This window comes from Paramisgurnus dabryanus, chromosome 13, assembly GCF_030506205.2.
Source record: "Paramisgurnus dabryanus chromosome 13, PD_genome_1.1, whole genome shotgun sequence".
In the NCBI taxonomy this organism is placed as follows: domain Eukaryota; kingdom Metazoa; phylum Chordata; class Actinopteri; order Cypriniformes; family Cobitidae; genus Paramisgurnus; species Paramisgurnus dabryanus.
In genome coordinates, this window is record NC_133349.1 from 18,802,696 (window position 1) to 18,909,041 (window position 106,346).

The following is a 106,346-nucleotide window of genomic DNA, read 5'->3' on the forward strand; positions in this document are numbered from 1 at the left end:
GACATACTCTTGGAAGTCCACACATCCATCTGCATTGGCATCCAGATCCTTAAAGATGTTGTCGAGTTGAGCCTGGTTAGTGTTTTTCTTTAACAACAAAACCACATACACATAATTTTAACCAGATGCACACATTTGGATATTTTAATATTGTTACACAATACACAAAAAAGTTACAAATCATTAATTTAAAAAGATAACAGAATGTTATAGGCAGTCTGTATAGTAAACGTGTGCAGATTCTTACTGCCTTACTTCTTACTATATATTATGAGCAATTATTGCAATTAAGATCTGCTCTATTGTTCTAAATAAAATGACAAACTACAACAGCTTTTCAGTTCACATTTTTAACCGTAAGAATCCAAGCAATCCTACTTCAGATGGTCAGAGTATGTGTCAGTATTTCTAGTGCTTCTCACCCCCAGTACGTCACCCATCTCTTTAGTAAGCAACTCCTTAAGCTCTCCTTTGGACAGGGTTTTTTTGTCTCCTTCCTTTCCAGAGTAAGTATAAAAAACTTTAATCATCATTGCCATTGCCTTCTGAAGATCTGAAGCAGCCATGTTGACTAGAGAAACAAAAGAGAGACACAAATAATATTCATTTTCATATTAAGTAAGTATGTTGAAAAATCACATAAGAAATGTTTAAACCAGCAAAAGCATACAGCATCTGAAACAGGATATACCACTGTGCAACACAGAGTTAAAATACAAAGTGAAAAAGGATAGGTAAAGGGGCGGATCTAAAATTGTCTAATGAGAAATAAAAGAAGTGGGAGTTGTAAAAAGGAGGGCAGTTTTTAAACACGGATTATGGCCAACACCCTGAGCACATCTGACTTAGACAAACAGAGAGGGAGAGAGATCGACATATTACTGAACGCATCATACTACAACTTTTTTCCCGTTATAAATCAGATTCTCCCTCCAGCACCAACTTTCCCTCCTTTACATAAACTTTGCACAGTTTGTCAGCTGTATAAACTCTCTCTGTGATGTTGGAATCTCAAAAATATCTTTAAAATCAAGGAAGGTGAGAGAGATGCATATAGGAAGTGAAGCAAGAAAGACAGACGCCACAGAGGAGTTTAAAGCATGATGGGAGGAGCCTGAGGGTGCAGTAACAAATTTAACCAAGTTAAGCATGAGACCAAAATCAGGAAGTAAAGGTTGCCAGTATGCAAATAATCTAACATTTTTCACACAGTAGCCTACATATTTAAGAAGTATAGTAGCAGAGCAGCAGTCAGGTCAACTACAGCCAAGGATTCTTTACTTCATTCTAAAAAAATACAATTTGACTAAAGTTGCATGCAACACTTGATAACACTTAAAAACCAAATGATGTTACTTATAACTAATCTAATAGCAGCAATAGCCCACAAAACATAAACTCACCTTGGATTCTGTGGAGTTCACAACGAGGAATAAGGGAAAGCAAATGAAGCGAGGGAGTGAGGGCTGGGCAGACATACAGGGGGTTATATGCAAAAAATGTCACACCCTCTAATTTATCTCCTCCCACTGTATACAACCCTTAACACAGACACACCCATCTCTCTCTCTCTCTCTCTCTCTCTCTCTCTCTCTCTCTCTCTCTCAATTTCAATTTCAATTTAAAGAACTTTATTGGCATGATTGTGTCACTTACAATATTGCCAAAGCATTATACATAAAACGAGAAACATACAATAACACAATATTAACAAACATTAAGGTGCAATTAAGCTAAGGTGCTGGGTGATGGATGAAGTACTACTGCAAATAAAATAAAATAGAATCAGAGGATATTTACAATATAAAGTAGACTTTGAAATATAAACATATGAAGTATACAAATGTACATTTATGGGGGCAGATGAGAGGTAAAATAAAAATACTGTACAAGATCAGGGCTGTGGATTATTTCTGATGGTGTGTAACTGATAAATGAGTTTAGCAGCAGCTGATGGGTGTCTGTCTTCCCCCAGTAACATCTTCATTTGATCTGAGTCTGAAGAGCTATGAAACTCTGGTATGAGCTTTGAGATTTTGTCAAAGTGTTTTTCTCTAAGCTCTTTATATTTACCACAGTAAAGGAGAAAGTGTGTCTCTGTCTCGATCTCACCACTGTCACAATGGACACAGATTCACTCTTCTTTTGGGAGCCATGTTTGTCTATGTCGGCCTTTCTCTATTGCCAGACTGTGATCACTGAGTCTGTATTTAGTGAGGATTCGTCTCTGCTTTACATCTCTAACTGTGGAGAGATATTCTGACAGACTGTATTTTCTGTTTAGTGCCCGATAACATTCTAGTTTACTTTGGTTTTTACTTTCATTATCCCAATGATCCAAATATAAAGTTTGACTTTCTTTAATGATTTGGTTTATCGTGGTTTGTTTGCGTTCATTAGTGCTGGTCTGGAGTTTTAGAGCCAGTTGACAGATGGGACTGGTTTTAGGTCTCTTCTCTTGGGTTTTAAGGGCTTCATATTGAAGTGTGTTCGGGGGACTTGAGTTTAAGTGTGACCAGAATTTAAGGGAGCGTTTTTGGATGTGTATTATTAGGGGATATCTGCCTAATTCAGCCCTGCATGCATTAGTAGGTGTTCTTCTCTGAACTCTTAAAATATTTCTACAGAATTCAGCATGCAGGGATTCCATTGGATGTTTGTCCCATTTGGAGTAATCTGTTAGGCATTGTGGACCCCAAACCTCACAACCGTACAGAGCTATGTATCTCTCTCTCTCTCTCTCTCTCTCTCTCTCTCTCTCTCTCTCTCTCTCTCGTTTCTATAAAAACGTATGTTTACTTATTAATTACATTTGCAAAAAAGGAGGTAGGCTTGACTTCTTTTGTTCTTGTAAATACTTTTACAATTTTCCTCCTTAATTTAATTCTGATTTACCTCAGTTCTGTAGTGTGGTTATGGGTCTTAACTCAGAGCACAAGCTAAATTTGTTCATTATAACTACACTGTCAGAAAAACATGGTCACAGCTATCACTGGGACAGTACCCTTTCAAAAAATACACCTTTGTATCTAAAGAGTTCATACTGGAACTTCAGAGGTAGCCTACATATTGGAACCAAAAAGTGCATATTATATATATATATATACCGTGAGAAAAATAAGTATTTGAACACCCTGCTATTTTGCAAGTTCTCAAACTTAGAAATCATGGAGGGGTCTGAAATTGTCATTGTAGTTGCATGTCCACTGTGAGAGACATAATCTAAATATAGGATAACAGACAGAGCAATCCATCATTTTCTATAAGATTATGTTTATTGCGGGATCCAGGGGATTAATACAAAATATATTTCATAGTTGAGTTGGTAACAAATAATAGTAGTAAATGTGTAAAGTAGCATAAAGTAGAATTACATAAAAAAACTCAATGTGTATCTATTTAATAATTTGGATTCCACAACTGATAACAACAACAACACATACATACAAGACAATACAGCATTTAGTGTAGGTGTAGCAAGTGAACACAATTTTAACTTAAGAAACTTAATATTGCGCTTCTGATTTGGCTGTGAGATTCGCTGAGAATGAATTGGCTGTGAGAATTTTCATTCCAAAATGGCGGCCGCGCTACCGAAGCGCCACCTAGTGACTGTTGCCAAAAACGCATTAGCATTAGAGTTTCGCCTCTTGCTCTCTTTGGCAGTAGTGAGCAGGAAGTAAAGCGCGAAATCAAGGTCCAGCTCTCCCTCTCGCAGAATGCGCATATCAGAGCTGTCAATCATGACGTGAGACTTGTATTTACATAAGCGTGATAAGAACTACAGTAAATGACAGAAACCAGCTTCGTAAAAAGGTAATTGAAGTGTAAATAAATTGTTTAACGTTAGTTGGTCTCAAGTCCCATTGAATAACATGGGGAGGCAGGGTTTATGACATGTACTGGGACCAGTAATCACTTGGGGGCGATCAAGACGTTTTGGCTTCACTTTTCAGGCTTGTGCGACACGCTTGTTATAGACTTAAGTAATGTGTGTATGATTTGAAAGCTTAGATTGATTTTGAGTACAGGTGAAATGGTTTTGGAGGAATTGTTCGATTTTACTAGAAGAGTCAGGAGGTCTGTGAATTAAGTTTGACAATTTGGATTTGTGTTTAAGGTTTTGAAAAATGTGTTTTAGCAATTCAGAAAAACTGTACTTCTGAGTTTATTGTCTGAAGTGCTAGGTGATGAACTCTGTCCAAATGCATTAATTGTTCACACATAAAAAGCTGAAAATTTGTGGTGACAGAGTCTTATTTGGTGACAACACAGGGAACACATCTAACAATGCCAATGAATCTTAAAAAATAATGAACCCTAATAGGTAATAAAACAGTTATTGAATTATCATGTGTTTTATTCTGTCCTTAACTCTTAAAACATTGATGTCTCATATTTTAGAGCAGTCAATATTCTGATGTTATTTCTTTTTTTAATTAATAAAATTTTATAAGTGACTGTAATTTAGTTGCACATTTTTCTTAGTAACTGTAGCTGTTTACAGTTACATTTATTTTGTAATTAAATTACGTAAAACTGTTACATGTTACTACCCGACACTGCCTGCATACCACAAATCAATGAGTGCTCTGGTTCAAGGGACTGCACTTCAGGAATGATACACGTTAAATGGTTCCAATCATCACATAAAATTCTCTCTCAATGATGTTCCCGATTAGCAATGTATATAATATGATGTGTGCAGTTGTTGGACTATTTCTATTTATTTCAACCTAACCCTTGCAAATTACATTTGTTGGTAAATCGGGGCATATTAGAATATTTTAAGATTTCTGACTTTAATAAAAATGGGTTGTTCATGAGTCAGTTTTTACAGTTAAATAATTGGAGAATTTGAATTTTCACTCAGCCAAGTCTGCATACCCTTTCAAAAACTACAAAAATGAAATATATACAGGTAAAACACACGCTCACGCGCGCACACACAAACATTAAGTACTCTTTGTTTTCAAAACAACATTTTATTTTTATCACATACATAACCTTTTGTTAATAAGTAAAAGGTTAAAGATTAATGAGTCACTATTTTTGGAAAAATTCATTGCACAGCATGGTGATGCAAGCACACAGGGTGACATACTCCTGGAAGTCCACACATCCATCTTTATTGGCATCCAGATCCTGAAAGATCTTGTCGAGTTCAGCCTGGTTAGAGGATTTCTTTAACAACAAAACCACATACACATCATTTTAACCAGATGCACACATTTGAATATTTTAATATTGTTACACAATACACAAAAAAGTTACAAATCATTAATTTAAAAAAGATAACAGAATGTTATAGACAGTCTGTATAGTAAACGTGTGCAGATTCTTACTGCCTTACCTCTTACTATATATAATGCAATTAATTGTTCTAATCTTCTAACTAAAATAAGAAACTTCAACAGCCTTCAGTTCAATTTCTAGTGCTTCTCACCCCCAATATGTCACCCATCTCTTTAGTAAGCAACTCCTTAAGCTCTCCTTTGGACAGGTTTTTTTTGTCTCCTTCCTTTCCAGAGTATTTATAAAAAACTGCAATAAGCGTTGCCATTGACTTCTGAAGGTCTGAAGCAGACATGTTGACTAGAAAAACAAAAGAATGACACAAATAATGTTCATCTTCATATTAAGTTACTATGTTGAAAAATTACCTAAGATATGTTAAAACCAGCAAAAGCATACAGCATCTGAAACAGGAAATACCACTCTGTGCAACACAGAGTTAAAATACAAGGCGGAATAAGGTTGGGTAAAGGGGCGGATCTAAAATTGTTTAATGAAAAGAAAGAAAGAAGTGGGAGTTGTAAAAAGGAGGGCAGTTTTTAAACACGGATTATGGCCAACACCCTGAGCACATCTGACTTAGACAAACAGAGAGAGAGATCGACATATTACTGAACGCATCATACTACAACTTTTCCATTTTATATATTCGATTCTTCCTCCAGCACCAACTTTCCCTTCTGTACATAAACTTTGCACAGTTAGTCAGCTGTTTAAACTGTTGCTGTGATGTTGGAATCTCAAATAAATCTTTAAAATCAAGGAAGGTGAGAGAGATGCATTTAGGAAGTGAAGCAAGAAAGACAGATGCCACAGAGGAGTTTAAAGCATGATGGGAGGAGCCTGAGGGTGCAGTAGCAAATTTAACCAAGTTAAGCATGAGACCAAAATCAGGAAGTAAAGGATGCCAGTATGCAAATAATCTAACATTTTTCACACAGTAGCCTACATATTTAAGAAGTATAGTAGCAGAGCAGCAGTCAGGTCAACTACAGTCAAGCATTCTTTACTTCATTTTAAAGAAATACAATTGACCCAGAATAAAAATTGCATGCAACACTTAATAATTTTTTTTAAAAAACTGTTACTTATAACTAATCTAATAACAGCAATAGCCTACAAAACATAGACTCACCTTGGATTCTGTGGAGTTCACAACAAGGAATAAGGGAAAGCAAGTGAAGCGAGGGAGTGAGGGCTGGGCAGACAAACAGGGGGTTATATGCAAAACGCCACACCCTCTAATTTATCTCCTCCCACTGTGTACAACCCCTAACATACACACACCCATCTCTCTCTCTCTCTCTCTCTCTCTCTCTCTCTCTCTCAATCTTTCTCTCCATCTTTCTTTCTCTCTATCTCTCTCTCATTCTGTCACTCTCTAGGTTATCTTCTTTAGAAACGTATGTTTACTTAATAATTAAGTTTGCAAAAAAGAGCAGGTAGGCTTGACTTCTTTTGTTCTTGTGAAGACTTTAACCAGACTGGTTAAACCAGCTCGCATTAACAGACGCTTATTAAATTCGTGCCTCCGGGAGAACTCATTCCTAAAACCTGACTTCAGTGTCAGATATATGCTGGGAGAACCATTCAGCAATTACTATAGTAAAACTGGAACCAGGAAAAGCAAAAGCACATACTACAGTATAAAATGCATCACTAAGGAACACGCAACTAATACTGATTATGTTTTCCAGATTATATATTTTCCTATGGATGAATGAATCTTTAGTGGTGGTATGTGTGAAAGTGTGCCAGTTAAAGAGATGTATACCATTCTTTTGGTAACAAGTCTGTGTATTCAATATGGAAAACCAGATGAGACACCGAGACGAGACAAAATGACACTAGAAATGATGTCAACCTTTAGAATTTTGGGATATATTTTACATAGCTATAGGGCATAATGTTACACCATTATTATGTTATGAAACCAACTTACGAGGAATGTGTGTCATTAAACATGTAAAATAGGCCGCGTAAGTTGTGTTGCAATAATTGTAAGCTGGTTCAACAATTCAACTATTAACTACTCCCCCGTGTCTCCATGTAGTATTGCAATCCAGTCTTCATTGTTTAAAAAGTACAATAACACAAACAAAAGAACAACTGGAGTATAAATACACCTTACAGTATAAATGCAGTGCCTGTTTTGTTGGGAAACACAAAAAAGCTGATAATCTGCAACAAATGTTGTGGAAGAACAACAAACAAAAACGGCCTTTTTTTCAGAACCTTTTTAGCACATGCAGTGGAAAATCACTGCTAGTTTAATCAAGTGATCTTATTGTTTTTGTAATTTTTTACTCTCCTCCACAGCCATAACCAATGACTCCTTAGCATAAAACTGAAGAATTGCACTAAAACAGAGATTTTCTTTTCTTTGAGGACTGATGTGAAAAGTAAATATGCCTTTTGAATACCAGGCCACTAGGTTGCAAAAGGGATAATGCAGCGTTTCAACTTAATTACTATGTGGGGCAATAGGCTAGTTATAGCCTTTGTTGTATGGTATGCACTGAGGAGATGTAGAGTGAAAGAAAAGATTATAAGAATAAAGACAAATGTCAAAGTGAGGCAATGAAGATTGTCAATGAGATAAGTAATAGCAAAAGAACTTAAAGAAAGAAAAAAATGAGTTCAAAAATACTATGAAAGAGTTTTAGACAGAGCGGGAACTGAGAAATGTCAGGGAGGGAGAGAACATAAAAAAAGGGGGCGGAGGAGATATGTGGACTTGTTTAACCTCCGTCATTATGTAAGAGTCTGATCGTGACTCATGCGGGTAGAATTTCAGTTTTTTTTAATTGTGCCACAGTTGTTCGTTGTGCACATTTAACGTTAAGCACAGTTAAATGTGTCTTTAACTGGTTTTCACTGTGTTTTGATGAATGAGTGTGTATAATATACACGTTTTACACTTTCTTTGTAGCTGGTAGCCTACTTATTTCTCTTGACTGAGCTATTTAGTGTCTAGTTTGAAATACACAAAATCAAATGTGCTCACACACAACTTTGATACAACAGCAGGGAGAAGAGAAGTAAGAGCTCATGATTCAACTTTGTGGATTTTGTTTTCATGCGAGTCATCATCCAAAACTGTCTCTGAGTAAGTTGGGTGTTCCTGCTGCCACCAGCGCTTCAGCAATACAGAGGAAAGAGAGGGTGGGTTACTCTTTCAGAACATTTGATAGGTGAATCGAAATAATTATGGGAATAAAGGTAAATATGCAAAAGAATATACGTGAGCGTGAGTTGAGAAGAAGTATTAGATGTAGCACAAGGAAATAAAGTGCCAACACAGCATCGGCATGAAAAAGCCCTGCGGCAAACTGTAGTTACAGTACGTGTATGAATGTGCCCAAACACTTTCATACGCAAGTAATCTATGCTTTATTTGTTTTTGTGTATGTGTTAAACAAAAAACCAGCTGCTCAACTTTTCCTGTAGCTTAACTCCTATGGCATTGTGTTGATTTCACAAAGGTCATGAATCTGATTTCAGGAAACACCCCTCGGATAGCACGCCGAATATCATATTGGATTACATGTTAATATGAACTGTAGTGTGATGTAATGGCATTCGGTCAATCTCATGTTTTTCCCAGTACCCAAATGGTAAAAATGTTTAATAACATGTGTGCATATACAGATGCTGGTGATATAATTAGAATATCATTAACAAGTTTATTTATTTCACTAATTCCATTAACTTGTATATTATATTCATTCATTACACACAGACTGGTATATTTCAAATGTTTATTTCTTATTGACACAAGTAATGCAACAGCTGAAACCCAGGTCTTGCATACTTCTGTGTGTAGGGGTTCTTGAAGCACTGACTCCAGCTGCAGTCCACTCTTTGTTAATCTGACCTACATTTTTGAATGGGTTTTGTTTCACAATTCTCTCCAGGGTGTGGTTATCCCTATTGCTTGTACACTTTTTTCTACCACATCTTTTCCTTCCCTTCGCCTCTCTATTAATGTGCTTGGACACAGAGCTCTGTGAATAGCCAACCTCTTTTGCAATGACCCTTTGTTGAAGGTGTCAATGGTCGTCTTTTGGACAGAACTAGACTGAGAGACGATTTAAAGGCCTTTGCAGGTTTTTTGAGTTAATTATCTGATTAGAGTGGGGAACCAGGTGTCTTTAATACCGAACCTTTTCACAATATATTGTGAAGATATTGAATTTGGGATTTTCCTTAGTTGTCAGTTATAGTCAAATATATCAGTCTGTGTGTAATGAATAAATATAATACACAAGTTTAACTTTTTTAATGGAATTAGAGAAATAAATCAACTTTATGAGGATATTCTAATTATATGACCAGCACCTGTTCTTTAAAAATATATGTATTACAACTGAAAACTTAAAAAATCCCCTTTAAGGTTTTACACAATGAACTTACAAAAGAGACTCAATCCTGGTGGGTATCAAGTCAATTTCATCCAACTTTAAATCTCTGTGTGCCTATAGACCATTTTACAGTTTGTACACAATGATGACGTGGCAGCGTATGCGCGCACATTTAGGCAACGGAAGAATAGAAGATGTTAGCAGATGGCCGAATATTAAGTGGCCAGATACATATATACGTATGTTAGTATTTCATAGTGCAACCAAACGCAACAACCAGACATTTTGATGCTGGGAAACCGTTGTAATAAACTTTCTGAGTTGCTAACATGTTAGGGCGCACTCACATTATCCAAACCAAACCAAACCAAGCCCCAGCGCGATTGTCACCCCTCCCTACTCCCCCAGATGCACGCACTCACACTGTACTTCTTATCGATCCGAGTCCGGGCGCGCTTTCGTCATTAAGATGCGATTGTTTTGAAAAAAGCAGGAAGTAAAGCTCTCTCTTAACACTGGAACCCACCGTAATGATAAGTCTGTGTTTTTCATTCGGAGTCGTTTGGTGCGCGATTACAGACAGCCCTCTCACATGTCATCATATTGCTTAGTTCATCTGTCACGTGCGCAGCTCAGACATTCACGTAACCCTGCTGCGCGAATCAAAAGGTTTTTACGGAGGCAGATGAAGGTGAGTGGTCGCGCAGCTGACGTCTTCAACTTTTGAATCGCGCTCAGGCGCGATTGCGCTCACACCACAGCCTTCCGCGCCTGAGCCCAAGTGAACCGCGCTCCGGCCCACCTCTGCAACCCGGCCGTGGCGCGAATAACCAATCCGCGCCCGGGCGCGGAACAGAGCGATCACACTAGTCAAACAAACCAGGCTTTGGGGGTCAAACGCGCCCGAGCGCGGTTTGGTTTGGACAGTGTGAGTGCGCCCTTAGAACCAATGAGGAATAACACCACTTCTTTTGCCTAAATGCGCACGCAGGCTATTTGATCACGTGAGCTGAAAAAGGGTCTATTCAACCTTTCCTGCTGCGAATCTCTCCACCCTGGCACACTGGCATAGTCAACTTTACAAAAGGAAATCCTCCATCCTACTCCCTGTCTTTATTCTGTACTGTATAGTGTCCTGTGCTATACTCTATTGTGCAAGGGTGGGCATTCCTGGTCCTGGAGGGCCACTGTCCTGCAGAGTTTAGCTCCAACCATAATCAAAAACAGCCGAATGCTATTTCCAAATCATCCTGCAGCATTTGATTAGATTTTTCAGGTGTGTTTGATTAGGGTTGGAGCTAGATTTTTCAGAACAGTAACCCTCCAGGACCTTTCTCATGTTTATGGATGCAGATAAAAGAAGCTCTTCTGTAATTGTGTTGTTGTTTTTTATCTTTACAATAAGGTAAGGTAAGGTAAGGTAAGGTAGTTTTATTGTCTCCCTTGGGAGAAATTTGTCTCGGACAAGAGAACCGCTGCAGAGTTCTCACAACACAATAACAAACAGACATCACAATATAACAATAAATTATCTAAAAAAGAAAGAAATTAGGTAAAAGAAAGAAACCAGTTGTACCAGCAACTGCATAATTTGGCGTCTTAGCAAAAGCTTCCAGTTCACACACAGGTTAACAACCGGCCTATAGCTATATTCCTGGCAAGAACCCGGTGGTTCACATATTTTCAACCAGCATATATGGCTATACTCATTACAAAAACTCATTAATTCCTAAAAACCCATTCTATTGCAGTTGCTTATTAATCAATTTGACTGACAGTGGGACAAATGAATGTTTGTACCGATTATGCCTACACAATGGGACCCTATATCTCCGGCTAGAGTTCATCAATGTATATTCGGAGTGCAAGACATGTAAAGGGTCCTGTAGAATCTTTTTAGCGCACTGGACCGTACAAATCTCAAAAATTTCTGGTAAGGAACTGAGTGTCTTAATCCCCATAATTTTCCCCGCTACGTAGTAAGAGGTGCAGAGTGCAGGTTGTTGTCTTTAAAAAAACTAAATAAGGTTTGTCTTTGCAAGCTGGGTGTTATAAGTGGCATTATTATTTCAGTGGTTTCACACACACTTTGTTACCTACCACACACTGACGTTTACTGAATGACACTTGCTTTCATGTTATTCCATATTTTAAATATCTGGAATCATAGTTGTGCCTTAAATAAATAAATTTAAAGTGCCTTAAATAAATAAATATTCTCATCACATTTCAAACAGGGGTAACCGTCAGTTGTTAAAAATAAAGGTGCTTGAAAGGTTTTTCACAGCGATACAAAAAAAAAAATTTGTTCCAAACGTCCTAAAATAACCATTTCCTTTATACTTTTTATAATCTAAATAACCCTTTTCTCTACAAATAACCTTTTTTTTTTTTAAAAAAAAAAAAACCCAGAAAGGTCCTTTAGGTGTTGAAGATTCTTTATGCAACCATTCACCCACGAATGGTTCATCTTGACACACCTTTATTTTAAAGAGTAATGTCAAGAGCTGTCAAACATATCTTTTACAAAAAAATTTTTTCAAACTGTCATTCGACCCACCCGTCAAGAAACACTGCTGACACCGAACTTTAAGTATTAATCAATATTTGTGTTATGGACCTGAATGTTATCTCAAATCATGCGACTTGTTTAATAAAGGTGTGCTATTTGGATAAGCAATACATAGGGACTAGGGGATGGGCTCTTTTGACTCTGGCACCCATAAGAACAACCTTATTTCAATGTGCTTATAAACCCTATTGAAACTGCAGATAAAGGTCATTGCAATCAGCCACATACCCTCTTTTATCATTTCAAGAAGTTTGCATTGGCAGTCATTAATATCATTTATTAAAGAACACCTACGTGCATGGGCGGATTTCCACTTATTGTACACCTCAGGTCCAGTGGCGGCTCTTGACTGCTCATCCAAGGAGCGGTAATTCAAAATAAGTGTTCGGAGTGTCATGTGTGTTGCTTGAGTTTTCAAAATATGTTTTTGTTGCGTCATGTGAACCATGTGCATCATTTGTTTTGTCAAAATAAGTGCCTGCTGCAGAGGCGTCAAAACCGTTTATGATAAAAGAGACACTCACCCTTACAAAATACATGCAAGACACTCGCTTAACAGTAAACTCTGCTTACGTATGAGATTTTGCGAGTTTCTGCCAAACGCAAGCGTCTCTTTTATTATAAACCCTTTAGATGCGTAAACCCTTTTTAAAGGACAAGTTCGGTATTTTAGACTTAAAGCCCTGTTTTCAGATTGTTTATGGTCAAATAGAATGATTTTGACTGAAATTTCGACATTTTCGGCTGCCCTGAGAATTTTCGCGTGTTTGTGTTTCAGCTCAGACCTCTACAATGGGTTTAATGGTGCACTGGAACAATCCTTCCTAAAATGCATTAAACTTTCGTTTACAAAGACGTGAAACTCACCGAGTGGTCAGGGGTGTTCACTGGTATGCTCACACAAAAATCGCTCCAAAAGACGCATTCCAACAGGTTTTATCGTAGTTTTAACGTCCTGTGAGGTACGGTATTACTCCGCGCCGGGAACTTTGTTTCTATTCTTGCAATTGGCAAAGGCGGATTAGCGCCACCACCTGGGCTGGAGTGTTTATTATTCAAGCTCTAAGCGGAAGAATGTACGGGTGTGAGGCGTTTGGGGAAATAGGTCCACAAGTTAACAACGAATGCTAAAACAGCTGTTGGAAAGCATCTTTTGCAGCGATTTTTGTGTGAGCATATCAGTGAACACCCCTGACCACTCGGTGAGTTTCACGTCTTTGTAAACGAAAGTTTAATGCATTTTAGGAAGGATTGTTCCAGTGCACCATTAAACCCATTGTAGAGGGTTTACACAAACACGCGAAAATTCTCAGGGCAGCCGAAAATGTCAACATTTCAGTCAAAACCATTCTATTTGACCATAAACAATCTGAAAACAGGGCTTTAAGTCTAAAATACCGAACTTGTCCTTTAAACCCTTTTGCCTACGCAAAAATCTATAAAATTGGATGGATTCCAATTTCAGTCGACTTAAATTTTTTGTCATTTAGGTTGGGCTGGCTATGATTGTACCCAAAACTCAAATAGTTTAAATTTAAATAAACTGTCATTAAATTCAGGCTCTATGTATTTACAAAACACTGATCAGTTTTAAGTTCTCACCTCTCTCTGTTAGCCTCTAAACACACGGACACATGGGTTAACAAGCTTGTTTTTGTCTGTGTCATAAGTTGAATTCATCAAATCACCTGATTAATAAAGAAGATAAGTATTATGTAGAGTTTGCAACAGGTTGTTGTGAAAAAAAATTGTTTTCTAATTCAAATGATTTATGGAAATTATTTCCTGCAGGCTATCAGGAAATGTTTTAGCGGGTAGACAGTAGATTATACTGAATGGCGTGAGTCATCACCTGTCCATATTTAATGAACCGAGACATTAAAACTATGATTGCACATCTAATAGATTCAGACAGTCTTCATAGACATAATGCATTGTGGTGTAACTGAGTTGCAAAAGCTCTTTTTGGGTGGACTGTTCAAATAAGGGATTAGTTTTTTTTATTTCATCACTGAAATCACTGATTTTAAACATTTAAGAATAAGCCTTTACCTCACAATTATTTTAAGGTCATAAAAATGAACATATCAGTAATTTTTTTTTAATAAGGAAACCATTTAAATTACCGCATTTACGACCGTTGTGTGCATGTTTACTGCTTGATTATGAACTGTATGTAGAACTACTAGTTTGGGTGTGTCATCTTATCATGCTTCGAGAGGTTTCTTTTCGGATTAGTTGAGCTGAATCCTTTGCTTAAGTAATATTCATAACACAGTAAATACACCGTGCATGCATCTAAACCTAAATGTAGTACAGTTGTGCATCATGTTGCAATCGCAATGTCATAAGGCTAATTAAAATCACATTATGACTTCCTTCAGTGTTAAGTCAATGTTAATTTTTATTGGATACAATATTTTCCAGGTTACCTCATGAGAGGTGCAGGTACCAAAGGATTTCTTTCAAGCGTATAATAAACACCATCTGTTCCATGTAAGCGAGTCTAATAGAGATGCTGTGTGCTTTGTATGTGTGTGTTTGTTTTAGGCCTATGTGGGTGTGTTCCCTTTTAAATTAGGTTGTTAGATCGGTTGTACAGGTGCAAGGACAGGGACTGCAATGTGGGAAAAACAATATATACCGCTGGATAACACAGATGTGCCTGCAGAATAGTCCGTATGCAGCATATCAATGTAATTTGTATAATGTTGTCTAAAAAAAAATCTGTGATTAAATATCTAATTTAGGACTGGAAATATTGAGAGCATTTTTAAATAATGAGAAAAAAATCATGCCAAAAAAAGTAATATTTCTGGGAAGATCCTTTGCTCTTAAACTGTTATACTGATACATCATTTGGGCTAAAACCCAAAACTTTAACAAAAGCATAATAAATTATTGTCAATAGTAGTAAAATCAAGGAAACAACATCACATACAAATGCATGGAGACCACAGTGCAAACACGCAAAAAATTTTAATATTAAAAGATGCATTACATTTATATGAATGTGGAAGGTCAAAAAAGGCAATTGGCCGCTCTAAACCCGCCTTCCGATAAAGAGAACCAATCATCAACCGTTATAGGATGACATTCTCTGGTGTAGGAACTGCGCATGTGCAGTATATAACAAGTCTTGTTGTAACAAGACCTAGAGGCATTGCAAACATGGTGGCACAGTGACATGACATTTTTTAAAAAGACTTTAAAACCACATTCAAATGGCATTTGAGTCCATGATATGTGGAAAAAGTGAATAAAACGATTGAATAATTTCTAACCATGTGTTGGAGACAACTGGATAAACATTATGACTATAAAACAAGGGGGCCATTAAACAGGTAGACATATGACACTTGTTTTACTCCACAGTTCAGTATTTTACCGGGTGTGCCTCATAAGTCTTGAAAAGTGAAGCCTCTGGCTCTTTGATCGCCCCCTGGTGGCTGGCTGCAGTACAAGTCATAACCCCGCCCTCTCCATTCAAACAAATGGGACTCTGCTCTAAATAAAAAAATATTTACACTTCCAATAAAAGTTTCCGAAAGATAGTTTTAGTCATTTTAAGTAGTTGTTATCACATTGATATATGTTCAAGTGTTCATTTTTGTGATAACTTTCATTTTAGCTAGTTATTTGATGCTATAGAAACGGGGCGTGTCGTTAAGATTGGCGTGGTTTAATTGGTCGCGTGAGCGTTTGGGCGGAAGTTTGATACCGCGGCTCCGCCTCTGGCTCCACGGACGATTACTTCTGCGCATGCCCTGGCTCCAAACTGACGTTTTTACGTAACATGACGGCGACCGTGGACGGACATTTTTGGCTTCAATTCATTACAATGGAGGGAGGCGACGTCGCGTCGTCCATCTTTTTTTACAGTCTATGTATTTTACATTGATTACTCTTTTGTGTATACTTTTGGTGTGTATACTTTCATAACCATCATGAGAGGTGAATTTGCAATGGTTTGTTGCCAAACAGCTGCAATACAATTACAGTATACACTTAAACTGCAAATCAGCCTCTAAACTTGAATGAAATATTGAGAATTTCAATATGTACTCTTCCCGACACTTCATCTTGTATCTGTAAATGTATCATTTAACCCACTACACCCACTCTCTTTGCAAATAATTCAGATGAATTGGCTTGTCAATATGGGTACATTGTTTGTTTTTGCATTATTGCAGGACTTTGGGTTTAGTTCAAACAAAACTTCCTGCATTTCTCATAGCACACCCATGTTTGAAAACCATTTATGAAATAAAGTGTGGGTGATGTGTGGGTTGGGGTTGTGTATTTCTATCTTTTAATTAAGTTTATTTAACTAAGTTTGGGAGGAGCATGGTCATGTTATCCAACGAATCACGGCAAAGAGATCTTTATATATATAGCTATCCCTCACCTCTGTCACGTGACAGTTTTTCAGATCGCCACCCCATCACCTCACTCTCTGCTGGTATATCTAACCCAGTTAAGGAGGGGGGGGGGGCTCTGATTTTCATCCCTCGGACACCACGCCAAACATGCTTTATTTCATTTTTTGATTTGATCGATGCTTGTTTGTTACTGATTATTTATGAATTCTTTAAACGAAGGGTTACAAAGTGTGGGTTGAAATTTTACTGCACATTTACAGACAGAGCTGAAAATGAAAAGTGTAAATATTACAAAGTTATGATCACATTTAAAATCTTTTCATGTGTATACAGAGCTGCAAAATTCTCTTTAGAAGGAAGAAAATATGTTGTGGCTGTGAATTATTTTCTTTAATTGATCAAAATTCACTTTAACTTGTATTTATTTGGTCACTGCTTCTATCCAAAGCAGCTCTCAGTGCATTCAAGCTATGTATTTTATCAGTTTGCATTCATTGCAAAATGAAGCTATGACTGCAATGCTCTGCAATTTGAGTTTCGGGAATAAAATATCTTGACAAGAATGACAAAAATACATGAGTGCACCCAAAAGAATTGAAAAAATCTACACTGTAAAAAAATTCCATAGAAATTACAGTGTTACTTGCACCTGGTTGCCGGTAACTTACCGTAGATTTAAATGTATGTTATTTACTGGCAACATTTTGTTCAAAGTTAAATGAACATTAAACATTTACAAGTCTTTGTGTTTACAGAGTAAAACTAAAATAACAGCATCAAGCAAAGCATTCTGGGAAACAAAATCTGAAGCAAAAAAAAAAAACAGAACAGAAAAAGGTGATTTTTGATGATTTCTGGTTCCCAGAATGCTTTGCATGAGGCTGTTATTGTATAGTTGTATTCTGTAGGGGTAAAGACTTGTCAATATTTAAATTTTATTTAACTTTGAACAAACTATTGCCAGTAAATAACATAAATTTAAATCTACGGTAAATTACCGGCAACCAGCTGCAAGTAACACTGTAATTTTTTTGGATTTTTTTACAGTAGAAAAGAGAACAATAAATGACTTGTTTCACAATATTCTTTATATTTTCAGAGGATAGACCATTTTCATGACTGTCTTGATAACATTTGTTTCTGTTCCAAACTATCTTACAGTACATTAATTGTTTACAACAGATTTAGGGCAGCATAATGTAGAAGATACTGAAAGCAGAATAGTTGCATTGAAGAAGTGTAAAGATCAGGAGTATTTTAAAGAATCTCATGCAGTCTTTCTCTTGTCAGATAATAAACCTCCACTCAGGGGCGTTGCACAAGATCTCAGGCCCTATGCATAGGCAGTCCTGATGGGCCCCCATGCCCCACCCCATAATATATTTCAGACTTTTCAAGGGCCCTCTCTTCCTTTGGGGCCCTGGTAATCAGTACTGGTTTTACCCCCAGTCCGACGCCCCTGCCTCCACTTAACAAACATTCACCTTGAATACCTTTTTTTATAGGACTGTGGATTCGAATAAAACATGAAACACGAGACAGTTCAAACAAAACCCACACCTTCTCAACAAATGCATGTTGGATTTATGAAACGAGAAATTTGTGTTTGTGCATTTCTCATTAGGGTGGAGTTTTTAACATGCATGCGCTGCGTATGTCTATGAATTATCTGAATGAAGTCTTACAACATTGGTACAAGCGAGTTAAAAAATATTACAACACATTCACAAAGCATGACAGCCTTGTGCCACCAGGCGTGGAAGAAAAAAATGAGTACATTTTACAAAGTGATTCTCCCATTAAATACTTTTTTGCATGTGCATTTGCCTGCGATATGCATAGGCCAACTGTGGCAGAGCTGCAACATTAAAGTTTCAGTTTAAGATTGAAATTATTGACGTTGTGGCTGTAAATTATTATTTATTTATTTAATTCTTTTAACCAAAGTTACTTTCACTTTTATGTATTTGACTACCGTTTTTATCTAAGCTAGGTTTTAGTGCACTTAGGCTATATATTTTATAAATACCCATTCATTCCTTTTAAAATGAACCTATGACTGAAATGCTCTTCCATTTGAGCCACAGGAATAAAAAACTTGTGTAATTATTAAAAAAAGACAAGAATACATGAGTTGCTCCAAAAGATTTTTATTAATATCCAGAAAAAATCCAGAGAAAAATAAATAACTATTGCATTTTATTCTTTATATTTGCAGAATTACAGATTATTTTCATAACTGGTTGATTATTACTGTAGAATAACATTGAGAGATTCATTCAAGAACTACACAAAGATTAGAGACCCGATGGGATGTAGGTGATTGCTGTAAGACGGGCATCAAGATTTTAAGGAGCGCTCACTTCCTTTGTCTCTCACCCTTCCCGCCGTGTGTCTTTGTGTAGTAGCCTTTGGATAGACAAGCCACATACTGACTGAATTCACGGAAGTTCACGTTTCCATCACGGTTCTTATCCAGAGCGTCCATGACCTCCTTAATATTCTCTGGGTCCAGTTTATCCTGAGAAAGAAACAGAGAAGGAAGATTCAGAGCTATATTCATTTTACATGATTGTTTGTGAGAAGCAGGACAGAGCTGCAGCTGGTGGGTTAATGTGGGAATTATTTTAACAGTTTTGAAACGTTAATTTTTAAAAGACTGAGACCAAATTGTCTTGGTAGAGCCCTGGAACTCAAGGCAGCACAGTGTAGGAGATTCTAAAAGCATTTTAGTTGCATTCAAGAAGTGACTATTTAAAGACTCATGCATTACTGTTATGACTCATGACGGTAAACCCCCATTCTTTTGGTTGCCATAATAAACCTCCACTGTGCAAACAGTTATTATGCGATGGATTTGTTGTGACATGCTATAGTTTTCTCTCTTTTATTTTTTTAAAGCTCTCTTACCTTGAAATCTGGACTGCTCAGCTGGGTTTTGATGAGCTCTTTAAGCTCAGCTGGGCTGAGCTGTGATTTCTGGTCGTCTTTTCCAGCAAACTCATCAAACACCTCCACAATGGCTGCAATGGCTTTCTCCAACTTAGACATATCTAGAAGAAAAAAGAAGAAATTTAATGAAGAACACTGAAAACAAAAGTGCATTACAATAAAATTGCACGTTTTCCCCACAAAATTAGATCTTTAAAGAAGAAATGCAGTTTAAGCTGTACTGTACAAGCACGCAAAAGCTGTTAAGTAAGACACTGTATATGAAGAGAGATGAATTAAAAATACCTCAAGGCTGTAGTGATCTGAAGTTATGCAGAGAGTAACGATGGAGCAAATTGTTTGCAAGGTCTAAAGCAGAAATTTCTTACTCCTTACACACCCACAAACACTCAAATATATACACACAGGGTGATTCATTCTCTGGCAATAAGACTGGGCAGCACACCCAAACAAAGTATGCCAATGCTTTACAAGGAAACAAACAAACAAACAAACACGTAAATAAACAAGTTAAACGGGGTGTTAACCGTCTAAATACTAAAGGTTTGCATTCTACATTGTTTCAGTTATTTCATGGGCGTTAATAATATATTCAAAACATGCGGATTGCCCAAGACAAATAAGGAATCTGAGTCACATTTTACTATAGAGACAAGAGGAGTTTGTTTTTTTCTATGTCTGGTTCAGCCTGTAAGTTTATGTGCTATGGGTGTTGCCCATCCTGACCGCCATTTTCCACGTTCTTTTCCCTTGTGATTACCCACTCTTTGAACCCTTTATATGTTTTGCATTTAGCTCTAAGAATAAAGTTAAAGGACTCATTGTTATAAGACACAAAAAAATGATTTTGTGGTTACTGGAAATGTTTCCTTCAAATAATGACTTTTTTTTGCATAGACCTGAATCACAAGCTTCTTATCTGAAGAAAACAGACACAAGAATTTCAAGTCTGGACTTCAGACATCAAAGGGGTTATTGCTATGGAGCATTGATTGCAGACATCCGATGACTAGTCCAGCCATGCAGGCTTCAGCAGGAATGCAGCTTGCCACACTGCAAAAATCAAAAAATTCAAGCACTATATATATATATATTGTTTTGCTTTAGAAGTAAATATGTCTTGTTTTAAGGTTGTTTAGCAATTTAAACAAGAGTAAGCAATGCATTTTTTGCTGCATGCACAACTTCTGTAGGCCTCTTAAAGGGATAGTTCACCCAAAAATGAACATTTTGTCATCATTTACTCAACCTTTTTAAAATTCTTCATTCTGTTGAACTAAAAAAAAGGTATAATGTGTAACATATAATATTTCCAATATGTCCACCAATGACTTTCAAAGTAGGAAAAAAACCATGGTCAAAGTCATTGGTGCTAAAAAACGGTTTGGTTACAAACATCTCACAATATCTTCCTTTATGTTTAGCAAAACAAAGAAATGTGGTTTGTAACAACATGGTGAGTAAATGATGATATAATTTTCGGGGAAACTCCCTTTATCCCAAATACAAACAATGATGCACAAAACACATACTGGCCAATGACTGCAAATAATTGAATTGATCTTCATTAAAACAGATGACTGCCTGCTTTCAGCAACAGGATTATTCAGTATTTACCCTATTTTATTACTTCACATGATAAATCTAAAGACACATCAGTGTCGACATGATATTAGTTTTGGACCTTAAAAGAGTAAACACATAGTAACCACACCCTTTGTCATACTTTCACATTCAATGATAATCGCAGAGCACTTGAATAACTAGAATGGTAAGCGTGTTAAAACAACAAAGTTAATGTCAATACTCCTAATCGCTGAGACTGGGGCATTTTCAAAAGAGGGTGTGTGCTGGACCATTAAACAGTCACTCACCTTAGATACCTTTTTGTTCATGTCAGGTTTTTCTACATTGTATTGTCTAAATGAATTGCATAAACAAAGTCCTGCTTTGAACTGTAGTGCACAAACACACCCCCACTTTCCCACACTGTAAAAAAAACGCAGCATTTTTGTCAAATCAACATATATTTTTTTATGTTACATTAACGTAACAAGTCAAAACTTAAGTTGCATTGCAAAACCAAGTTGTTTTAACTTCATGCTGCATTTTTTTTTTACAGTTCAGATAAACAAACATACAAGAGAGCATTACTGAAGCCGTTGCATGAGGATTAAAGGAGTGGAGACTTGTACATTAAAGGGTTTATTCAAATCTAAAATGCATCCAAATGTGAAGAGCGGATATACTGCATCAACACAAAGACTATGTGTTGCGCATGCAAACTACAACAAAATGTGTTGTCTATGTTCCCTGCTGAAAAAAAAACAGCATGGGAATTGTGCTGGTTAGCTGGTGGTCACCAGCATACCAGCACCAAAACACAACATATGCTGGTCTTGCTGGTATGAGCAGAATGGGATGCTGGTGCTAGTGCTGGTTTGGTGCTGGTTTAGCTGGTGTTCACTAGCAAACCAGCACCAAAACACAACATATGCTGGCCTTGCTGGTATGCTGTTTTTTTCAGCAGGGTTGGGTATCATCCGCTTGTAGAAAAAACATTCACCTTAAAATTAAACTTTAGAACTTTGAATCAAGTTACATTTTTAAAAATGCCAAAAAAAAGTCAGTCACGGAGAAAGTGGTTGATAAGAGGAGAGGCCGATGTGAACGTTGTTTGGAACACTGCTGACATCTCGTGGTCAATTTTATGAACTACGCCACATGTCTGTAACATCACATTACAGACATGTGGCGCAGTGTCTATTTCTACATCTTTACACTGATGAAAAATACAAATACTAAGATACTAAGTCCTAATAAAGCATATTGAAGCGAATACTAAAATATTAAGTCCATAATGCATTTTTTGATATCTCCATTTCCTTGCATATTTGCATTTGATTTAGGCTAGATATGATCTACTGTTCTAAGTTGCAGAATACATCTGCGAATCATTTATTTCTGATTAAAAAAAGCTATGATGTGGAAAATTAAGAGCAGTATTGTCCGAAAAATCATGTGCTTTGTGGTAGAGAAAAACATGTTTGTACTTGCTCGCATGATCTCATGTGGCTGACACACCCTAAAGTCATTCATGGTTGCTAGGCAACTTAAACAGACTTTAAACACGCCCACGTACGGTCATTGGTTCCTGCGGTTAGATGAGTGTCTGGCTACTGAATAGCAATATAACGTCTAGATCCTAAAGCTCTTTGCAATCCATTTAGTTGTATATGTATATAGAATCTTATTAATAACTCAGTAAATGCACAAACCAGGGAACATTTTAATATGTTTAGTAAAGGTATTTTAGCTGAATATCTGTAAAAAGTTGTAGTAAGAAAGTTAGTCAGGGTTGGTCTAGCTTTTGTTCTGCACTGCTACTGTTTAAATTTAAAGCTATATTCCGACTGTAAGAACATCATGATAATAAATAATGCTATAGAGGCCCAGAATAATTATTTACTTTACTTTTTTACTTTTACTTTACTAGAATAATAGACTTTTGTTGAGAATTATGAGACTTAGGCCAGTATCACCATTGACCATAAAATTTCCTTAAAGAAAGAATTATGATCATGTTGGAATTATTGAATTAGTGGAAATCTGTTACAGAGATGATGCCAGTGTACCTCGTGACATCCCTAATGTGAGTGATTTAAACTCTTTCTAAATATTTGGTTCTAGATTGAAAAAATCAATCACAGCTGAGCTATTCTCGTACAGGATGAAGATTAAGGGGACATACCATGAAAATCTGACTTTTTCCATGTTTAAGTGCTATAATTGGGTCCCCAGTGCTTTTTTTTTTTTTTGTCCCCAGTGCTTTTAGCAACCTAGACAATGTGAATAAGTTCAACACAGTAACTTATTAGGTTTGGTAAACCATTCTCTGCAAGCATGTGAAAAAATAACTAATTGAAATTTGGCTCCCCTGGTGATGTCAGAGGAGGATAATACTGCACCTTCATTTGCACTATCCAACCACGCCACTGCCATTCAGTACAGTGATCAGCTTATTTGCATTTAATAGGACACACCCAAAAACGGCACATTTTTGCACACACCTACAACATGAACATTTTAACTTGCTATAATAAATGATCTATATGATATTGGGCGCTAAAACTTCTAATATGTATTCTGGGGACATCAAAGATTTATTTGACATCTTAAAAAAAGTCTTAAAGGCGGAGTCCACGATGTTTGAAAAACGCTTTGGAAAAGGAGACGGGCCGACTACCAAAACACACTTATAGCCAATCAGCAGTAAGGAGCGTGTCTACTAACCGTCATCGTTGCCTGGGTTGCGTATGTGTGGGGCGGGTCTATCAACAGAAGGTCCAGATTCTATTGGGGTAGGGGCGTGTTTGTTTAGGTGATTTCAAATATCAACATTGGCTTTCAAACATCGTGGACTCCGCCTTTAAAAAGATGTAAAATATATCTTTAGTGTCTTCAGAGAACGGATGAAGTTTTAGCTCAAAATACCCCATAGATCATTTATTATAGCAAGTTAAAATGTTCATGTTGTAGGTGTGTGCAAAAATGTGCCGTTTTTGGGTGTGTCCTATTAAATGCAAATGAGCTGATGAAATGCAAACACTGATGGCGATGACTGCGGTTTGTTGAAATTAAAACTTAATTGTGCTGTCATTAATTTTCTCTCTCTCTATCTCTGCACTAAAAGGCAGTGCTGTGGTTGGATAGTGCAGATTAAGAGGCACTATAATAAGATCCCCAATTGACATCACAAGGGGACCCAAATTTTAATGACCTATTTTTTCACACGATTGAAGAGTATGGTTTCCCATAACTAAGTGCGTGCTTCTGGGGAGTATAGGGAGGGGGGAAAATCGCGCTCAGACACAGTTTGGTTGGTTTGGATGGTGTGAGTGCGCCCTAAGTTACTGGGTTGATCTTTTTCACATTTTCTAGGTTAATAGAAGCACTAGGGACCCAATTATAGCACGCACTTGAAAATAAAGTGCTATAAAATAAAATGCATTATTATTATTATTACTTAAACATAGAAAAGTCAGATTTTCATATTATGTCCTCTTTAAGGTAGTCTGGAGATGACTTCCTGTAATTTGAATATTTATTAGTGCTCGGTTACACTGCGGCTACACTGCAGCTGTCCTGTAACCATTCATGTTAAATTAGGCACTTTATCTAACCTGAGTGAACAATTATTGTTAAATCAGAACGATATGACAGGTTTTTCAGAACCCCTGATGATAATCAGTGCTGTGACTTAGAGGTGCCAAGACAAACCTGATAAAAATATTTTTGCAAGAGAGTTTTTCAATGATCAGTTTTCATAAATCAAATTTCTCTGTTGAGTTTGGCGAGCAATGATTGCTATTAATACACTGTATGAATAATACACAAATAGTACAGTAAAATCTAAATTTTGTTAATTCGAAAATTATCATCCACTGCACACTAGAGGTCACTCTACTAAATTGTGAATCTTAGTGTGATATCCTGCAGTTGAATAACTGAACTTTTCACGACACAGCCATGCACTCATGCAGAATCACATCAGACAACATGATACTCCATATTTCAGCTGTAAAGCGATTAAAGGGACACTCCACTTCTTTTGAAAATATGCTCATTTTCTAGCCTCCCCAGAGTTTAACACCGTTTTGGAATCCATTCAGCTGATCTCCGGTCTGGCGGTACCATAGACTGTAAAAAATGATGGACGACGCCCTTTCCCTCTCTTCCATTGGTGAAAAGTGAAGCCGCCAGTGCCCCGATATACGACGCTGACATCTCGGGTCTTGAGTCTGCGCAGTGGCGATTTCGGGACCAGTCCTGCGCTGTAGTGAGTGAGAAGTAAAGCCGCGAAATCTGATCTTTGATTGGCTGATCTTTTACCCCTTTCAGTAGTCCATAGATATATACACTAGATGTGCCTTGGGGTTCTAATTATGCGTCAAAACCGTCGCCATCTTAGAACAGGGGTCTTGTCATAGGAAGTATCTAGGTGAAGCTGCTATCTTCGCTTGTACTTCGAATTCATGGACAACGCTGGACTTTTGTGCTGCCTATGGATGTTAGGGCTACTAGCACTATGCAGTATAGTTAGAAAAAGTAAATGTTCATAAAATCAAAACGTACATTTTTTTCTGGACTCAATGCTAAATACATGTCTGACTGTTGAAACGAACCAAAAGAAAACCAAGAAAATCGCGTTCATGACGATTTATGGTGATTTTATTTCTGTTACACCATTGCCTACAATGACGCTGATGCGGGGCTCCCCTGTTTCAAGATAGCAGCTCTAGTTGACGCATTCGGTCCAATGAACTGCCGTAGCCAAGGGGACATCTAGTGTACATATCTATGTCAGTAGTCCACATGCACTTTGATTTCAAATATTTAAGTAATAAGTAGGCACTTCTACTTTAAGCAACATTAAATCAAGTTTAAATTCAAAAATACACTCATCTGGTGGAAAGTGGTGGTGGGGGCGTCGGGGCAAAGTATATAATGGGAGGAGTTGGATCTGGATCCAACTCCTCCCCCTGGATCTCATGTTCCGCAATGAGGACCATCTCGAAAATAATCCCCCTGGCAATAACTTTCTTTTTGGGCACTGCGTAATATCATTGCACCTTCTGCAGCCATGTTACAGCAGCAAACTCCTTGATTATTACGCCAGAATGAGAGTATAGTTCCTGCATAGAAAATAGAAACTTTTAATTTTCCGTCGGTCTTAGGACACGATGTAACTACAGAAAATTTTAAGTTTTAAATTTGATATAATACAATGTGTTTGCGTGGTTTATGGTTATTTCACTCTCTTCCGTAAACGCATGGTTTTTGTACAAAACTCATCGATCTGAAAAGCGCTGTGTCCCTGATTGGCCAGCTAATCTGCTAGAAAGTGACGCTCCTTACCATGTTTGAAAGGCAGGAGTTAACTTACAGGCGGTCCCTTTTTGACCCAACACATGGTTAAAAATAACCCAACACATTTTAGAGTATATTATTTAAAAATGTGACTCTGCCTGTGAAAACCCAGCTAATGTCTTTTTTGTGATTAACTGTTTTCTGCATAAAATCTTCCTACACATTATGTGAAAACATGGCCTTGACAAATATGTGTTCATATGTTAAGATTGTCTTGTTGGACAAAATATATAAGTGTCATAAACTTTAGTTAATTACAGAGCTTATTATTTCCAATAATCCATAAGTCTATGGTACAAATGAATGGGTTCTTTGGCGAGTGAACCAGTACTAAAACTTTCAGGTAGGGCCACAAAATTTATCATGCCTGTGGCACTCTTTATCAGACTTAGACTTGAACGTGCATTTCACAGATTCACAAATAATTTGAATATTATATGTTATGATCATCTGTTATTCTCTTTTATTCCAGTCACAGTGCATCAATCTGAGATGCTCTAATGAGTCTGCACCCTTGAGTGAATTATAGAGGACACTTGATAAAGTCTCCAAGAGCTTGTCAGAGTTTTTAGGAGTGAAATGATGACTTTAAAATTGCACAGAGGATTGTGGGAGGTGCTTAGAGCTAGACTGCCAACAAAGTCGACAACAGGAAGGCAAAGAAAGAAATAATGGAAATTTAAAATGTATTGAATGTTTATTTTCATTGTAAATTTTACAGTACATTAGGAGATCATATTTGTTGTCTCTTCCTTTGGAAAGAATTAACCACATTAAAACATCCTTTCATACACTGTATACTTTTCACAACAGTGATGGCTTCAAATAAAGGCAAGTGCCTTACAGTGTCCATTCGAAAAATCCACAAAAAACTGAAAAACAGACATATTTTTACCCTCTCGTTTCACTGTTTAGTTCTTTTTTACAACAGCTGGCTTTGCCTTGTGCAACTTGTAGATCTGTTCACAAGCAATGGACAGACCGACCACAAGAGCCACGAACTCCTCAAAATTCACCTGTCCATCACCATTAGCGTCTAGATCCTTCATAATCTTGTCTACTGCAGCAGGATCCTTCTGAGACTAGAATGAAAGAGAAGAGATTCACCATCAGACAGAAATCAATGAAAGCAGGTTAAAATATGTAGGAAAAGATTTATAACAAACATCTTAAAGCAGGAGAGGAATACATTTCTGTATGTGTGTAAAAGATATGAACCTTAAGAAAGCTGGACAGCTCTGTCTCCATCAGCTGTCTGAGCTCTCTACGACTCAATGTTGTTGCGTCCCCCTCAGTGCCCGCGTAACGGTAAAACACAGTGATGAGAGTTTCCATTGATCTCTCCAGATCAGACGGCATTGTGGTTGTCTGGAATATAAAATATTCTCCATCATCACATAATCATATATACCAAACATTCTTGTGAATAAAAGGAAAATATGTGGCAAGTATTCATTGTTCCCCTCCAGTTTCCAGAGACATATTTGTTTTATGTCTCTCAACACAACCTTATAAAACGGACAATGTGATATAAAGACAATATTTGGCAAACACTTCATTGTTCTCCTCCTATCTCCAGGGGATTTGGAAACAGAGGTGGATTTTTTTTGGAAATGAGCCAAGGAATGAGCACGCCTTTCATGCCCACCCCAAAAAAATGCTATAAAAACGAAGGCATTATTAGTTGAAGTAAAAGTTATTTATATAAGTACTGCTACTAGTACAATAATAGCACAGTTTTAGCTTTATGCTGTTTGATCAACAATTCACTAGTCCATATGATTCAATTATATAACTGTTGCTGACGTTCACGGAATCTGCACATCCATCCACGCTAATAAATATATCATAATGTCATCATTATTTATAACATGTTTTCATACCTACTTCATTTTATCGATCGTTTACTTTTAAGTCAAAATACTTTACAAGTAAAACAACAACTTTTTAAGTTAATAACCGACGCTATTAAAGTTGTGTACGCTACATTTCTTTTCATCGTTAGGATGTTTATTAAAAAAAAAATAAAGAAAAGGTTGTGCCATAAAGAGTACTTACTGTAGTAAAGGCAGAGTGACACCTGAAAGACAGACAGAGAGAATGTCCTGCGCAAGAGCTGGACAAGACAGACCCGAGGAATTTATACTGCGGCTCCGCCCGAGTTTGAGTGAGTCACATTAACCGTTTAAAGCTTACATTATACATAACACAGACGTTACGAACGTGAAATATATACAATATTTTAATTAAAACACATGTTAAGTTCACACAAAACAATCATAAATGTGAATTGCACTTTCTTCTTACATTATTAACACAAAACGCACGTTTTCCAGTGCTCCCACTAAGGTATTTACGCCACAGTGCATTGAACTCAACACATACGCGTAGTTTAACAAATAATGTTAAATCAAATAATGTAAAAACCCTATGTAAGTTTACACAGAGAGGAACAGCCCTTCCACCATTTCCGAACGAAGTGACTCACACAGCTTTTAAATAACACCCTTTGCCAAATGTGAGAAGTGTAAGCATTATTTTTAAAGGAAAGGGCTGCTGTTTTTGGCTGAGATTACAGGCCATTCCAGTCTGCCCAGTAAGATGGTAGACTTGCCTCTGTGTGCTCAGGCTTTACCATTTGATGTTTGTGAACTGTACAATAGCTTTCTCAACAGCGTTACCATACAGCACATATATACTAGTCAACATTTGAAATGGATCAAAACCTTTCATAAAAGTAGGCCTAAAACCAATACCCAATATTCGTTCTTGTCTTATGACAATTTTGATTAACATTTTTGATCCACTTCAAATGTTGACTAGTGTAATTGACTGAACAGTTTTCATGCTTGTACCACAGATTAACATGTCTCAATTACAGCTGTCAAATTATTAAATTTGAAATATTATACATGCATTATGTTTATAAAATGCAAGATTTTTCTGGAAGACAATAGAAAAAGGAAGCTAGAGAACATTGGTTGGTTGGATGACACATGGTGTTTTGTTGGGGCTTGGTTGTGTTGTCATAGTAACTTTCTTGCAAGTCTCTCTGTCTGATTTTTTTTCACTGCAAGATATGACATGCTGTTTCCTTAAATTGCCTAATCAGGAGTTTGGTCCAAAATCTATTCTTAGTTCATAAAAACGATTAAAACCATTGATCCTTTTTCCAAAATATTACTACTACTAAGGAAATTATGAACTAGTTAATTATGAACGGTTTAATATTTTTAAAGTGATTTAGCTTCTATGCCTATGAGAATGACACTGGCATACTTGAGCTATTTCACAACTCTCTGCTTTTAAGTGAAATAGTTAAAAAAAATATTTGGGTGGGTCTACTGTGGTGTTCCCATGCTTTGGATTCCATTCGGATTAGATCTCTTTCTCCTGTTCAAACTAAAAGATTTTTGGTGAATCAAAAACAATGTGGCTCATGATATAGTCTACAAATTTATAATAATTAACAAATGCAATAGCAGTATTAAAAATAATAATACTTATTTTCATACTTGAATACTATTATAGGTGATTTGCATGTACAAGAAAACAGGATCAGCACTCATACAGATTTGAAATCAGAGAGACCTGACTTCCTTATTTCAGCTTTTAATAACAAATTCTTTAAACAAAAATATTGAACAAGCAGAACCAAATACAAAGCCAGAACTGCCAAAACAAAATTAGCTTGGATATCTTTACAATGTGACTGGAATGACATAAAGCCTGCCGGTGACAAAAACATCAGATTTTGTCGTTTAAGCACACAGCAGTTTGGTGCCTAATGGGTGAATGGGAGAGTATGAAGATGTCATAAGTGCTTCAGTTCTTTCTTTTGCCTTTGCTGGTGATTTTGGCTGGAGCTGGAGCAGGTCCGGCCTGGTACAGAGCTGCTGATACTTTGTTGATGTAATACAGTGCAAAGATCGAAAAGATCAAACTATATGCAAGAGAAAGGAGAAAAAACAGCGTTAGTATTTTTATATGCATGTTCTCGGGTTAAATACACATTATTTAACCAAGGGGAAATTTCACTTTTTTCTGATGTCAAATAAATCTTTGGTGTCCCCAGAGTACATGTGTGACGTTTTAGCTCAAAATATCATAAAGATAATTTATTATAACATGTTAAAATTGTCACTTTGTAGGTGTGAGCAAAAATGAGCCATTTTGGGTGTGTCATTTAACAAGCAAATGAGCTGATCTATGTACTAAATGGCAGTGGCGGGGTTGGATAGTGAAGATTAAGGGGTGGTATTATCCTCTTCTGACATCACCAGGGGAGCCAAATTTCATTGAGCTATTTTTTCACATGCTTGCAGAGAATGGTTTACCAAAACTAAGTTACTGTTTTGATCTTATTCACATTTCTAGGTTGATAAAAGCACTGTGGACCCAGTTATAGCACTTAAACATACAACTAAAATAGACTCGCACTTTGGTCTGATATCCTTGTATTGTATTCAATCTGTTACTCATTCATACTCACCATGTTGTCACACACACACGGTGCACCAAACCCGAGGCAAACAGCGAGAGGCACAGGCACACAAGAACTAATGGAGAAAAAAAATTCAGGCATGTACAAAACTTGTTTGTTAAAATCAAGGTGTGCATCATTGTTTTGTTATTATCGCTCCACCTTTGTAACTTTTGGGTGTTATTGTACATTACTGAATAGAAAATTCTGGTCATATATCGGTCATACACATCTGTGAAAAACAGTCAGTTAGCTTTGGGTGGTAGATCATGGTGCTATGGCACCGTTGAACTCTCAGGGAACACATGGATTGATCAAATGTATGCACTGTAAATCACTCTGGATAGAATACATAAATGAGAGCATCACACTTACTCTCTGGGAAGATTTTGGCTTGAAAGCCCTTGCCAAACACAAGGTTCTCCAGGTTATTGAAAGCCTGTAAGTGCAAGTTAAGTAGTAACACACATGTAAATAAAAACTACCCATGCCAACATTTACAGTATAATGAGGTTAGATGAGCACATTATCAAACATGAATGCTGGTACTGTATGCATGACAACAAAGCAGGATACAGTTAGAGAGCAGACGAACAGCACAGAGCCCAGGAAGCCTCCTAGGATGGTTAGCCACTCCGATGAGCCAAGCTGCCGACTGAACATCTGCATTCCTGCAAAGACCAGGACTGAGAGCAGACTTGACAAAACAAACGATGTGCTCGTGTTCACTGCTATGAGAACAGAAAAAGAAAAGATAAAAACAGTTAGGAGTACATTACAACACCTTTCTAAAAAAAAATCAAAGATTCATTATTCTTACAAAAAATCATACAAAAATATGTATGCTGTATATAGAAACGATAAGAATAATTATAAAAAAACAACAACTAGAGATCCCTCCGATTAACACTATGAATAACAAACTAATCCTTGCCTAAATGTGAAAATCTATTTTTTAAACGATTTACTAAAATGATGGCGAAGCAAGCAAAGTTCTTCATGGTCATTTACAACTGTTGACAATTGGTTCCGCTAAGAACTAGTGTTCATTACGGAAGACTTCTAGTTGGGAACTCGAGCAGACGTTAAACAGAAATATTATTTACACACTGAAAAAGTTTATACGACAAAACGAGTAAAAAATTGAATCAATAATATAAATAAAAAGTATATACAGAGAAAATACTAAACAGAAAATGTCTAAGAATTAGGACACGTCAGTGTACGCTTTTTAATACGTTCCGTCTGGAAACATTTACTGCGTTGATAAAAACCGTACGTTTAATAAAATAATAAAATGTATTCTATAATTTTATTATTATTTTGTCGCTTTTCATTTTTGTCTCTTTACATTTAACGTTTACTTTGCAGAAAAAAACCATGTAGATTTGGGTAGACAAAATGCCATCGAAACGTACAACGTTTTTTAATAGTATAAAGGGGAAACGCATTTAAATTTTAAACATTAGCTGGTGTACCCTTCATTAGATGGTGTACATTTAAATCATTAACAAGAAACTTAAAATTTAGAAACTTCTTCGATCAAGCTTTCTCCAAGAGCTACTATCTGTTATATATTCTTTTAATGATAATGCATATAAAATGTTATACATTTATCGTTTTAATAAGTGTTATCTTAAGGCTAAGTGCAAAATCCTAACTTACCCATTTTTAACAACCGGCAAATAAAGAAATTGAACGCTCGTCTGTGTTCGGTCCCAGGGCCAGCAGAGCAGAGATGACGCGAACCTGACGTGTATAAACTGAGCCAGCTTCACTGCAGAAGACCTTGAGCTCCATCTGCTGGAAACATAAGCAAAGTGCTGCCACGCGTTGTTTATTAAATTCTTTAATTTTTATTTAATTTCAAAGAAATATTATATTTTTAACACTGCTATATTAATCCTCAATATAAATGTCAGGGCTATTTTGTGTCTTATGTTTAGGGTATTGGTGTAGACTGCCTATTAGTTTTTTTTCTTTTTTGTTGTTGTTGTTGTTGTATGTTATGTGTATTTGGACCCTCTTGAAAATGAGATCCATAAATAAATCAAATCAAAATCAAATGTTGCACGTTATTATACGATATTATTATATTATATTATATTATATTATATTATATTATATTATATTATATTATATTATATTATATTATATTATATTATATTATTTTATTTTATATTATATTATTTTATTTTATTTTAGTACACGTTTTACTTCAATAAATAAATAAATCCATTTTTTTTTTTGCTTGCCTAGTACCTGAACGTTTGTCGCCTCAGCATCCAGTAAGCTACGCATGCTCATTACTGCTCTTTCTCACAACATCTATCAGCCATATGGACAGTTATACATCCGTCAGTATAGCGAGAAGAACCTTTGAATCAACATGGATGGCGTTAAATTGGACCTTTCAAATATATTAGACCCTCACAATATCATTACAACGTAAAGGTTATTTACCAATATTTCGGTTACAGGTACAGCGATTTCTTCTCGAGTTCGTGGACGATTAGTTAATATAGTTATTATATAAACATATTTTTAGATAGAGAAAAACGGATGCCGAATATTAATCGCAGATTTATTTGACATACACTGAACATATAATTTCAGCAATGGCAGATGCGGAGCTGCAAACCTTCACATCCATCATGGACGCTCTCGTGCGCATAAGCGTAAGTGTATTTGCATCAGTACCACATTTCCCACATTATCTGTTATTTGTATTTGAGTGTGTCTGTTATTTAAAAGTGTGTGTGTGTGTTTTTAATGAATGCGCTTCATTGATCTGGTCAGCGGTGTAATGAAGCGAAAAATGTGGTGTTTTTCATTAGACCTATTAGGTGGGCTTGAACATCGCAACCTAGATATAAACTCATTGTTTATTTACAACATAATACTTCCTAGACTATTTGAACACAGAAACCGAGTCTGTTGTTTCTTACCCCGTGCTGCAGCCTCTGAAGCTTATGTGGGCCCTGACTGTTTCTGATATTTTTATATATTAGTCCATAAGAACAAATAAACCGTTTTTTATTCTGGCATTTAGTCGAGTGCATTATGTGTCACATATAGCCTATCTTAGCCAGCCGCAGCATTTGCATCCTCGAATTTAAAATTGATCTGACGCATTACGTTACAAATACTTTACTTATCTGATCCAGCATAGCCCTTGGTTTAAATATGAAACATTCCTGCGTAATTACTAAAGACGTCGTTAAGAGAAATATGCGAAAGTCTTTAAAATTAGAAGAAGAAAAATCAGCCCTCATTAGTGAACTGCTATAGCTCGACGGGATGCGTGTTGTCATGGAGACGGGATGCAGGCATGCTAAGGCCTATAGAGGGAGGCAGGAGAGCCTGTGGGAAACGCCTGCATGAGGAAAACATGTGCTCACTGTTCAATGTACAATTATTATTGCAATGAATTATCTTTTCATATAAAAAAATAATATAAAAAGTTGTAAGCTTTTGAGTGAAGTATTTTTTTGAGTATTTTTTATATTTGCATCAGGACTATAAATATCATCACATAATCAATCATTCATAAGAGCTTTGCCACCCACATACTGTGTCAACCATGCATCGTTAACCAAGTATAACTGCAGGAATCTTTCGGCATCAATGCATGTTTCCTATCAATCATTCATCTGACCAAGTCTCTTTCTCTTTCACATTTCCAGTCCAATATGAAGAGCATAGCGAGAGAGCTACATTGCCCAGTGTGTGAGGAGATGGTGAAGCAGCCTATTGTGTTGCCATGTATGCACAGTGTGTGTGTGCTATGTGCGGCTGAAGTTTTGGTTCAGAGGGGTTACCCCTCACCCGAACTGCCCCCAGAGCCCAACACTCCAACCTCAAGCCCCAACACACGCTCTCCTCGACAAACACGCAGACCTCCGCCCAAAACCGACCGTTTGGACCGGGTGATCAGAACAGGTTTGAAACAGCCGAGATGGCTTAAAATATTTTGCACACAGTAAGAATCAGATTTTGTGTTAAAATTGATGACATCATGCTATGACAGGTTAGCATCACTACTCTCATTGCTGTATAGTTTTAGCACTAGGCAGATGTGTCTTTATCACTGCTGAAGCAGATATATTGCATCTGTGCACCGTTTTGTAAGTGCCTGTGTGTTTAAATGTAGCAGCCTTCGTGATGTGCTGATTCTGAATGTGTCAGCACACACTAGATTCTGTACTCTTTCTGCATTGATTAGCTTTTCCTTACTTCTTCCTGGCTTAGATTTATAGGACCTTAAAGAAGCTGTAATGTTGAAAGCAGCTGTTTCTATTTGTATCCCCCTCTTTCTCCTTGTGCAGTGTGTGGGACACATCCAGGTCGCAGGCGTAAGGACACTCCCCCTGTGATCATGCTGTTCCCCTGTCCCACCTGCCGAAAAGACGTGGAGCTGGGAGAGAGAGGCCTTGCAGATTGCCTTAGAAACCTCACCCTGGAGCGAATTGTGGAGAGGTTTTTCTTTCACGTTAACTTACCGAAAGTGTTTCAGCACGAGTCCATTATGAAGACATTCATTCCAGTAATTCGAGGCACAGAAATGTTGTTCTGCTGGTTTTGAATGCCAGATTAAGAAGTTCTGATCTTGCATAGGGACATTGCCATGGGGACTGACAGGCCTCACAAGTCTTACACGTGGACCAATCAAATCACCTTTACGTGTTACAATAGCATAGCAGAATGAGTTTGAACAAAGAGTTAAGGAACAAAAAGAAAAATATTGTTTCTTCCTGCCAGTAAATGAGCATACTTTTCATTCCACACTTTAGAAAAAATGTATACAAACAGCCTTAAAAAAGACTATAGGCAAAATATTGTTAAGTTTCAATTCTAGCTTATTGAGAGAAAGAGCAGAGGAGATACATAAAATTGTAGTCTTTGAAAAAATGAAGCAAAATAATATACTATACATGCATGTGCACACACATACAAAGACATTAAAAGTTAAATTAGTGAGCGCCTCTTATAGTAGCAAATCATATTAACTATACCCAGTTTATTATTTTATTTTCAATTTATTTCATATAATGTATTCTGCATTCTGAACAATAGATGACTAATCTCTCTCTTTCTGTTTTTTCTAGGTATAGACATACAGTGAGTCTTGGCAGCATGGCTATCATGTGTCAGTTCTGTAAGCCTCCTCATGTACTAGAGGCTACTAAAGGCTGTGCTGACTGCAGGTCCAACTTCTGCAATGAGTGCTTTAAGCTGTACCACCCCTGGGGTACACCGCGAGCCCAACACGAACATATTCTGCCTACACACAGCTTCAGACCCAAGGTCAGAGCACAAGGGTTCATTCCACATGCAAAACACCATTGATGGGTGATTGTAATCTAAGATGCAAATTTCTGAGCCACAAAAATAACAAGCACTACTGTACAGTGGTTTCCATATCCAACTAAATCAAATCTACAACCAAAACCTATAGACAGTGTTACATATATACATATACTGTATATATAACATATAACCCAATCTCACGGAAATTCGTGTTATAGTCATGAAAATTTGTATTAATGTTTTTGTGTTATTGACACAATTTTCCTCTGGAGCACGAATGTCTTTTTCTTGCCAGCCAGAAAGAAGTTCTATAAATGTTTTTTTGTGTCTGTGCCACGGCTTTCTTTAACGTGTCATTTAATATTTTGTTTTCTCATCGTTTTTTTTCTATTTTTTACCATTGTCGCTTGGGGTTTGGGTTAGAATCTCTTTCTGTGACTTCCTAACCCAAACCCCAACTCTAACCCCAAACTCCAGGCGAGAATAGTTTTAAAAGTGGATGAAAAACATGTAGAAACCAATGCATAAAATTACATCATTACGCAAACCCCCAAATCTAATCCTAACCCCAAGCGACAATTATTTAAAAATAGGCAAAAACTATGAGAACGATAAAGAAAGTCGTGGCATAGACATGAAAACCATTTCTAGAAATTCATCCTGGGTGGCACGAAAAAAAGACATTCATGCTCCAGAGGCACGAAAAACAGCGGAAAATTGTGTCAATAATAGGGCTGGGTATCTAGTGAAGAAAACTAGTAATTAGATTAACATTAATCTTGTGTTCAATGTTTGTGGAAATAAATATTAAAGAAAAAATCGATTCTTCTTTTTGAATTTTGAATCGACCACGTAAAAAAAAACCAGATTAATCGAAAAATCAATTTTTTTGCCCAGCCCTAGTCAATAACACAAATCATTAATAAAAATTTTCATGACAATAACACGACTTGCCGTGAGATAGGGTAGCATATATAACAATGTTGTTTACCATTGCATTAGTTGGGCAAAAGCTCATGGGTTTAAACCCAGGGAACACACATTCTGATGAAAAATTATGGCATTGTAAAAAAGAAGTAATATATAATTTTAAGTCATAAGTTTATTGAGAAAAGGTTCATATTTGGGTGAACTGCTCCTTTAAGTAGTATAGAGCAATGGTGTATAGATGGTTTCATCGGACGCACGTGATACACGTCTGGATCCGAACCTTACTTCCGGTTTCGTTTTTTTAATGGTCTGACTAGTTGCTAAACTGATCTCTTGAACAAATGGCTCGTCGAAAATAACAAATGTTTTGGTTTCCTAGGTAATCTATGTGTTGTTTTGTTTGCTTGTTATATAAATAAACTATGTTTAAAGAATTTGTTGTTATTTATTATTAACGGAGTTTACCGGAAGTTACGTGCGGACCGTGACAGCGGCTTGTTTATGTTGTTACCGCTGAAACGGTCTATAGAGCTTATTTTTTTCCAGTAGCTTAAAGGAATAGTCTACTCATTTTCAATATTAAACTATGTTATTACCTTAACTAAGAAGAGTTGATACATCCCTCTATCATCTTAGTGCATGCACGTAAGCGCTGGAGCGCGCTGCTACACTTCGAAATCATTTAGCTTAGCCCCATTCTCATTCAATGGTACCACTCAGAGATAAAGTTAGAAGTGACCAAACACATCAACGTTTTTCCTATTTAAGACGAGTAGTTATACGAGCAAGTTTGGTGGTACAAAATAAAACGTAGCGCTTTTCTAAGCGGATTTAAAAGAGGAACTATATTGTATGGCAGAACAGCACTTTTGGGAGTACTTCGACTCGGCGCAGTAACACCCTCCCTCTCCCATTATGAGAGGGAGAAGGGGAGCGGATTTTTCAGGCGAGTTGAAGCACTCCCAAAAGTGCTATTACGCCATAAAATATAGTTCCTCTTTTAAATCCGCTTAGAAAAGCGCTACGTTTTTTTTTGTACCACCAAACTCACTCGTATAACTACTCGTCTTAAATAGGAAAAACGTTGATGTGTTTGGTCACTTCTAAAGATAAACTCTGAGTGGTACCATTGAATGAGAATGGGGCTAAGCTAAATGATTTCGAAGTGTAGCAGCGCGCTCCAGCGCTTACGTGCACACACTAAGATGATAGAGGGATGTATCAACTCTTCTTAGTTAAGGTAATAACATATTTTAATATTGAAAATGAGTAGACTATTCCTTTAAATGTTAGCAGCGCCAAAGGTCAGGAATTCAAAGGACCACACATATAGATAAAATGTATGCCTTAAATGAACTATAAGTCACTTTGGATTTAGAAGTACCTGTTAAATGCGTAAATGTCAAATGTTAGAGGAAAGGAATGAATCCCACACAGATACTTAAACATTTTTTTTGCTCATAGCACTCAACAGAAGGTTTTTATAAACAATTATAGTTTCAGAATTTCCCTTTAACCCCGTCTTAGTCATTTTACTTGACAATCTCTCTCTTTCTCTTATACAGGTTTTAGTGTGTGTTGAGCATGAGCAGGAGAAGTTGCAGTTTTACTGCAGGTCATGTCAGCGCCTGTTGTGCTCGCTTTGTAAACTGCGTCGTACCCACAGCGGACACAAGATCATGCCTATTGCCCTGGCTTACCAAACTTTAAAGGTATCTGCTCCTAATGTTTACAATATCCTCAAAGTCTAACATCATAGACCCCTTTAGTCTTTAGAATGATGTATAAAATAGCTATTTGGGCTAATCCTAAAGAAACATCCTACTTTTCTTGAATATATGCTAATTTTCCAGCTCCCCTAGAGTTAAACATTTGATTTTTAACGTTTTGGAATCCATTCAGCTGATCTCCGGGTCTGGCGCTAGCACTTTAAGTACAGCTTAGCATAATCCATTGAATCTGATTAGACCATTAGCATCGCGCAAAAAAATAACCAAAAAGTTTCTATATTTTTCCTATTTAAAACTTTACTCTTCTGTTGTACTAAGACCGACAGAAAATTAAAAGTTGCGATTTTCTAGGCTGATATGGCCAGGAACTTTACTCTCATTCTGATGGAGTAGTCCCCTGCTGTAACCAAGGGGGCTATTTTCGGGCAGTGTGTAATATCACTTGGCCTGCTGCCGCCATGGTACAGCAGCAAAGTCCTTGATTATTTATAAAAATGTGAAATGTCCCTTAAAGAAACTTTAGCACTGCATAACTGCATAATGTTGTCTACAGTGTTGTTTTTATTGTAACCCATGTTGTGAACTCACAGGAGAAAATTACCAAGGAGATGAACTACATTTTGGCCAATCAGGATGCTGTACAGGCACAGATAACCCAAGTAGAGAGTGGCATTGCTCAGACTGAGGTATACACTGTATTTATAAAATTTATCAGATCTCTCTATGTAGGACCTTAACTACACATCATGATATTTATTTTTTCTTTCTCTCCTCTTCAATGCTGTTCAGGTCAATAGCGCAGTGGCCAATGAGCAATTGAACCAGTGTGTGAGTGAAATGCGGGGGGTGCTCGGGGAGCGCCAAGGTGTTTTGGCCATGGCGCTGGAGGAGGCCCGTGCACAGAGGGCAGGGGCTCTGAATTCTCAGCTGTCCGAAAAACAGAGTCTTTTGGAAAACGCGGGACTGCTCACATACGCTCAGGAGCTCCTTAAAGAAACCGACCAGCCTTGCTTTGTGCAGGCTGCCAGAATCACACACAACAGGTTAGGGAGTTTTTGTGGGTGTGTTATGCTGTCATTGTTTGTAGTTGAACTGTTTGTTCATGAATTAACCCATATGAACCTATTGAGTGTTTTCACAGAGACGTCTGTGATTAGGCAAACATTTTTTTTTAATATTAGGTTACAATTAATTACAGCTTTTATACAGCAAGGTTTCTTTATATGGTTTATATTGATCTTTTTCTCTTTAGATTGGTCAAAGCGATAGAAAATCTTCAGCATTTCTCTCTGTCTGCTGATCCCTCGTTCCGACACTTTCAGATTGATGTCTCCAGAGAACTCAAGGCACTCTCTAGCATGAACTTCATACAAGGTTCATAAAAACTTCACTTCCAAATCCCTCCTCTAGGTTCCTTTACCACAATCTTAGACTTTGCAATAGAGAGCTGCAGGAATGATGCATTTTTGTAGGCCTTTTTGTTAGCTTCACACGGGTTCCCTTGACAAAAAGTTAAGAGGATTTTTCCAAACCCTTTTGCATTATCAAAAAAATCATCTCTTTTATCAGCAAAAGGTTTTGTCTATCAAGATAATCTTCAGAATTGAATACAACTTTTATGAATTTTAATGCAAAAAATACCATCACCAGAAATAAAAGGCTAACCTAATGTAACTGAACTGTACCACTGTCACTCGACTTTACCGTCACCACCACCAAGCTTCTGATAACTTTTAAAATACATTTTTAACATGTTCTCTGATAAAAAAACTTCTATGTGGATAATTTTCCATCTACATTTTTGTGGAACTGTGCGCGCATGTAGCGTTATGTTTGAGATTTTTTTGTGTGATAATGTAAATGTTGCATTATGTAGCAACTGGTTAGCATTTCCAACCTTTTTTCAAAGTTTTTTTTAACCTTTTCTAAATTAATATTTTAACCTTTTAAAATATTATGAAGCAGCTATTAAAATATCTTGATTTTGTGTTAACCGCAGAACTTATTTAAAGGTCCCATTCTTTCTGTGTTTTTGAAGCTTTGATTGTGTTTACAGTGCACAATATAACATGTGTTCATGTTTCACGTGTAAAAAAATGCGGTATTTTTCACACAATTTACTTATCTGTATACCGCTGTTTTCACTGTCCTCAAAACAGGCTGATGTCTTCCTTGTTCTATGAAGTCCCTCCTTGAGAAATACGTATCGATTTCTGATACGTTCTTGCCGTTAGCTTAGCTGGCGACTGATGTATTCCTGTGGGCGAAGTTTAGTCAAAAAACTGTTTTACTGACGTCATTAAAGCAGGAAGTAGAGGGCTGTAGTGACCAAACCGACCGTTCGCTGTAGGCTTTGAAAGGAGACTTCTGTAAAAGAAAATATAGCGCCTGGCAGTGAACTTTGAGCTTTATCATTTTACAGGTATTATTTATGCTATTATAGCAACATTACACAATAACTAGGGTTTAAAAAATGGGATCAGAAAGAACGTGACCTTTAAGTAATTTTACCAAAAACCCATTCAAATAAAACCATCGAGATTTACTTGTGACAAGAGAACTGGAGTGCTAAAATGCTAACTTGATTTTGGGTTTGCTTAAATACATAATCCCTGCAGCTCTTTATTAGATGCACATGCACACTAGAGTGCCCCAGGGGTGACATATTTTTGTAGGCTAACCTGAAAGAGAGGGGAACACTGGTTCCCTCGCAAAAAAGCCCATACATTTTCCCCATAGACTTTTGGAATAACATATAAGTTCTTTGTTTAACATAAGTTAAAGACATTTACACATTTCGTCCAACAAGTAAATCTTCACAGATGAATACAAATTTTATGAATTTTAAAGTGTAAATGCATTTACTAGAAATATAAAAAGACGAACATAACAGTTGTGTTATGTTGGACAAAACTTGTAAGAGTCATAAACTTTTATTAAACTTATATATGGGATTTTTTTTTGCGAGGCAAAACCAGTAACCGGGTTACTGGTTTTGCCTCGCAAAAAAAAAAAATAGCCTACAAAAATACATTATCCCAGTGGAACTCTTTTCTAATCCACCTCCTTACTTTTCCTTTTGCAGCCCCATTGGCTCCTGTGATTGACACTCAGAAGACACTGGCCTATGATCAGCTCTATTTGTGCTGGCGGCTCCCGCAGGACTCCGCTCCTGCCTGGCACTACTCAGTGGAGTTTCAGAGAAAGGTGGGTGGGGCCGGGGCAGTATGGGGTGCAGTGCGGTCCGAGGGAGGACCTGGAAGCAATGGCACACACTGTCTGTGGCAGCGTCTGGATGATGTGGGTGGGACTTGTGCAGTGATTGACAAGCTGGAGATGGACAGCGTCTACGTCCTAAGAGTCAGAGGCTGTAATAAGGCAGGGTATGGAGAGTACAGTGAAGAAGTGTATCTACACACACCACCTGCACCAGGTAAGGCACACCTGGACAATATAATTCGATTAAGCTGTCATAAACCAAAGTACTTCATACTTCACATTTATTTTCTTATTTTTACCAGTTTCTCTTGTTATTGAACGTTTCAGATTTAGTTCACCTTGAAAATCTTGCAATTCACACATTTTGTATTCCATCCATCCATCAATTCCAGAGGAAGGTCAAATCACAAATGAGATCTCTGTAATATTTCAGTTGCTTCTCTAAGACACAAATAAGAGCAAACAAAGACTTTTACTGATATCTCCTGGTTCTCCTGAGAAAAAGACTGCATTCATTTGACACATCTCTTCTAGTCTAGAGTTTCAAACAATATCTCAAATCTGTGGTCAAGATGTGCCAGCATACCAAAGTCAGTATTCCTTACCCTACAGTCCTTATCAAATTCCCCAAGTTTTCCAAATAATCTCTGCTGTCCATTCTTTCTCTCATACATTTTTGTATTCCTTAGTAGTTTTCTTCTCATCACACAGCCATCTGCTCTCTGACACTGATATTATTTTGCTATTTTGTTTTTTTCTCTTGTGTCTCCACCTTTCTTTACTCCTGCTGATTCTTTGACTTGTATTCCTATTCAAATGGAATATATCAGCTGCTTGATCTCCTGTATCCTATAATCCTGGAATATGTACAAGTTCCTGCTATGTGTCCTCTTTGTTTCCCCTCTCTCTCTCTCTTCCAAAATCCCATAATTTCTTCCCCTTGACTTTCCTACTTACATATTCCCTAATTTTCTCCCTCTTATTATATGTCGCCCTTCCTATTTCTTTACTTTTCGCTCCCTAATTTTCTTTTCGTTTTGCGTCCTCCCTCCCTGCGGCCTCGCCTTTCCGATCCTTCTCCTTCTTCCACTCCTCTTCTCCTGCATACCTCAATCTCAGTGTTGCCCTTCTGCCTGGATTCTCGCTGGGGTCTGCATGCGGAGCGGGTGGCACTGGGCAAAGGGCAGACGTATGCCCGTAGTGTTCCCGGGATGACTCTGTTACAGGCAGCCGATCGAGCCCTGACGTCCTGTCACCTCACCTCGGACCTCCTCGTGGCTGACGTTTCCATCACGCAAGGACGTCACTACTGGGCATGCTCAGTGGAGCCTGGATCCTACTTAGTAAAGGTGGACATAGAGAAGGCTAATACATATCTATTATCTATCTAGTGTTGTAAAGTAACGTGTTATGTAATCAAACACGTAATATGTGATTTTCTGTTTATATCATTTATTTAGTGACAAACTTTATATACAGCATAATATCATTATAAACCTCTGTATTCCCCCTGATAAGCCTTCTTTCAAAGATGTCATATTTGGTTGCGTGAGACAATGTTTTTTGTAATTATAATCCTGTGTACACACACACACACACACACACACACACGCACACACACACACACACACACACACACACACACACACACACACACACACACACACACACACACACACACACACACACACAGTATGCTGCTAAGTTACACTGTATCTTACTGTTAAAGATCATAAAAGCATTGCCTGAGAGAATTGTGTTTTGTTTACTTATAGGTGGGAGTGGGTTTAGAAGCAAAGCTACAGGAGTGGTTTCATCTTCCACAAGACATGGCAAGTCCACGGTAAGGACTGGAGGAGTAGAGGCTAAAGATAACAACAATTATACATAAATACATATAATTTTATAATCTGCCCCCCCCATCTCTCTAGGTATGATCCAGACAGTGGTCATGACAGCGGGGCAGAAGATGCTCAGGAATATCCTCCGTTCTGTTTTCTGACAATAGGCATGGGCAAAATCTTACTCCCCAAATGTGGGACATCTAGCACTTCTAGCGGCCCCCTAACCATCCCCCTGCCACCGCGCCTCGGACTCTGCTTGGACTTCGAGAAGGGACGGGTAACTTTCTACGATGCGCATTCTCTGCGAGTGCTGTGGGAGGGGACTGTTGATTGCTCCGCCCCTGTTTGCCCAGCCTTTTGTTTCATTGGTGGAGGGGCTCTGCAGCTGCAGGAGTTAATAGCCAATCACAGTACAGAGCAGAACCCGCCAAGAAGAGTGACCATTCAGACACGTTCAACGGATCTCAAACACTGAAACGAATATTGGCCATGAATCCAGTCTACTCTGCACCTTTAAGCAAATCTTCTTTTATCATTTTCTAATGACTATTTGTCTACCTGCTTATTTTGTAGATGATTATGCATTAATTAGCGATATTTTATATTAAGATTCATTTCATTTGTAAAAACTGAATAGCAAAGTGTTCATGGATGCTGTTAACCTGTAGCATGCTAACAACATGTAGGTCAGTGATAAATAATGAGGAATTATTGCCAATATTAAACAAATTAATGATCAGGAATCACCTTTTAAATGTGTGATAGCCAATGAATCCTCAGTATTTACAAACTTGTTTTCCAGCATTGTTAGCATGTGTACCACCCAGGATGGGTGTTATAATAATGACTAAACACTTAGATCAGTGTATGTGCTTTTACAGAAATGTCTTGAAATTTGATCACATTTATTTTCATTTGATGACAAGGCTTGATGACAGCTAAAGATGTTACTGCAGCAGTCGGTTGTCATAGTGTTCAGAGTTTCATCTGTGTTCTAAGCAGTTTTTTAAATGGATTGTTAGTAGCCTACTTTGAGGCTAAACTAAACGTTGGGCATATTGTGTTGGTGTCAATACATATCTTGTATGTAGAGACCATTGTCTTTGTGGTTTGTTTGGATCAGAACAGGGCTGTATGAAACATTCACTGAGTGATCAGAATGAAACTATACAATAAAACGATCAGAGCTGCTGGTTACTTCTGCTTTCGTGTGGGATTCCTATTTCAACGCAATACAACCGTCTCACCCATCCAGCGGACTACTGTCTGTACTGACACACCCAGTGTTGGGAAAAGTTATTTTTAAAAGTAATGCATTACAGTATTAAGTTACTCCCCATAAAGGTAACTAATTGCGTTACTTAGTTACTTTCCATGGAAAGTAATGCTTACGTTACTTTTAAGTTACTTTTGCGTTACTTTTTCTTACTTGGCTGAGGCTTGATCTCTTTCAGGCTTTGCAGGTGTTTTTATGATCACAAAAATTTCAAGCTCTGGCCTGCCATCTACATTTCTGACTTAAACTCTTTTTTCCGCTCAGCCGCACAGAATGCGTAATTCTACGTTAATATGTTCAGTTTAATTCAGTACATTATTTTATTTTTTAATTTAATTAATTAAACTGAAAAGTAGCTCGCATTACCTTTTTAAAAAAGCAACTCAAATATTTAATAGTACATTTATAAAGTAATGCGTTACTTTACTCGTTTTGACTCTCGTGTGTGTGTGTGTGTGTGTGTGTGTGTGTGTGTGTGTGTGTGTGTGTGTGTGTGTGTGTGTGTGTGTGTGTGTGTGTGTGTGTGTGTCAATGTGAGGACATAAAGTTTGAATTGTATGCTGATTGTCAATTGTTTTTTATATTGTGTGTGTGTGTGTGTGTGTGTGTGTGTGATATTGCAATAAAGACTGTTGTTTTGTGGTGTTTAAATACATTGATTCTGATTAATGTCTTGTGTGAATTTATTGATGTTGTAGCATTTCATATTTGGGCATTTTTAATTGGCAAAATGTTTGTCACACTTAACAGCAAAAAAATTAAATAAAGCAGCAACATTTCTCACTTGTATTATTTTCACAAGCCTTGATTTTTATCCTGAACCAGTAAACCTGCAGCAAAAACACTCCCTTGTTCCCTATCTTTTAAATGTTCATATGACCATCATACTTCATCTTTATGACAAATAAATAATAAAATAATAAGTAAAAGTAACAGATGTATTAGGAACAAAATGCCAGTGTATGCAATGAACAAGATTTAATGGCAACATTACCAAAGTAGTGCAAATTTGTGGGTTAATGAAAGTTACAAAACATAATTGGTGTGTTTGGTTTAAATATATGAAGAACTCTAAGCTGATGTAATAGCTGATATGCGTTAGATATGACATAGGAACGAAGGTAATTTACTTGTTATTTATTTCTCTTGTTATCATAAATAAACTACTGTAAAAGGACTGTTTAGTCCACAAAAGTTGTTTTGTCAAAACTTGTTTATTATAATGTTATTATCTTTATTTATCTATATTTATTATCATGTTTTTAGTGTGTTTTATTGTGCTACTTAGCGGTTTTTTGGTATGAAGGCATAAATCAAAATAAACCAACTGCAGTTTGATTTATATTAATTGGAATGCACAATAAAAAACAAGATTTTTGAAAAATGTAAAAAAAATTGAAACTTAACTCTTCATCATTTTTTTCAGCTTCTTATGTGAATACAAAAGTCTGTTAAATGTCTGACAAATAAAATGATAGATTTTGTCTGTACCTGTATTTTCCTATAAGGTATGACTGTAATACCTGTTATTATACCATAATCCTAACAAAAGAGATCTAGAGCTCATGGTCACTACAAACACTGAAGAACTCGAAGAACCAGGAAGCATGCCTAAAAACATGTAGATCAGTGTTAAAAATGAGGACTCTGTTTAAATGTCAAACTGTAATAAATCAATTTAATGTCAAAGTTTAATAAATAGTAATGGATAACTTATTTCAGAAGTAATAACTCATTTCAGTTCTTTCCAATCCTGGTCCTTGAACATCCCCTTCCGAAAAGTTTTCGATATCTCCGTATTTAAAACACCTGATTCAACTTTTCAGCCTCCTTCCAAAATGGTAAACAAGTCTCCCTAAGAAGCTCATGAGTTAAATCAGGTGTGTTAAAGGAGGAGACATCTAAAACTTTTTGGGAGGGGGTGCTCGAGGACCAGGATTGGGAAGCACTGACTTACACAAGTTATAAGAGAAAATAAATTCTTAATATTTATAAACTTGTTTTCATTATTATCATGTAAACCGCCCAATACAGGTATTAAAGTAATGAAAAACACATTCACCTTCACAAGTTTATTCGATTTATCTCCATTTGAACAGTTGGTTGTCGTATTGATCAGAGTTTCATCTGTTTTAAGCAATTCCCAGTGTTTTCCCAGAGTGTTACTACTTTGAAGCTAAACCAAGAGTTGATATAGACTGTCATAAAAAATGGTTAAAAAAAACCCAACCTGTCACTGGGGCAGTATTCTTTATAAAGGTCTTATTTGTACCATTCAGCTACATACATTTGGTATAAATATGTACTTCTGAGGTCTTAATATGAACTCTAGATGTACTTTTTGATAAGGGTACCACCCTAGTGCCCTAGGGAGGGACACATTTTTTACAGTTTTTTAAAGTGTATTTTGTGGGACCCTTGTATTTGTGGTTGTCCATATAGGGCTAAATGAAACATCCATTGAGTAACCGGAATGTCAACTAAACAATCTGACCTACTTGTTATTCCTGCTTTAGTTTGAGACTCACATTTAAGTGCTACACAACTGACTCACCCATCCAGCACACCACTTATTTACTTTATTCTCATCACTGTAAAACATTTCAAGCAGGTTAAACTTAGAAATAAAAGTTCACCTGCTGCTATAAAAATGTCTGCTATAAAAGTACTGTAGTTGGGCCCATGTTAAACTTTTTGGAAACTTACAAACATGGGTTTAACATCTAAAACTTGCCATGTTTTACAGGGTTTTTAACATGCAGGAGTTTGAATTGGGAATGCAGGTTTGTCATAAAACTGGGTTATGTGGCCTAATGAAAAATGTTATCTTTAATATTTAAATTCGAAAAAAATAGTGATAAAAGAAGCACACATGTTCATTATTAAATTCTCTCTTTCTTTCTCTCTCTCTTGAGGACAACAAAATTATTTGGGTGAGAATATGTTTCAGCAGATATAAATCATGACAGATACCTTAGCCTTTATGAGTGTGCAAGTTACATACAACAAATGGGGTAGGAAATGAAATACTGTAACACTTAGCAAAGTTGTTCTGTTTTAATTGAATACATGTATGTGAAAAAAAAATTTCTTTCTTTATTTTAAACACTTTTTTGTTTAATATCTTGGTTGGTGGATTAATGTGAGTTTTTTTGTATTATGTAAAAGTAAAAAATTACTGCTGAAAATAAACATTTACCAAGACAGTGATCTTCTGCTGTTTAAATACTGTGCATATTTGAGGGATTTGCAAACAGAAAAAAAAGCGAATATAACCTTATGCTACTTGGATGGTGCTTGGCTCTTTGGTACAGTATATGGGTGCAAATTAGAAAACCTCCATTAAGTAAAAGCCCCAGATATGGGAAAGGCCTTGTTAAAAGTAACCTATATATTTTCAGTGTAATCCTGTCTGTAAAACACCTTAAACATTTATTAAGATTTACTCTTAAATATACTGTAAATAACATTCTCTTAAAATATAACCTTGATATCTTTAATTTCAACTATGGCCATAATAAGTTAATGAGACTTCACAGTACAGGATTTCACAGGCAGGGTCACAAATAGCAAAAATTTTAAATCAGTGGGGTATTACATGAAATTGTTTATTTATTTATCCAGGTAAAGATGACGTGTAGTGTAATCATTTGTCATAATCATTAACCATATCTTCAAAGATCCAATAGACAGACACACATGCATGCATGCACGCACACACAAACACACACACACACACACACACACACGCACGCACATTCTGGTTTCCATGTTTTTTGGGGACATTCCATAGACGTAATGCATTTTATTCTGTACAAACTGTATATTCTATTCCCCTTACCTGCCCCATTCCCTAACCCCAACCATCACAGGAAACTGTCTGATACCTTAGATTTTCAAGAAACATCATTCTGTTTGATTTATTAGCTTGTTTCCTCATGGGGACATCAAAATGTCCCCACAAGGTCACAAAAATACTGGAATTCTTATCTTTGTGGGGACAATTGGTCCCCCCAACGTGATAATTACCCGGCCGCACACACGCACGCACGCACGCACGCACGCACGCACGCACGCACGCACGCACGCACGCACGCACGCACGCACGCACGCACACACACACACACACACACACACACACACACACACACACACACACACACAATGTGATGAGGAAGTGACAATATGACACAATTTGATTAAGAGGTCATAATTAGACTATTCAAAAGAATGTCAAATTAAATTCTCATCAGGCGCACATTCACTGTTTAGTATGTTAAGTAAGTTTTATTGATGTAAAACTTTATTGTCACAACCAAAACTAAAAAGACAACCTAAAGAAACAACCAGGAAGAACTATATATATCTCTCACGTTTCTCTTGTCAAAACACACCTATGCCCTAAAAACTCTTGGGGGCGGTTTCCCGGACAGGGCTTATTCCAGACTAAAATGCATGTTTAAGATGCCTTCTTTTAAAAACATTTTGCACAAACACATCTTAACATATATAAGATATGTTTGTAAAAACAACTAAATATTTTAATGTTATTTTAAATATTTTATTTTAACTGCTATATTTTAAACCCTGTCCAGGAAACCGCCCCTTTGGGTGTCCAAATTCACTTTACTTCTAAACTGCGTTGGATTATTAACAGATTATTTGATTGCACATATTAAGTTTTAAATAAGATCACACAACCATAACCACATGGTTTTATAATTAATTTGTTGGTCTTTTGCGTTTTTCATATAATAATGCCTCATAAAAACTCAAAATGACCTATGTGATGTTTACTTCAGATTGTGATTGTTGTCATTTACAGTAAAGCAAGTAAATAAAGTGAAAGTAAAAGAATGATGAAAGAGCTGTTTTGTCAGATTCCTACAGGTGCAGGTGCCTATTGTAAACACATAACCCTTTTGATACACCTGTCATATTGTCATTGTTGTTTTTCTGTATTGTTTTGTAGACTGGACAACTCACACCCATACAAATTTTGGGACATACATTTCTTGATATGGTCACCTCGAATATCTGTGTGATAACTTTACTGCAATAAAAAACAGCTGGCAGTTGAAAAGCTTTTGTTATGTTTCTCAATCCTTCCAGAAAGTTTGAGATTAAAAACAGTTGAATCACTCATCCGCCCCCTTCCAGAATGTCTCCCTAACAAGCTAATAAGTTAAATAAGGTGGTAATTAAAGAGACATCTAAAACATTCTGGGAGAGGTTCCTCGAGGACCAGGATTGAGAAACATGGGTTTAAGTGCACGTTTCAGATTACTGTCTGTCTATGTGGGTGGAGGATGACGAATAAATGATAGAATAAATGATACAAAACTTAGGAAATTCTACGAATGCATCTTTTCTAACACACATTTGAGTGTTTGTATTATTTAATGTTGTTTCATGACATTAATCAGGCAAAAGGAAGCATAATATCTAACCACCAGTAAACACACCTGCTGTCATTTTTCTGTATGTCCCTCCCACTTTAGTTATTGTTGTAGTGAGTTAGCAAATAGGTGGTGATATGTAAATCACGCGATTACTTGCTTTTCTATCCAGTGCAGTTGTATTTTGTGGTAGTTTCTCTTCAGACGTGATACAGGTAAGAGACACCTATCCTGCACTCTTTCACTTTCTATACATTTAACTTCTGTCTCTGATCTGCTTTACATTTAGCAGAATATACATTTGGTATTATTTTTAATATTTAATACTATTAGATTAGACTGTATTATTTGATTTTATTATAAAAATACAAATGTAATTAAAATTTATTTTAATAATTTAAACGCGCTATTATTAATAGATTATATTATGTTTATTTTTGATTTATGCTTAGTTATTTGTTTTTTATTTTATAAAGAGTTTGCTCTTCTTATTTGTGAATTTTGTTGTCTATTTTGACCATAGGTGAAGTGATATTTCATTATTTAATCATAATTACATATTTACATTAATTTGCAGGTTTAAATAAAAAGATACACTGTCAGAATAAATGGTCAAGAAATGTCCCATAGCTGTTACTGTGGCAGTTCCCTTTACAAAATATCCTCATATGTAACATTTAGATACAGATTTGATCCCAATATGTATACCTTCGAGGTACTATTATGAAATCTTCAGGAGCATATGTGTACTTATTGAAAGGGTGAACTGGGGATCTTTTTTGACAGTGTATCTAGGATAATACAATGAATGTAAACTGAATTGGGACACCTTCTGCTTATTTCTAATGACTGTGAAAGCCTTGTTAAAATGATGTGTTCATTCTCTAACTAGTTTAGAATGCACTTGATGCAGATTTTTCTATCTAAAGAAAATAATAAATAATTAAGGAATATGTTTTTACTCTGTGTCTAGAGACACAACGTTTTTGCCTGTATCTGAAATAATGTTGGTTTCCTGGTCACATTTCGGAATTGAACAAAACCTTGCAAAACTGGATCAACGGCTTAAACAATGCCACTGTGCATTCTAGAGTCATTCACACGCACACATGCTATGCATTCAACCTTATTGTATTAATAGCTCAACTGGAACAATACACTAATCTACAGTTTACGAGGAACCGAAAGCATTTTTTTTGTGGCAAAATCTGACCTCACAGAAAACCATTTACTGTAATCAGAATTGAATACTCGAGTCATGATGGGTAAAAACATTCAGGCAATCGCAGACATATTTGGTGCAACAAATTCAAACCAACTTTGCCAATTATTTACAGTACATTTCGGTAACACTTTACAATAAGATTGTATTTGTTAACATTAGTAAATGCATTGATTCATATTATCAAACGATGAGCAATATAGTTTAAGCATTTTAAAATCTTTTTATTTTTATGTTGGGTAATGCCAACAATACAGTTGTTCATTTTAGTTCTTTGGGCATTAACTAATGTTAAAAGTGACAACTATGTATTAGTAAATGCTGAAATTAACATAAACTAAAATAAAAGCTGTAGAAGTCTTGCTCTAACTTATGTTAATAAATACAACCTCATTGTAAAGAGTTACCTAGGCCTGTATTTCTTCATTTAAAAGGTTTTGTTCTCCTTTTTGTTCTCCTTTTGTTTAAGGCTTGGCTTTGTTGATGACTGTATTGTGATTTTAATATGAAGTAATAATAGCACGAGTAAAGCGAAAAATTAGAGGAACTTTCTTTTGTAGAGTTCCTTGTATTTCCCATTTAGTTCCTGCTATTACATTTATTACATTTCAGATTTAAGGTCACCGCTGCTGGCAACATACAGTATATACACATTGTAAAAAATACACCATGTTTTTTGCCAGTCCATTCAACCTACTTTTTTAAGTTTTACTTAAGTATACAATAAAAAATATTTGCTGCCTTAATTTCTTTTTGTTGAATTAACTCCGATGTACAAGAAATTTCAATTTACTATTATTAATCTTGACTAGAGATGAGTTGTTATAACTACTAAAATGAAGTTGACTATATTTTATAAGTTGTAGTAACTAATCTCTTTTCAATATAAATAATAGTAAGTTGACATGACATCTAAATCTGAGTTGATTCAACACACAATTTAAGGCAGCAAAATTTGTATTTTTACAATGTAGACATAACTTAATTTTGTTTTGTTAAAGTAACACACAAATATTTGTTGATTTTGATATCATTTTCACAGACTTCTCACATACCAATTATGTATCGTTTACATTTTAATAATTTCTTGCCATATTGAACAGAAGCTTTTCATTACCATTAATACACACATGCAATGGCTAATGCTGTTGAACCGTGTACCAACTGTGAATATTTCTTTCTTATTTCCTTGTCCATTACAGGTTCTGCATCCCAGTCTAGCAGTCTTGAGCTTTTTGAAAAATCTGTGACAATGGCAAGATCTAGTCAGTTGGTGGCAGTGTTGGGCCTATTTTTGCTGGTTGCTGTGGTGAATTGTGACGGTAAACACAAGCTTTCATCTTATAGCTTTCATTGAAGACCATACTGATCGTTTACTAGTCTGAAGATCAGTTAACAGCATTAAGTGTATCACCATCAATGTTTTAAAATTCATCTAAACCCTTTCTTTGCTATTTCTTATGTTTCATAGTTCCACCTGAACTTGGAAATGAGATTTGCAATCACTACACTCAGTCTGGAAATTCTGATCTGGACATGCCAATGATCTTTGACATGGTCATGATTGAGTTTGGAAGGCAAATCCAGGTCTGGACATTTATTCTTAAACAACACCGTAAAAAATATTTTTTTAAGTTGAATCAACTCGGATTTACAAGTAATTTTAACTTGACACGTGATGAGTTGCTACAACCTGAAGTTGAATTTGCTTCATATGTCAACTTAATTTTATGTATAGAAAGTGATAGAGTGCAGGGTGTCTCTTAACTGTATCACGTCTGAAGAGAAACTACCACAGACTACACTGGCACTGAATAGAAAAGCAAGTAATTATGTGATTTACATATAAGTTACAACAAGCCATTACTACGCAATACAGTTAAAATGACTTGTAAATCCAAATTGATTAAACTTAAAAATCTAGGCGCAAAAAGATTTAGGATTTTACAAAATGAACACAACTCCTGGATGGATATGTATATTACTATATTATGAATAGTTTGGTATTAAAAGCTGTCCTTCTTTTTCTATAGACACTGAACCCCATGCAGGTTGAGCAGTGGGTGCGTGACGTGGATGGAGATCATGACAGACGCCTTAACCAGGCAGAGTGTAGCAAACTCGTTGCGAACATCCTCGAAACCCTCAAAATGCCATAAACATGCACACAAACACAGTGGTGTAACATTATAACACCACAACCTTACTGGAAATAGGCAGATGAAAGATAGACAATCTACAGAAAGACTGTTATTTTTATCTACTATATACATGTCACTAGTTTAGGCTTATGTAATCTGTGATGTAGCACCTAGCACTTCTCCACAAATTAATTATTTGATCGCTTAAGAAATTACTTTAACATGCATTAAATAAGAAATAAATTCTGTTGAATAAATTGTTGTGTTGTAATACAATTATTTCTAATTTTCTTTTTTTAATCAAAATTACCTTTTAAAGAGCACCTATTGTCCGATTCACATTGTCCGTTTTACATTCCCTTTGGTTTGTATTAGTACGTTAAAGCAACACTAAAGAGTTATTGCTCGTTGCTCCCCCTACAGGTTAGAAGCGTAATTGTCCATTAGCACTGTCGTAAATACTGCAGCAAAGCTGGCTCTGATTGGATTGTAGGTCTGCCATAAAGCAAGTTTTTGTAGTTTTCAATCGAACTACAGGACCACTACCCGACGGTTGGAAACTTCTTTAGTGCGGTTTTGGCCGATAGAGGGCTGCAAAGCGAATGTGGAAGTGCCATTCACCCTGTTTTGAGTGGATGAACCACTGAAACTTTTTTGGAAACGTTATTTTAGGGTAAAAAAACTCTGGTGTTGCTTTAACGATATGCAAAAGGTACAAACCACAAAGTAGACGATGACATGAGTTATCGTCTCCAATGTAAATCTATTTTCTTGGACTACAACAAACACACGGATTGTAGGCAACAGTTTACTTCCTGGGATTGGTGATGTAAGACCGACATTATCCTAATTAATCCCGCTTCGGACTCACAGCCTGAAAGTTGACTTCTGTTAGCATTGCATTGTGACCGAATCTTTCAAACATGGTAAGGAGCGTCACATTTCCGACAGAGGCCAAACAGGGAAACTGAACTTTTCAAATCCGTGCATTTCAGGAAGAGAGTGAAATTTGGAGCTACTAAAATGTAGGGTATATGGAAAATGTGTTCTTTTTAAGAATAAACCACGCGAACACTTTGTATTATACCAAATACACAAAATAGCATTGTTTTTGCAATGAAATATGTGCTCTTAAATGAAAATACTTTTTTTACTCTATACTTACAGCCAAACAAACCAAAATCAACTAAATGTAGTTATAAAATAAAAGATGCAGTGTTTCCATTTATTTAAATGAAACACTGGGAGAAATTACTGATCACACTTTAAAACATCTGAAGTGCTGTGGGGTTTTTCCATGCAGCGGAGTACAAGAAAGCTACGATAAAAAGTCTGAAAACCTTGTCTGCATACTGTTGCTCATAAAGCAACTGCACATGAAACAAAGAGAGGGAAAGGTGGCGTGCAAGACAGTTGCACAGGAGAAAAACAAGGTCTGCATTATAGTCAGTGACCTCTGGCATCACCTGTTTTAGTAGCTAAGGTTAAACGCCCAAAAAAATGACACAGGTCGGCAGGTGCCAGAGGGGTGTTGCCTGTCCGTGCTTGTTTTTTCTCTTGTTTATGACTTTCTCTCTATATTTGGAGAACAGAATCTATCTATTAAAAACACATTAGTACAACTTGTGGTTTTTGAGGTGTCTGGGTTCATGGTTTTACATCTAAAGTGCTGGCATCGAGAAGGCAAACAGTAGGGAAACAGGAGAATGAAAAGAGCAGCAGATTTTTGTTCATCTGTTTCTTCTTACGTTGTTCAAACTCTTCACAACAACAGCTGGAGATCTCACAGGTGTGTTTTACTTGCTGAAGCTCAAACACATGAGCTGACGTTGCACACGCACACACGCGCGCGCGCGCACGCACGCACGCGCACGCGCACGCGCACGCGCACGCGCACACGCACACGCACACGCACACGCACACGCACACGCACACACACACACACACACACACACACACACACACACACACACACACACACACACACACACACAACTGTTTTTAAAGTTCAGCAAACACAACTCATCACAGTTTAAAGTGCTCCGCTGGCACTTTTTTAACATTTTGGTAAGTGTCCAAATGTATTTGAACATTAATCCACATCTAGAATGTTTAATAACATTATATCGTAGAAAAAAGTATGCTAGCCAGCTAGCCATCCAGACATCTATAAGGTTGTGTATGTTTCTTTGTGTATCCCAGAGACAGTCTCTACTACAGGAAACAGTGGTATCCTGTTTTTGAGTAGACTCCCATTGTTGCATTGATTAAACATACAAACACACACATGCGCGCACACACATCCACATGTACACACTCCAGTTACTACGCTGTAAACTATGAGAAGAGATTAAAGTGTTCGAGATCAATCAGATGGGATTCGTATAGCACATATACACAGATGCCTTCACACGAGATTTCCCATCTTACCCGACAAAGGAAGAAACAGTGTATGATGAACAGAAAATCTGCAACACACACACACACACACACACTTACTGTAAACACATACACAATCCTGAGAAGTGTGAGTTTAGAGGTTGTCTAGTCTCTGCGTCTCCACAGGGTCATTCATCATTGCCGCCCAGGCCCCCTGACCCCCCGTCTTTGTCTGTTGTGCAAGAGAGCTGCTTATTAAAGTTGTAAAATGTGCAAAATTGTTTCACTGTCTCAGCCAGTCATGTGCTCGCCAGATTAACCATAGTTACTGTGAGTTAGTAGAGTGTAAATATTTGAACTAGTAATTATTTGATTGCTATTCTTAAGTAAAGACGCAATAAATCAGATAATCTGACATTTTAAAGTCTGTTTTGATTATTTTGGCGTGTTTCATGTGGTTGTGGTATCATTTACATTTATGCATCATCGGGTACCAAAGCTGAGAAGGCAAATCCTAAAGCAGTATCTACTGACATTGCACCATTCTGCATTTCTCACTCTCATTTTAACCTATCTGTCTCACATTTTACCACTAATTCACTTTATTTTAAAGCTTCAGGACATAAATTTTACACTAGACCAGGGGTTTCAAATCATTATGTCAGCCAAACCCCCTTAACACAACCCCCCTGAGATTCTAAGTAAATATTTTTTAAATAATTTATTAGCACATTTGCGTGTTTAACATCAAAAACATTTATTTTTTAACTTGTTTTTAACGTTGTTTAGTATTTACTTAATTATTGTTGTTATTAGCCGTTATTAGACCATCTGGTAATTTTCTCTTATTGGTACGTGCATAAAAATCTGTCCATTTTGCACAAGTTCTTAGTATTCCGTAATGTTGTGTAATTGTCACATGAAACAGGGCTCCAGACTGCCACCAAATGGTGGCATTTTGCCACCAAAATTTGAGAGTTTGCTACTAGATTTTTCATTCAGTCACACATGTGCGACCAGTAAATTTGACCTTTTTTGTGATGTGACACTGAATTTAAAACAGAACATTGTACTTTCTGCATCTATCATCAAAGTATTAATTTGTATGAAATTTTACTTAGTAGAAATATGAACATTTGGTTAGCATGTTGATTTAAGGTATGTGCCCCTAAATTTTTTGGTTGCGCCCCAAAAATTTTCAGTTGGGGGCCACTGTGCTACTAGTGGAAAAAAGTTAGTCTGAAGCCCTGTGTGACATGTAAATAAACAATCAAAACATATATTTTTGTTAGTGTTTTATTTAGATTTTAAGGTTATTTATTTACTTTTTTATTTAATTGTATTAAATGTTTTTCACAACATGATGTCACGGAAAGTCTTTATAGTCATGCATAATGTGATTCATTTATTTTCGTGTCCATGGCACAAAATTCAGCTGTTTCTCGTGCCTTGTGAACGATTTTCTATTCTTTTTAATTTGTGTCTGCGGCACAACTTTCTTTTTCGTGTCATTTTATGTTTTTCATTTTCACCCCCTATTTTTAAATCATTGTCGCTTGGGATTGGGGTTAGATTTGGGGTTTGGGTTAGGATGTACTTTTATGTATTGGTATCTACATTTTTTTCTTCCGCTTTTATAACTATTCTCGCCTGGAGTTGGGGTTTGGGTTAGGATGTCAAAAAATGTAAATGGTAATACAATGAGAAAACAATCCATGAAACGAAAAAGAAAGTCGTGCAATAGACATGAAAAACTATTTATAGAAATTTGTGCAAGTGTCACGAAAAAGACATTTGTGCTCAAGACATGAAAAAAGCTACATTTCGTGCCATGGACACAAATAAATTGATCAAATTTTCTGTGACTATTACACGACTTTCTGTGAGATCAGTCTGGTTTTTCATCACCTCAAACACCCCTTGCAATTCCCTCATGAACAACCAGGGGTTTGCAAACCCCCCTCTTTGGGAAACTCCAAGCGTGCCGCACAAGCCCTGAAAAGTGAAGCAAAAAAAACGTCTCAATCGCCCCCCAGTGACTGGTCTAAGTATAGGTCATAAACCTCTCCTCCCCCATGTTATTCAATGGGACTTGAGACCAACTAAACAATTTAATTACACTTCAATTATCTTTTTTCCGAAGCTGGTCTCTGTCATTTACTGTAGTTTTTATCACACTCATGTAAATGCAAGTGTTTGTTTTCAAAATAAGTTTGTTTTTTTAGTTATTTAATGCTATAAAAATGTTGGTGTCACGTCATGATTGACAGCTGTGATATGCGCATTCTGCGAGAGCGGGGCCTAGATTTCGTGGCTTTACTTCCTGCTCACTACTGCGAAGGACTGGTCCCGAAATCGCTACACTCTAAAAACAAACGGTGCTATATAGCACCAAAAGTGGTTCTTTGCTCGTAATCATAGAAGAACCGTTTTTAGTGCCATATAGCACCGGTGAAGCACCGGTGAAGCACCGGTGAAGCACCTGTGTAGAACCATATAGTGCTATGTAGAACCAAATGTGGTGCTATAGTGGTGCTATATGGCACCTATATGGTTCTACACAGGTGCTTCACCGGTGCTATATGGCACTAAAAACGGTTCTTCTATGGTTACGATTCAAATCAACAGTTTTGGTGCTATATAGCACCGTTTGTTTTTTTAGAGTGATACTACGCAGACTCAAGACCCAAGATGTCAGCGCCGTATCGGGACACTTGCGGCTTTACATTTCACCAATGAAAGAGAGCGAACTCTTTTTACAGTCTATGGCACTGCAATGCATCCATTCTGGGTTTATGCATTTTCAGATCATGATCCTGTTGATCACACTTAAATCTTTTTTTTTATCTTTTACAAGTTCACATATTTAAGACTTATAATAATAATGTTTTTGTTTTCATTTGGGATGGCGATGGTCAACGTTGTTTCTTTCACACCGCAGGTTTTGTCACTTAAATCCCAAATACGTTTTTGTCTTTCGCAGACATTGTCCTGACAAACAATCAGCACCTACTATGTTTTGCCTCTTTCATCTCTCTCTGTACGCAGCGGGCAGGAAAAGCATGCACAGGCACTGAGAACCAGCGAACAGACTGTTCCCACTGCATTTACTTGCGTTAACCTAGACAAACAGGCAAACATCACACTTGTGCATGTTTGACAGGAGCTTACAAAACACATTATAGTAGGAGCCAATTGTGCTGTAATTTCCCACAGAAATGAAAATCAAAACATGTAACACTTTTTAGTTTAACTTTGGTGTGGGAGTTTTCTTTGCTTGCAATCAGCACTTTTGAGACAACAAACCAACTCGTATTTTACTGCGGACCTCTCATAACCTTTTCTCTAAATCTCAGCAAGACATAGATATCATATTGAGTTTGATATTATATAAAATTTATTCAACCATTTTTCATAAAGAACATCCCTTTAAATCCCTTTTGATATAATGTAGCTTTGCTTCATAAGATATAAAATAGTACAAAGAAAAATGAACTCTTTAGCTGAATGTAGAGCACAACAATTAACCCATAAAAACAAAGCCATTTTTAAATATCTTTAACAATGTGTTTCAGTAAATAAAGTACCAAATGATATGTATGGTAACACCGTTGACATACATTTAAAGCCTGCTTATTTGCGTCTTTCATGCTTGGATCGCTTTTGGCAAACCTCATTTATGGCCAGTGACTGTTTTTCATCCGGCCACATTATAGGTCATGAATATGTAAATATATAATCAGGCGAATTTGCTGATGTTTGTTCCCCTTGAATCCTGCATTTATGATCCTATAAGATGAAGTGTCTACATTATTCAACTCACAGTGAAGTTTTTGTGCAACTTTGCAGCAGCCTCTCGAGGGTTTATATTGAGTTTTATATTATTTTTATGGGCTTTTGTGATTTAATTTAAAGGACTGAGATGCAGCATGTAAAAAAATGGTGGGCAGTTTGTAAATGGACAGTAAACAACTGCATTAAAACTTGGTGCCTGCGCCATATCAGCTGCTGCAGCATGTAAACTAACCACCTTTAAACTCTAAAGATGTGCCATTCTGATTTTCTTACTTTGTTGCAGATTTAGCAATCTTCATATTTTTTAAATTCTTCATACATAATTTCACGCTACACACATATAAAAGGTTTTAGGGTGTGACATTCTAAGTTGGGCCCCATTTAACCACATAAGAGACAAAAAAAGTATTGCTTGGTTATGACATTATACAGCTTAAGTAGCTTTCAATTCCTTTTCAGTTTGTAAACAGGACAACCATAACATAAGACGATAACAGAACATAGCACTTTCCTTAAGAATGTTTTTCTGTTCAGACTCGTGTACCCCATGTAAAAAATAGACACCTACTTAAGATCTATCTTTAAGATAAAGGGTTAAAACAGCAAACATGATGGAGTTTAAGCTGTCATGTTTGTAAATTGTTAACTTGGCAATTGTCAACCTTGCTGGCCTGTATAGATGGAATCTACACTGAGAAAGACAGACAGAGAGAGAAAGGGGGTTGGGACATCATGAGGGTATGATGATAGTCTGAGCAAAGGGAACCAGAGATGAAACTCATTCTTGTTGGGTAAAGGAAAGTGGAGAAGGCACTTATTTAGATTCAATCAGAAAAACAAAATCTTCACCTCCGTCAGATCGGGATAAGTTTATAGGAGGGCTTGTTTTCAAAGAGAGCTCCAAACCTCCAGAAGAGAAAGAAGCGGATGAGGCTAGTTAAGATGCCTGGGGTATTGGGCACCTAAAAGGCAGAGAGATAAAGTTACCAAACATGTCGTTTCTTCCTTCACCACAAACTACTCCGGATGTTTTTTTTTAGCTTCTTACCATGATATAATAGTCTTGCAGCTGAAGGCCATACAACGTCCAAGATGTAGATGTAAAAAATGTAGCGACAGTCAGGGAAAATGACAGCCGCTCTACAGACTTACTGCGCACAATCTGCAACTGGTGGACACACAAAGAGGAGAAGTGCACTGTTAATGTTAAAGTAATGATGCAACATGAGTTGATTTTTACCTTTGTCACTCACAAAAAAACAAAACATATCAAGAGAGGAAGAAAGTAATGGAAACCTAGATACAGAAATGATTTGAACCAGTTTCTCTCACTGGAGCGCCAAGGTTCAACATGTCTGCACCACTGCACCACTGATCTAATGAGAAATGTGTGTATGCCTGTGAGAGTGTCAATAACACAAAGTCTTCTCCATAACAAGCAGATATTGATACTTGAAGACATGGACAGAGGGAAAAACAGGAAACAACAAAAGAAGGTAAGAGAATGACAGGAAAGAGACCGCAGGGCACATGAGAGATAGATAGAGCTGGACTGAAAAAATATGGAAGAGAAAGAATAAAAACAGGAAGATGGAGACAGTGCGAGGGTAAAGGATGGATGGCGTGATTAACAACAGATGGCATGCTGGAATGTTATTAATAGTACTTACACTATTATTTTTGGTGCACAAATGATAACAGGAGAAAATATTTATTTCAAAATTGATGTATGCTTTATGCAAAATGTAGGTTTGTCAAGAATAATAAGTCATACCTTTATTTGCTTATACATTTCTTCAACATTCTCTTCTGTTATTTTGTAAATTAAATGATGACACAATGGGTCCATAGAACAGCTCTGGCTTATCAGTGTAGATGAAAAATGACCCTCTTTATGCAAAATGTATTTTTCTAAAAACACTGATGGCACAATACACTAAATTTAGTTGAGAATCAAGTTTTTATTGTTGTTTATATATATATATATATCTATGTAGTGTTTTTAACTACAAAACCACGGTTTGAAATCGCCAGTCACAAACATGCAACCCATCACATTAACAAAGTTAAATAAGTAGATCAAGTAGTTTGAGCCATAGATATAACGCCACAAAGACTGGGCACAGAAAGGATCGCTGCACTGTTGCTTCAGGTCTACTTCTGTGACAGGAGCTCTCGTTGCTCATTCATGCAGTGTAAATGCACTATCGTGTTAACATCAGCACCAAAAAAGTGCTGCAAATGCATATGTACATATATATCGACGGTCTAAGCTGGTGCGAATGAGTGAAGGAGGGGACTAAGGGTGTTTTGACATATAGTTAATTTTAAAAGAACTTAAAGTGAACCAGAAAAGGAACTAGCTAAATGTGTCCCCAGTTTTTTGGGTGTTTACAATATAGTGAACTCAAAAGAAAACCCATTTTTGAGGATCTTTTTTTGGTCCTCTTAAAGGTGACATAGAATGATTGAACAGAGTATTTATCCTTGTTCTGTGATGTGACATGTAGACAAAAAAATTTTTGTTTGGGTCTGTAATGCCTTAGAAGCTTCTTAAAAACCTCTCTCAGATAGCTCTGTTAGGGTGGGGGATTTTAAACAAGTGGTTTTGCACCTATTTGGCTCCCCCTACTGGCTTAACTTGCAATCTCATTAATAATTGGCTGACTTTGCTGCCACTCAAAAAATTTTGCCAATTATTTTAAAGTGGAGGGGCAGTTAGATGCCTGTGATGTCATAAGCATCAGTTTTTCAGATTGGGCCGTTTTCTGGCTGACATTTCTAAAAGAGGAATTTCTATGAGACTGAGATGTTTAGCATGTTTAGCACTTTTTGTATGTTTGTGAATGTGGGTAGACTACCATTATTCAACAAAGACAAGGTAAAAATGGTTTTTCATTCTCTGTCCCCTTTAAAAACTTAAATGATCTGAGACCCTTTCTTGTTCACATCATAACTTCATAAAAACTCAGACCCCAGCTTTCTGTGCAGTAGTTGATTTTAATTCATGTTAAAACGACACAAAAAACGACCGGGACCTCATTGCATTCACATGTCAAAAAGAAATCGAACCACTAAAGAACCCCAAAAGCAAACCATACTCAGACCACATCCGGATGTGGTCCGAGTACGGGTTGCTTTTGTGTCCTTTTAGGGGGGTCTGAGATCACTTGCTTTGTTCACTTATTCACACTGAACTGCTCTGAGAGCATTTGGAGGGCTCAAATGAACTAGGTGTAAAAGCACCCTTATTTCCTTAATAATTCATAAATCCACGTATACTAAATGAGGCAAGGGTGTAGAGTTACTTTTAAGCTATTTTAAGTTTTACATACGCTGTTTTTATGCTCAAAGATGAGTTATAAGATGAGATAAAAATTTCACTTAACTACAGAGGGTGCAAGAAAGTTATTAGCATTCATTTAAAAGTAAGACTATTGCTGCGTCCGAAACCGCCTACCTCCATACTATACAGTAAGGGAAAAGCAGTAGGAGTAGTATGTCCGAATTCATAACATTCCATAACAGTACGCAAAAAGTACCCGTATGACGTTTATGTGTTTTACTGCAACATAACACTCGGCAAACAAGAGCAGATCCTGTCTTACTGTGTGTTTCAACTATAAATATTGCTAGTTACAAATATAAGTGTGAACTTACCAGATCAGCGAGGGGAGAGAGGTACATGCTGATGGTGAACACACTACAGGCCAGTCCCAGCTGAGACAGCTGTTCTTTTCCAGCAGGGATCACCATACTAAAATACACCCAGCCTACACACAACACACACACCATCACCAGCGTCTGCACCAACACAGGCTTCTGAAATACACAAACATAGGTACAACAGCATTTAAACATAGGTACAACGGCTCTTTTCGCTTTGTTTAGCGGCCAAACCAACTTCTTATTCAAGCTTCCTATTTGTTGTAGGTACATTGCGGCCCAAAAGTCTGAGAGCATTAAAATTGTTAAATTCATGTAACGTTTTTTGATCATAGAAAAATTTTCTTACACTGACCAACAAACTCCTTTACGCAAAAGATCAGACCTTACGCAAAAGGTTCTTAAACCATGCCGCTTACCAGAAATAATTTTGTTTATCTTAAAATTGTGACGTCCATGCTTTCATGAAAGAAAAATGGGGACATACTGAATACTTCTCACTTAAAATGTTATGCTTATAATTTGTAATAAAGAGTTTGTATTACGTAAAATAAAAAGAAAAGCATTATTGGAACAGAAGCTCAAAAGAATAAATTTTCACTAATGGTCTAAGAGTTTAGGACCTCGCTGTATAATCACGATCACTAATTGAAAGTTGAATGATTGGAAAAAGAAGTGGACTGCATTTTAAAGACAAACCTTCTCTTTGGTATAATGCAAGTAGGTGATGATATATATGGTCTGTAAAATGGCCCCAATGGTATTTACAAGTATAATCGTTCCATCATGCTTTAGTAATCCATAGTACAGCCAACCTAGATTGCTACACAAAAACACATAAAGATACAAGATGACTCCCACAGATCATTCAGAATCAATGGACTTGGAAATCTTTGCAATATTTGGATGGAAAATATATGGATGCATGCATGCACATAGACAACATTTTAATGTGACATTGCTAATCCCTATAAAACATACAAATACATACTTTACACATGTGGTAAGAAAAGGCAGGAACTGAACATTATCTGCACTTTGGGTGAGCTTCATTTTCTTTAAGTCTGTCCTGAAAACACAGAGAAGGAAAAATGAGAAAAAACATTTTGTTACATACACAGACTTATGCATCCAAACTTCATGCTTTATCTACCTTAAGTCTTGTCCTTATTATTACTACTGTACAATTATAATGCTATTGTGGGATAAACTCTTTGAACCAGTGAATAGTTTTGCTTATTTCTTTCTTTTTTTAACAGTGGGTAGTTATCGCAGTTTTGCTGTAGTAATAATAATAATCCATGGTATTTGGGTGGTTATCAATGCTATTTTTGTCAAATGGATTCAATTTATGGGGATCTATGATACAGACACTATGATAAACTCCACTAAGCTACTAAACTTTAGGTGCTGCTATGTGTATTTATAAATCAGCTACACAATAACTATCTAATACGACTGAAAGTCGTACTAGTAACTTAAGTTACGTGTATTATTACTTTTACTACTTTTAAACCACTTTTGTGATTGTGTGAATAAACGTGTATAATTAATGTTACTATGCTTTGGTAACGTCAACAGGTGTAATGTATTTGTATATTAGTGATAAAGTACTGCAAAATTTATAACTTACAATCCAGTCGAGAACATCCCGACGGTAAATACGATGCACGCACATGATAGCAGCTGCAGAAAATCCATAGACCAAAAAAAGTAACACCTGTGTGCTGTCTTACTATACAGATACCTGTGCAACCACGCGAACTCAATTATATTTATAAATAAAACATATGAATCGTCCACACATACAACGATGACGTCTACAGACACTATTTCCGTGTTTGTAATCAGCGTCACCGAGCCCTCCAATCTGATTGGTTATCGAGGAGTTCTGATAACATACGCCCACGTGTAGTCCGGAGTTGTAGTTTTATGTTCCAGGCAATTCGTTTTTAAGATATGTCCCATCCAAATCATGAATGATTATCTGGAACTGTGCTCTTAATGTTAATAGATGAGATTAAGCCAGAGCTTATTTTTATTATATTAGGACATTTAAGTTGTTTTTTTAAAAACATACCTTGCACTGGTGTGCAACTTGAGACAAAACAATCACACTGATATATTTAAGATATGCCGGTGCAAGCTGTTTTCAGTAAAGACAGCTCAAACATACATTTTAGTTTGGGGCTAGACTTAAACACTGTCCGCGAAACTGACCATAAATGTTTTGACGTCACAAGATCAATTGTAGCATTGATGTTTTAATGTTACCAATAAAACATTAATGCTACAAGTCCTGAGTGTTACTTAATTCCAACTTTATTTCCGGTTTTGAGGTGGGGAAAGTTGTCTGGAACACAGTAATCAACAATGTATCTTCAATGAGGCAAATGTTGTGTTTTTTATGCACAGTTCTTATAAACACTTTTACCACTGACGTTTTTATGCTTAGAATTGACGTGTATGTATTAATTGTGAACGCTTGTCCCTCAGGTGGCGCTTTCGCTACACCTGAAATCTCGTGATGGATAGATCTCGTATGAAGATGAATACACCTTCTGCTCTGAACTATATAATGCACTGTTGTCAACTAAGTTTCATGTATACACATTGAGTGGACTTAGGGAACACGTACATAGTGAGCCTATGTGAACTTTTTTGTGGTGCTGCACTTTCTTTGCTTTCAAACTATCAGCATAAAGTGATTTATTTTCCATTGACGTTTTTGGTAAAATATAGAAGAGCTGTCTTCTAAATGTTCTCATCTGTCAAAGAAGGAGGTGAGAGGGCCCGTGAAAATACACAAGTTACATCCTGGCACCCAAGTGCCAGTTTACTCTTCTCTCCAGGGCCTCCATCTCTCCTTTCATTCATCTCATACCCATGTGACTGTTTGGTTAAAAGCTGTGAAATCATGGATAGAGAGATGAAAAGAGAACGAAAGAAGAGTGAAATAGAAGAGTGATTTAAGCTTTGATGTGACCACAAATTCTCCAGATGCGTATGCTCCCTTAGCACTTTTGGAGATGTGTTGAATGGTGTTTTTTTTTTTTTTCATTTAATCTATGTGGGGTTAAACAAATACACTACACATTTTCATAATTAACAAAGGTTTTTATTTTATATAACTCTCAATATGTACATTTTTTACAGAACTATTTACATGTGTATAAACCAAAACACAAACTTTTTACAAAAGCAAATTTCCATTTAACTTAGAGAATTTGAATAATTTCTGTGTGCAAGTACAGTTTTGCTTGCTGTCAGAATCAGAAGAGAAGTCCAGCCTCTCTCTCACGCACATACAAACTCTCACACACACAAAATGCATAACTTAACATAGCTGACCAAATGTTGTTATGAAAGAAAACAAATCTGATATTATCTATATCTTTGCAGTATGATTAGTGGCTTTCTGAATTAGTGGCAGTACATTTTGTAGGGTGTGTTCACATTACATCACAGAAACCAACTTAAACAACAGCAACAACAGATTGAAACAGGAAAACATCAATGCTCCATAACTGTTTTAGATTTACAAACACTGTTATATGCACAAACATCAATTCTTTATAAGGTTCAAAGTCAGGGTAAGGTGTAAGTGATACCCGTGATCTTTGGCTCAAAGGTTTTAAGCTTGGTACATTCGAGAGATGATCAAACACAATATATAGCCATTCTTGAGTTCAGAAACAATTATTTGGTAAACAACAAGATCTCCAGACTTTAAGGTTTGTTTTTAACATTGGTAAGTATAATTGTGATGATTTTCAGGTAGAACAAAACACATAGGGTCAGTTTCCCAGACAGGGCTAAAGTCACTCCAAGACTAAAAAGTAGTTTGAGATGTCCTAACTGAAAACGGCTTGCACTCACATATCTTAATATATCAAGGCCATTGCTTTGTGTCAAGGTATGTTTGTAAAACTTAAATTTCTGAATTGTAAAAATGACTTAAATAATACAACTTAATGCCTAGTCCTGACTTAAACTAAACCCTGTCTGGGAAACTGCCCAATACAGTCTACAAAAATAAGTGTGGAAAGAGCTAAACAGGGAAATCATTTCAGAATGGTAAATACTCTTCAAAAACAAATAGGTTATTCAGTAACACCATTCTCTGGTCACAATGTCACTCTCACAGACACATCACGCAACACACACACACAATACTTTCACACCAGCACCAAAACTTCAGTCTATTTACTTCGTATAAAAAATTCCTGGTATAAAATTTTTGTGGAGCCAGTGACCAGCACCGGCGTAAAGTCTGTTGTCTCCCAAAGGACCAGAGTCCAAAAAGTTCTTATGAGGCTCAGTGTAGAAGCACTATGAGCAATAGAGAGGCCAACGTGACCAAAATTGAGACCGAAGTAGCGCGGACACCAGAACTGCCCACGCTCCTCTCTACAACTGGGATCATTGCGATGGGGTCATCTGCTAGAAAGAAAGAAAGAAAGAAAGACAATGAGAACATTTCACAACTATGTAACTAAAGTCACACTGTTACACCTTTGCTTACAGAGACTGCAAAGTCTCTCTGAATTCCAAATGGATGTCCTGACACAATCATTGAAAGAAGTGCTCACCTGCCGGAAGCCTGTTAGATGGATTGTGAACGCCTCCTGCAGCCATCTTTCTTTCTTCCATCTCTTTCTTTTCCACTGTCATTTTCTTGTTTTTGGAACCTGAAACAATAAATAATAATATTGAGATCCAGTAATCCAGTAAGCACTGGCAACGGTGATGCAAAGAACCGATCCGACTCTTACCATGAGCTCCAACCACATCCACCTTCAGTCTCAAACACTCTTGTCCATGATGGTGAAGAGGTTTGGCTGTAAAAAGAAAAAAAAAATTCAAAATTTGATTTTTATCATTATTAATGGTTCTGTTAGATTACAGATACAGATGTAGACACTTACAAATATAGTAGTAACTTTCTCCCTGGCGAAACTCCTTGCCCAGAGTGAAGGGAGTGTAGCGCTGGAACTTCTCAGAGAACTTCTCAGGAGCGTGGGCAGCGAAGGGTCTGGAGCACTCCCAGCGCAGCTGGTCAAATGACTGGGGCTTGCAGGCTTCATAATCCTCCAGCTCCACCATGTACAACACGTACCGCTCGGCCTCCTGGGATGGGATCTTGCCACGAGTGTAGTGTGGGCACACGATGTCTAGGTAGTCATTGATGCGGACCTCCACGGTGTAATCGTTCCACAGAAAACTAAAAGGAAGAAAGAGAGAAAAACAACATTGAGGGAAATGCCCTGAAAGTGTTTTCCTGTCAATGTTTATTGGATACTGCTTACAACACAGACACACCTCGGGACTAAAAGGGCTCAGGCGGAAAAAAAGAAACTCGTAGTGCACAAACAAATAGAAATCATGGAAACACCAAAGTGCCCCAGGCGAACCTCAGTGCCAGCTAAACGTAAGGGTTACACACCCTGACACACGTGGGTGTCAGTGACTGATGTTTAGCCGTCACCTGGTCCTTTTATTGATTTGAATGACTGAAAACACCCTGTGAAATCCCGTTTTTCTTTTTCTTTATTGCACTGTCTGTATTGTTTGTGTCACATTGGATGAAGGAGTGTAGAAAAAAAGTGTTTCTTTTCTTTTTACAGCCAAACCTCTTCACCATCATGGACAAAAAAAATCTTTGTTTTGTCAATTTTGCTCTTAAATCATTCACTTTACATTTTTAAACGTTAAGTGTTTATCCACACTGTGATGTTGTTTGACTCATGACCTCTACCTCGTTCTCCTCGGGGATGGAGCCGCTAAGACTGACTGACTCTTTGAATCTAAGTGTTTTTATGACCTACTGTCTGTCTGTCCTTTATTATTGTCTCGTTTTCTTTTCTCATTTTTGTGAGATCTAAGCCTCCCTCCTGCTGTCACTGAATGTGAATTTCAAATGTCTAAATGAGAAAACCACAGCCTTCCACATCTTTATTGTATTTTGTTATATCAGTGATTTAATAATGTGATTTTTGGTAACAGTTGTGAATACATAACACATCTGAATGAATTTTAAAGGTGCCACCGCTAACTTATATTAAGTTTCGTTTACTATATTATCACGTTACGCGCTGTCAGATTTCCATAAACCCAAACTCCTTAAACATTTACTTACACCCCAGAAATCACATGGCCCCATTAGACCTGCTATCAAAACACAAGGCAGTTTCTTCCCCCCACATGCCCTTTGCTCTGTCACTTTCTCCCTTTTGGTAGTCGTTGTTGCTATCGGCAGACGTGGTCAAATGACGGACAGACACGCAGGCTCCTGACGGGCCCCCAGTGTGTCCCCCTTCATCTCGCTCTCTTTCCCACTGTGCTTCTGTGGCAAGCATTAGGCGACCTGTCTAAACAGCTTCACAGTCTATTCAGATAGGGGTAAACATACACATCATTGCGCTCATTAGCGCTGGTTAATGTGGAGATTAGACTCTGTCTCGCACTGCTTCTAATCATTGGCTTGTTCAAAAGGCAGGTTGTATGCCTTGCTAAGCTCGCTGACTTTTCGTTGTGTGGGAAAGCCGTGTTTGTGTGCATTCAGTAAACCGTTTAACAGGCACCAAAGATAAGAACAGACCAAGGCACCAAGTATCAACGGCAATTGAAAAATCAATCTTAAACTTAAAGGGATAGTTCACCCAAAAATGAAAATTCGGTTTAAATTTACTGTCCCTTTAAATATGGTAGCACCGTCTTCACTAGTTTCGCTGGTTTATTCCCTCCGTCTCGTTTCCTCTATTCCTTTGAAGATCTGGAGCTGTTGAGAACCGATTACAATGTGTTTCCGAGACCAAGACGACAACGTGAATTGGGTGTTATTAACTCCCCTATTTCACACACACACTCTCACCGGCCTCTGGGTTGGGTTTGGTCTTGCGCCTTTGGCCACTGACATGTTTAGAAATGAGAGGGTCTGCAGGGTCCTCATGCTGCCAATCGCATGCCTGTCTAATCTCCCCTAAACTGATCCAAGGTCAATCGCTGAAAGCTCTAACAATCACACAGGAGCTCTGTTTTTCTTTTCCCACCTACTGATCTGTCACATCAAAGGCTGCTTTCTCTGCATGTACCCCGCTTGTTCCCGTGTGACAGTTTAGTCTGCGACGGGTTGAGCGTGACAGTGGCGCTCGCTGTTTTGAGAGGCATCTACTAAATCCAGGTAAACAACAAACATCACCTGATCTCTCCTGCCCTCTTCTTTTTTGGCTCATTATGGTCTGCCAGAGTAACGTCTGTACTTGTGGACCCTGAGGGCCACATCACTCATCGGTTTATCAGAAGACACAGTGGAGCCTTCGAGTTTAAACTGGCTGCTCTATCCATCATGGCCCTTTTAAGATGGACACCAGTGGCACTCCTGGCTCACTTGGTGTTTTAGGAAAAAGTCACAATTAAAAATAAATAAATGTTTAAACCATTAAGTAGATTTTTATTTAAGCTGAATCATAGCTGAAACCAGATAACTCAAATCAAAATTGCACTCTAAATCCACTTAATTTAATATACCTTATAAAATATAAGGGGTCACACACCCCTTGGTTTAAAAGATCATGATGCACCTGGTTTTCTCTCAGTGGTGGTAACCAGCAGGTTATGTTTAAATGGCAAAAGATGTTCAAGTCTCTACCTTAGTCTCAAACCTTCTGATTGGTGTTTGGCCCCAAACTTTCCTTCACTTCTGCCCTGTTTTTCTTTAGACTCTGAGGCGGGTCAGATGTGTCAAAGTTCGGGGTCAGATTTTTCAGGCACGTCTTTACTGACTCAGCAGGGCACACACAAGTCAAGCTAACGTACGGTCAGCGCCGTGCGCTTCACAACACATGCACGCACACTGCCAACTGCACTAATCTCGCTGTCAGCACACGCACGCACCCGAGTGTTCAGTTACTAAAACCTTTAAGAGCTCCTGCTTGTCATGACACGCATTGTGATCCTATTTTAGTGGCTTGTTCCCACACTATCAAGTAATAAAACCTGTCTGTTCAAGCACACTCATAAACCTTCACACTATTTGTGTCTGTCTCTCTCCATTACGCAGTGAAACACACAGAGAAGTCTCAATCTTACACCTTTGTCCTATTAGAAATCTGACAGGTTCGGGTGCTAAGCTGTCACTAAGTCATTTTAACCTCAAGGCTCACTCACTTTCTTCTCGACGGTACGCTCCTGTCCTTCTCACCTATTACATAGTAATTACTACAGCCGAAGCGGAGCGAGTCTGAATGCCGGGCAGCTAATCCGTTCTTCCAAACGAGGGATTATCACGCTGAACACACGGATCATACGGCTGCTATTCATCAAACCCAGACCCGTATAATACGAGCCGTTTACTGGCTTTAATGCAGAGGTGGAGGTTACAGGCGCACGGTTCGAGTAAAGTTGCATGTGACTACATGGATATGAGTGTAAAATGCAATTGACACCATAATTTCTGTGTTGAGTTATAAACTGTGGTTGATTTCTCAGGACATCCATCTATGTCTTTTTGCTCCGCCTTTATCTGTATAAATATCTTATATCTTTCTATCTCCCATCCTCCAGTCTTCATCCATCTTCTCCTCCCTCTTTCTTTATTCCCTCTGTTTAAAATCACATTATAAACCAGGGCCTCTTCATTCAGGCTAATTTTTGGAGAAACACTCTTTCTCTCCGTCTGACCTCTGACCCCCACCCATCCCCCGATCGTGTCTGTCCCTTACAAATGCCTGATTTTCCCCTTCCTCCAGTCGTCTTTCACTTTTAAATGAATGCTAATTGCCTGCTGTTTCGCTGGCTCGTTGTTTGCTAGCATACTGTGAGCTTTGTTCAAAGTCAGCAGCATTAGTGTGAAAAGTACCTAACACACTGAAAAAAGTACAATTTCTTTCAATTTAAGGAACATGATATAAGTTATATTGCACTTGAGTGGTCTGTAGGTGGTGATAGTGAGCTACTCTAAGATCTTAAATGCCGACAGTCAACTTGAGACAATTAAGTAATGGCACGGCATGCAACAGGCTGCTGACTTGTTGTTTACATTCTGACATAGGTCACACACCTTACTATGACAATTACACAATCTAGTACGCTGTACTACTGGCTCAAAAACAGGAAAACTTTAACTCAACAGTGTAGTAGGAATCAAAACAGCAATCAGGGACAAAGCAAGACAGACAAATGGATGGGCCTGTGTGGGAAAACGAGTGCAGGGAAAAACGGAGCAGGAAGGGAATGAGGAGAAATAGTAAGGAAGTCTGCGACGGAGATAAGGAGAGAAAAACAGAGATAAAGAGGTGGAGGAGGGGATGTTAAGGGTTAAATGAATGCAAACATATAATGTAGAAAAGAAACAAATGAAAAAGGTATAACAAGAAAAGTGTTTCGTAATCAAACCTCTAGATGGTGGTGCATTCCATAATATAAAAAAATTTTGGTTTTCCATACAAATCCATTTTTGAGCGCAGTGGGATTATGCAGCACTGGATTACAATGCCTATAAATATAACACTGATTTTTGTGTGAATGGGTCACTGACTCAGATAACAAACATCAACATATAATCTGAGGCTGAACACTGTGTCCGTTTCACAGATTATAGACCAGTTCACATAGTTGGCTTGAGGCCATGTGTTTGTGTCTGTGCTTGTGAGCGTCTATGAGACAGAGACAAAGAACAAGGAGTTCAGAAAGATGGATTTATGGTCTATCTGTGGAATCTGAATATGTGTGCTAATCTTCTTTTAAAGCCTTTCACGCCACATTTTAGCATTGGAAGGGAACAAAGAGGTACAAGAGAAGCAGGAGATCCAATCAAGGAAGAGAAACAGGAAATAAAATGGACAATGAGTGGACAGCTGAAAGGTCAAGTATAGTAACATGCTTGAAGGAAGGAATCCCTGCCTATTAAATATACACAAATCACAAATTCTGTTTTGCCAGTGTGTAGTGATATCGTTGCTCATTATTAAAACCACTCCCCTCCACTTTCAGTCAAACTGTAAACTGTATGGTACATCCAGACAAAAATAAGCACATAAACTTACTTCTTGTGTTTAGTGATTTCGGGACAAAGCAAGGATTAGGCGACGTTAACGTGACAGGACTTTTAAACTTTAGCGTGCAAGCACTGGCATGCGATGAGCACGACAACAGACTCTCGAAAACAACATCCACCTGTCACTCATCTGGCATCAGACCTGAAAATCCAGACACACTCACGCACATACCCGCCAAACCAGAGATGCTGCTTGCCAAAGGACACGCGCAGGAGATTAAATCATTATCGATTACGCACGCAAACGCCCAGTGCATGTGTTTATCTGTTTGTGTTTGTAAATACTTTTCTGTTACAGGCGAAAACAGAAAATCATCTCAATTAATATTTAACACCTTATTGGCTTCGGAGGTCTGGCATCGATTTGCCAAGCCTTGCTAATCCACTTTGCATACAGACTGATTGTGTTTCATGGTCTGATTGAATAATCACTGGCTGTAGTAGAAAGTCATTAAAGCGTGAATAGAAAGGAAAGAAAACAAAAGGAGAGGCCTGAAAATCCCATTAGTGGGAATATCATTGTTTCTGTTTTTCTTAGAACATGTGATTAATGCAAGAGGATTAACTTCAAAGTGCTATAAAAGCACAGATCCTAACACATCTGCCAGCTCAAGATGCTTTATACTTTCAACTGTAGTTTAATGTGTGTTCTCTTCTAAAAGGACAAACTGTATACATGATTTGTGTGTGCTTTAAAAATAAATAAAATAATTACACACAGATGCATAATCATTTTTAGGGCTATGCAACCCTGCATGTGAATGTGAACCATTTTGCCATAATCTCATCCAGCTCTTTTCTCAATCTCAATCTTCCACTTTAACTCAGGTTACCTTTCCTTTACCCTTTCCGTTTTTGAGCCAATAAATCCGGCTTCTGTTACCCCTTCTTCATCACCTTCCTTCCAGAGTGGATCCTAAAAGAGTTTCAGCTTCTAGTCATTCTAGCTCTCTTTCTTCAGCTGCTGCTGTGCCTGCCTCTCTCTCTCTCTCTCGGGGTGTCTGGTTATGGCTGGTACGCTAACATTGCGCAATGACATTGATGAATTACTCACTCAACAGCACGTAGAGCTCCTGAATCATAACACACAGTATGAATCACTATTGACATCAGTTAATCTTTCATTGGGTCATGACTCTTAGTCCAGATTCCCTTGCTAGTAGAGTTACTACGAACTACCTTTTATGATTAAAGGTTCACTACAGTCATATCTAAAGAGGTGTTTACGTGGAAATACAGGTGAACGTTCAAAGTCAATAATAGTTGGCTACAGAAGGAAACAGATCCAGGTAATATCCAATCAGCAGGATCTTCATGTCAGTTCACGGTCAAAAATGCTGTTTTACAGTAAATAAGATGACACTGATAGCACTTGATACAAGACCCACTATCTATTAAAGCCCATTTTCTCTTTCTTAAGTTTCCTACTAAAAGCATAATAAATCGCACCGATCGCTGTCATTTGTATTGATCTTTATAAAGTGCTTAATGACCAGTCCTTCCTCGCTATCGAAAATATGTCTTTAAGGTTTATAGAGCACCCTCATTTGTTGACAGCAACACAGCTTCATAACACACAGTAATAAGATACATCTTGTAAATGTGCAAGCTACTACTAGCTGTACATATTCTAGTCCAGACTGCTCATGTCTGTCTATTTATTGCTGTGTGTGTGTCTGTGTGTCTGTTTGTATGTACGAACAGTGTGTGTGTGTGCGCGCGCGTGTGTGTATATTTAGGCTGATCTGTCTGTCCATCTGTCTGGATTTCTTTCCATGTACTACTTTGGCCAACTGTTGTGTGTTGTCTCATATGAAACAATAGTTGCATAAAAGTTAGATGCAGAGATAAGCAAAGTGTAAGAGGTAAACACAAAGTGTAAACAACCTGAGACATTGAAGAACAATTGAAGAGCAAAAAGAGCACATTTTTTAGAGTTAATATGTGTTAAATGTATGTTTCTGCAACGTTTTCATATTTATTTAGGTTGACTACACAGTGCTTATGACAATAAAGCTCTCATAATAAAGATTTGCTTAAAAAACGCCAAAAATAGTGTGTATTTCTAATCAATGTATTCCAAAGGTAAATGCGAGCACAATAGCAAATTAAAGGGGGAAAGGAAAACCAAGTCTGACACAAATATATTAGTTAAAAAGATAAAACTTACTGTGGGTTTGAACTGTTCCAGTATACACTGTGTCGTTCCCCAGACGCGTGCCAGGCGCTGACGCTCACCGTTACACACAGCAACCACAACAAATCCATCGAGCACGAGATATAATACTTTAAAACGAGAATATATTCGAGCACAGAAAATATTTTGCACAAACTAACGTGCACTAATGCAGTGCAAGCAACGCTGAAACGCAAGTGAATAGGTTTGCTAAATAACAGTTTTGTAAATCTCTCCGTCTGATACAATCTCAGTAGCTGAGTGAAATGTGCGCCGAGTCCTTTTTATACTCAGACGCAAAGCCACGCCTCTTAGCCAATGAGCGAAGAGGATCGCTCTTCTCTGACACGCCTTTTACGCACAGGCTTAAAAGATTGAAGTGAACAGACCATCTGCATTAATGAATAAATCCCGTTTCATAAGTCAGTTATTTATATATATTTTTTAATTCAGTAATGGAGACGAACACATAATTCCTTACTTTACTTGATATACACATAAATTACTTATTCATAATGCACTTTTAATTTCAATTTAACATTTGCAATTTCTGTTTCATTTTACTTTGTTAAATAAGAACAGTGGAACAGTGAATACTAAATATTTTATACCCTAAATCTAACCTGTTTGCAGGAAGTGAGATTATATTCATGTGCTACATTAATCAGTCTGACAGCAAGTTGAGTAATTTTACCCTGGGCAGCTGCGTTTAGTTACTTATGAAATATTACATTTGGAAATGCACCCATTGTGCATTTGTGTGACTGACAATGGAGGATTTTTCTGTCTATCAATCAAAAACTATAATCCCTTAAATCCCTTTACACTTGATAACGGTATTATGACATCAAATCTGCAGTCATCAAGCCCCCCACTCACCCCCTTGTGCCTTGGTGCTCTCTAATCCACTCCTACCTACTCATCCTGGGTCAAAGTGGACACCAATTATCCCATGTCCAGATTTCTTCCGTCGGGGTTGAAAGGTAAGCCGAGTAGAAAGTGTTTACCTGTGGACTATTCTGGGATAGGCTGGGCAGGCTCATACATGTTATATGTTGCTTAAGGCTTCGGTTTGCGACAATTAGTCAGGGCTGAGTGTGTACGCACGAGCAAGGGTGCTCCGTCTGTTATGATGAGCATAATGCGTCACCTTTATCAGGTGAGCAGTCAAATTGGTGATGCATCTGGAGTTTCCATTTAAAGAACTCAGTCTGAACTTACTGAGTATGACAGGATGGAGTATGCTTATGAGTTACATTAGTGTAGGAGGTAGAGCTCTGAGCAAATGTTCAGGAACAGATCTGCCACAGCAGGCTTCCCTTTTACAGCAGAATCTGGCACTATGCATTGAGCCAAATCACAATCTTTGACAGAAGCTGCAATCTTTCTCTTCTTCCTCTCTTTTCATTTTACTCTTCTATCTACACCGTGTCTGGTTAGTTATCTCTCATTCTTCTCATCCACAGTAGCCGTTGCTGTGCTGTCTGTCGAGTATGGATAGATTCGTGTGGGAGTATTTTGCATTTGTTGGCCACAGTGTCCACTTTGTGTGTAAGTGTGCGTGTGTGTGAATGGGCAGTGGTCCAGTGTTCTGAACGGTGGCCGAACAAAGGCACCATTTGCATAATGGACCTCAGTTTTACACAGTAACAAAGGCCCGAACGACTTTGCCATTCAGCATGGAAACACTGTATCCACTTTAACACAAATTCTCTAATGTCTTGTTAATGTCACTATGTAAAGTGTTTCTTTATTGTAGATGCAGCTCTCATTCAGTGAGTTTAATGGCTCCCAGAATCATTTGCTATAAAACTTTTGGAGTTAAAAAGTTGAAGAATATCCAGCAAGATGATTAATGAGAACAAGAGCGATAATTAAATCACAACACATAATGAAGTGCTGTTTAGAGTTTATTGAGACTTTAGAGTTGCCAGTACATATTCATAGGGGCTCAGTTCGATTTCATCCATACAACAAAGAAAATAATTAATTCCTTCAATTACCTTCTTACTTCAGATGACGAAATATGTCATGAATAATGCATTTATTCCTCATTGTGAAACAAGCCCATAGCTGTTATCACGAGCTAAATGTGTCCCTTCGGAACATTAACTCTGTTTGTTAGCTCCCTGACATGCAAAATTAGCACCATAGTTATATAACAAGAACGATGACAACAACAATAACATTTGCAAACTTTGGACAACCTTTATACTGCGCTTCAAGCTGTGTCTGCCCTTCTGGCACCTGCAGAAAGTATTTTAACACGCAGTGTTTGTGTTTCTAGGCACCTCAGTGAATAATTACTGAGATATAATTACTGTTTTGCTAATAGCATAACAACTCTCCTGAAACAGAGAAGTCGAGATAGTGGGCGGGTAAACTAAGGTGATTTATTTATCAAAACCACAGGCCAGGCCGGGATAGACAATGAAAACAATGAAAAGCGAGGGTTGACAACAGGTGAAGACCTATGAAGGGTGGAGATGACAATCCGTTGAGGGTTTGGTTGAAAATAAGGAGTGGATCTCTGTATCGTTCTGCTAAGATACACCCTGAGGCTTATAGAGAATCTGCTATTGCCAAACACTGAGGGGGAGAGATGGAGCGATGGGTTGAGTGAGGAAAAACAACGAGCAGAAATGTGGGTATACAATTACATAATATAAATGAACAACAGTGAAGGATGACCCGGAGAATGGAGTAGGTGTTTATGTAGGAGAGAAGGAATAGCCTTGATACTTAATATACTGCAGTGCAAAAACATAAAAATTTAAAAAGTCTATCACAGGATTACTTCGAAAAGGCTGACCTGTATTTCTAAGAGACTAAAACTTTCTGTGTTCACAAGGGATGGCAAATTATTTAATAAAAGAAGAATGAGCATGTTTCTTTTAATGAGTGAAAAAATACAACATTTTTGAATTAGAAAAATGCATATAGAAAATGTCTCATGTACAGACAACTAAAATGCAATACAGAAGGCTTCCAGGCAATTGTATTAAAATCAAAGCTTGTTTTCTATGTCCTCCATCTGAGGTCATCAATTAGAAGCACCGCGGTCTGACCCCACGGCATACATACACACTTCTGTCGCCCTATTTATCCCTCTGCTCCGTCTCATTGCGGCACACTCCAACAAGCTGTTCTCCTTTGGCACATACAATAGGATGACCACTCATTAGCATACAGGTGGTCTGCATTGTGGGCCAGGCTCTGGTAGAAGGCACACTCCTGTACAAAGGGGCTCCTGTTACTCCACAGGGGGTAAATGAGCGACCAGAAGTGTTTTCTAAAGATGATGCTTACACACACGCACACTTCTGTTTTAACTATTAGACGTAGGCAAATAATTAACTCAACTTTTCGTTGCACAGACATTTGGTCATTTTCTCTACCTCTTTCTAATAAGAGACCCTTTTCAATCCTCATGCCATTCCTCCCAATAACACTTGATTTCTCCTGCTGTTTAGACAAGTATCAGAAATGTTTTTTTTATGTGATTACTTTGTTTGTGTGTTTAGTTTTAACGGCTGTAATGTTATGTGCTCTTTTTAATTTCCTCTTTTTATGTGAAGCGCTTTGAGATGCTGCTTTTAAAGGCACTATACAAAATAAAGTTATTATTATTATTATTATTAAATGAACCAGGGGTTGGGACAAAATTAATTTATTGGTAATACTGTACATTTCTTATAGCTGTCAGATATGCTGTCTGTAATGACAGTTTTCTTTTTCAAGTTGAAAATACTGTGATAAAGTTTTATACAGACAGTGAAAAAATTCAGCATTTTTGTCATCATATATTTATGCTACTTTAACTTAAAAATATAAGTTCAACAATTTCAACTTGTTTTTATAAGTTATGTCAACTCACAGGTCAAAACTTTAAAAAACCAAGTTCTTTTAACTTATTGCTGCAATTATTTACAGGTATTGATAATTAAATTAGTAAATCTGTCTGTGAAATAAAGGTTAAAGTCTCATAATCTAATTATTAGATTGGTATTATCAAAGTGATAATCATCCTTGGTTTTACATTGATTTCAATTTCTAACATGACCTTATTCATTCAGTATTAGAGATAAAAGGGTTATGTTTTCACAAATTTTTTTTTACATTATGTAGAATGTTTTTATCACAAAAACATGACTGGGCTTTCACAGACTGGGTCACATTTTGACTGACATTGATTCAATTGAATGTACATGAATAGACAACATCTATCCAAAGATTGACTCTTAATAAAATACAAACATTATTCAAGACACTGTTTTTCACTATTTTTAAAGTGTTATTCATCTTTATTCATTAAATTTTTAGGTTGTGACATTCTTTTCATTTTCTTCTCATGGTCTTTTATTTTTTCACTTTGTGTTACTGTCACTGTGCCTCTTCATCACACATGTTATTCTTGTCTATTTTCTTGTTCTCTCTCAGTTTGCTTAAAAGCCCATCTAAATTTAGAGGTGGTCAGAAGGCTTAGTATCATGATTATGAATGTTCTTGTTTTGGTTATGCAAGCCCAAGCTTTATCACGAATGTGGACCATGTCAGGATTAAAAGCAGCAGATGAAAGATTACTCTATGTGCCAGACGACTGCCACCGTTTTTTATATCTTTCTCTTTCTCTCTACTTAGCGCCTTCTTCAACACATGCGCACATATAAGTTCTCTGTTGTTTTTCATGCTTCATCAGGTGGCGTCTGACATGTCTCTCTCTTTACTCATTCTTTTCTCACTGAGGAGCTTGTGTGCTTTGTTGTCTCACTTCAGTTACACACACACATGCATACTCTCAGACATGTTACTCATATGCAACCTTAAGCAATGCATGGCATTGATTCTTGACTGGACTTTTGTGATGCTCTATCTGTCTTCCAGCAAAAACAACTAAACCATTACAAAAGATTCAGAATGTAGGAGCTTGAATGTTCATCTGTCAGTCCAGAAGAGTGCATGTCACACCTCTCTTCATCTCTCTCTATTGGCTGCATGCATAAAGTTTAAGTCATTGCTGCTTGCATACAAGATGGCGACTGCACCCTCATTCACCCCATCCAGAACCATGTGTTGAGCAAACAAGTGGCCCCTTTTGGTACCCTCACAAAAGGGATCAAATCCCTATGCTGTTCAATCACTTTCGCTGTTCTTTGCTGATGGAATGATCCACCAAACCCTGTTGATTAGTCACTTATCTGAAAAAGATAAAAATATACCTATTCTATAAACACATGAAATGGAAATGTTATATTTACAGGGACATGTTATACTTTATTGCTTTCTTAGCATTTATTTTATTATTGCCCTTTTAAAATGTATTGCTTCATTTACATAATTTTTGTAACTCGCTTTGGAGAAAGTGTCTGCTAAATGGTTAAATTTAAATGTCTATGGGGTGATTTCCCGGACAGGGCTTATAGTCCCAGACTAAAATGCAAGTTTGAGCTGAGCTTTAATTTAAAAACACATTGTACTGATATATATATTAAGTTTAACATATATCAGTGACATTATTTTTTCTCAAGATGTACACCAGTATTTTTTTGCAAGGTTTGTTTGTAAAAACTCCTTAAATGTCCTAAGGTCTACACTGCAAAAAAAATGACTTGTTTTCAGTAGAAATATCTAAAAAAATCTTAAACCAAGATGTATTTTCTAGATGAGCAAAATTACCTAAAAATGAAACCTAGTTTTTAGACCAAAACTATACAATTTACGCCAATTTGTGCTTAAAACAAGCAAAAAATATCTGCCAATGGGTTGAAACTATTTTTCTTGAATTTAGTGTTTAAGAAAAATGTTCAAGATTTTTTTGCTTACCCCATTGGCAGATTTTTTTGCTTGTTTTATGCACAAAGTCCCTTAAATGTAATATTTTTGGTCTAAAAACTAGACTTATTTTCTTGGTTTGTTTTGCTCATCAAGAAAAAGCATCTTAATTTAAGAATTTTTTGATATTTTTACTGAAAACAAGACAAAAATACTAAGATTTTTTTTTCTTGAAAATCATTTTTTTGCAGTGTGTACCATGTACGTAGATGTACCTTTGAGGTGCTCAATATTTTAAATTCTGTCAATATCCCATCCCATCAATATCTGTAATATTTTTGTCTGTAAAGTCTGTAAATTTTTTTTATAAAAAAATGTATTCTATACTTAATTTGAACTGAGAACTCTGAATACTGAGCTATGAAATAGCAACATCTGAGACATATACAGTATATTTACTTCAAGGTTTCATCACATAAACACACTTAATATACTCCACTGTCTTCAGTCCTCTGTCCTGGTAAGACCCAGACGAACAGGTCTCTCTGTCTTTCCATGTGTTTGCACTCTATTCATCAGCAATGAAATAGACACATATTCAAGGATCCCAGATGGGCTGACTTGTACTGTATATTGTGGAGGCGAGGTGTGACAACTGACAATTTATACACACTATCACACACAAGCAAGTACACACAAAAGCACGCCATTTTAAGGTGATATAGCCCGTGTGCCTGTGATTGCATGTTTTCGGCTTTGTGTGATGCATTTGAGGACAGAATGAACAGAACAAATGATACAACGAGAACAAAGAGGCAGATGTAAGGATGCTGGATCATCTTCTAGGATGAAGTGCTACCGTTGTTCATATTCATCAGCATGACTCAGGCGAAAACAGCTGCGTGCAACTGACTCACTTACCATAAATGTATGTTTTAGATTATGTCTTCACATTAAAATAGAAGTAGCATTGTCATATGGTTAGGGCATTGCCTGCATTACTGGAAAGCAAACACACACACAGATGATCATGTTATCAGTTTGTACTCCTGCCACATCAATATATGCATTACAAGGTGTTATGTAGTCATGCATTTTTTTTGTACCACCAGTGATGCATAAAAAGAATTGCAAAAATAATGATTAAATAATTAGTTGAAATACGAATACATTTCCTGTTCTTGTAGCTCAACTGGAAAACCACAGTGCTTTGGTAACAGAAAGGTCACTGAGTTTAATTCCCAGGGAAAACATTAAATGATAAAATCTATACCCTGATTGCACTTTAAATTACTTTACGTCTCTGCCAAATGCAGAAAATAGTGAAAGTGCTCTCTGCTTTATTTATATACTTGCAGATGCTCAGCTGTACAGCATGATGTTTTTATGATTTAAATGAGGTCATGACCTGGTAAAGTTTTACACTTCTGCAGACATGCTCCAGTCATTTGGATGGATATGTGACTGATGTGTTCATGAACATGTGTATCATAAAAATACATGCATACCATAACACATGTAACATGAGAGTGTATTCTGTAAATACATGTTTGCCTTATGCATCACATTTATGCATATACATAGAAGATTTTTACAACACATACGTGCACACAACACAACCTGTCCCCTACAGTTTCTTGATCTCTCAATAAAAAAGTATAGTAGAAGTCAGGCCCAGGACCAGATATGAGATCAAAGGTGGGGCAAGTGATATTCCAGGTTGGCTGGTCGGATGGGGGGACTCTTTAATGCTTTAATCTCACATGTCTATAGTTTTAATATTTCCCATATATTTAAGACAATTGTTAGGGTTTTTGTCATTGTTGTGTTTGTGTTTTCTTCATGTTTTTTTTTAGTTTTTGCACATATTTTGGAACTATTTAGTAACTTTATATATATATATATATATAAATGGTTAACATGTTTATTTTTACATTCTCTTTTTTTGCATTTGTAATATTTTTTGACCCTTTTACAGATCTTGTATCAATTAAGTAACTCTAGATTTGATAAAAAGGGGCAGGTCTTTTAAAATAACTATTTACATAAACTAAAACAAACTTGTTACAAACTAAAAAAAATGCTGTTTTTCTTAAGAATTATTCTCATGTTAATATAGTATAACATTACAGATTTGTGGCCAAAAGATTAGCTGGTGTGGGGCCAGGATGGGCCAAGCCACTGATTGGGGGGGCCAGGCCCACTCTGGCCCCCCCCGAGGCTTACCAGACCCTGACCACACAAGCCTCAGTGGCCTACTGTACTTCTCATCTGCTCTCCCCTTCACTTTTAGCTTTTCACCCATGTTTCTCACATTCTATGGCACCTTTCAGAACAATATATAATATTGTACAGTGTCATATATTATTATAATATAATTTGTGTGACTGTAGTGTACATGTAAGTGTCCACAGAATGGGTGTCCACAGATCCACTCCAGTTTTTTTAAGTTTAACCAATATGCAAAATAGATTTACAGTGTTACTGTAGTTTTATTTTGCACTTGACATATCCCAGGTATTTGTTGTGTTAATCTATGCATTATTGCATTGCACTTGTCAGACAGATTGTCTTATGTAATTGTGTTGTTTTTCTAAGTTACCGCCTGTGATATGTGGCTGTGTTTACAGTTCAGTTTAATCTGTGACAAATTGCATTGTGTGATTGTGTAATTGTTCTATGTGGCAAGTGTGGTTGTGTTATATTTCTATTTAAAATACTGTTATGTACTTTTGATGTGGCATGTCGTGTTGCATGCTTGTGTTATGTTGTATTTGTGCCGTTGTTCTGTTTGGAGGGGTGTTTGGGACAGCCTGTGTAATTGGCAGGAAGAAGTGTGTGAAACTTGTTGCATAACTGACACATAATTAACAAGAACTCAATGTCTAACACTTACATTGCTCGTGAAGGGCTCTCCCTCTGGCCATACACACTGGAGCCGTAATATATACACAAAATGCACTTATACACACACCTGGTGTTGAATATTTGGGACGGTCTGTTCTGTGTTATGGATCTTCCCACAGGACATAAACTAGAAACCCAGATGATTGATATTATGAGCTCATGAAGAAGAGAAAAAGTGTGTGTGTGTATTTAATGCATAAATACGATGTGTGTTGCTGTGAGAGCAAATGAGCCCACCAGAAAGAATGATTTTGATCAGTGGTTGAGATATCTTTACCTCCAGAGTAATATTTCTAATCCTAATTTACATTTTTATGTGGCGGCCTATATGAACAAAGTCAGCATGGGCAAATTTCTAGACTAGATAATAAACCAGATAAATCTAGATTTTATAGAATTTGTTGCACAACAATATACCTTATAAGGAAGAGAATAACTTAAAGAAATAGTGAAAATGTGAAATTTATTTTAAATCATGGCTGCGTCAGAAAGCTTCGGCAGCTAACTTGTTGACTTTAGGTCCCGGAAACACATTCAGGTGATTCTCGCGAAATTAGACTTATGAGGTGTCATGAAACATTTTGATAAAAAAAAGTAAATGCAAAGTAAGAGTATCAAAATAAGAAGCATACAGTTACAAACATCTCTTCATGCACTATTTTGCACATGATTTCAAATGACATCATACAACCCAATTTTGTTTTTTTTCCACATTTAAGGGGAAAATTTTCATTACCGAAATGTGTCCATGACTGGATTAGGGTTCTTTGACATGGAAATATTTATAATTAAAAAATCTTAAAAATTAAAAACTTCAGTGCATGTTATACTATAAACAATTATAGTAAAGAAACATGTGGTGTTTGGTGATCATTGGTAAATGTATACAATAATAAGGAATATAAATGTGTCCAAGACCAATTTTCTCATCCTCCGCAACAATTTTCAATCATTGTTTAAGCCCTCAAGAAACTAACATTTTTTTTTTTTAATTGTTGGAAGGAACATAATTGATTGTGACACGCAAGATGGCTACCAAATAAGTAGTTATTATTTTTTCTCTCCAGATAAAAGTTGAAAATGTGTTTGTCATAGTACCTAGATAACTTTTTAGTTCTCATTACTGAAACATGAGTTTGTAAATGTATATATTTAATGTAATATCATGTTGCGTTAATGATAATTTTTGATAATGATAATCTAGAAAATTTAAATAATTCTATAGGAAATATTTTTAAATCCTCAAAAAATAATGGTTATAGTAAGTTCACACCTTAATCTTATATGTGCAAAAAAAAGGCCTCAAGGGCTTTTTAAAAATTCTGATGCTGGACAACTTCTAAATCTGGATTTTGTGAGAATCACCCATTCACGCAGTCTTCATAGTTCATAGGCAGTGTAACAAAATTCAGTTTGAAAGATAAACAGAGAGTGTCTTTACGATAACTAATCCCATATTTTAAAAATTCAATGCTAGTTTCTTTCTAGTAATGCAATCAAAAGGTGCAAAATGTGAAAAATTACTTTATTTACACTAAATTTGTGCTCCAGCCACTTTCTTGGCTGCCATTTAATTCTTTCAACTTGACCAATCACAATCCACGCACACACACGCATAGAAGTATGACGATGTAGGTATTTCAGGAGACAGGAAGCTAAGCAAACACTGAATTCAGATTTGCCTTGATGCCTTTATGCCTGGGAATTCTTTTGGATATAGCCCATTGTTTAATATTATTAACTTTGTCGAATTTTGTCAACTAGCAGAATACTGTAAAAAGTAAACATATAACCAAAGAGTATTGTTATAATTAACCAGGATGATCTTCTAGGGTTAAAGGTCAAAGTGTGTGATCAGCCCCTGGTATTTTTCAGTTAAGTCAGTGGTTGAATTGGTTAGTTTTGTTTGTATGCGGGTGATTGAGTAGATTAGGATCAATCTACAGAGTGACGTTTTGGGGGAGTGGGAGACAGATGCTGTTTATTTTACCCAATTAAAGGATTAGCTTGTCTACGCACTGGCTATTGCTAACCCTTAAACCGGAAATCATAGAGCAATTATGGGTTTAGGACAAAGAGTACGTTAGATGACCACTGTAGAGTCTCTCTGACATATCCACATCATTTACTACACAATATATCTGAGTATGTGTGAATGACTGTGTTATAAATATTCAATCACATCATGTAGCTTCAATACGATTAGACTTTTTATAATTCAATTAGACTTATAATGTAATTGTCAATCTATCTTTGTCAAGATGCATACATATGCAGTTGATTTAAACTATTTAATATAACCAAAATACAATATAAACATGGTAGAAAAATGGCAGTCTTCAAAGTCAAGTCTTCATATTCTGAAAATGTACCAAGCAAATTCAGTAAGCATCTGGATGCATTTATTTTTCAAACAAACTCTTCTTTTTGTTTGTGAGAGAAGCAGACGTTATAAACAAACTAATGTGGCAGCTTAAAAATAAACATACTTCAAATATATTTCCAAATCAAAACAAAAATGATGTTTGGCCTTTAGTTTCTCAAGCGAAACTCAACCAAATCTACAACAAATATTTAACAACACACGCTTGACATCAGTCTATTGATGTTATTATGCCAACTTATGCATGGCCTTACTATGGTTTCTGTACCAAGTTTTTAGGTTAAAATGTGTGTGAATAGAAAACTGTTCATCGTTTCTTTAAGCTGTTTGTGAAAAATAGACATGCCGCATGTCAGCCTTCCATAAGTACCAGTTTGCATGATGAATGTGATTTGTTGATGGCACACAAAGCAAACATGTAGTATGGAAGTTTACGGTTTGTTTTTTCAGGTTTTAGTTTTGCGTGACTTGATTTTGCTTTTATTTTTCTCAGATTTCTCCCCTCTTAGTGCTTCCTCTATTCTGGGATACTCATAATTACAGTTCTCCAATGTGTGGCTGGACTTTGTGGCAAAACTGAGAGGCCTTTCACTTACTATTACACTCTCTCTCTCTCTCTCTCTCTCTCTCTCTCTCTCTCTCTCTCTCTCTCTTTCTCTCTCTCTAACCTGCCATTATGTCACTCCTCTGCTTTTCTGATTTACATTCATTCAGATTCTCCTTTGCTACCAAAAGTGATTTCCTTCCACACACTCTCTCCTTCATTGAATTTCCTGCGTTTCACCACCTTTTCCACCCACATAAATCTGACATTAACATGCATTTGCTGTTCCCACAGCTGTTCCTGTTTATTCTGGGCATGTATTACAGTAATCGGCCTGTTAATGAGAGTCAGCGGCCCCTGTGTAACTCAGCACCTGCACTGGAATCAACGGAGAACAGACCCCGATTAAATAGAGAATTGTGTTAATGTTTGTTTAGGACCGACCCCTATGCTCTTACACAGCTGACGTATTAATGCCATTGCTCAGTACTTATGAATCTGAACAAACCTTTTTTTTAACAAACCAAAGATTTTTACATGTAACTAATTACACATGCGTGAATAATATCTCAAGAGAAGCATAACTTCTCTGGTTCTGTTCTTCATCTGTGGAATGATCTGCCGGTTGCGACAAAATCTGCTGACTCTGTAACAGTCTTTAAGAATCTGATAAAAACCCATCTCTTCCGCCATTACCTCACTTGTTAATATCTTTACTTTTTTTCTATCTTTATCTTTACATTCTCTGTCATTAAAATAAATGTATGCTATGTAATACTGTGTAAAACTTGATAATCTTGTGCACATATGTATTGCTGTTCTTGTGTTGCTCTAATTGCTTTTATTGTTATCTCATTTGTAAGTCGCTTTGGACAAAAGCTAAATGACTAAATTTTGCATACACAGATAGCAACATGTTCTGGGCCAAATCTGGCTTACATTGGGCATTTCTGGCTTAATTCTGGCTCTCTTTTGTTCACAGCCTTGAGTGAATAAGCATTCCGCTGAGTTGTGGCGCGAGTATACACAACCAAAAGCAAAAGGCACCTTCTTGGCTTAGATCTGGCTGAGTTTAGTTTGCCCGAAGAGTGAAAAAACACGAATAATGACATAACAGCTTGACATCAATTCCGACTTTGGTTTTTGACTTCAACCCATTGTAACAGCTTGATTTCAGTCCCACCTTGGTTTGTTACCTCAACCCAATGTAGATCTGGATGTCAGGCTGCTGTTGGGTTTCAATGTCAACCCGACATTACAACTTAATATCAGTTGGACATTGCATTTAGATGTCAATCCATGTAACAGCTTGATGTCAGATCAACGTTGGTTCATGAGGTCAACCTGACGTTACAGCTTGATATTAGTCTGACGCTGGTTTTTAAAGTCAAAAGTTAGATGTCAGTCCGACGTTGGTTTGTGATGTCATACTGACGTTACATCTGGACATTAGGCCGGCGTTGGTTGTTTACATCAACTTGGCGTAACAACTTGATGTTAGTCTGACTTTGGTTTGTGACGCCAACCTGACGTTACAGCTTGATGTCAGTCTGACGTTAGTTTGTGACGTCAACCCGACGTTAAAGATAGACATCAGTTAGGGTTAGGGTAACCCAACGTAACAGCTTGACGCAAGTCCAACATTGGTTTTTGATGTTAACCCGATGTTACATCTGGATATCAATCTGACATTGGGTTGTGACATCAACCCGATGTTATGATGTCAGTCCAATGTTGGTTTGTGACGTCAACCCGACATTACAGATAGACATCAGTTAGGGTTAGGGATAGGTTAACCCGACGTAACAGCTTGACCTCAGTTCGACATTGGTTTGTGACATCAACCTGACGTTACATCTGGATGTCAGTCCGCCATTGGGTTTTTGACGCCAACCTAACATTACAGCTTATGTCAAGCAGGCGTTAATTTATGACATCAAAACGATGTAACATCTTGACGTCAAGCCAACATAGATTTGGACACCACAGCAACACACTAGCAACCACTATAACACCATAGCATTGTGATGCCATCTTTTGCATAGGCAATTACCACTATTCTTTAAAGGTCACCTATTTTTAGGCTTTCTAGAGTTTTATTTTAGGTTATGATGTCCTTAAGAATATATATTTGCTGTTTAAGTACCAAAAACAATCTCTATATATTTTTTACAGCTCCTCTTTCAGGAGCTCTGCTAAAAACAGGTCATTTTGGCATGTAATAGTAATATTCATGAGTCTCTCTTCTGATAGGCCTGTTATTTTATGAGTGAAATACGCAGTTGAAATAAAGTTACCCATGGAATTACACTAAGTGTTAGTTTCTGGACACTAAATGTTAGGTTAGTAAACCAATAGACACAGAGACTAAGAGATTTTAACCTTACCATGTTTAACTCAATAAACAAACAGACACCAAAAGGGCTTGTGTCTGTAACTTAAGAATACAAACAACGTCTGATTTCCAACAGATATTCTATCAAAACCGGTGGCTACCAAAGACTTTAACGTTACAAAACAACACTTTAGCATCTAGTTAGCAAACACGTTAGCGTTGCATAATTGTTTACAATATATCATTTCAGTTTTCTCTGGCTCCATAATGTAATTTAAAAGTTAGGACTGCTGATAATTCGCATGCGATTGTCTCGTGCATCCCTTCAGTAAAGCCGGTTCATTGATTAGTATTAAATCACCATCAGCTGCTTTCAGAAGCGGCAACCGGCAGCCGGTTCTGAGAGCAGGTGATGCCGCTTTACTACTAACGACGAGATTCGCGTGACAATCGCGTGCAAGTTATCGTGCAGCTCTGCTTAATATGTGTTTACTTACGGGTTGTGGATTTAAGGTCGGATCCAACAAAGGACTGCAACATCTTTGATGAGTAGATTCCTGGACAAACCAGCACTGAACTGCCACACCGAAGCAGTCACTTGTGAAATGTTTAGATCAGACGGCTAAAGTTGAACTAATTATTGAGGAATTTCTAATTAAATGAATATTAGCCATTGTTCTCGTATATTAATGTTTTCAGAAGCCTTTGCAATGATTTATTTTCCTGACATCCATCAATTGAACAGCATTTTCTCACGTGGTGTGATGGAGTTTGTTTGGCAACAAGGGGGTGGGGCAGTGGATGGTGGACAGTGCTCGGGGTGGAGTGGGGGGTGGAGTGGAGACTGAAGGCGGCGACTGTCTCACGATGACGTAGCAAATTCACGGAAGTACAAACGAACCGTTTTAACTCACAGCTACTTCAAACAGGCTGTGTGAATTTGACTCTTAAATGACTGTTTTGAAACTTATATGGTACTTACATAGCCCCTAGACCTCAGTTATCATGAAAAAAGCCACAAAATTTCACTTTTGACCATATGTGACCTTTAATTATGATGAAAAATTAACGTAGTTACTGTTAATATCTAGTTTTTAAAAAATATTATAACAGTTTTATTATTTATTACACACTGTGCAGCTAAAGCCATTTTTTTGGTATTTACTGGTTTCTACATAAAATCTTTAATATTGACTGATAAGTTCATGTCAAATCAATGATAGAAATCAAACTTTGATTCTCATAATCTTATGATAAGATGATGAAACTTTAGCCCAGATTTCACAGAAAGGGTCACATTTACAGATAAAATGTTAGATTTGTGTGGGTAATGACATTAGACCCATTTAGGCCATCAGGCATAGTCACTTATACACACACAAGTCAAACCAATAAAATAAAAATGTGGAAAAAAATACATTCCATGCACAGAGGTTGTTTACTCCACCATACTGTATCTGCAGATTACACTTTTCGAACACTGTTAAATCAGAGGTCTCTATAGCTTAACATGTCTGGAGCAACCAAACTAGGTCACATTCTGCAACTGTTTAACTAACCAACATAAATTAAACACAGTGTTCAGACATTCTCAAGAATAACACTTCTGTAAGAGCTTAATCAAGATCACATGACCCTTGATGAGTCTCTGTTCTAGACAGTCTAGTCCTGTACACGCCATATGTTGCTCCGGTGTGACATTTAGCCTTGATATCCACTGATACCAACACACACACCCAAACATACCCTCTCCTGACCGACCACACAATATACACTGCACCTCTCTAAGCCACGACACGTTTCATCACTCTGACCCTAACATGAGCTTATCATTGAGAAATGCTTCAATCATCTATGCGTAATCCACAGTTTGGCCTGCCAAATGTCCAGCACACCCTTATTCTGGCCTGAATTTACAAATCGCACATTGCAGAAACTGGCCATGTTTTTGCAGTCTTGTCCAATAATGAATCAGTCTATCCTTCTCTCACTCCAACCCAGATCTCCACCCAGCCTGTCAGTTTAACTCAGATATCCACCCAATCCCTTCAGAATGATGACAGTCTCATAGCATCTTTACATCACAAGTAGGTCCACATGTTGTGGCCGAATCATTTTTTGAGATATGCAGAGGATGAGTGGGTTCAGAGAATGGATGGATTATATATTTTGTAGGTTTATGGTCAGTATATCATTCTCTAAAGATCATGGGAAATGACGGCCAACCCAGCATTTTGGGCCACAAGGCTTATATATACAGTATATTCATGAATATCAGTTAACGTCACTCACATCTCCCTGCTGAAAAACAGCAACAAACCAGCATGGACCAGCATGGGAATTATGCTGGTCTATGCTGGTTTAGCTGGTGGTCACCAGCATACCAGCACCAAAACACAACATATGCTGGTATGACCAGCATGGGATGATGGTGCTAATGCTGGTTTAGCTGATGCTAATGCTGGTTTGGTGCTGGTTTAGCTGGTGCTAATGCTGGTGCTGATGCTGGTTTAGCTGGTGTTCACTAGCAAACCAGCACCAAAACACAACATATGCTGGCCTTGCTGGTATGCTGGTTTTTTCAGCAGGGCTCAAACTTGTCTTGCACCATTTTGAGTATCTGAAGTGGTTGCAAAAGAACAAGAAGCTATGCCTTCAATATGTCGTGAGCATCAAAATTGCTATTTTAACAACACTAAGAAGGCTCGACACAACATGATACTTTGCTCGAAGTATCACTTGTGTCTCTACACATGAACTCGAGAATTGAGAACATTGTTTGTTTACACAGAGTTTACTAAAAAGAAGGTTTTGAACAACTGACTTTGGTTGTTTTGGCGTCCGCTCGCCGCCATCTTGCCAGTCAAGATGTATTGATCTCCAAATGCGACGTAAGGAGGGAGGAGAGTAATGGATGGATAGCTCCTAAAGCATAGTTTCTATATAAATGCACAGATAATTCGTTGTTTTGTCGCAAGTAAAAAACAATATTGACCTTCTAGTTAAAAAAGGAGCCTCATTCATTCGCATTTGATAATCGATTCTTTATGTCTGGTAAAGACGGCGAGTGGACACCATAACAGCCAAAGTCAGTTGTTCAAAACTTTTCTTTTTAGTAAACTCTATGTACACAAACAATGTCCTCAATGCTCGCGTTCATGTGTAGAGATCCAGGTGATACTTCGAGCAAAGTTTCATGTTGTGTCGAGCCTTCTTAGTGTTAAAAATATGTAAAAATAGTGGTAGTTCGATAGCAGCGGACAGCGACTGGAAGAACGCATCAGGGATCAAGTAGGCATCACACCCTAACCAAGATATATTTGTTTAAAGTAGTGTTTCTTTTCATGACAGTCGAGGTGCGGAATGTTGTCTTTTGTAGCCATTTCTTATATCCGTAAAAATCATAGACAGTAAAAGTTAAGAAATCCGTAAATCGTAGCAAGCTAGCCAATGCTTGTCAGTAGCCTACTGGTACTCTGTAGGTACTCAAGATGGCGGCAGGCAACTGGAATGACGTAAAAGGTCACATAACTGATATTCATTATACATGAATGTGTCTGTCTAGATGTATTTGTTAAAAACATACAAACTTATTACCTGAAACACTAAACTTTTGTGTGTATGTTTGATGTTTCTCAGCAGGGTTTGTGCTGGCATTCATTTAAAGGTTTACATTTAAAAACTGTACCGCTCTCATCATTCTCACATTCATTATTCTGCTGCATGTGGTGAGCGCTCAGCAGGAGAAAACTTGAAAAAGAGAACTAACAGGTCGAGGTTCAGGCCACAGGGTGTTGGGTATTAATGAAGTCCAGCTCATTACCGGCTCCTGCCAGTCTGGTTTGCTGCGACAAATCCGAAACAGCTGGCTCACATTATGGAATACCAACCCCCATGTTTTATAACAAGTTAACAGAAGCACAAATCCAAATATGTCAAGGTGTTCCTGATGTGTTTGTGTGGGCACCACTGCATTCACTAATGCCTCATTCACCTATCATTGAGGCAAATACAGTAACCTTAGACAGCATGATCAATGTCCTATTCAAGTTTCATTGCCTACGTGCCTTTAGGTGAACCTTCAATTCGTGTGTGTGCTTGTGAGCACGCACTACGCTCCGATAAGGGTAGCTGACTGAGAAATAGTTTTTGGTAATATTCCTTATCTTAATATGATGATGTATTCCATGTGTTTATGGCCTGAGGTACACTTTAGTATTTACACAGGAAGGACCTTTACCCCACCGTAAAACTCTTGAGAGCACCTGCAGGGAGTCGAGAGCCAAAACGAATCATAAACAGCCATTTCGGTTTATTCTCGAACATAGCTTCTTACACATGTTTGATAATGAAGTGAGGCAGATAGGAACCGGGCTAGTCACAAACTTTTGGGGCCTCCCTTTTCATTTTATTTGTCACGGTAGGGCGCCCCGTTTTGTATCATTTCCTCTGTTGCCCTGTTGGTGCCCCCCTGATGTATTCAGGGGTTTTATTAATTGAGGTAAAGCCCCCATTTAGCTCTTACACTGCACAAAGTGAACTTGAATATCTTAATCTGCATTTTAAACTAGCCGGTTATCGCTATTTTAAAACTACTGTATAAAGTCCAGGAAGGGTGTTATGATATCTCATAAATCTGTGCTTATTCCTCCATAGTCCCTCTTTCCCTGGTGGGCTTGTGTTTATTGTTCTTTTATTCGTAAACAGTTTGCAGACACATTTTAACGGAGGAAAAAGCCATAATCATTTGTATGACTGTTAATGTTGGTGAACTTTCTCATTTAACTTTTTGCTTAGCAGCATCACTTTAGTAAGATTGATGATTTCCAGAGCATCTCTGTAGAGCAATGGCTCTTATTTGATTCAGCGTGACATTTAAAGACTAATTAGTTTCTGGAAATGTATGCAAATAGCGGTATTTAGGATTGGAAGCCGTTTTTTCATTGCATGGTGGCAAATGACTTTTGTAAAAGATTTGCCATCCAGTGGGGCTGAAGAGGCGTATGACTACATATCAGTGAAAAGTGAAGTTTAAAATGATATGCATGAAGAAGTAGAATTGTGGAGGTGGGTGGGTTGATAAGTGAAGTTCTTCAACAAAGTCTCACAGCATGTTACAATTTCACAGCATCTCTATAAATCTCACTTCCTATTAATTGCAATTCGTTATATAAATACACAGTGTAAACACACACAGCTCTCTGTTCTTCATCAACTCTAACACAATAATTCTGTTTGAATATACGTTTATACAGTTATAGTGTTTATGCTTCTTGTTACTTTTTCTTGTGTGTGTGCACACATGCCGACTGATGTCATTGAATTTATACTGTGGGTTTTGGTCAAGGTCTTGCGCGATGATAAACAAAAGGCCTTTCAGATCAAAATCAGACAGTACATAATTAATCTGAGCATATGCCATTGAGTGCAAATTATAAACAAACTCTAAAAAAGGCACAGAGAAATCACTAGAGTAAAAGAAATCAAAATAAAACTTACAGAAAGTTAGAACCGAAAGAATGAGGCTATTGCTTACACAACAACAATGTAGTAAAAAAAAAAAAGAGTTTTTCCTTTTGTGTTTATTTAGAAAATTTCACATATGCAACAACGTTGTCAAGAAGATCCGCATTTACACAGATCCACAAAGATTACTAAATCTTCTGTTTGTATTATGTCAAACGGTCAGTAGATAGCCATATTTTACCTTGTGAAGAAACACTACAAGCCTGCGGCATATTCCTTCGTCTACAGAGATCAAGAGATCAAGACAAAATTGGGTAACACTTTACTTGAAGGGGTGTTCATAAGACTGACATGACACCTTTATTATCATGACATGACACGTGTAATTAATATGAAGGAGATTTTATGCACATTCATGACAACTGTCATTAAGTGTAATTTACCCAATTATGTCATTTTTATTGCAAAGATGACATTGTTTGAGATGTCTTTGTTATGACAACTTGACATAAATCAATACATCATAACTTGTCATGACAACTTGACATTATTACCAAGACAACATAACTTGTCATTAATTTTTATGCATCATAATTTAGGCGCAGCGACTGAAAATGCTCAGCCTCCTCTGTTCTTATGTCTAGACCGTGGAACAACGAGTCGAGAAGCGTCCGATTGGACGACATCAATGATCTAGCCTGAGTATCGGTATGTAGCATGTAGTCATTAAGTAAGTGTTAATACTAATTGTTAATAAACAGACATGTCAAAATATTATATTTAACTTTATGTATGTGAACAATACATAAAAACTGACAACTAACAGAACTTGTTCTTCCTTACACAGAGGGTTCTGCCATTTTCTGACATAGAAGAAAAAACTAACAAGAAATGGAATTATTTTAATTAACATTAAAGTTCTTGCAGCGAAATGGACCAAACGCTGCATGGCTTAAACCACCATTGTACTGTTTTCATTTAATTTTAGGTGAACCTTTCTCCAAATACAATAAAATATAATTTTATCAATTTAATCATTATTATTGTTATATTATTATTAGATTATTGATTTTATTCCTCTAAAACCTGGAGGAAAAAGGAAATAAGGAATATCCATGACACTGTTATAAAACTATTTTACAAAGTATTAACATTTAATGACATTTTAATGACAAATTAAATTTGTGCCACTGTTGTTGAGGTCAAGAAAAATATTTATGACTCTATTATAAAACGACTTGACAGAGTATTAACACTTAATGATATTTTAATGACAAGTTCAATTTATATCACTGATAAAAGTGGTCAGACACATGATACAATTATAATGGCCTCATGTCAGCCAATGTCAAAACAAACCACATGACAGTTTATTGTGATGTAAACCCACAGATAGTTTCTTAATTTTAATAATTTATCTGCTATGTCAAGTTTATGACAGATTTATGAAAAGTTACATTGTCTTGGTAATGTCAAGTTATGATGTATTGGTTTATGTCAAGTTGTAATAACAAAGACATCTCAAACAATGCCATCTTTCCATTGAAAATGACACAATTGAGCGAATGACATTTAATGACAGTTGTCATATATGTGCATAAATTCTCTTTCATGTTCATGAAACATGTCATGTCATGATTATGAAGATGTCATGTCAGTCTTACGAACACCCCTTCAAGTAAAGTGATACAAAAAAGTCTTTTAAAACTTTATTAGAGAAGTGTTAATAAACGCAGCACAGCAGTCATGTAGGCCGCCATTGTCATTTTGGTTATTCTTGCGCATGTGAACAATCAACACATGCGCATGACATCACCATTCTTACAGATTCAAATTTACGTAGTTTACAATGAGACAATAGAGCATCGTTATTAAAAACGTTGAAACGAAACTACCAAGGTACACCTAAGAGTAATGACATCACTTTAACATTGAATGATGCAGGTAGTCACGTATGCTCTTTCCACACACCTGTAAACACATACACACACATACCTTTATTATATAACACTCATTTATCTTTCTCATTACAAGTCACAACCTTCAGTGACTAAGCATCGGAATACCATCCATAAATAGCCACTAGTGATTAAAGTGCTATATGGGAAAGCCCTTACTACAAGCAATATTAGCAACAATATTTCCAACATGGGGAGTGTCATATGTTAGTAGTCTTAACCTAAGCATTAACACACAGTCTTTTATGTTGAGCAATTGCCCTTTAACTGCTTCAGAAGTGTTTGTGTCATTGAATTGTTTGTTTTCATGACCAGTAAATCTGTGCCTCTCTCATTCTTATCATCACACACTCATGAACACAAATACATACAGAACACGTGTGTTAAACACACTTAAGCCTTCATTGTTGACCAGGTGTGGGCTGTTTTGTTAAATTCCATGACTGACTCATAAGTTACAATCAATTGGTCTTGACTGCAAAGCTTCACAAAGTTATTATTCTCAGACCCGAGTGATTGTTGCTAAATAATTGTATCTCCTCGCAAGAGGTTAAGTTTGTATCGCTTCCCAGAAATCCTGTTAAAAGCAAATAAAACTTTTACTCATGTTCCATGTCCTGCAAATATCAACTCTCTCTCTCTCTCTCTTTCTCCCTCTATCTCTCGCTCTCCCACACCCACATTTATCTACACAGTAGTTTCTCTGTTTCCCAGTCTTTTGAAGGATAGTGTGATGTTTGTGAACTTTTCGTGATTTGACATCACTGACACCGCAGAGGTCCGTGTGTGTGTGTGTGTGTGTGTGTGTGTGTGTGTGTGTTTAACAATCAGACAAATAGCCTCTGTGACTGTGTGAGAACTCAATGGCATGAACAGGGGAGATGTTTCATGGATGATTTGCGGGAGGGACAAGGGAAGGAAAAACAGCTGTCAAAGTGAACAAGTGCGTCTGTCCCTTTGAGAAAATGTGAATAATCCGAAATTGATTAAAGGAAGTAACTTGCCCTACTTTGAATATGTTTTGTATGTGAGAGGGAGGTCTGAAGTTTCAGAGATTATAATGTATGTTTTGTGTCTGGGAGCATTTATCTGTTACTGGATCTATTGGCCTGTTTAATTTCTCATTTTTATGTGACCCCTTTCTACCAATTTAATGTCATGATTTCCTTTTCTTATATAAAAAATGTAACGCAAATCAAATGTTATGAGAGATAAACAGAGAGTCTGTGAAATGAATGTGTGTATAAAATACAGTGCCTTACAAACCTATCAGTGCAGGGCAGGCCAAATGCAACAGTAGCAAGCAAACTTCCCAAGTTTTAAGGGTAGACTCAGCTATAGAAAAACTTACTATGTGATATTATAAGCTTTATTCAGCGATCATTCATTTCCTAATTTACGACCAGTTGATCCGAATCATGACCTTGCTTCCAACCCCCTCTATTTTCCAACTCTTTTTCTATTTATGTGTCCATCAGTGGAAGACGCTGTCTCTTAGATGAATGAATTTAAGTCAAGCTTATATAAGTGCTCTTTTACATTTAAAGTCTCATCAAATGTCATTCCACAGGATTAAAGATATATCTAATGGTAAACTGCAAGACTATCAGATTTAGATTTATTAACAAATTCTTAGTATTTTTCCATTTCCGAACATTCAACAGCTGCATTTTGACCCAGCATTTGTTTGTATGTGTGTGTATGTGCATCTGCATGCGTGTGTATTTCTACATGTTCATTACCCGCCGTTTCATCAGACTTTAAAGAGACATCAAGACCTAATTCTGAATCCTTTGATGAATGTGTTTTTACAGCATTAAATCCCTATACTGTAGCTGTCAACTAGATATTAACCACTGAATTTTCTAGCTATTAGGTTCACAGTAGCAATGATTTGTGATATAATTGCTATTCTAATCTTTGTTAGTGCGTTGGTAGGTGCGAGACAACGCATTTGTTTTTCTGTTTTCCTTGTGCCATCCTTATGTGATTAGGGACTCTTAATTCACACCCACCGTGCAGAATCTGAGCTCTGAAATTTACTTATGTAAAGGATCAAGTTAGTCCAAACATGCACCTTAGAGTCATTCAGGGACAGATCTGATGTGAAAGGTCATTAGATTGACACCCTGCCCACAAAATGCACTTTAGAGGGTCCTTTCATTTCGATGGTGCGCCCACGAACGCCCTCCTCACCTAGACCTCATTCAACCCCAATCACGCAAACCAACATCATCATCAGCATCATTTATGAGATGGACTGACAGGATGCAGGGCAATGGCCAGGGATGACCTGAAGTCTCAGGCCAGTCAGTGTCACATAAGGACAGACTGACCATTACATTGAGCTGCTTTTCTGCCCTTTAGGAGATTACTGGGCACATCAGATTGTAATAGAGTTTACTAAATGAATTAGGGCTCTATGAATAAAGTGATTGACTGAGTTTATAAATACACACGATCACATAAAAGGACAACAAAACATGCCAGCTTTAAATCTGTACCTCTCTATCAGTACATTGTTGTTGGGCTTTAAAGTGGTTGTGTAATGGATGTTGTTGTTTTATTATCAGCAAAGCTGGGGAATTTGATCTGTCCTGATTTGACCGTAAGGAAATCTGCAGGAATACCAAAATGAACTCTGAACCCAGCATATTTTAGCAATCAAAACATAATTCACAGCTGACACATTCAAGCACTTTTTAGTTCAAGAAAAATGCTGTTTGTCATTCTACGAATTAGGAACATCATGAGATAAGAATGTGAATTATAGATTTTTATTTTTTGGGGGGGAAATTCACGACTTTGAATAATGTAGTGTGTAAATATTACCAGATGTCCACATTGCATTTTTTAAAGTAAAGAAACCTGTTTAAAGAAAAATGACCTGAAGAAGAAATACATTCACCAGTGAGTAGCTACTATTCAGGACATGTTTCATCCTCAGTAAATTTAGTAAACGGCTCCTGAACCTCCTGTGGCATTGTAATGTCCAATTTGAACCTCATTTAGTGACCTATTTAAAATGCTCTGCATTACTTTAATAAGCAAAAATAGATGTAGATAGTTTAAATACATACAAAACATTAACAGTAGCTGGAATTTGAAGATATGTGTGTTAAAATACTTTTTTTCTTTTAAAATAAATTGCTTGTGCCAACCCAGACTTTAAGGATTACACACTTCTGTAGACAAAAACAAAGCGTGCACAGAAATAACATGACTGCATAACATAAGCACTGGGCTGTATGTTTTAACAAAGTATTTCAGTTGAAGTGCTTAAAAGAGTGAAATGAAATAAACATACTTGGTTGCCAGTCATGCAGGCTGTATGACGTAAATGGGTGCGTGTCTGAGTTTTTGCTGTCTTTACACGAGTTGACCTTTGAACTTTGAAGTTTTAACTTAGAATAAAGTTTCTGCACTGATATGAACACACTGGACTATATTCATTGTCATTCATTTCATTTTCAAGTGCTGCTGATGCCCGTAAAGTTTTTTTTGTTTTTAAATGCAGCATGCCAGATTCATTAAAAAATACTAGTGATGTCACATCATTTGTAGCTAATACAAAACCATCAGTTTTGTTTCAGTGTCAGACATATTTTTTCACGTGTGCTTATGCAATGATGCACTTAATGTGACAGATATAAATATATCCAAAATACTTATAAATATTAAACTCAGATCATGCATTAATGCTTTTGGATAAAATCTTTTTAAAAATCTTTGGAGCCAAATAAATGATATTGTTATTATGTCCTTTGATGGTGTTTTCATTCATTGTAACTAAATAAATGTCATTACATGACATTGACAAATTGAAAGAACATCCTTACTGTAACTATAATCCACAATGATCTCTGGTCATTCATGAGGGGTGACATTAAATGGATGAATCACTGCTATTGTCCAGTCAAAGAACAGTGTAATTCTATTAGTCTGTATGGTCTTAAGAGCTCAGGTGGATGTCAGCTCTTATCCGGATCTATAAGGCCTTCATCACAGTGACGACAATACTGAGTCAACCGAGCTGTTCATACACACACTAAACATGCATGAACACAAACACAGCTCAGTTGCTACATACAAACATATGGTGTCAAAAGCACATGATGCACTATATTTATTACTAATATAGCAAATCCAATACAAATTTGGATAGTTTCTAATAAATAAAGTGCAGAGGATACACATGCTGGTTTGACATTTCCTTCATCTTAACAAAGACATGGATGCTTGTATTGATCTGTTATTGTATAACTGCATGTGCCTTGGGTAATTTAGGGACAAGGTCTGGCTTCAGTCATAATCAGATATCTTGTCCAACAGTTAAAAGACATTGATGGTAGAAACTCGAATTAAACCAAATCAGTTCTGATTTGAAACATTATTAGCTTTAACATTATGAGCTGATGTTAAATATTTAAAGAGATGTTTTTGTAAATGAAAATAGTCAGATTGATGCTGTTTGACTGATATTTTTATTTCTCACCCATAAAATGATAAAAAAATAATTTGAGCATCTTTTCCGGTTTCTAAAAGTGACAATCCTTCAAATTAATAAAAAAAGTATATTGTACATCGCAAAATCTTCTCTGACAGCAGACAACTCTGGGCCGGAATCACACCAGATCAGCAGCTTAGTCTTCTGCTATCTGGGTTATTTCAACTTAAAATATAATGAAAACATTAAACAGATTTTTTGCTTCCCTCTGTGGATTTCTTCAAGTAAATAGAACACGGAAATGACAGAAAAGTGACTTAGAAAGCTAAGCCGTCCGTAATCATCCATATTTTTAGATACAGATTTTGAGATTTCAAATTCAAGTGAAATTCTAAAAATACACTTAATATGCTGAGGATTTTCATAATACTTCCCAGTTATTGACAATCAAAGCATAAATGACAGGAAATGGCACAAATGCATTTCTCATAGGAACACTATTATGAGGGCCTCTAATGGTTTGGTATTATAGTTCAGCATATTTGTGCTTGCATAACATGCTTATGCTCCATTCATGTACTGGACTGCATTTATTAAATTAAAACAAATAGATATTGAGGTGCGACAAGAAACTCCTGTTTATAAGCAAAGAATGCCAGAGAGAAATAAATGGCATGACTATAAAACAGTGCATCAGCATGCTTGCTATAGACCTTTCTCACAGTAACCGGAAATACGTAATCGTCGTGTAAGCGGAGTTCCTGTCAAGCGTCAAGACACTAGAAAAACATAAACCCGGGCAAGTTTAAAATGGATCAAAGAGTCTACAAAACTTCGTTAACGGATTTGCCAAATATTACATTTGCTGATGTGACACGACTAATGGAGGAAAACTTTTTCCATGAAGAATTTGTCCATAAATTTCTAGGTAAGTAGAGAGCGAGTCTAGCTGTTACTGAACTGTAAACTAAAACGACACATTATAAGTCTCGCCGGATAGCCTGAATCCACTTCTGTATGACTTCACCATCAACAGGGAACTGATGGAACAGATACGGCTTTTTACATTGCCTTGACTGCGGAGGAAGTAGATTTCCGCGACGATTGCGTAGTTCCGGTCATAAATACGGAAGTTGTGAGAAAGGTCTATAGCGCAATGTTGTAAACAGGGCCGTGCACAGGGGGGTGGCCCGGTGGCTAGAGCAACTGCCCTTCTGCCCTAATCGGCTGAGGTGCCCCTCTAGCCAACCCCAGTCAAAGTGTTCTGTTACCGCTCGTCTAAACATCCACTGTTTCTGGTAATCCACTTCGTGATTTCCCGCCCGCTCCGCAGCATCTCTCACATTCTGTGTCCACTCTTTGAAGGGGGAAGACGACAGTTTGTTGTATTAACAGGTAGATTCATTACATTACCTCAGTTGTTGAGCTGCTCAATTAGTAATTTGGTAGTTTGAAGCCGAGAGAGGTCGTGTTCTATATTTATTTTTGCTTGCTTGTGTTCTCGTGATCACTACTTAATTCGTTATCTTTTAGCTTTAATCACATCACAAGAATACAACTTTTGTTATGTCGAGATCACGAGAAAACAAGCTGCTGTTTTCTCGTGATCTCGACATAACAAAAGTTGTATTCTTGTGATGTGATTAAAGCTTACGTGTACTCAATAGAACCTCATTTTAGACCGCAAAAGCATATTTAGCAAATTAGCATGGATGAACAAATGAGATTTTACTTCAGGGATTCGCTCAAGATGAAACAGATTTGCCAATAATTGACAATTTGATAGCGCGGTGAATTTAGGGACCGTCTATAAAGTATCTCCATATACGTTTCTACTTTAAACAGCATTAAAATTGAATAACTTAAAGTCAACAAACAGTCACAAAACCAACTGTAAAGTGTTCGTGGTTGTCAACTATAATGCACACTTTTTTAGATGTTTTATATTTATTCAAGGAAACGGTTAAATACTATTGAAGATAGAAACGTGTACAGTGCACTTTAGAGATGGTCCCTAAATTAACGAACATCAAACTTTATTTATTTATTAAGTCTATCGACAATTAGCTACGCGTGGTAACGGCGAAGACTCAATTTGCATCAGCAGTCCACTTCAAAATAAATGATATATTATGGACAGGGAATTACATTATGGCATTTGGATTATTATGTCTGGATAGCGAGAAAACAACTTTTGTTATCTCGAGATCATGAGAAAACAAGCAGCAAAAATAAAAATATGGATAACCTCTCTCGGCTTTCCTATGTTTTTGTATTTCTGTGGATGATTTGCTCTCTGTCTTCTTAAAGTGCTAACAACTTAGCAAACGTTTTTAGAATTACAGTGATTGTCTAATGAGTAATGTACCCGATGAGATCTAATATAAATAACACCAAATTTGCTGTTGTTGCCACACTTTGTCGACAAAAAAATAAAAAACAATATTTTTATAAAAACAGACAGAGTTGGAAGGGAGGCTGCAAAAGCTGTTCAAAATTGCAAACATGGATTCAAAGATTCAGCATGTAAATCATATAGAATATTAAGAAGTTTTGTCACACTCTAAATCTTGTTATAAAGTCTATTTTCCATTATAATCACTTATATTATTTGATACTAATCTATAACACATCATATTGTTAAAACCATATAAATTGTGCACCCCTTGCCCCCTTTTTGGTTTGGGCCACTGCCCCTCAAAATGTCTGTGCATGGCCCTGGTTGTAAACATGATCTTAATCATTCAAATTAGATATTTCTTCTACAATCCAACAATCTGTGTTGTATGTCAAATGAGTGCACACTATTAAGTGAGCCAGTGTCTATATATAACCCTCATCTGTTGAGAGCTATATGGATGCAGACTTAAAAAAAGAAGATTATGAGTAAATATAGGGAGAAGGGCGGGGGGATACAGTGTAGGATTGCATGGTTATGCTTTGATGACTAGAGGGTTAAAAACAGAAAAGAAGGGAAAACAGGGATGACAAAACTTTGCAGCAGTTGGCGAGTGAAACATTTTAGTCATTTTTGCCTCGATACACACTGACTACTGAAACCCTCTTTGCTGTATATAGACCGCGGCCGTATGACTGACAGCTCACATGCTCGCCTGGAATAGAGGGGACAAGAATGGTGATGATGTCACACAGAAATATGAAATTGGCACTGGCGATGATTGCGATTGGACAGTTATTAATATCATTAGTTCCTTATTAGCAATTTGGATTTCCCCCACTTCAATTCCTCTATTGCACCAAGCATTACACCTCTTATCTCATCTGCTTCCGGTAATGACACATTCGTTGTCTAGTGTTTATGCTTGTTTTAAAAATTACAGGAGAAACAAAAACACTTGGTGCCGGGTGCAAAGGCAAGGTTAATTCTCAGTGTGAAAAATGGCATGATTTGGGAAGAGCTTACACACAGTAATGAAGCTACTGATCGCTGTTATGAGCATGCAGGATTCATTATGCCCGGAGTTGGATAAAGTCATCACTTTCTCAGAAGTATTTTAAGTCTCACGCAGCATGTTGCCTTCGTGACTAATCATTCTGAATGAACTAATGAATGCTAATGCATGCTAATTTAGTTTCACTGAAAGATCATTTCTGATTGGGCCATATGGTTGAGGGGGCAGGTCCCATTCACACACTTTAAATTCTCATAACAGATTCCCCTCGTTTCACTGAGTCAAGACGGAAACCGCGGCAATCCTGGTGCCACGGAAACCAACAGATATAGCACTGAGCAATACAAAGTGGGTGGAGATGCTTCCTCTGAAAGTTCAAATCAGGGAATATCCAGGGGAGAAATAAATATATAAGCATTTTGTTCTCAAGATTCTTGCAAAAGTATCCTCTTTATTACATGCATTATAAAAGCAGACCTTCTTAATTTCTCCCAGAGGTTTAGGATTTATTTTGCAATTTAAGATATTATGTTTTAATCAACTGTATCATTATATGGCTTGATCACTTGGGCAGAATTAAAGAATGGAAAAAATTATCACCAAGAAAACCATGAATAAGAGTGCATATAACTATTTTGTAATAGATTCGGCCTTTACAATTCTTTGAATCATTCAGTCAGTCCCTTATGAAAATTAACCATGGTTTTACCACACAAGTAGTTCTCAAACTGGGGCCGTATGGTGCCGGGGGGCCCCAGTTTAATGACATTTTATAAAATACATAAATTTACCATAAATTCTGTGTATTTAAACCTCAGAAAAATAAGGCTACAAACCAACAGCACTACATTTTATCATTTAATATATTTTGTTTCATTAATATTGAAATATTAAGGTTTTATGGCATACATTTTTATTGGGGGGGGGGGCACAAAAGGATGCGTCATACACAAGGGAGGCCACACACCGAAAATGTTTGAGAATTACTGCACAACACCA

At 37.0% G+C, this 106,346-nt stretch overlaps 9 protein-coding genes across 11 annotated transcripts in view; 2 read left to right on the plus strand and 7 right to left on the minus strand.

The window, feature by feature from the left end:
• LOC135743353 (ictacalcin-like) overlaps positions 1–1,495 on the minus strand; it is a 1,654-nt gene extending 159 nt beyond the window's left edge. Inside the window, exons 1-3 of the mRNA XM_065261020.1 lie at positions 1,404–1,495; positions 423–571; positions 1–87 (exon numbers count right to left, since the gene is read on the minus strand). The exon at positions 1–87 is cut by the window's left edge and continues 159 nt beyond it. Of these exons, the coding sequence (XP_065117092.1) occupies positions 1–87; positions 423–566 (231 nt within the window). The 5' untranslated portion in view covers positions 567–571; positions 1,404–1,495. The remainder of the gene's footprint in view (positions 88–422; positions 572–1,403) is intronic.
• A 3,470-nt stretch (positions 1,496–4,965) lies between these two features.
• Positions 4,966–6,589, minus strand: LOC135727730 (ictacalcin-like). The gene is made up of 3 exons (XM_065245724.2): positions 6,431–6,589; positions 5,447–5,595; positions 4,966–5,184 (listed from the first exon to the last, which is right to left on the minus strand). Exons 2-3 carry the CDS (start codon positions 5,588–5,590, stop codon positions 5,047–5,049), a joined length of 282 nt encoding a protein of 93 aa, XP_065101796.1. The 5' UTR covers positions 5,591–5,595; positions 6,431–6,589; the 3' UTR covers positions 4,966–5,046.
• Positions 6,590–18,747: 12,158 nt separating this feature from the next.
• On the minus strand, positions 18,748–20,005 carry s100w (S100 calcium binding protein W). Its single transcript, XM_065260748.1, has 3 exons — positions 19,851–20,005; positions 19,524–19,666; positions 18,748–19,134 (listed from the first exon to the last, which is right to left on the minus strand). Exons 2-3 carry the CDS (start codon positions 19,662–19,664, stop codon positions 18,973–18,975), a joined length of 303 nt encoding a protein of 100 aa, XP_065116820.1. The 5' UTR covers positions 19,665–19,666; positions 19,851–20,005; the 3' UTR covers positions 18,748–18,972.
• A 7,164-nt stretch (positions 20,006–27,169) lies between these two features.
• Positions 27,170–28,704, minus strand: s100a10b (S100 calcium binding protein A10b). Its single transcript, XM_065245726.2, has 3 exons — positions 28,554–28,704; positions 27,714–27,863; positions 27,170–27,577 (listed from the first exon to the last, which is right to left on the minus strand). The coding sequence occupies exons 2-3, from the start codon at positions 27,852–27,854 to the stop codon at positions 27,407–27,409; spliced, it is 312 nt and encodes a 103-aa protein (XP_065101798.2). The 5' UTR covers positions 27,855–27,863; positions 28,554–28,704; the 3' UTR covers positions 27,170–27,406.
• A 1,361-nt stretch (positions 28,705–30,065) lies between these two features.
• Positions 30,066–32,799, minus strand: krtcap2 (keratinocyte associated protein 2). The gene is made up of 5 exons (XM_065245725.2): positions 32,644–32,799; positions 31,555–31,709; positions 31,354–31,417; positions 30,988–31,054; positions 30,066–30,438 (listed from the first exon to the last, which is right to left on the minus strand). Exons 1-5 carry the CDS (start codon positions 32,645–32,647, stop codon positions 30,321–30,323), a joined length of 408 nt encoding a protein of 135 aa, XP_065101797.1. The 5' UTR covers positions 32,648–32,799; the 3' UTR covers positions 30,066–30,320.
• A 431-nt stretch (positions 32,800–33,230) lies between these two features.
• Positions 33,231–45,730, plus strand: trim46a (tripartite motif containing 46a). Of its 2 annotated transcripts, XM_065245727.2 has the most exons (13): positions 33,232–33,458; positions 33,595–33,656; positions 34,665–34,920; positions 35,307–35,457; positions 36,087–36,285; positions 38,784–38,930; positions 39,539–39,634; positions 39,738–39,991; positions 40,201–40,322; positions 42,034–42,381; positions 43,287–43,516; positions 43,943–44,010; positions 44,099–45,730. In XM_065245727.2, the coding sequence occupies exons 2-13, from the start codon at positions 33,597–33,599 to the stop codon at positions 44,484–44,486; spliced, it is 2,319 nt and encodes a 772-aa protein (XP_065101799.2). In that variant the 5' UTR covers positions 33,232–33,458; positions 33,595–33,596; the 3' UTR covers positions 44,487–45,730. The 2 variants fall into 2 exon arrangements, with proteins under 2 accessions (XP_065101800.2, XP_065101799.2); XM_065245728.2 differs by lacking the exons at positions 43,287–43,516; positions 43,943–44,010; positions 44,099–45,730 and adding an exon at positions 42,998–43,156 and having other exon boundaries at positions 33,231–33,656.
• A 5,076-nt stretch (positions 45,731–50,806) lies between these two features.
• LOC141279976 (uncharacterized) lies at positions 50,807–54,306 on the plus strand. Its single transcript, XM_073811606.1, has 4 exons — positions 50,807–50,901; positions 53,111–53,230; positions 53,380–53,495; positions 53,942–54,306. The coding sequence occupies exons 2-4, from the start codon at positions 53,161–53,163 to the stop codon at positions 54,065–54,067; spliced, it is 312 nt and encodes a 103-aa protein (XP_073667707.1). The 5' UTR covers positions 50,807–50,901; positions 53,111–53,160; the 3' UTR covers positions 54,068–54,306.
• Positions 54,307–59,816: 5,510 nt separating this feature from the next.
• slc50a1 (solute carrier family 50 member 1) lies at positions 59,817–65,745 on the minus strand. Its single transcript, XM_065261029.2, has 6 exons — positions 65,523–65,745; positions 64,881–64,958; positions 64,589–64,712; positions 63,884–64,045; positions 61,272–61,391; positions 59,817–61,185 (listed from the first exon to the last, which is right to left on the minus strand). The coding sequence occupies exons 1-6, from the start codon at positions 65,588–65,590 to the stop codon at positions 61,078–61,080; spliced, it is 660 nt and encodes a 219-aa protein (XP_065117101.1). The 5' UTR covers positions 65,591–65,745; the 3' UTR covers positions 59,817–61,077.
• A 1,240-nt stretch (positions 65,746–66,985) lies between these two features.
• efna1b (ephrin-A1b) lies at positions 66,986–76,386 on the minus strand. 2 transcript variants are annotated; one of them, XM_065261028.1, is made up of 5 exons: positions 76,117–76,386; positions 68,818–69,113; positions 68,665–68,730; positions 68,482–68,580; positions 66,986–68,329 (listed from the first exon to the last, which is right to left on the minus strand). In XM_065261028.1, exons 1-5 carry the CDS (start codon positions 76,212–76,214, stop codon positions 68,208–68,210), a joined length of 681 nt encoding a protein of 226 aa, XP_065117100.1. In that variant the 5' UTR covers positions 76,215–76,386; the 3' UTR covers positions 66,986–68,207. The 2 variants fall into 2 exon arrangements, with proteins under 2 accessions (XP_065117100.1, XP_065117099.1); XM_065261027.1 differs by having other exon boundaries at positions 66,986–68,332.
• Positions 76,387–106,346: the final 29,960 nt, after the last annotated feature.

Excerpts from the sequence above, each read along its gene's own strand:
- trim46a (XM_065245727.2), top strand. The coding sequence starts at position 33,597 with ATGGCAGATGCGGAGCTGCAAACCTTCACATCCATCATGGACGCTCTC. Across the intron at positions 34,921-35,306 it reads GGACCGGGTGATCAGAACAG|TGTGTGGGACACATCCAGGT; the intron begins GTTTGAAACAGC and ends CTCCTTGTGCAG. Across the intron at positions 39,992-40,200 it reads GCCAGAATCACACACAACAG|ATTGGTCAAAGCGATAGAAA; the intron begins GTTAGGGAGTTT and ends TTTTCTCTTTAG.
- LOC135727730 (XM_065245724.2), bottom strand. The coding sequence starts at position 5,590 with ATGTCTGCTTCAGACCTTCAGAAGTCAATGGCAACGCTTATTGCAGTT. Across the intron at positions 5,185-5,446 it reads AGATGGGTGACATATTGGGG|AAATCCTCTAACCAGGCTGA; the intron begins GTGAGAAGCACT and ends TTGTTGTTAAAG.
- slc50a1 (XM_065261029.2), bottom strand. The coding sequence starts at position 65,590 with ATGGATTTTCTGCAGCTGCTATCATGTGCGTGCATCGTATTTACCGTC. Across the intron at positions 61,392-63,883 it reads TCTCTCCCCTCGCTGATCTG|TTGCAGATTGTGCGCAGTAA; the intron begins GTAAGTTCACAC and ends TGTGTCCACCAG. Across the intron at positions 61,186-61,271 it reads TGCAAGACTATTATATCATG|GTGCCCAATACCCCAGGCAT; the intron begins GTAAGAAGCTAA and ends TCTGCCTTTTAG.
- s100w (XM_065260748.1), bottom strand. The coding sequence starts at position 19,664 with ATGTCTAAGTTGGAGAAAGCCATTGCAGCCATTGTGGAGGTGTTTGAT. Across the intron at positions 19,135-19,523 it reads TGAGCAGTCCAGATTTCAAG|GATAAACTGGACCCAGAGAA; the intron begins GTAAGAGAGCTT and ends TTTCTTTCTCAG.
- krtcap2 (XM_065245725.2), bottom strand. Across the intron at positions 31,418-31,554 it reads TGTTCGTCTGCTCTCTAACT|GCTTTCAATAACCTGGAGAA; the intron begins GTATCCTGCTTT and ends TTGCACTTACAG. Across the intron at positions 31,055-31,353 it reads AGCCAAAATCTTCCCAGAGA|TTCTTGTGTGCCTGTGCCTC; the intron begins GTAAGTGTGATG and ends TTTCTCCATTAG.
- efna1b (XM_065261027.1), bottom strand. The coding sequence starts at position 76,214 with ATGGATTTGTTGTGGTTGCTGTGTGTAACGGTGAGCGTCAGCGCCTGG. Across the intron at positions 69,114-76,116 it reads TGGAACAGTTCAAACCCACA|TTTTCTGTGGAACGATTACA; the intron begins GTAAGTTTTATC and ends TCTTCCTTTTAG. Across the intron at positions 68,333-68,481 it reads ATCTAACAGGCTTCCGGCAG|CAGATGACCCCATCGCAATG; the intron begins GTGAGCACTTCT and ends CTTTCTTTCTAG.
- s100a10b (XM_065245726.2), bottom strand. The coding sequence starts at position 27,854 with ATGCCGTCTGATCTGGAGAGATCAATGGAAACTCTCATCACTGTGTTT. Across the intron at positions 27,578-27,713 it reads AGCTGTCCAGCTTTCTTAAG|TCTCAGAAGGATCCTGCTGC; the intron begins GTTCATATCTTT and ends CTTTCATTCTAG.
- LOC141279976 (XM_073811606.1), top strand. The coding sequence starts at position 53,161 with ATGGCAAGATCTAGTCAGTTGGTGGCAGTGTTGGGCCTATTTTTGCTG. Across the intron at positions 53,231-53,379 it reads TGCTGTGGTGAATTGTGACG|TTCCACCTGAACTTGGAAAT; the intron begins GTAAACACAAGC and ends TATGTTTCATAG. Across the intron at positions 53,496-53,941 it reads AGTTTGGAAGGCAAATCCAG|ACACTGAACCCCATGCAGGT; the intron begins GTCTGGACATTT and ends CTTTTTCTATAG.